At 35.2% G+C, this 144,179-nt stretch overlaps 7 protein-coding genes across 9 annotated transcripts; all 7 read left to right on the top strand.

The window, feature by feature from the left end:
- The first annotated feature begins 10,361 nt into the window (after nucleotides 1-10,361).
- Nucleotides 10,362-12,274, top strand: LOC128548746 (putative protein TPRXL). Its single transcript, XM_053524148.1, has 3 exons — nucleotides 10,362-10,757; nucleotides 11,165-11,218; nucleotides 11,682-12,274. The coding sequence occupies exons 1-3, from the start codon at nucleotides 10,706-10,708 to the stop codon at nucleotides 12,272-12,274; spliced, it is 699 nt and encodes a 232-aa protein (XP_053380123.1). The 5' UTR covers nucleotides 10,362-10,705.
- A 14,296-nt stretch (nucleotides 12,275-26,570) lies between these two features.
- On the top strand, nucleotides 26,571-58,754 carry LOC123549785 (A disintegrin and metalloproteinase with thrombospondin motifs 18-like). 2 transcript variants are annotated; one of them, XM_045338186.2, is made up of 33 exons: nucleotides 26,571-26,922; nucleotides 32,975-33,038; nucleotides 33,578-33,730; nucleotides 34,412-34,551; nucleotides 34,917-35,064; nucleotides 35,365-35,507; nucleotides 36,258-36,341; nucleotides 37,074-37,198; nucleotides 37,890-38,030; nucleotides 38,622-38,756; nucleotides 39,031-39,193; nucleotides 39,513-39,620; nucleotides 39,921-40,072; nucleotides 40,378-40,550; nucleotides 41,455-41,591; nucleotides 43,278-43,398; nucleotides 45,623-45,700; nucleotides 46,101-46,249; nucleotides 46,790-46,928; nucleotides 47,522-47,648; nucleotides 48,270-48,369; nucleotides 48,655-48,759; nucleotides 49,075-49,231; nucleotides 50,648-50,782; nucleotides 51,453-51,578; nucleotides 52,197-52,358; nucleotides 54,844-54,963; nucleotides 55,284-55,322; nucleotides 55,461-55,670; nucleotides 56,055-56,141; nucleotides 56,617-56,796; nucleotides 57,691-57,869; nucleotides 58,223-58,754. In XM_045338186.2, exons 1-33 carry the CDS (start codon nucleotides 26,851-26,853, stop codon nucleotides 58,373-58,375), a joined length of 4,305 nt encoding a protein of 1,434 aa, XP_045194121.2. In that variant the 5' UTR covers nucleotides 26,571-26,850; the 3' UTR covers nucleotides 58,376-58,754. The 2 variants fall into 2 exon arrangements, with proteins under 2 accessions (XP_045194121.2, XP_045194112.2); XM_045338177.2 differs by having other exon boundaries at nucleotides 35,362-35,507.
- A 5,968-nt stretch (nucleotides 58,755-64,722) lies between these two features.
- On the top strand, nucleotides 64,723-74,233 carry LOC123549760 (17-beta-hydroxysteroid dehydrogenase 14-like). Its single transcript, XM_045338102.2, has 10 exons — nucleotides 64,723-65,016; nucleotides 66,644-66,806; nucleotides 67,619-67,657; nucleotides 68,518-68,603; nucleotides 69,277-69,343; nucleotides 69,827-69,918; nucleotides 72,313-72,417; nucleotides 72,809-72,876; nucleotides 73,387-73,468; nucleotides 73,826-74,233. The coding sequence occupies exons 2-10, from the start codon at nucleotides 66,704-66,706 to the stop codon at nucleotides 73,973-73,975; spliced, it is 792 nt and encodes a 263-aa protein (XP_045194037.2). The 5' UTR covers nucleotides 64,723-65,016; nucleotides 66,644-66,703; the 3' UTR covers nucleotides 73,976-74,233.
- Nucleotides 74,234-77,494: 3,261 nt separating this feature from the next.
- On the top strand, nucleotides 77,495-83,835 carry LOC123549772 (17-beta-hydroxysteroid dehydrogenase 14-like). Of its 2 annotated transcripts, none has more exons than XM_045338151.2 (10): nucleotides 77,495-77,711; nucleotides 79,611-79,708; nucleotides 79,960-79,998; nucleotides 80,533-80,618; nucleotides 80,947-81,013; nucleotides 81,388-81,479; nucleotides 81,688-81,792; nucleotides 82,385-82,452; nucleotides 82,723-82,804; nucleotides 83,244-83,835. In XM_045338151.2, exons 2-10 carry the CDS (start codon nucleotides 79,612-79,614, stop codon nucleotides 83,391-83,393), a joined length of 786 nt encoding a protein of 261 aa, XP_045194086.2. In that variant the 5' UTR covers nucleotides 77,495-77,711; nucleotide 79,611; the 3' UTR covers nucleotides 83,394-83,835. The 2 variants fall into 2 exon arrangements, with proteins under 2 accessions (XP_045194086.2, XP_045194076.2); XM_045338141.2 differs by having other exon boundaries at nucleotides 77,496-77,851.
- A 2,038-nt stretch (nucleotides 83,836-85,873) lies between these two features.
- LOC123549778 (17-beta-hydroxysteroid dehydrogenase 14-like) lies at nucleotides 85,874-91,940 on the top strand. The gene is made up of 10 exons (XM_045338164.2): nucleotides 85,874-85,960; nucleotides 87,107-87,201; nucleotides 87,418-87,456; nucleotides 87,930-88,015; nucleotides 88,341-88,407; nucleotides 89,283-89,374; nucleotides 89,564-89,668; nucleotides 90,332-90,399; nucleotides 90,662-90,728; nucleotides 91,441-91,940. Exons 2-10 carry the CDS (start codon nucleotides 87,108-87,110, stop codon nucleotides 91,588-91,590), a joined length of 768 nt encoding a protein of 255 aa, XP_045194099.2. The 5' UTR covers nucleotides 85,874-85,960; nucleotide 87,107; the 3' UTR covers nucleotides 91,591-91,940.
- An 8,287-nt stretch (nucleotides 91,941-100,227) lies between these two features.
- Nucleotides 100,228-110,664, top strand: LOC123549764 (17-beta-hydroxysteroid dehydrogenase 14-like). The gene is made up of 10 exons (XM_053524887.1): nucleotides 100,228-100,309; nucleotides 101,233-101,343; nucleotides 103,218-103,256; nucleotides 104,115-104,200; nucleotides 105,006-105,072; nucleotides 105,785-105,876; nucleotides 107,373-107,477; nucleotides 107,882-107,949; nucleotides 109,345-109,426; nucleotides 110,215-110,664. The coding sequence occupies exons 2-10, from the start codon at nucleotides 101,241-101,243 to the stop codon at nucleotides 110,362-110,364; spliced, it is 792 nt and encodes a 263-aa protein (XP_053380862.1). The 5' UTR covers nucleotides 100,228-100,309; nucleotides 101,233-101,240; the 3' UTR covers nucleotides 110,365-110,664.
- A 5,041-nt stretch (nucleotides 110,665-115,705) lies between these two features.
- LOC128548995 (17-beta-hydroxysteroid dehydrogenase 14-like) lies at nucleotides 115,706-126,782 on the top strand. The gene is made up of 9 exons (XM_053524886.1): nucleotides 115,706-116,085; nucleotides 119,760-119,798; nucleotides 120,440-120,525; nucleotides 121,656-121,722; nucleotides 121,936-122,027; nucleotides 123,864-123,968; nucleotides 124,387-124,454; nucleotides 124,867-124,948; nucleotides 126,517-126,782. The coding sequence occupies exons 1-9, from the start codon at nucleotides 115,989-115,991 to the stop codon at nucleotides 126,664-126,666; spliced, it is 786 nt and encodes a 261-aa protein (XP_053380861.1). The 5' UTR covers nucleotides 115,706-115,988; the 3' UTR covers nucleotides 126,667-126,782.
- Nucleotides 126,783-144,179: the final 17,397 nt, after the last annotated feature.

The raw sequence follows: 144,179 nt of genomic DNA, 5'->3' as shown, positions 1-144,179 counted from the left end.
CTCTCCCTATTGAGAAAAGCAGGCTGGCTATGTGGAAAGTTGTATCTAAGATTGCCCTTAATTTGAAGGTTGTAAATGTCTATAAGGTGATATCTGCTTACAACACATTTTGTTATACTTCCTTATTTATTTATTTTGTTAGGTTTAACATCGCATCGACACAGTTATTATTTATATGTCATATTACGACATTCCAGCTTTGATTGTGGAGGAAGACCCCAGGTGCCCCTCCATGCTATATTTAATCACGAGCAGGCACCGAGGTAGAACCACCAACTTTCCGTAAGCCAGCTGGATGGCTTCCTCGCATGAAGAATTCAACGTCCCGAATGAAGCTCAAACCACATCGATGGGGGGCAAGTGATTTTAAGTCAGCAACCTTAACCACTCGGCCAAGGAAGCATCTCATTTTGTTATAGAAAAGGTTATAAAAGTTGTGACATGTGACAATCAGATTAGAACTTGTTTATATATTGGGCATGCATAAAGAAGTTTTAAAGTTAAGCTTTAACTTAAATTTGGCTTGGCTGCACTGTTTGCTTCAAACATTTCAAAAGGACCTTTTGCTTAAACCAATGTTAGGGGACACGAAAGGCGTTGAACATTTCATAATCTCTAATTAACAAACCCAATCAAACCAAGTCTGCTCTGTTTTGGCCTGGGTTCTTACACGATTCTATTTCATACACATTTGATGTTAAAACCGTCAACACCGTAACATTTTATCTAACTGTTTAGCATGCAAAATAAACATTCCTTCTTATACATGACCGTTTTTACCTTGCTGTGTTGATAATTTTTAAGGACATATTTGTTACATGCTGTACAGCAGCTATAATCAGGTCTAATTGGTAGCATTTATTTCCATCAGTTTTTTGTTTTGTTTCATATTTCTACATTATTTCTAAAAACATAAATGCACTTTATGTATGATGCAAAAGTTGATAAAAGATTCTTTGGAATGTATTATATTTCGAATGTTTTGAGCCCTAGCTAATCTTAGAGCAACATAACTATTACATTTATCTAGCATAAAGCCACTGCAGCTCTATTAGATATTTTTGGACCGCTTTTGTAAGTACTATAATGTCTGCAGCTAAAACTTTATTCTGTGGTTGTGTTCATAAAATTCAGTGATATTTAGTGTAAAAGTTTAGATTTGTTTGTTTGTTGGGTATAATGTCACACCGACACAGTTACAGTCATATGGCGACTTTCCAGCTTTAATGGTGGAGGAAGACCCCAGGTGCCCTCCCATGCATTAAATCATCACGTGCGTGCACCTGGGTAGAACCATTGATCTTCCACAAGCCAGCTGGATGGCTTCCTCAGACAGAATCAAAGTTGATACAGAGCTAAGAAAATGGCTGCAAATAAAACTCGAATTGAAAACTTGACATCATTATGTTTGTGTTAAGTCCAAATTTCACATATTTTGGACTCGGTGCTAGTTTTTAACTGTATTTCAGTTATGTAAAGGTGGCAGCTCACTTAATGAGTGTTCCTGGATTCTGTACCAGTACTTGCCTGTTCTCTGCAAATAACTGCCAACTTCTCCACATAAAGAGGTGGAGGCCATATAATTTCAGACAAAATGCTTTTAATGAAATCTTCCCAGTGAACATACATATCTGCATTTAAATCAAACTCACGACAACGGAATCACCGCTTTTCCTAATGAGCTAATCAGGCAGACTCCAAGATTAAATTTTAAATGTGGTTATTGCACATATTGACTACATAGGAAATTTCATAAGGATTCTTAAGCAACAGATTTTCTTGAAATAAGATGAACAAGAGCTGTCAAAGTAGAATGTGCGCTCAACTATTTTGACTATTTCACTGCTGGATAGTGAAACTGGACATCATTTTAGTATATCAAAGGCTTATCGAAAACACCACGAGCGCTTCGCACTCTCGATGTTCACAAGAAGCCTAGCTGTGCGCAGGTCTTTCCTACAGCGAAAGACCTCAAACTCAGTCGATATCCCATACGTATTGTACTTGCTATATAGCTTTCACACCTTCTATTTGGCCAAACAATGGACTGTTCAACACCTACTTTGTGATCGCAGGGTAAATTTAGTTACTGAAACATTTGTTTTAAGGTTTAGCAGTATATCACAAAACAACAGATTTTTTTAGCGAATGAACAGCACCTTGACACACACTTTATCTGTCCAGTACATGTTTTACTGTTCTGTCCCACAGAGTTGGACACTTTAAATATTCTAAATGAGTTGTCCCCCTTTAAATAAGAATGCCATTTGTAAAGAAAAAATGTAAACAATTGTCAAAACGATGTTTTACCTACTTATGTAAAGTTTAAACACTCGCACGATGTTGCAAATGCATCAAAACGAAGACATGTAACAGCTTTTTAAAAATGGTGAGTTTTTAAAGGCGCTAGACTGTCAAGAAGTGTGGCCCCTTCATGTAGTCCCTTTCCGGAATTCAATACATATATGAATGAATTGACAATGGTTTTGTAAAATAATATAAATGTTTTATATGCTGCTATATTTTCATGTAAAACAATGCTTTCTTTCTATGATTTGATGACGTTCGAACTTTTTTTCTCCGAAACATGCAATATACCTTAAGGCATCGCCTACAGTGGCAGCCATTTGACTCAAAATTTTACATGCAAATTTTCATAAAAATAAAAGATGACTAAGTGGTAACTATAAAGTCAATAAATTTGTCATAATTATGTTTAAAATATCTATGTGAACATATGCAAGTAGAAGAATGTGCATTTCACTACCTGTATTATGCCTTTATTCGATATTTTTTATGACAAAATTTTGCAATTTTATCTGCAGTCAAACTCGATATATATTCAATACATTTCAAAGATAATTACAGCCAATTGTAAAGCAGACCGTGAAGAATAAAGTCTTCAGAAATTATTTTGAAATTTTACCTGATTACTGAATTATACACAAAAATCCCAACACCATCAATTTATCCAATTTGTGTTATCTGTTCACACATAATTTACATGTATATAAACAAGTGATATTATAGGATTATGTGTAGGTTTACCTGGCTACCTGTGGTCAGCAATGCATGTACAAACAACATTTTAAATTAAATTTACATGGGGTTGTCTTTTTGTGTCTAATGCAATAACCAGGAACAATTTCGACAAAAATCCGTAGGAGTTTGCAGTATACATATTGTACTATGAAATTAACTAACTTTTGTCTTTGTAATATCTTTTATATTGGAGTTCTACTGCACATAAAATTTCAATATTTTGGGGTAAATTTTCTGTCTAAACGAGACTCAAATATTTTACAAGCGGCATATGTACTATAAATCATCATATGCTTCTTATGTTGATGATAATTTGACCAGCTGTTAAGGCTTTAGTGCAATTTTCAAGAGAAAAATACTCGGCCTGAAAATATGAACTGATACTGAGTTGTGACTGTGGCGATGCCTTAAAGACATTTAAAAGCATGGAATTCCTCAATATGTAGATAAATAGTGGAAAGTCAAGGAAAATATTTAATATTTGACCATTACTCTCATTTTTTACAATAACGCATTGCATTACCATTACATGTAATGAAAAAATAGCTCCATTATCCATTACATTCCATACTGAAAAAATAATAATGCCCATTACCATTATTCTTTACCCATTTTCCCATCACTGGTGAAAATGCATCAAATTTAACCTTAAATTCTAAGTAAAAAGGGACATGATTCGTAAACTTTTTTACCTCAGGTGAAATCTTTATACTTTCAGTCAAGCTACACTCAGAACGAAGGACACGAAAGACAGTCATACTCTGGCCAGTGCCTTTTCTGCCTCCTTCGAATTCCAAGGAAAAGCCAAAACAGTTCTATTCATTAACCTGAGGAAAAATGACTTTTTCAATCTCCTGAATGAGCAGTTCAGATCTTTCATAGACAACTTCCCCAATGCAGCCAAGTGTCTTGTCACAAGAGTCGGTCTGCAAGAAGACATGATAACAACAGTGCTAAGTCTAAATGAGACTGTAAACAGAGAAGGAGAAAAGGTAACAATAAAAAATTAGTGCAAGAGAGTTGTAAACATTGTACAGCACATGCCCCTGAACAGTAAATAATGACAGGAGCAAAACAAATCCTTTACACTTATCCAGATAACAGGACTAGCAATAATAATGAAGTGAATTTTGAACGCAACTCTAGGTGGAATTGAGTACAAGTATTCTAAGTATTATTCTGATGGAGACGCTTATAAATTAGGTAGACTTTATAGTTGTAAACCCTACTGTTTACCTATCTTTTCAAAACCAATTTTTTTCTTATCTTTTTTTAATGGTGAATGATAAAACTGATATTACATATAGGTAATAGGAATTCATAAGGCCCCATTTTAAGTATATTTTGACTGATTAAATATTAAACTTCACGGACAGATGCCATAACAGGTTAGTGGAAAAGCAACATTACTGTGTAAATGAGCTACAGTTCCCTCCCCCGCATAACATGTTGCAGTATGAAGGTGGAGATCATTATGTCAAGGTCATATTTAAACTTTCAAAGAGTTTTGTTGAATGTAAATGTGAATGTGAACTTAGGTAGTTCTGCACGTTTGAAAAACCGGAAGTGATGGCATAACGTCATTTATCCGGAAAACGTAGAATAAAGCCTGGATTCGGCGTACGCAAATGAAATTCAATTTATAAATTAATCGAAATCTGAGTAAATTTAATTACAATGGCACTGTTGCTATATTTTCAAAGTCAAAATATGATATTAATACATACGGCACGTCAAAATACTGAGTTAAAATTAGCGTGAAATGTCCGGTTCACTTTAATCATGGTCAAATTTCACAAACATAAGCACACGGACCTATACTTTTTATTTCACCAAATTATAGTCCATATGTTTATTAACAACCGTGAGAAGTTTCATCAAAATCTACATTGTAGAAAAAATTCTATTCGCGAAAATGTTATGAAAGTTATGATTTTCCCATAGACTCCCTTTATGAAATATTGCATGAGGTCCAAATTTTTCAAATCGGTCTAGCAAAAAATCAAGCACACGACCCTATCTTTTTTATTTGCTGAATTTTCTAGGTATATTCTGAAGTTTTAAAAAATCAGAGTGTAATCAAATTCTACATTGTAGAAAAAATTTCAATTCAAACGTGCAGAACTACCTTAATCGGGTATCAAAACGGTAACATCAGATGGACACACAGTTCAATTCTCTTATGTCCAGGAGCTTAAGAATTAGTTACACTCACGTTTTGAAAATCTATGCTCAACTTTTTCTCAAGGGAAAACACATTTCGAAACTTTAATTAAATATACCCAAATATCAAAATGAATAATTTTTTTGCAGATACATGATTCCAAGTATGTTTGGCTGCCCTCTTGGCCTTTAGCTTTGGCACGCCAGTTCAACAACCCATATCGCTTCAAGCCCTTGAAGACTTTTGCTGTCAAGGCTGCAGAGTTGATGTCTGTCAACTACATACCAACCATGTTATCGCTGTCATCCATGGTCTACCTATCAAAATACACGTAAGTTTTAAATATTAACACCATTACTTGAACGACTATGAGAAAAGTACCATAAATGTTTAATAACAGAATAGAACTGTTCATGAAATTTCAATGTAGTGGTAAAATCATGCTATCAATATATTTTATTCCATAATTTTTATGCATCTCTGTCTAAAATAATCACTTGTATTTCACATATGAATATTACACTGAATCAACTCCAGTCAGATAAAAATATTCTAGACTAGCATTTTAATGGTACATGCATATCAAGTAAAGGAAATTTAATGAAATGCAGCCATGTATTATCTGGGAAAACTTCTTACACTTTTAACTAACTTAAATAAAAGGGCGAGTCTAACTTGGCTTATCATAATCACTTTTACAATGTCAGCATTTCCAGTGCAAAAAGCAGGATTCAGCCACTTAGTACTCATGCTTATTTACAGAACATGGAGTCAAAAAATCACCCGGAACTCATATAACTACTGTAACAGTTTAGTTTAAGTTTTGTCTACATGCTTCAATTACAATGTGCTCATCTCAAATCATTTCTACTTGAAACTTGTGTTTGTACTTTTAATCACTGTTCATATATATATATATATATATATATATATATATATATATATATATATATATATATATCATATTGCAGTGAGGTCATGAACACCGTTTCCCATGTGAATATACCACTGATCTTTGGTGAACCTATGAGTGGAAAGACCCTAGCAGCTCAGTGTGCTGGACTTTTCAGTGGTCTTCCGGCAGACCAGCTACTCATGAGCAGGTAAAAAAATACTATTTAAAATCTACAGCAACTAAACATTATGTGCACAAAAACAAAAGGTACAGCATTACATTTTACCTATCCCTCAAACAGAAACACTGTATTTGAGAGCAATTTCTGGCATAAAACTTTCATCACAATTAGAACACCTCTATAAATGTTTTTTTTAAAAAAGAACACAAGATTACAAAAGAGTACAAAAGGTAAATTAACTGTATTTAAAGAACTTTATGTTGTCTCAAACATACAGGTAAGGAACCAAGTGTTCACTAAAGATCAAGTTGTATATTAAGCAAGGTTAAAATTGTAGTAATATATAATACATATGAGTTCATACAAGCAGCCTGAATATCTTGGTTCTATATACTCATGAATTTAAGCACAAAAGCAAATACATTTTTAATATTAACCTAAAATCTGTATCCAATTCTTCTGGCAAGACACTTAAACCATGTACTTGAAAAGAAGGATTATTATATTACAGTAAAGACTCGCTTAGCGACCCCTTGCTTTCAGCAACTTTCTGTCAACGATTTTTGAACCTCTATTTCCAAGAGAGAAAACTTCTCCAATACTAATCATTGAGTGTGGGTCTGGTTTTGATAATGGGTGACTGTCTTATCAGTGGAAAGTGAAGCAGACTGAAAGGCCTTTACAATTATTCGATGTTTTATGAAAATATTTAAAAGTCCTTAATAAATGCTAACTAAAATATGTCTTATTTAAACCAATACCTCTCAAAGAAAGACTGTGTATTAAGACATCCTGTCTTCATTTTTTTTTTTAATTCTCCGAAGGTTGGTCACTGTAGACAAGTTTTACTGTATATGAAGAATATCGTTCTATTGCAGTATTTTTATTTGTTCAAATACTTTATTTACCATGCCAACAAGCAACTTACTGGTCATCTAAGGCTATAACTTCATCAGTATGAGATGTTTGTATTTATAGGTGCTCTCTGTCAGCTCTGACATCTTGTTTCTCTGAGTCCACTTTCCCTATCATCTGGGATGATCCTTCCGATCCTCGTGACGTAGGCCAGATTCTTGTCGATCTAGCGAACGGTGCAATCCGCAGCAAGAAGGACCAACGTGTCAAACCATCCACTGGCTGCCTTATTACAGCAAACTTTGACCTGAAGGAAATTGAGAAGTAAGATTATTCATCACAGTAACAAATTAGTATAAGTAACTTTTACCTAAATAAGCTTCCAAAAATGGATGAAAATTTCTTAGCATGAAATGTCCAGGCAGTATCGGAATGGTAGTCAGACAAGAATCAACATACTACCTTTTATATTGTGCCAACAATCTTGTTGCCCAAATTTGGAGATGCTTCACTTATTCCCTAAAATGGCCTAAAACTGAAAGTCTCTAAATGATTTATCTATTTTTTGTTGAATTTGACGTTGCACCGACATATAGGTCAGTCCGAAATAATTCTTTGTGTCTGGTAACAGGCAAAAAAATTAGGGTAGGTAGGTCAGCTTTTTTTTCAATTTTTGAATAAATGAATACAAATGATTATGCCTTAAGAGCATCAGTAAGTTTTGACATGTTAAAAAAGGTGGGGAAAAAATCTTCCTAGGCCAAAAAAAATATTTAGGGTCGGGCAAAATTATTAGGGTAGGTTGCGATACCAGAAACTTGTTTACACCTCATATGATGCTTTGATGGTGGAGGAAATCCTCATGTGCTCCTCCGTGCATTATTTCACCATGTGCGGGCACTATCGTCTGCTCTTATGCCAGCTGGATGGCTTTCTCACTTTAAGAATTCAATGCCCGTGTGGGGCTAGAACGAACATCGATGGGGGGCAAGTAATTTGAAGTCGGTGATTTGTAACCTTCAACACTAGGCCACGGAGCCCGCCCCCCCCCCCCCCCCCCCCCAAAAAAAAAAAAATGTAGTGGTAGTGAGGCAAAAGTTCTATTTTTTCAGGAAATATTATGTGATCAAACTGCATGCAATTCAACACATCATTAGGAAAGAAATAAACTGATATATATAAAAAAATCTTACTGGTATGGGAAACCTTCACTATGTCAATAAATTTTTGAAGGAATCTGAAAATTTTCAAACATTGAAAAAAATGGCCATAAATTGTGTGAAGAAAATCTCTGCTCACTACTTAAAAAATATCAAAATAAAAATCCTAATTATGGCAAAAATATGAGTAAATTTCAGAAATATTCAGTTTTTGATAACAAGAGCCACTCGATGTTTCTCACTGCTTGACTGAAGTATTAGCTTTGCCAATAACACGGGCGAAAATCTGTCAACATTTAAATAAGAGTCTTAGAGACTGTCTCTCCTGATGTAAACATTGGTAGTAAATAACTGTTTCAAGTCAAAAGCTTTGATAGTAACAGAGATATTTAACTTAATCAAAAACTTTAGTAAAAAAAATAAAGGGTCATAAATCTGTCAAAATTCAAACTGCAGATACCGTATACCTCACAGGTCTGCAACATCTGGGGGAAAAAACGCTGCTAGTGGTAATTCAGTACAGATACAATTTTTAGGAGACTTTCATTAGAAAATAAGACGAGCAAATTTTGCTCAGGCTTGTTTCCCTGGTGCAAAACATCCATTAACATCAATTTTGCAAGAAACATTTTGGTGCAATTTGCGAACTTCTCTAAAAAGTCTTGAATACAAAGAGTGTTAGTAGCTCAATTAATCTAATAGTCTTGACAGTGTTATCAAAAATGTTTGCAATTTGATACAGGTAAGGGGATAAAAAGTAAAAACAAAATGATTTATTTCAGATACCATTCAAGACTGTTCGTTATCAAGTTCTCACCGCTTGATAGGGAAAAACAGCCTGGAGACGAGGTGCTGCTGAAGCACGCAGTCAAGAAATCTTCGGCGAGTTTCATACCGTTAATGAGTGGAATAGACCAGGCAACTGAAGAGGCTGTTCCCATCACTGGATTTGCGGGTGGTGGAAGGGATGGCAGTGCCAATCTTCGTTCTGAGAAAGGTATTTATATCTATACTTTCCGACACATTGTTTGTTAAAAAGTTGTCCTTTATCAAGAAAAATGTCCAGTAAGGTAGCGAAAACAGCTGTATAGTCTGATCAAATTTTAAGTTGCCTGACAGAGAAGTGAAAATGGCAAAAAGAGAACAAATACACTAAAAAAATGTGATAGGAGAAGTGTTTGATGTGTTGGGGTTGTAAAATAATGTGTGTAGGAAGGTAACTATGAATTGTAAACAAAATCACACAAGAGAGGAAGAAAAATACAAATATATAAGTAAAAATGAACAGCTGTAATTAAATAGTTTTCCATTGGAAACCCATCAACAGTCAGTGTAGGACATACAGCAATTTCCTAGTTGTTAATTGTGGAGAAAGATCATGCATTTCAGCAGGTACATTCAGGTGCCTGCGTAGAACAAGTCCTAAGAAGACATCCTTGCATGAAAGAATTCTATACAAAATCCAAAAGTACTATAGTTATGATTTACTATTAAATGCATGCTGTATCAAGATCAAACTTTTGTAAATGAATTTTGTATCGGTTCGTTTCGTTCAGATGTATCAAATGATTGGCCTTTCCATTGATGAAAAACTGTCCGAGTACCTCAACACCATCATCTTACCATATTACAACAGAGAGGCGGCCAATGAAGAGGTTTTTGATCCACTGCTAGGGGTCGAACCAGGCAACGTAAGAGTTCATTTCTATTAATTGTATCACTGATAAACGACTTTTTAACAACCAAGTTTGCCAAGTTATATTAAAGATTTAAGTGTAACGGCAACTTATTCAATGAAGGGGTTGAAGCTATTCCCATAGTCATCACATAGTCATCATATTACTTACAATTTTTTTTTTATGTTGAAAAACGGCGTTAAACCCAAAACAAACAAACAAACAAAACTTACAATTTTTACTTAATTCCTGAAATTTAACATAAACAGGGGTAGTGAACCACACATCAGTCTGTGTAGCTTTACAAATGTACCTGAAATCTTCTATTTTGTAAACTCTGGCACTTAAAATAACTTTAATCTGTTACAACCATTCATTAATTCGCTGCAGTTACAAAAATAATGACATTAACAAATTATTGTCAATAGACCATAATTATAAAATAAAATGAATAATGTTGAAACAAACCTAAAATTACAGAATGCATATTATCATCCCAACAGATTTTGTTATGATAATTCTAACCTGAATTAAATACATATTCCATCTGTGTACATAAACAATTATCTTCAACAGCATGGGCATTACCTGAAACTGTCAAGAGATGGAGTCATCTTATTTATCCACACACAAGGGTTCCAGCAAAGCTAGGGCCGGACATTGAATAATCTGGTTCAATTACCCGGAGTGAAAAAGGGCACACATCGATTTGACCGGCCGAGGCAGGCATTTATGATTCCAATGTCCATGATACCTGTCAACATCAGACAACACATCAGCAATGGTAAATACCACTATTACAATATGTTGCCACTTTGCTTTGTGAGGAACACATTTAACATCTGAACTTTATTTTTTTTGTTGGGTTTAACGTCACACTGACACAATTATAGGTCATTTGACTTTCCAGCATTGATGGAAGACCTCAGGTACCCTCCACCAAGTAAGGCTTGAACTCACATTGATGAATGGGCAAATGATTTTAACTTGACTTTAACCACTTGGCCACTGAGGCTCCCACCTTTTAACTTCAGTGACAAAATATTTAGGACTAAATGACTACATCTTCGGATTATATCTCAGTATACAAGCCGTTGTAAGCAATGAAAATAATTTTGCCTGAATCATTAGTAAGAAAAACATGCCTCTGATATAGATTCATGTATTTTTGATATTTTATTTTAATTACAGTCCTGAGGCCAGCATTGCCCAAACTGCCAGCACTACCAGTAGAACAGGTAGAGAGTAAGTAGCAATTTTCTTTGTTTACTTAATTCACGAATTAGGTTAATATAATTTGTAAGGACTCAACCATTCATCTCAAAATTGAAAAGTAAATATGAGTAATTGAGCTCATTGTGTATTCATGTGAATATTGATGTTGCCATAAAATATATTGTGAGTAAAAATATCAATCATTTGTTTTCCTTCCTTTTTAAAAATTCCACAGTGTGGCAATGCTGGGCTTGGCTAAAAAATCAGCCAAGGTAAGAATTAGGACTATTTAATAGCCTGGTTACACATTACTGAACAATAAATCCACTGCATTTCATTGTTTAAAACATGAAAGTAGCAAGATGTTAACTAGATTATTGTCTTGATGTTGTGTCAGAACACTAATTATACACCACACCAGTGACTTGATGAATACACCTCCTCGTTAATATAATCATTACTGTACATATCATTTTGCTTGTCTCTTTCATAGATGCTCTCCAGACATCAGACGTGTCATCACCTGGTTCCTCACTATTAACATCACCAGAATCAACGCCACCACAAAATTCAACACATTCAACGTCATCTGATTCTTCACTACTAACATCACCAGAATCAACACCACCACGTAAATCAACACCATCATCAGCAGCATCTGATTCTTCACTTCTAACATCACCAGAGTCAACACCACTACGTAAATCAACACCATCAACATCAGCAGCATCCGATTCTTCACTTCTAACATCACCAGAGTCAACACTACCACGTAAATCAACACCATCATTATCAGCAGCATCCGATTCTTCACTTCTTCCATCACCAGAAACAACGCCACTAAGAACACAGTTAACATCATCACTACTTTCATCTGATTCATCAGTGCTTACAACGCCACATTCATTACTGACATCATCCTCAGCTTCGTCACTCCTATCAACCCCACCACATGCACAACAGTCAGATTCATCTGTACTAACAACTCCGGAATCCACACCACCACCTACAGCATCCTTGCCTACAGTGTCCAATCCAGCCTATAGCAACATCATCTGGCAACAGATTTCCAGAAATTTGTGGTAAGCAATTAGAAATACAATAGTTCTGATGTTTTAGATATAGATGTAAACTAAATGGGTTATAGATGAGAAATATTATGCCTGTTGAAACACCTACAGATTAAATGAACAAAAAGTTTGGCAGATAGATTATGTTTCTTAATTATAGTTCTTACTATCTACTCTAACTTCATATAATTTTGATTTTTTTTTCTTAATTGTAAAACAATTTTTAAATTCACATTCATAAATATACAGTTCACATAATGTCATTAGCCTCAAATAATTCTGTCAGTGTGATTAATATTTTCATTTTATGAAAACTGCCGAATAGTTACAGCTGTTGAATATGCAATTGCAAGTTATCCCTGCCAAATTTATAATTTGTAAAATAATGGAACGAAATTTAAAACAATGCACTTCAGTTAATTCACAAACAATGTATACCTATATCATAATGCAAACTTCATACCAGTAAAGGTGATCTTACCTTATTATAAAAGTAATCGCAGAAAATGCGCAATCACTATTACTGTTATATAACATGACAGGGTTAAATCACTTTTAAGAAATAATTATATCACTAATTCAAATCCCACAAAAACTTTTATACTTTACAAATGATGATAAAGATTACATGCGGAAATATGCATCAGACAGTCTCAGATTCTTTTCATTTCTTTTTTTCAGTTCCTGTATCACGTTGTGGCCGTCCGCTTAAACGAAAGAAGATCATGGATGTATAAGAGATGATGGTCAGGATTCCACAAAATTTCACAGTATTACATAAAATTTAAATATATATGGAAAGTATGAAAATATCGAGGGTAAAAACATTGTGTCATAGATGTACTGAGAATAATTGGAAACACTCAGCAGCTGAGCTGATTCGGTTTTGAACTTATGCATTACTTGGTCTGAATAAACACCTGTTTATGTATTTCCATTATATATTTGCAGTTGGCATGATAAAAAAATGCAATGTACTTGATGTTGTTGCTCTATAAAAATATATGTAAAAAAAATACATGTATTGTTACAGTACTTGATTTTGTTGCTCTGTAATGATATATGTATAGTTACATGTATTGTACTTGATTTTGTTGCTCTGTAATGATATAAGTATAGTTACATGTATTGCACTTGAGTTTGTTGCTAGGTAATAACATAATGTACAACTGCATGTATTTTACCTGATTTTGTAGTCTATAATAACATTATGTATATCAGAAATACAGGATAGTTAAGACATGCGTCTAAGTCTAAGCAGACCAGAAGTCATTTATTTCAAACAATGATTGTTATTATTTATAAGCAAAAATTCATTTTTTGCATTCTGAACAGCAACATAATAATTTCACCTCGTGTTAGTAAAATTGGAACATATTTTGGCTGAAATTACCAGTACAGTTATATGTCATGAGTGGTCAGTGAACTATTTATAGCTACCAGTAGTAATTACAAATGTTTCTTTTATACCTTTCAATATTTCTAATAATAGTTAATAGGAGGGAAAACAATAATCAATATTGACAACTATATATTTATGATTCAATAGCTAAAAAATGACAAAGTTTATAGAAATGCCTTGTGTATCAACATGTGTTATTATGGGTTATTACGAAGTAGGGTTATTATGATAGAAGCTCAATCTGGTATTTGACTTGGGTGGATTTTGCCAGAGTGGTTTCCACAAGGCCAGGTGATCCATCCTTTCAAAGTCCACAAGTGCTGAATACAACAACCCCAGATCAAACTACTATTGTAATGACCCATTTATATACCTCTTTCTGTTTGCTTGTTGTTGTTATTGAAAGAAATCTTTTTTTGGTGTTAAAATAGAAATGAATTAACTTTAAATTTTTGTCTCAGGTCATACATATGAAATGAAGTAGTCAGACAACATACAATACAAAAGGTGTAATATGTAGATATTAAGATATTTTTAATTAAAAAAAAATCAGAAATGTAAGCACATTCAAGAGATCCTGAAAATTCAGTTATTTCAAAATACCTGACTATTTCCAAAGGGTACATTCTTTTTTTCCTCTAAAATTTGGCACGACTCAAAAAACAAATTTCGAAGCCTTATGTAATAGCAAGGCCCCTTTTTAGAGAAGTTATATCTACATATTTCACCTATTTTGCTCCCTGTATGATCTATACCTTCAAATAAATGTTTAACACTTGCTAAATGTGTATTTATGAGTTTTATTGCAATGTTTTATCAGAGTGCTATAAATAAAAATCACAAATATCTCGGGTCTATTATTTTTCTGACCACCACAACAAGGTTAAGAAGAGCTCCGCCAAATGGGGCTATATACGCCCGAAGGGTTATTATAAAGCTATATCACAGAATGTGAGCAAAAGTTAAAGAACTTGACTATTGAAGCCCAAAAGAGAGGAACAAGAAGTAAGAAATAAAAAAAAAAGTCCACAAAAAAGCCCTAACCGGGTACACATATGTCAAAATACACCTATAAATTGGAGGTACCATCCATGTTATACCAAAGAAAAGTGGTTTCGGATATTCCCTAAGGCAAAATATACTAGCGGAAAAAAGAAACTATGCATGGATATAATATGCAATAACTTAGGAGGTATATAAGAAATCGCAAAAAAAAATTTCAACAGGATTTTACCTGACCTTTATTTAACACCAGCTCAGTTGATATGGTTATTGCATCAGCAAATGACCGAGAGGGATACACAGCTTACCTGTGTAAAGTTTCAAGCTTTAATTTATAAAATTGAGTGATACATAAACATTTTACTCATGCACAGTTTCTTTTTTCCGCTAGTATATAACAAGAGCTGTCCATAAGACAGCCAATGCCCGACTGTTCGAAATATTGTCCCAGAAGCCGGAAAATATTACCCAAAATGTTAAAATAAGTATCAAAAAGGGAACATAATTTGACCAAAATACATGAGTTATGGATGGTCAGCTAGTTTTATAACCGTAAAGGCACATGTGAAGTTTGAACTTAATTTCTGCACTTGTTCTGCAGACAGTAACTTGCACGCAAAACTTTAACATGAATTTTCTAAGTCCAAAAGGGGGCATTATTTGCCAAAAAAACATGTCAGAGTTATGGGACACATCCAGTGAGGTTGGTAATTGATCTAGAAAACGAAAAAATAAGTTTCAAATCTATATGCCATTAAGAAATAGCTGTATGTACTTGCACGCAAAACTTGTACACTTGTTTCACATTGTACAACATACTGCCATTACAAAATTGTCCATAATTTGGTCAATGTTTGCACAAATTGATGGAAAAAATTTTCAGAATGTAGACAGGAAATTTTTCACTAATTTTGGGAAAAATACATACTTTGAAGGGAAAAAAACGAGACCCAACCGGTGGCTGTAGAGAGGGTTGAGTGGCCATCCCGAGAAAACTCTTGTTTCTGAGCAAAAGTTTGCTTTTGTGTTTGGCCATGAACTCCTTAAAACGGTAGATTGCGTGGACGCAACCGTAGAAGAAACCGGAGTCCCAACTAGTTGCAGTTGTAGAAGGGTCCGTGTATGCTGACTCGGCATTCCGGCAATCCCGAGAAAACTCTTCTTTTTTTCGTTAGTAGGCATCAAAATTAGCCCTGAACGGATATTCGCCATTTTCGTCCCGTAACTGTAGAAGATCAATGGGTCACAGCGGATGGGTGCTGTAGAGAGGTATGATGCACACCACGCCCAGGTTGTGGTCATCCCGGGATAACTCTTGTTTCCGAGCAAAGGTGGGCTTTTGTGTTTGGCCAGGTACGCCTTTAAACACTTCGCGATTTTTCTTGGCGACGTCCAGTCCTATAACTGTAGAAGAACCCGGGGTTCCACCGGATGGACGTTATAGAAAGTGTGTCTGCCCAATACACCAAGGTGGTGGCCATCCCGGGAATACTGTGGTTTCCGAGCAGGAAGAGGCGTTTGTGTTTTGCCAAGAAAATCATAAAACGCTTTTTGGCCTCTAGCAGTAGATCCCGTTGCCAAAACTACAAGAATCAGGGGTCCCATTGAATGGTTGTAGTAGAGGGGTTCCGTGTATGCTGACTCGGCATTCCGGAAATCCCGAGAAAACTCTTCTTTTTTCGTGAGCAGGCATTAAAATCGGCCCCAGCATTCCGGCCATCCCGGGAAAACGTATGAAAGTTTCATATAGCCATAACCGTAGCAGAACTCAGGGTCCCAGCAGATGGCTGTAGTAGGCATGATCCGTGCAGCCGGACCCAGCATACCGGCCATCCTGACAAAACAATTCTTTTCTCATCAGCGGGCATTAAATTCGGTCCTGAACGGATATTTGCGATTTTTCTTCTCGACGTCAAGTAACTAGAAGAACCCGTTGTCCCATCGGGTGGGCGATGCCCACCACGTCCAGGCGGTGGCCATCCCGGCTAAACTCTTGTTTTCGAGGAAGGGTTGTCTATTGTGTTCAGCCATGAACGCCTTAAAATGCATTTAGGTCTCCAACAGTATATATTGTGGCCATAACCTAGAAGAATCTGAGGTCCCAGCCGGTGGCCTTTATAGAGGGGGGCCCTTTTTCGGCCCTGGACGAATATTCGCGATTTATGTTGAAGATGTACAGACCCATAACTGCAGAAGAACCCGAGGTCCCATCGGGAGGGCATTGAAGAGAGGGTGGATGCCCACCACGCCCAATTGGTGGCCATCCCGGGAAACTCTTTCGAGGAAGGTTGTCTTTTGTGTTTGACCAAAACGCCTTGAAACCCTTTTAAGCCTCCAGCCCTCCCTTGGCTATAACCGAAGAAGAACCCGGGATCCCAGTGGATGGCCGTTGTAGAGGGGGTCCGTGCAGCCGGACCCGGCATACCAGCCACCCCGGAAAATCTCTTCTTTTCTCGTGAGCGGGCATGCAAGTCGGCCCTGAACGGATATTTGCGTTGTTTCTTGACGACATAAAGTCCAGTAACTTTAGAAGATGCCGAGGTGTGAATGGAATGACGTTGAAGAGAAGGTGGATGCCTACCACGCCCAGGTGGTGGCCAACCCGGGTAAACTCTTGTTTCCGAGCAAGGGTTGGCTTTTCTGTTTGGCCAGGAACGCCATGTAATGGTTTTCGGCCTCCAGCAGTAAATCCTTACCGGCCACCCTTAGGAAACTCTTATTTTCTTGTAAGCCGGCATCAGAATCGGTCCTGAAAGGATCTTTGCGATTTTCTTGGCGGCGTCGAGACCCGTAACTGCATAAGAACCCGGGATCACATCATGTGGGCGTTGTAGAGAGGTTGGATTCCCACTACGCCCAGTTTGTATCCATCCCGGGAAAACTATTTTATCGAGCAAAGATGGGATTTTGTGTTTTGCCAAGAACGCCTTAAAACGGGGTTTGACCTCCAGCAGTAGATCCCATGGTCATAACCATAGCAGAACCCGGGGTCCCAGCGGGTGGTCGTTGTAGATTTGGTCCGTGTATGCGGACCCGGCATACCGGCCACCCCTGGAACACCCTTTTCTAGTGACCGGGAATCAAAATCGGACCTGAACAGATATTTGCGACCTTTTCATGGCGACTTCCAGTCTCGTAACTGTAGAAGAACCCGGCGTTGTAGAAGGGAGGATGCCCAACACGCCCAGGTGGTGGCCATCCCGGGAAAACTTGTTTCCGAGCAAAGGTTGGTTTTTGTGTTTGGCCAGGAACACCTTAATACGCTTTTAGGCCTCCAGCCCGTAACTTGGGAAAAGTTTTGCCCTGAACTGGTATATTCTAGGTTTACCATGCAATGTCCATGGCCTGACCTGTTGAAGAATCCAGGATGTGTAGCTTGTTTGCATGTGAGAGTTAAAATGTACAATTATCAAGAAAATTGATTGAAAACAATTTGGGATTTTTTTCAAATAAAATGTGCATTTACAGAATAAAATTAATAGGGCTCATTCAAGATGCGAGATTGGATATATTTATTTCAGCAATAGCAAAAACACGGCAAAACCCTGTCTGGCATGCCGAGAAAACCCTGTCTGGCATGCCGGGAAAACCCTGTCTGGCATGCCGGGAAAACGTAATGTTAGCATTCATGGAGAGCCGGTAAGAAACCTTCTATAAAACTGCAAAAAACGGGGGCCATAATTAACCTGGGTTTTACATCTGAAACAGGAGCAATAAGAAATATTTTAGACATGTGACTTTGAAAACTGACATGCAGATTCTGAAGAGAAGAGTTTGAAAGTTTTCCATAGAGCTATATCCTTTCGACTACCGCTATCGTAAACCGACGCACTACCTGAGACGCCAAATGCAGACTATATTTTTGGGGGTTTTCCATTGCCGCTACTGTTTTGCAGGGGGGCTACCGCAGACGACTAATACGTACCAGAAAATGGGGTGCCATTTCCATAGCGCATAAAAGCAGTATTTGGGTAAAAATTGTATTTTTTCGCAATTGAAAATAGAAGGAATTAACAAAAAAAATACTACATTTTTATGCTGCGGTAATTTTTATGTAAAACGGTTGCTACAAATATGGTAGTTATGTCCATTGTGTTGGTTATTGGAAAACTACACTGTGGCACAACTTATAATTTCTTTTTTCCGGCAATAGTCCCCTATGTTTTTAAAATATGCAATAAAACAAACATTTAATGTTATTTTTTAAAAAGTCCCCATATTTAAACGGCCACCCCTCACGTGGCATTTAAAATCCCTTTTTTGTGTGAATATTTATTTAAAAGGCTGCGGCACTCTTTTTGGGTTTCGCATGCCCTGCTTAAACAACTGTTTTAATCGGGGGAAAAAAATAATGTCTAAGGGAAAATTTTTTTGATTACTATTAAAAACCCTTTTCCCGGCAGAGTAACTTTCTCAGCATTTGGGGACGTCCCATTTAATTCATTTAAATGTTTTAACTACCCTTGGCACTCCCTTAAAATTAAAGTTTCTCACAAATCTACTATAGTTCTTAGTAACAGGACAGTAAAACTACACTGCGGTCCCAAAAATTAAATTTTCTTTCTTCCTCAAACCATTTTGGGAATTATTTCAGAATGGTTTTTTTTCTTTTAAATTAATTCCTCCTATTTTCGCCCCCCCCCCCCACAAACCCCCCCCCCAAAACCCGTCTAACAAGACATATGCATCCCCCCTCCATACCAAGATCCCACCTCTGAAATTAAACTATAAAAATTTTTTTTTCCAGGCACCATATGCTTTAAAAAACCCTTCCATCCCAACTTGTGCAAGCCCCAACCCTGCCCAAAGTTTAACAGGGTGAAACCCAAAATTTGAAACCAAAAAGTTTTAAACCATAATAAAACCTTTTTTTTTAAAAAACTGTTTTTATCTTTAAACCCTTCTTTTTTTTTTAACCCACTACCACTTTTTCCGAAATTTTATTTTCCTGTAAAACTACTTTAAAAAATTCTTGTAAAAGGGGGCTCACTCCCGGGAAATACTCGTAAAGAGGATGGCAGAAAAAAAAAGATAAAAGATAAACATTAGTTAACTTATGTTTTAAAGAGAGGCTTTGAAATATTCGTTTTTTCAGTTTAATTTTCTGCATTTTTTTGGGAAAGTTTAAATTTTATTTTTGGGGAAAAAAAGAAGTAGAACAAACCGGGGAAAGGTTGTTGAACATCGGTTGAACCGATAGGGGCTTCTAGCCCTACCCCTTTTTGGCACAGGGTTTCCCTTTTGCCACTCACCCATCTTTTTTTGGGTTTTTTAAATTTTGGGGGCAAAAATTCTTGCCATATGTTTTTAAACCACAAAATTATTTCCGACAAAAGGGATTTTTCGGCAGGAATAATGTAATACATTAAACTTTATAAGTCCGGGGGTTTGGGGGGGGGGGTTGGGAAAATTAACAAAGGCCCGCATAGACATTTCAAATCAAAGAGGGGAAACATGGTGCTAAAAAGGGGTTACCGTTAAAGGAAATTAAAAAAAAACCCAAACAGACGCAGGTAGCTGTTTACCTTTGACCGAGAGTTTGCAGACTCCCCTGAAATTACTTAATTCAGGCAAACAAAGCTTTTTCAGTTTTCAGTAGAAGAAACTAAAGCCCCCGGGTTGTCCCCGGGAACACCAACGGTAATCATTTTTTTTTGAAAGCGGGGAAAAGAAAATTTTTACCCGGGAAAAAAACATACTCTTCTAATTAAAAATTTAAAATTTAAAATCAAATAATATTTTTTTAAGTTCCCAGGGTTTTAAAATTGAGTCTTGCTATTTTTATTTAAAAGTATTTTTCCTTTTACTCCATGAATATAAATTGGGCCCTGGTCACCAAGTCGCTAAAATCCAAAATGTCCCAAAAATTTATCGCTTTTGGGGCAAATTGTTTGAAAAAATTTAAACATGTCAAAAAGAGGAAAAGAAAGTTATTGCATTATAATATAATTCGACAGCTCTTAACAGGTTAATCTTTTTAAAGCACAGGAAAAAAAATTGTTTGGGAAAATCCACCCTTAAAGAAATTTTTAATGCAAAACCCATTTCCGAGAAGTTGGGGATTTTTTTTGTTTTGAAAATCAAAATGCCCTTGCTTACATAAAAATATTTGTAAAAAAAATTTCGGGAAAAATCCCGTGATCTTTTAAATAATCCTTTCAGGGAATGCTTTCTTTCGTATCATCCGCCAAAAACTGGGATTGGCCCCCCAAAAACAAGTCCTACAGACCTCCAATCCGAAAACGTCCGAAAAACCCTTATGGCAAAAGAGAAAATTAGAAACTCCAGAAAATCGTTTTTAGTATATAAACCTTTGGGCAAATCACAAAATTTTAAAAAATTTGATACGTTTTATCATTGCTCATTATTCTACTTTTTTTAATAAAAAATTTCCCTTCTTCAATTTACTACAAAGGGTTTTAAAAAAATCCCCCCCGGAAGGTACATAAAAAAATAAAACACCCCGTAAAATGCCAAAAAAATTTATCTTAAAAATTTCAAACGAAGAAGAAATGACTGCCTGAATAGGGGGCATTAAGCACAGATTTGGAGAAAAAAACAGACATTTTTTAAGATTGTGCCAACTTTTACATGGGACACTTTTTTTACTATGTGCCCGTGGTACATGTACGTTAGGGTTTTTAGTACGAACGAGAAAGTTTAAATTGTTTTCCTTTTTTTTGGGAAATTAATTTTCACATGCAATTATTTTTTCTAATTTTGAGCTTTCTAAAGGGGAAAAGGTGTTTAATTTAAAAGTTTTAAAATTTCCCAAAAAAACATGTTTCATAAATTTTGGGCTTTTTTGTAAATTTTTGATACATTTTAAAAAATGGAATAAAATTTAAAAAACATAAAACCCGGGCATTTAAAAATAGACAAAAAACAAACCCTTATTAAACATTTTTTTCAAACCGATGAAGGGTTTATCCCCAATAAAATTTTGGACATTTTTTTTTTTCAAATGCGCCCTTTTAAAAAAGCTAATTACTCTAACCCCCCCCCCCCTTCCCTTTTTGGGCGGTTTATTAAAAAATACTTTATATAAAATTAAGGGTTTTATTTTTTGGGCAAATTTTTGGGACAAAATTTTTTTCATTCTTACTTTTTTTAAAAAGGGACTACATTTAAAAATTTCAACAAAAAACGGAAATTTAATTTCATGACTTTTGTGAACTTTTTGGAAACTTTACAAATGCTCTATTTTAACCCTTTTTTTCCCGGTTTATTTGTAATAAAAAAATACCTCTTTCTTTTATAGCTTTCAAAACTTGTTTTCGTTTAAATATATATAATTTTTTTTTTTTTCGGGTAAAATGTTTTTGTTTTCTTTTAATGTTTTACTTTTACCCCTCCTCCCCCGGTTCCCCCTGATGGGACTTAAGAGAGGGCTACAAAAAATTTAGCCCAAAAAATTACGTTGTTCAGGGTGTAACATTTGATAAAACGATTTTTTTACCCCATACCCGTTCAAAAGGGATTGCCTGTCCCTTCTTCCCTTTTTAAATTTTATTTTTTTTTTCTTATTATTCTCTGAAATAAAAAATTTTTTTTTTTGCTTTTTAACTTTTAGTCACCTCCCTTATGTCGGGCGGATGGGACCATGTAAACGCGTAAACTATACTTTATAAAGGGTTTCATTTAAATTTTAAACCCTATTCATAATTTTTTTTTTTGGGGTGTATACGATCAAGTGCCAAAACAAAACTCAAAAATTTTCAAATAACACTTCGTGGAAAAACTTATAATAGTACAAAATTTTGTCTTTTTCTTATTCTTTTTATCCTTACGATTTTCTTAAAACAGTTTTAAAAATAACTGAATTTATTAATAAAAAAAAATCTAAATTAGGGGTTTCCCCCCCATTTGCGAGCTGACCCGTTGATACTTTTCTTTAAAGTCAAAAAATTAAAAGGGATCAATTGTTTTAATTTATATAATGAAGAATTATAAGATTTTCAAATTTTACCGAAAGCACATTAAAGTAAAGGTTTTGGGGAAAAAGATCATTTTAAAAGGGCTGTTTTTGTTTTAATTTTCGGGGCCCTTTTCAAATTAATCAAAAGTTAAATCCCGGCGGGCCCGTTTTAACTAACCCGTTCCTGGGAAAGAAACCCCCACTAAAACCCAAAGTCCCTAATTTTCAAAAAAAAAAATCCTAGTGGAACAAAAGCCGAACCAAACGACCCTCCGTTTATTTTAAGGTTCAGAGATTACGTGCACGAAAGTTTTTTTCCTACATTGGACCCCGGGCAAAAATTTAAAAATGAGTAACAAAGGCACTTAAAACTTTAATGCTGTACCATTTAAAGGGATTCCCAAATATCCATTTCCCTTTTAATGCATAATTCATGGAGCTCAAAGTCAAAATTAAACCCTTTTGTTTCCCTTTTTGGGGTAATTTAAATCATTCCCTTTCCTAAAGTTTGAAAATTTAAAAATTTGAAAAGTAAAAAATCCCTTTCCCTAGTGTAAAATTTTTCATACCTAGTAACAAAGGAAAAAGTGATGTGGCATATGTTTACCGTTGGGGGCGTAAAAACGAAAGCGTTTCTGTAAGAATTAAACCCCCAGTGTATATATGTTTTGTTTTCCCCGTGCAATAACAATTTAAAAATATTACTGGCCGTAGGTTAAAAGTACAATTTTTTTCCCGATTACCACCAAATGAAAATTTGTAAATTTTATGGAAAAAAGTTCAGAAATACCGTAAATGCCACAGTGAAAGAACCCGGTGAAAAGTCTACAAAAAGCATCAAAATGGGAGACCCTGGTTTTTCAGACTTTTAGAAGCCGGAGCCGCATAATCCAACGTAGTAAAATACTTTTAAAAAAAATAAACGTTGAAAAGAGTAAAAAATTAAATTTTTAAAAAAATGAGTTTTTTAAATTTCCCGGGCGATAAACCCTTCCAAAAAAATGGGTAATTTTTTTGGGGAAATTAAAAGAACCCTTAAATTTTCTGAAAAGGGTTTTTTCTATCAACAAAATTTCGATAACAATTTATTTTTTGAACATTTTTGCGCATGAACTTTTTGGTTTTTTTTTTTCAAATTTTAAAAGGAGACCTGTAATTTTTTGCGAAATATTAATTTTTATGTCATAAAGAAAGAATTTTTAAAATTATTTGTTAACTGAAAAATTTTAAAACCGTTTTGTTAATAACAAAAAAAAAGTTTACACTTTAGATCCAAAAATTTTTGCAATAAATAAAACATTTAAATTCCCCCCAAATACCAAAAGAAAAAATTTAAAAAAACCGGTAGTCCCCTTTCGCTGTACGATGTCGGAATCCCGGGCCCTCGGGTTTTTTATGGTACGGTTTTTGGCTTTTGCGGGAGTCAGTGGGGTATGTGCCCCGGAAATCCGACCCCCCCCCTTTTTAAAAGGTACCCTATTATCGCTATTTACCCCCAAAAAATAAGAAACAAAATAATCCGGCTTCGCAGCAATATTTTTTTTTTGAATCTGATTGGTTTTTAAAAAGCTTAAAAAAAGTGACACCCAAAATATTTTTTTTTAAAAATTTTCCCAAAATAAATCAGGGTTTAAAGGAAAAACGAAAAATTTTTAGTTTGCTATTTAAACGCTCTTTTCGCCATATTTTTTCGTTTTTAAAATCCCGGGTATCACTGTGCCTGTTCTCATCTCTGCCCTTAATACTTAATCTTTAAACAGCTACCAATGTACAAAGGTTTTATAATGTAAAATTTGGAAAGTTTTATTGTTGTTCTTTTTGGCACATGAACAAACTTAATATATGTAAAAACACACAACGTTCGATTTCTTCATAATAATTGGAATTGAATAAGACAATCTTCATTTTTGAAGTAAAGCAATAGGAAAAAAATGGGCAAAAATTTTTAAAAAATATTTATTTTCAAATTTTCAATTTTTGGTATGAAAACAAGGTAAAAAAAGTTTTTGAAAACATCCTTTAAAGGGGAAGTTTACAGGGTGGCCAAATTTAAAAAACTAAAGAGGGCTAAGGCCCCTATACCCGAAACCCCCTACTGGAATGTTTAATCTAAACAAAATTAATCTGTGTACAGAAAATTGCTGAAAAAAAATTCATTGACGCAAAGTAAATCCCCAATTTTTTTATAAAAAACATTTAAACCTTTAAACATTCCGTATGGTCAAATTCAATTGGGGAACCACTTGAGACTTGCGGTGTGCGATACCGTAAAGGCGGACCCGAGGCTCTTTTTGGCAAAGTTATGTCCAAAAAACTTTTTGGGCTAAAGTTTTTAAAGATAGAAGTTATCAAATTATTTTAAAAAGAATACATTTGAATCAAACTGAATTACGTTTCCCAAAACGTTTTCCCTGTGCAATTTTGGTTGTTTTGTTTTTTTTTGATGAGTGTACATCCGATAGAACAATTTTACTCCAAAAAAAATTTTTTTATATAAAATGATGGGCGGTGAAAATATCTTTTTCCCGGGGACATAGCATTTTTAATTATTAACTAAACTGTAGTCTAATGTGAAATCCGCTTTAGAAAATTGGAAAAGATTTAAATCAGTTGCGGGGAAAAAATTTCCTTAAAGACCAAAATTTTTAAAAAGTTTTGGAAAATTTTGGGTTAGTTCAGAAAAAAATAAATTTACCAAAAACTTTTTTTAGAGTAATTGCAAAGGGTTTCTAGTCACCAAAATCGTTAAAACCAAAAGATAACTTCCTAAAAAGGGAAAAAAAGACAGACCTCTTAAGGCAGTAACCTTAAAATTTTAAATTTCTAATTTTTCGAACGTTTTTTTATGTAGTCTTGTGTGCTAAAAGGGTTTTTGCTCCTATCTAATTATAATTTTTTTCCCTTATAAGCAAATTTTTTCTAGTTTTGGGGGATTTGAATCCCTGCGTCTGAGAAAACTGCCCCTACAGTGGCAAATTTAAGCGGGCTGATTTGTGCTTTAATGCCTTGGGGGCGTTTTTTTCTGCGACTACTTCCCCAAAAATAAATTTCCTTTTTGGGAAACACGATTGGGTTTTTTTTTTTCGACCATTTTAGATCATGATCCCCTGCCCCACCATGCAGTCTGACATGATCTGCACTGTTTCGCTAAACAGCCGTATATTTTTGGTAAGAACCCCTTTAAACCCTTTTAAAGGGAAACCGTTTCCAAAATTTTTAAGATGGACAAATTTAAATTTTAAAAAAAATTTAGCAGTGTAAGGGGTATTGCCCCTTTTTTAAAAGGGAAAGGTGACTTGATGTCTTTAAAAAGTTTACTTATACCATGAAGAAAATTTTTTTAATAAAAATTTTTCGCATATTTTTGTTTTGGGGACAGTTTAAAAAAACACTTTTTTTCCTTCACTTTAAAATCCCCAAAAGCAAACGTGGGGCTTTAAATACGGGCCCAAAAACAAAACCTAACGGGTTTGTCAAAAAAATTTTATGCCCGAAAAAAAGAGTGTTTGTCCCTTGTTCAATCATATTTGTCACTATGTAGAACATACATACTACGTCAAGATTCAGGCCACTTCATACGGAAAACGTAATTTCAATTTGTAATGGGTTTCTACTTGCGTAAATATCTACGATAATAAGTAAACATTTTATCTCTGAGTTTGAGTGCCGTGGAATATTTATTTGGACGCTTCCGCTTTAACCCATTTGTTCAAACATCTCCATTATTTACCATCCCTGCAACCTACACACTTCAGCCAATCACGCCCACCCCAGGTGACATGTGGCTTCCGTAAGTATCCAATGGGAAAGCAGTACTGACTCACGTGACATGAATACGTCATGTTGCGGTCATTTGTTATCAAAACCGTTGCAGGGTTTGTTAAAATTTGTTTGAACTGAAGAAGCTGTCGTTTAATTGAATAATGAGATTTATTGATTCTAATCTGGTCCTGAAAGATAAGCGCCAAGTATAAATTAAGCCGACTTAATTAAAACGACTAGATAGTGTAGCCCATCGCAATATTTCGCATTTCGACGTTGGTGAAAATGTTTCTCTTCTAAGATTTTATTTTTTTCCCAAAAAGTGTTTGGTTGTTAAAGATTTTGTAAAATAGCACACTGCGAAGTGTTTAATCTAGGATATTTTATTTTGTGTGCAATAATTTTTTATAACGCTGATTTCTTTTATAATATACTATTTGTTAAAGTTTAAAGAGCCGGACTCTGTAGATTGTTCATGTGCGTGTTCATTTTATACTTTTAAAACATCATGTTTGCGACAGTTATTGCCTTCATCAGTCTTGCCTCCGCTGCAACAGTAACAGCTCAGGACAGGCCACAGGTTTGTAGAATATAATTTTAATCTTGGATACCATATTTTCTATAATATAAAAACATGATAAGATCAGTATTTGTCTTGATATTGTCTTGAAGAGGAAGATAATATTTACAAATATCTGTAAAAAGATCCGCAAGGTATATTTTAAACGCTGTTTATTTACTCTCATATTTATAAATGCCAAATTTCAATACAAATTAAGTACTAATAGTATTGAGAAAAAAGCTTAACGTTTGACCAAAAGGTCTCTCTGTTGAATTATTTTTTCTTCTATAATTGAATTGATATTAGTAAAAACTTTGCAATTTCTTAATAATGACTTCATTGTGGCTGCAGTAAGTTTCTTGTATTGTCTTAGATAATATTCGTATGTAAATTGAAATAACGAAATAAAACGGTATAAAGGGTTGCACTGGAGAAGTTTGATAGTTGAATAAAGTTCACATAAAAGGTACAAAACGGAGAAGAAAAGAGTTTTTTTCTATAACATTTGTGGAAAATGAGAGAATGATGTGGTTACTGTGGATGTGTTAGGATATGCGGTGATTAAATGAGCCGTGCCATGAGAAAACCAACATAGTGGGCTTGCGACCAGCATGGATCCAGACCAGCCTGCGCATCCATGCTGTTCGCTTTTAAAGCCTATTGGAATTGGAGAAACTGTTAGCAAACAGCATGGATCCTGACCAGACTGCGCGGATGCGCAGGCTGGTCTGGATCCATGCTGGTCGCAAACCCATAATGTTGTTTTTCTCATGGCACGGCTCAAATACGATTCAGTGTTCAAATACGAAGGAATTGAACCACAAGGGCTCGGTTGGTTAAATATCTAAGTATCTGTTACATCAGATGATAAACCGCAATAGGGTATTGTCATTTTCATTCTTACATTTCATTAAAACAAGATGAAACTAAGCTAACATTCGTCCATCCATGTATTAATAATTCAGACGTCTTGCGTCTATTTGACATCATAATTCCCACAAACGTCCCGCGAGGCAATCGATCTTTAGATTTTGGTTCGAAAATCGTATTTTAACAGCATGTAAAGAATTTAAACATTGTTGCTTCCGTTGTGTATTTCATTGAAACACAATAAAACATGTTTTTTACTTTGTAAGTGCAACTGCTTGTGTCTTTCTTTATCTTAATAGATTTAAGTTGTGTTTTGCATGCTCTTCGAAACGAAGTTGTAAAATTACTTAAATCAACAAAAAAAAAACTCAAAAGCAACAAATCCTGGCAACATCTCGATGCTGTTATTCCCGTATCATATGAAATGCAAAAAAGGACTGAATACAAATCTGAAAGAATATAGCTTCTAAGTATGTATGAACAATGAACATAATACGCCAAACAAGTACATGCCTCGTACTTTGATAATGAAAAATACTTCCAAATTATGAGTTTTGTATTTGTTTGATGCAAGTTTATCGGAGCGGGGATTCAGTGAAGAGTTTTACTTAAATTAGGCTGCATATAACCTTAATTAAATTGGGCTGCATCTAACCTTACTTAAATTAGGCTGCATATGGTACGGCAATAGAAAAGTATATTTTTATACTAGTCACGCCTCGGATCTTTTGAAAGAATACGATTCAACAAGAGAATAGCACTGTGGGCATATAGTAATGTAAATAGATTATGTAAAAATTGGGATTTTTTATCATTAGAGAATTTCTCAAAGACAACAATTTGCAAGTTTATGCAGATATAGACCGTTTACTACCAAATTCGTTTATTAATGATGGTAAAACGGTATTATTTAATGATTATATTAACAAGTGGTCAGCCAGAATCAGTGCTGTGGTAGGTAATTCCGGCAGAGGTTGTAATAAACTTCGGTTTTATTAATTGCTCAAACATGGGTTTATTCCTGAGCAGTACTGCAAATTGATAATGCCTCCGAAACATCGTGCAGCTTTCGGTAAATTTCGATGCGGTGTAGCACCAATAAAAATTGAAACCGGTCGTTATGAAGGCATTGAACTTGAAAGAAGAACATGTCCTTCTTGCAGTGCCGTTAAGGATGAGATTCACAAGATGTTGAATTGCCCAGTATATAATGATATGAGGCAGTCGCTGTTTCAAAAGGCAATCGCTTGTAGAAACAATTTTCATTCTATGTCTGAAACGGATAAATGTATATTCTTGTTTCCTGACCCAAATATGATCAGGACTACCGCCAAAATCTGCTTTTTAATTCTCAAAAGACGCAAATTTTAAACATGTAAATAGTGATATTTATGCTGTAAATAAGGTAGCGTTTTGCGTTTGTTTTTTATCTGTGTTCAAATATTTTTGTCCACTGAAAAAGTTTTGCTAATCAATGCAAGGCTGATCTTATCGCCAGGTTTCGGGTCACCTACAACCATTTTTTTTTAATTATTAGAGTGTGTACAAATTTTTATTTTCAAATATTATTGTTGTTTTATGTAGTTTTTTTAATATCTAGTTATTTTTGATAAGATACTTATGGATTAGCAAAACTAGTTCGGTTATATTGTTTTATAGTTTTGTAAAAGCATTGATGTAGATGTGACTGTGCAATAATCTCTTATACATGTAGTTCCAACATGGAACGGCGTAGTACATTTGTAATTGTAAATATATATAATTGTTTATTTGTTGTATGTATTACGATGAGAATAAAGATTAAATATATATAACCTTACTTAAATTAGCCTGCATGCTACCTGTACTGGCAAGAGAACAGTCCCCGGACAGTAGTAATCGCCGTCCACTCTCCCTAAATGCTTTATTTTCACATTTTGTTTACTGGTGTTTGTTTTTCATCAAACAGGTACATGTTTTCTTGATAACTGTTCAGTTCGTTCTTTTTATAGGTATATGTATAACTCTAAAAGTTCTAAGATTCACAACATGAGTAGGTTTTTACATTATCACTGATGGGGGTATCTGTCTACATGAGCATGCATAAGAGATGCCTGTCCAGGGCCAGAGGCATTTGTTATAGCAGGATTTTGCATTAGTCAGACTAGCAGACAACATAATTATCATTATGTATTGAGTTCTGATATTTTCTGTCTAAACGTCTAGGTCTTGATTTATATACATGAGAAAAGAAAAACAAGTGGACGAACATTACTGCTGACAGTGTTTAAAATGTGACGATTTATGTATCCCTTATTGGGCCCCTTGAATGTGCATGCAACAGACCCAAAGTCTCTTTTACTAACCACATTTTTACTATAGACCAGTGCTTTAACATTTCTAGCACAGAATTTGTATGATTTTTGTCCGGGGACTGTTCTCATGTCATATATTTTCTTAATTTTTAATTAGATACGGTCATAAAATTGTGTTTTGACGGTATCCACGATAGATTTTTTTTTCGCTAAAACTGAAAGCCAACACAAACAATGAAAGGCATGTGTTTTTGCAATTACCTGAAAAGAACAATTTTTATTCATTTATAACTATTATCTTTTTATTAGTATATATTTTGTCTATGTATGTTTATTATAACGCAGAAACAGTCATTAAACTTGAACTGTGTATTATCTCATTTGTTGATTTTAGAAATTAGGGATATCAATAATGGACTGGCTATATCTGGAATTTGTCTAGATAAAAATTTATCCTATTTTGCGAACTAATGTGTCTATACATGTGCTTTCCATTCTTATATAGTTTTAGTATTAATTTATTATTGCCAATGGTGTACTTAATACCTTAATATTCCTCCGCCACTTGAGATTAAGTCAATGTTTTCGGACATAAGTTCATAACCGATAATATATCAAAATCAAACATATTTTCTAAGTGCTTTCTGTACTGTAAAACACTTTCATTTAATATGTTAAATTGAAATTTCTAATTTTACAACTTATGATAGATTTTATACTTTAAAATAAGATAAAATATGATTCATTTTAATGTATTGAAGTTTAAAATTAATGAACGCTACAGTATGTTACTTGAAATGTTTATAATATACGAAATCAATTATAAATGCAATCTAGTTTTTGGTGGGAAACGGAAGTTGGGGTTAAAATTCTTTAAAAAAAATATAAAAAGGCGAATACCAGAGACAGTTGCGTTTAAAAACACTGCATACGTGCATACATTGTTTTACTTTATAATAAAGGTACATGCAATAAGAAAGTTTGGCAAGATACGTTGAACTATATCGTTATAGAATATTATTGGATTAAACAAACAGAGTTTTCGTAAATTGCGGGTTTATTCTGCATGAACCAGATACAAACTACGCATCATTTCAAAGGGCTCCGAGGATGGTTGTGGGATCTTTTTGAATTTTAAAGTATATTCAATAATGTCATTGTTATGGCAAAAAAAATCAGTTGTAAAAATATGGCGAAATCACAGTTTCTAAAATATTTTTTTTAGAAATTTTACAAGTTTGTTTTGTATGTAAAGGTTGTTTCTATGCTGAGGAAGATATTATCCTGAAAGTTACTAGTATGTTTACGAACATATTTGGTTTCAAAAATGGCTGAAATCTATACTGAAAATCCCTATCAAAATTGCCTCTTGATGACACATTTCAAACTAATCAAAATATTTTGAAAGTGTAACAAGTTCCTAGTACTATCCTGGAGGTCCTTTCGAAGGCTGTATAATATCAAAGGTAGTATCCTGTATATACAGAGAAATCAAGGGGAAACAACCTTGTTACGGAAAATGTGGCTCAAATAGTAGAGAAAAATTAATTTACAAAATATCTACCTTTAACCAGTCCCGCCCCCCCCCCCCCCCCCCCCCCCCCCCCCCCCCCCACACACACATTCCTGCACCTACCACCACCACTTCTACCTTCTACACACACAAGCTTTATCATGTATTTATAATTTAAAAGAATTCTTTTTAATCTATTAAAGGCTTAAAGACTTAAAAAGAATATTTTAGAAACTAAGGTAACAAAATAACTGCTACATGCAATATGCCTAAAACATATAAAATTTCATCTCTAAGTAAAAATAATATATATATATATATGTATATATTTAAATCAATAGCCTCAATGATTTTAATGACCATTTCGGTATGTTGGTACTTCTGTACTCAATGCATTTATTTAACGGTATGAACATCGGGTCTCTAGCCTGAGCAAGCACTTGCAATCTTTTGGGCTTTACTCGAACCTTTAATGTTTATTGCCTGGTGAGCCATAAATTTGGATCATGATACAAACATAGGAAACATTTTATTTATTTACTGTTTCCTTCCGAAAGCACTTCCACTCATCAACCTTTTAGAATCTTTTTGATAAGTGATTTAATAAGACGGTCCGTAGTTCTTTTGAAATGTCGTATATTAGCGGAGATTAGAGGGTGATTTAAGTACTTGGATAATACTACTCAATGTTTTAAATTGGTTCTCTTGAATTTTAACAGTCTCAAGTATTTAATAAATATTGATTTAGTATCATGTACTTGAAATTGCCGATCTTCCTTTTGTGTTTAATCTCCGAAGTACAAGTTTGAACTGTGGTAAATGTAATTGTAAGTGAATTATTACTGTATATACCATATCAATGATATAAAATTAGATTTTTTTTTTTCCAAAATTGTCCTCAAAAAGTATTCAATTTGGCTTTCTGCAAAGTAAAAAATTTCGAAAATCTTAACGAATGTCATGAAGCGTTTTCATCGCCGATTTATCATATAAACATATTCAAGGGCTAGCGAATTAAATAACTTCAGATCAAACGCATTTCTTTAATCTATGTTTTTAGTGTTTTGTTTATTTATATTTTTCTCCATGCCTTTTTATAAGCCATCCACCTACAACTAGGCGATCAAAGCACATCTCTTTCCCGTGCCCTGGTGAGGTTTTCAGGATGTGTACAATCATTGTAAATAAAGTAAATAGAAAACCCTGCAACAATCACGCATTTCGTGCTTTTCAAAGGCTTTATTTCCAATCTTCCTTAACCCACGTGTAAATATTCTGTTTGAAATAATATCAACTTAATGGTGACAAAACATTAACGTATCTCAAAAAGAGGGTGGCGATACAGACCATGACGTTTCCGCCTGTTAAGAAAATAGTTATTGTTTATTTTCAGTTTCACAAAGAGTTGACTTCGGAAGAACGGAAGCACTATTTTGGTACAGAACTGATAACTGAAGGTTAGTGTTTATGCATTCAGTCGCTTATTGTGACATTGACTGGAGACTTCCAGTCACACGGGACCTAACTCTTGAATTAATTATTGAATAACTACTGTCACATCTGTACTGAAGAACACTTCCGGTGTAAGCCTGCCCTGAGTGGTATATAACCACTTTATTCCGTTTCGTTACAAATACATATGTAATCTAATTCTATCTTTTATGTCTGATTATCTTTAAGAGCGGTTTGTGCAGAAAGATTTGAGGGTACTACATATGTTTGCTTCGTACTCAAGCCAATTGTCGAGCGTATCTTGTAATAAAAAAACAATTAAACTTTCCGTTATTTCGTTAAACAATGTTTGATAAGAATCAACATCCGGTCTTGTTGAAATATATCAGTACGCCTTAGGTAGCAAACAACAATGTTTATTGTATAAATATTGTGTGTATGTGAAGCGTCTTTCTAAGATTGGTGCCTTGGTAACATTCAGTATTACCTATTGTAAGTATCTGGGGCAATTCAACTTTCTCTGATTTGACGCATAAATTTTCAGTGCCACATTATGAATATACGACACCCCAGTTAATTGACAGACGACGTAAAAGACGTTCTGGTGCAGCAGATGACACTCTAGAATATGTCATAGAAGCGTTTGGTGATGCTACCCATTTAATTCTGGAGAAAAATAAAGATCTTATTTCACCAGGTAAGCTGTGAGTTGCGTATGTTGACATAAGCGTCAAAGTTAGCTATAGAAAAGAGTAACATGAGAATCATTGGATGCAGTAGATAAATTGAAATTCTTTATTATAGGTTGTTTTAGCTGTACGAGCAGGGTCAAGGGGTTAATGAGAGGCAACCTTTGCCCCCACAATATTAGCCCCAAAATCTTTATTTTCACAGACAGAAGAAAACTGTAAGATTTCTTGTAACTATGGATAGTTGTGGAAGGTTAGGTTACACCCCCAGCACAGACATGCCCACTTGGCCCCTAAACTCCCAGGTTTTAATTCGTTCTTACGCCGGTATTATATTTCTAAATTGTAATTTATATAGTGCACTTTCGTTTTGTTTGATTAATTACATAATCACTATAATTGAGCCGCAAACCAACATAGTGCATTTGCGACCAACATGGATCTAGACCAGCCTGCGCATCCGCGCAGTTTGGTCAGGATCCATGCTGTACGCTAACGGTTTCTCTAATTGCAATAGGCTTTGAAAGCGAACAGCAAGGATCCTGACCAGACTGCACGGATGCGCAGGCTGGTCTGAATCCATGCTGATCGCAAATGCACTAAGTTGGTTTTCTCATGGTGCTCCTCATATGATGGAAGTGGAAATGCTTACTAGTAAAAATAGACCTCATCTTTTCTTTTCCCTACAGGTTGTATTGTTCAACATTTGAAGCAGAATGAGACACGAGATGTATATCCTTGCGCGACGGATGAAATTAATTGTTTCTATACAGGCAGGAGCAGTAACCATAGCAACGCATGGGTGGCCGCATCAGTTTGTGGTGGATTTGTAAGTTATTCATTTATCGAATCTATACTTTTAATCCAAAAAATACGTAGGTTAAAAAAGGTCGGGTGCTTCACCAGAAAACCGAGAGGTCGAATTGGTTTAGCTGAATGTAGACGCTAGAGTTGGCAGAGAATCGTCATGCTTTTCTTTCACAGTTGAACTAAACAGATGTATGAAACAAATGGATAACAGTTTGAACACAGTTACTTACCTTTGGGTTGCAGTACCGAAATATAATTGTATATCTAACAAGTTATTGAAATTCAGTTATCAGAGCGATGCCATCAAGTTGAATTTTCGGCATGTTCAATTTTGCCCAACTTCTACAAGAGTAAAAGAGTGAAAGTGAATTCTTTATCATTTAGCAAGCGGTGATTGGCCTTCCAGAGAAGACACTTGTTGTACAACCGATAAAAGAACGTCATAAGTCACGTGCTAGGCGGGACACACTACTGGCAGATCCTCATATAGCATATCTGTACCAGACACACGACTCTTCATGCTCCGTAGAAGGTAATATAAATGAATTAATAATACTTTGTTGAACTATCTTGATGGCATTAACAGACCGCCGTACAAATACAACGAACCAGCAATTTCATACTAAACAATAATATATTTCATTACCACCCTAGTCAGATTTCTTTTGTAGCTAGCAGTGTCATGAAATATACATTTTGTACATGTTGAGAACAAGACCTGCACTTTTAAAGAAGGTCAAAAATTAGTTGTTTTTTTTTCTGTTGAGTGTTTCTAATTTAATCGCTTCTACTGTTATAAGTAATCTTTTGTTAAATGTACTTTTCACAGCAGATGAAGGTAGTGCAGCAACTTACTCCCGTAAGCGTAGAAGTACCGGGAAGAAATACGTGGAGACAACGGTTGTTGTGGACCCAACATCGTACAGGTTTCATGGAAGTGAAACTGAAAAAATGGTGAAAACAGTCATGAATATTGTACGTAAAATATTTATTCACCATTGTGTCAAATGTTGCAAATGTTATATCAAAATAAACATATGAGCCGCGCCATGAGAAAACCAACATAGTGGGTATGCGACCAGCATGGATCCAGACCAGCCTGCGCATTCGCGCAGTCTGGTCAGGCTCCATGCTGTTCGCTTTTAAAGCCTATTGGAATTGGAGAAACTATAAGCGAACATCATGAATCCTGACCAGACTGCGCGGATGCGCAGGCTGGTCTGGATCCATGCTGGTCGCATACCCACTATGTTGGTTTTCCCATGGCGCGGCTCATATAGAATTTCTTCAATACTTGGTGTAGAGATGTAAACAATGTTGTCCAGTCTTTAGTATGGTCAGACCGCTTGTTTGTTTGTTTGTTTATAACGCCGTTTTCCAACAGTATTTCAGTTATGTAACGGCGGGAAGTTAACCTAAACAGTGTTCCTGGATTCTGTACCAGACCGCTTGTACAGGAGTAGCTGCCTCTCCTGTCTACAGTCTACCCGCATGATATAGTTTGTGCGACTCGGCCCATCATGCCTTCATTTGTTATGTTCTAACAGTGGATGTGTAGGGAAAAAACAATTAAAACAAAAAGAAAGAATATATTTAAAGTTAAATTGAAAAATATTTGCCTAGAAATTGACAGATAAGTTACTCGGGTACTGTTTCTTTCCAAAATATTCTAATAACATTTTACTGCGTGTTCTTGTACCTTTACTTTTATACATTTATGTTCAGGCGGCGCAAAGATTCCTGGATCCCAGCTTGCAGTCTCAGCTGTACTTTACTTTAACCAAGATTATGATTCTGGAACACAACGAGGTATGTTTAGATATATGAGCCGCGCCATGAGAAAACCAACATAGTGGCTTTGCATGGATCCAGACCAGCCTGCGCATCCGCGCAGTCTGATCAGGATCCTTTCAAACCCTATTGCAATTAGAGAAATGTTAGCGAACAACATGGATCCTGACCAAACTGCGCGGATGTGCAGGCTGGTCTGGATCCATGCTGGTCGCAAATGCACTGTGTTGGTTTTCTCATGGCGCGGTTTAGATATATATGTCACTGTCTTACCCTTGCATGATAGTAAGAGGGGACTAGTACGGTCCAAAACACTGTGCGTCTATGATTCTAATAGATATAAAACTTTGATTCAGTACCACATATTTTTATTTTGACACATGAGATGTTAAACCAAAACATTTTGTCCCATTTGGCACAATACAACTTGTACTCTTTGGTGCGCCGTAAAAGCCAAGTCCAAATCCATATTCTTAAGTAGTGCGTAACTTAACTGGCCAGACGTCGTGGTATTAATTAATAAGTTTGTATGTAAGTTTCCATTCATGCATGTTCATGATGTGAGATGGTAACATATAAATATCTTAAATACATTTACTTTTATTGTTCCGAGTAAAACTTTCGAATTTGCGCTCAACTCAAGACTAATTGCTTCTTACATTGTACTGTTATTGAAAACATATAGTTTCCTTTCTGACATCGTTTCTGAATCAAGACGCTTTGACTGTTTTTTCATGCGTTTTCTTTTAGGCTGGACTAAATATTGAACCGGACTCTGGGCTTACCCTCGATAGTTTTTGTGATTGGCAGTCTGGATGGAACCCGACAGACGACTCAAACCCTCAACATGCAGACTATGTGGCACTTATTACTAAGTACGTATAATAACTAAAAAACATAGTTTAATATGCCAGGAAGCATTATCATATGAGCCGTGCCATGAGAAAATCAACATAGTGGCTTTGCGACCAGCATGGATCCAGACCAGCCTGCGCATCCGCGCAGTCTGGTCAGGATCCATGCTGTTCGCTAACAGTTTCTCCAATTCCAATAGGCTTTAAAAGCGAACAGCATGGAGCCTGACCAGACTGCGCGGATGCGCAGGCTGGTCTGGATCCATGCTGGTCGCAAACCCACTATGTTGGTTTTCTCATGGCACGGCACATATATGTATATGTGCTTTTTATGCAGTTCTTGAATAAATCATAGGAAACACAATGATGCAAGTGCATGTAGCGCCGCACTCCTGAGCCGGAGGTTGGTGGTTCGAATCCCGGTGAGAGCGGACTTTAATAGCAGTCGCCGCAGTCCCTTACCAAGTGTTGAGTACCCGTAAATAATCTAGAAATAATTCATCGAGCGTAGTTGCAAGAACTTTCTCAGCACTCGATGTAAAATAGATAATGAAAAATAAACTAAAACATCGAAACACTTTAATATTTCCACATCGCGACACGGTATTTATTGTTGCTGTGTTTCAGAAAGTAGCGTCTCCAGTCTGCAAAAACAAATTAATTTTCCAAAAACAAACTAAACATACGCTTCCTTATATTTTTTTTCATGTAGGGTGGATCTTGTACACAGAGGAAACACAGCGAATACTGGTTTAGCGAGAAAAGGCATGTGTGGTGCTAAAACCCGTTGTTCTGTCAACGAAGACTCCGGACTGGGAACAGGCATTACACTGGCGCACGAAACCGGTCACGTGTAAGAAAAAACGGTTCCACTTTACGGATAATCTATATATTGTTTTCATATTGTATGTTCTTTTGTCTTAAATGCGACTCTACAATACAAATATATAATACAGATTACGGCCCGTCCCTACTATTTTTATGTAAATCTTGGTCTTTGTATAAACATATTTTAAATTTAAAGCTGAATTTCTCTATAGAAATTATATATAGACCAGATAAATGGGAATACAACAATATACGTTACCTATAGTGGACGCAACTTGACCCCGATGGTTGACCTTTGCATTATAATACATAATAAGGCACAACCTATTATTGAAAAGGAGTGTACGTAAAACACGAGCTGCACGAGAAAAAGGAAATATAATTTTGTGTAAATATAAATTAGTGTATTGGAAAGTTTTAATTGATTAAATGAAAGTATGTATACTTTGATACTGCACTGTATACAAACTAATTCCATATAAATATACACGGCTACTCTAAACACCCTTGATTTCTATAATGAAATAACCGATATGAATAATCAGCCTAAGGTCAACCATCGCGGTCAAGTTGCGTCTACTATACATAGTAATTTATTTGAATACTTTATGTTTAGACTAGGGATGAGTCATGACTCGGATGGAAATTCCTGTCTTAATGGTAAGAATATCATGTCAAGCATGGCTCCTAGTGGACCGGATGCTCTCCAGTGGTCAAGCTGCAGTGCAGGTGTACTCAAGTCATTTCTAAGGTAAAAGTCATCATTGTTATGAAACAAGTATAAACAATCTTAAATAACAAAAACGTTTTCTTGAAATGGATCTGCGTCTACCATTCAATATTTTCAATAGACACGTTTTATTTCTTGAACATGCTATTGTTCTCCTAAAATAACATGGTTTTTATGTGTGTGAGTGTGTGTGTTGTTGTTTTTGGGGTTTTTTTGTTTGTTTCTATTTAGTTTCTTGATAAAGATACATGCGTTTAACGACATAACTAAATGCTTTTCCCACAATTTTAACTAGTTCCTCAGAATCTAATTGTTTGAACGACGCTCCGCCGTCAAGTGCAGAGAAGTTATATTCAGCCACCAGCAAACCGGGTTCCATATATACAGTAAACAAACAGTGTAAGCTAATGCTCGGGAAGGACGCAGAGGTTTGTGAAGGCGTACACTCTGATGGACAGGTAAGCATAGAAAGTAAAACGCTGTCTTTTTTTAGATATATTTTTCTTGGTTCCGGGCTCGTTGTGGAATTATGTATGTCGGGCACCAACTACCTATGGGTCTGCAGTGAGAAAAACAACACTTTATGTAATGCATTTTTAAAATAAAATGTGCGACTTTTAAGTTAGAAAAGTTGAACATAAATTTGCAGAATAGGCCTATATCATACCTCGACTTTAAGGTGACATGTTGGGTTTAATATATGTATATATAGTCACAGCAGTGTTTACTTTTTCCTGCTGCCAAATGTAATAGTCTGTTTCGGTTTTGATATGACAGGACGTATGTGGAGCTATAGTATGCCGACCTAGACATGATACAGGCGTTAACGGGTGTGTTATCTACTCCACCCCAAGGATGGATGGGACTGACTGTGGCAACAGAAAGGTAACGCATGTCAACATGATAAAACGTTTATACTTAAATCTTGATTTTAATTTTGCACCATCCTTCGAAACTGAATGGGTGAATATAGATTTGTCTCTTGAAAAAAAAAGAATTCTTGCAACATTAAGAGTATAGAAATAATGAAATAAGATCCAGTATATTTATCAACGCGATTTACTCAGCTATTTTATTCCAGGGCAAACCTCCAAAGCTTTTATTTTATATATAGAAAGACAGGTCTTTTTCTAAAGAAATGCTATTTACGACTAAGTTAATACTATCTTACGAAAATATCTGCAGTGGTGTATTGGTGGACGTTGTGTAGCAATGGGACCTGGCTCTCCTGGGCCGGTCAATGGCGGATGGTCAGAGTGGGAGTCAACTTTCAGTGAATGTTCAAGGTCATGTGGAGGAGGGGTCAAAGTCAAACAGCGATTCTGCAATAACCCAGAGTAAGATGATGAGTGACACTGAAAGTATAGATTTTCTCAATAAAAATTATTCTAGTAGAGGTAAAATATCAAGCATAAATAGAAGATGAAGTCACACTTCAAACAGAAATATTAAAGGCATTGAAGATGTATGTAGGAAGTAAACGACGTAGCCGGAGAACATGTATATTAAAATACCTCAACATACTCTTATTTTGACTAAAACTGTCAGGTTAAAACTGTATTAAATGGTCTAATGCTCTATTTATTCCTCATACATTAAGAGGCAAGATAATTATGTACGTCATCGTAATGCATGTTTTCAGACCAATGTACGGAGGACGCCAATGTTCAGGGCCATCATCTAGGGCTGAGGTGTGTAACATGCAGGAATGCACCGCCTCTCAGTATGACTTCCAAGCACAACAGTGTGCCGCCACCGACGGAAATTCGATAGGAGGAAAACGTTATCACTGGATTCCGAACACAGATTCTATAGGTACGATAATAACTAACATTTATATCCCACTACAATTATTATCTGTTGTTATGAATATTCAACGGCCATTACATTGTCATTACTATAATTATTTTTCTTTTCATTTAAATTCTAGCCTCCTTTATTTTTCTATGGTTTAAGTTCTGATTATTACTACATGTATATGTCTCTTATTGCCTACAGCTATTACTATTCTATTAGTTCAACTATAAACTATTACTTTTCTAATGGTTCGACTTTTACCTATTACTTTTCTATTGGTTCGAATATAAGCTATTACTTTTCTATTGGTTCGACTTTCTATTGGTTCGACAAATATCTAATACTTCTCCATATCAGCTGTTACTTTTCAATTGGTTCGACTGTTAGCTGTTACTTTTCTATTGGTTCGACTATTAGCTGTTACTTTTCTATTGATTCGGCTATTAGCTGTTACTTTTCAATTGTTTCGACTATTAACTGTTACTTTTCAATTGGTTCGACTATTTGCTGTTACTTTTCTATATGTTTGACTATTAGCTGTTACTTTTCTATTTGTTTGACTATTAGCTGTTACTTTTCTATTGGTTCGACTATTAGCTGTTTTTTTCCTCAATTGGTTCGACTATTAGCTGTTACTTTTCTATTGGTTTGACTATTAGCTGTTACTTTTCTATTGGTTCGACTATTAGCTGTTACTTTTCAATTGGTTCGACTATTAGCTGTTACTTTTCTATTGGTTCGACTATTAGCTATTAGTTTTTGGTGAAATGAATATTCATACAATTGAAATATGTTATCTGATGTTTTTTCTAAACCCTATGTATCAGTTTGTCTGAGAAATAGCACGAGTAGACTAGAGAAAAGATACAATATTGTCTCAAACAAGCATACAATAACTAGATATATGTCTGTCTTCTTGCAGGTGACGACGGCTGCAAGATAAATTGCCAGGCTGACGGAACAAACTATTTCGCAAAGAGGGGTATCAGTAAAGACGGCACACAGTGTACCAAAGACTCCCCTGCCCCTTTTACAAAATGTGTGAAAGGAAGTTGTAAGGTAAAGCGTGTGATTTGTTGCAAATATCTTGGCACATATAAATTTAAACATTTTTCTGAAGATACCTGTAGATCAAGGGTCTTGTAAAATGAGTGTCAACATAATAGTGAATAAAGTATTTATGTATCATATATACGAGATTGATATAACACCATTTTTATAATAAGCACGTTCAGATGTGCTTTACATACATGTATAAAGGCGACCATTCAGAGCACCAAATTCATCCTCTACCAGTGCTGGCCAGATGGACAGAGCTGGAGAAAAAACAACACAAAACAGAGAGAGAGAATTCTTTTAGATACAGGCATGTCTGGCTGACATTGCCTTGCTATACCGTGTATAACACCAATACAAGTGAAACCTCCTTTCCTGGGCAAATTCAGTACTAGCTATTAGTTGAATGGGAGACACTACAGTTTCAAGTGTCTTCACCGGGGTTCGAGTTGTGTTGCCACTAGATCACCGAGCTCTATAACATTTTACAAGATCCTTGGTATACTTTTTCGGATAGGTGTACATGTATTTGGTATATGTTTGAGGAACATTTTTCCCGATAGAGACATTTTGTATTTGTTTGAGGAGCTACTTTTCCGGATAAATGTATTTAGTTCACAAAAATGGCACTGTTCGTCCGTATGTGCGTCCGTGTAAATTCTTGTCCGGGCTGTATCTCTGTCATCCATAAAGGAATTTTGAAATAACTTGCGCATAACCCAGACCCCTAGCTCAAACGTCAAAGTCTATTTCGTGTCAGATCCATAACTCTGCCATCCATGAAGGAATTTTGTATTAACTTGACATAAATATTCACCATAATGAGAAGACGTGTCATGCGCAAGACCCAGAGCCCTAGCTCCAAGGTCAAAGTCACAAATAGAAGTCAAAGGCTAATAGGGTCTGTTTCGTGTCTGGCTCATTACTCTGCAATTCATTAAGGGATTTTGAATTTACTCGGCATAAATGCTCCCCAGAATGAGACAACATGTCATGCGCAAGATCCAGACCCCTACAATGTAGCTCTAAGGTCAAGGTCACACATAGAGGTTAAAGGTTAACATGGTCTGTTTCTTGTCTGGCCCATAACTCTGCCATCGATGAAGGGATTTTAAAATTACTTGGCACAAATGTTCCCCAGAATGAGACGACGTGTCATGCGCAAGACTTAGACCCCTAGCTCTAAGGTCAGGGTCACACATAGAGGTTAAAGGTTAACATGGTCTGTTTCTTGTCTGGTCCATAACTCTGCCATCGATGAAGGGATTTTAAAATTACTTGGCATAAATATTTCCTATAATGAGATGACGTTTCATGCGCAAGATCCAGGCCCCTAGCTCTAAGGTCAAGGTCACAATTAGAAGTCAAAGGTTAACATGGTCTGTTTCTTGTCTGGTCCATAACTCTGTCATTTAACAAGGGATTTGAAAATAATTCGACACAAATGTTAACCATATTGAGAAGGTTTGTCGCGCTTATGACCCGGGTCTCTCGGGTCAAGGTCATGGTCACAAAATGATTCATACCTAAACTGTTCTGGCATATTTTGTGCAGACAACTGTAGCATTGTTAGGCACGCTTCACGGCCATACTGCTCTTGTTTATTTTAGAAATAATGTGTATGTAAGTTGTTATAACACCAGATGGTCATTTAATAGTTGTATCAAAATAACCTTTGTCTTTGACTAGGCTTTCGGATGCGATGGTCACATGGATTCTGGTCACGTGTATGATCAATGTGGTTTGTGCAATGGTAAAGGAAACACGTGCAAAAAGGTATCAGGGACATTCCAAGGTGGTAAAGCTAAAGGTATGTAATATATTTACATTCAAGCGCGATTGTTAAGCTATTAGCAATAACACACTCTGTTTTATCCTTCAGAAAGTTTACGTCATGCTTACAAAACCTAATGTCATTTTCGATTACCTTAAGGGGACGCATATTGCTACATTCACAGTTCATATAGCAATGCGGAAGGGGTGCATATTTAAGAAATCGATGGTGGGAAAATAAAAAACATATTCCTAAACTGATATAATACTGATGGACACCTGTAATATTCAGTATTTTGTGGATAAGGATGTGGTACTATGAATGTAATAGGAAAACAGAGGTCTTTGTGAAAGTACATTCAACACAAAATATTAAGCTTTTGTATAAGGAAAAAACAGGTTTTTTACAATAACAGTGTTCCAAATAATGTTGAAGGGATGAGATTTTCTTTCTAACACACCAGGTTTGCTTAAACATGTAAAAATGTAACGCCACGTCTGTTCATCTCGGGATGGACGCCATATTTGTCATTGATAAAAAATGTAAACAAAAAAATCAGAGTGGGATTAGCATTGCAAGGGCATAACATGACATTCTACACAATGAATACCTTAGAACAGATATCTAAGATGCTACACAGGTCAGGCGGGTTAAATGCATAATGTCGATCACTTGAAATTCATCTTGAAAAGGTGGTTAATTTTAGTTTGTTTACATGGTTTTTAATTTTCCCACGACTTCTCGGCGATTCACTGCAAATGTATTACTGCGCCGGACGAAAGGTAACTCTAATAAACAACGGGAGACAACTTAGGTGTCAGCACGTGTACGATTTTTAAAAAAAACATGTCGATGATTATAATTTCTTATCAAATAATGAATCCTATTCAGATATTCGTCTTTAATATTAGAAAATTATTAATTTCTGTGGACATTTGTCAAATAATATTACTTACAGTGGACTACTTTGCGCATCAAACTGGTTTCCGCTTCAGTTGTGAGGCACTTCCGTTATACTTTTTGACAACAATAACAAAACACAAAATGAATCAATAAAGTCACTTATAACCGACTGCTACTTAAATCAGTGTAAGTAAAGTTGTTGTTACAACATTATACATGTTCGTTACGTTATGAGATAAAGTTTATCTTGAACTGCATAATCCATTAATTACGTTTAGATGATATTGCATTTACAACTTATTTGACCCCGTTTTTTTACGTGAATGACAGCATTCTCGTGCAACTCGTGCAAACAGAATTATGAAAAGTATGGTGGAGAATTCAAGGACAAATTATAAATGACATTAAAGTGAGGATAACTGTATATTCGTCCAGTTTTGATCATTGACATTCCTGCTGTTTATTAGTAACTTTTGTGAACAAGATTAGAATGTTGCTTTTGCACATATACACATTGATTGGACCTCTCAACCAAATTTCATACCTTATTTTTGGGATTTTTAAGACAATACAATTCAAAAGTTTGTTGGATGTGTTTTGATATTTAAGTGCATTGTAGTTCATGAATACCAAGTTAAAAATTAATAATGGCAACATTTCTAGGCCTTTATTGTAAGCCACTAGACTTCTGTAACGATAAATGTTTAATGTATTAAGGGAATATACTCTTTTAGTTTTGTAATGTGGCATTCCTTGACCACCGTATCTTTTCTTATGCACTACTTTGTAAACAAACTAAATAATGTGTTTTAGCTCACATATGTGAAATGAAAAGCAAGACAGTGAACTTATTTCACATTCTTTCTTTAAATTAGAATCTGTAGGACATTGATAAATGTTTGGACAAAGTGAAGCACTATTATTTTCGCACCAAAAAGTCTTAATTGTTGACTTTGAATGTACACAAGAAGTCTTTTGTAATTCAACAATAACTTTCTTGTTTCAGTTTTTCTCATTTTTATTTTAGTGAGCAATCCTTTGTGTACTTATAACAGTTGAAACAGTATTCATTTCATTTACCAAAACCTTGTACTTTTTTGCAGGTAAATTTTATAATACCCCACCCACTTTTTTCTAATTTCAAAGTATGCGTCCCCTTAAAGTGGTACAGCGCTAAAACACATATTGAATACATACTAGGGATATATATATATATATATATATATATATATATATATATATATATATATATATATATATATATATATATATATATATATATATATATATATATATATATATACGCTTTATGCTCCACAGTTGTACACGTTATTTCATTTAATGTTAACTCTTTCAGTGTTTACAACATTTGTAAAAATCCCCAAAGGAAGTACTGGTATTACAATCACTCAAGGAAACATGTATTGCTATCTTAGTAAGTATACATAACTGCAAATGTTTTCTATTTACTGATGCGTTCAAGTCATGAACTTGTGTATTGCTGCATATAAAGTGAATTGTTTGACTTTCTCAACATTGGGATAGTAAACCGTCATAAATTTCAATGTTCGTTGTAAAATCGAGTCCTTTTTTTATTAAATTTTATTTATTTCCTGAACATATTTACACAAGTTATTAATATCTAATAGATTTAAGATGAAGTCTTAATTTTGCCGTAACTATTTTTGTATATATAAAGGACAGTTTTAATCCAACATACAAGCAATCTGTCCGTTTATTTTCAAAAATAGCACACTTGCACAGGATTTTATGGACAGCCCTCAAACATATTAACTTTAATTGATATGCTTCAAACAATAGTTTTATTAATACAGGTATTGTTGTAAGTGGGAAGCATCTGTTCACAGAGACCACGCCCCATTTGTCTGGTACATACAACAGGGGAGGGGTTGTCATAAAGTACCAGTCCAAACCAGAACGTATTGAAATTATTGGTCCAATTAATACTGATATTGAAGCTCAGGTAATGAACAGAAATATTTGGAGTCAGTATGATAAAATGGCGGTAGGCGAGACGATAGCCGAGTCCCCATATTGATCGTACTGACCTTACATATTACCATGGGGGTAACTAACAAACCCAATTATTGATGTCTTTAATCTGCTACTTATTTTAGCCTTACCTGACATAAAAATCTACTGATCCTCCACAGAAACATAAGGGGTCACCACTTGACCATCTTTAAGCAATGCAAATGTCAGACTTGTGCTAGCTCTGACCATTTGAATATTACAGAAGGTTCTTTGTTACAAGGAAAACATGTTTTGTACACTAATATGGTTAGACTTGAGAAAATCAGATTTGTTCTGAAAGTTTTATTAGGAAAATCAAATTCTTACGCCTTCTTAAAGACACGAAAATAAAACGTATTTAAGCCGTTGATTCTTCCGTTTTACACAGAAACTTACTACAAAATGCTAACATGTGATTCATAAATTATTTGTAATTATAAAATTGTATAATTGTAGTTTAAGCTGATTGCATGCAATATGATATTTAAAGGTATACCGCAAGTATGGACCGCCGTATGTAGGAGTTGATCCCGATGTGTATTACGAGTACCATATACCAACCACAGCGCAGACTGTAAGTTATCTTTGGAAGACGAAGACTGGTCATTGCAGTAAGACCTGTGGAACAGGTATATACTCTTTTAACCTTTAGCCTGCTTGTCGCAAGTGATTTTGCCTTTGCGACCAGTGCAGACCAAGATCAGCCTGCACTTCCGTGCAGTCTGATCATGGTCTGCACTGTTCGCTTTTCAGTCAGTAAATTTTCAGTGGACACCCCTTTGATAAACAAGTGGTACTGCCCAAATTGAATCATGGACTAATCCATTTTAGAAATTTAGCAGGGAAAAGGTTAAATTGTTGAAAAATGTTACAATGTTATAATCTATTCGACACCTTCTTACTGATGCTCACTGTTGAGACATAGATATCGAGGGCTGAACGCAATACTGTAGTAACTCCTATTGAATAAAGAAGGACTTACAACAGTATTGCGTTCAAACCTCGATATAATCTATATGTAAACGCATTAAGTGCGTACATATGTAAAATTATACCGTGACTATGTTTCTTAAATGTGCTGGTTATTAACAGGGATTCATTTCTATACAACGGGTAAAATGAGTCAAATCCCATACTTACATATTGATGAACATTTTTTTCTCAACGTGCAAACAAAGATCATTTAGCAACATACCTATAACACCATCTTTATTGTTTGAAGGTGAACAATCTCCAATCATTACCTGTGAAAGCAGTGTGTCAGGTACAGTAGACGACTTCAACTGTAATATCCATGATAAGCCTGCAGAAGTGAAACACCCTTGCAACACACATGCCTGTCCACCAAGGTAATGATTTTAAAGTTTTCACTGCAGTAGATCGAGTTTAGTTACCAGGTAAGTGCAAAACATAATGATATAAACATCAGTTATTATGGCGGTTAAACAAACTCGTTTCCAAATTTTGGCAGTATTCCGACCAGTAGAGAACAGGATTCAATGCTAGAAGACAGTGTCATGAGGGAATTGGGGTTTAGCTTGAATAGTTTGTGTTACATAGTAGTAGATAGGAATGGTTCAGTGAATTATTTCAAGTACAGACAGGAAGCATACGGTCTTACACTCTGTTCATTTCTCTCTCTTATAGTTGTGTAATGATCTCATGATGAATTCGTACTTTACTGAAATTGAAAACAGACTGTTATTACTATAATAACTGTCGGCAAATTATATACTCTTCGAATGCGATTTCGGCATTCTCTTGTTTTTGCCGAAAGACACGTGCGCGTTGAGCCACGTCCGAACTGGAACAACGTATTAGACCTTCCTGGTCCGAAGAATGCCAAATTCCTTATCAATAAGAATATTTATCTACACGGAAATTGCTGATAGTTATTACGGGTCGACCTTAAGGAAAATAAAAACAAACGTTTTTAACAGGTGTATGAGATTTAAATGTATATGTTACAGATGGAGAGCTACTCAGTGGGCTAGATGCAGCAAGTCGTGTGGAGGTGGACAACATGACAGGTCTGTGGACTGTGTGGAGGAAAACAATAATGTGGAAAAGGTACAACTATCGCTCATAAAGATTACAACAAAATACATGCAGCTAACGTTATCTTTTTCCTATTTCTTATGAAGTTATTACTTTAGATGTGTACAAACGTTCTACAGAATCGACCAAAGATCTTGTTTCTTTTGCTTAATACTATGCATATCTCTCGATCTGATTGTAAAAGAGTTCGACAGAAATACTACGCGAGGAGTTCGAAAACATCTATTGAAGGCTTAATACAAATTTACCTGCAGAATAATAAGTGTTAATGTTAGTAGTATTTGCTTGCAATTCAAGGTGCTGTCTGCCGGTAGATGTCATGGACAAAGTAAACCAGTGGCCTCTTCAACATGCAACACTGATGCTTGCCCAGGGGTATGGAAAACAGGGGCGTGGTCTGCAGTAAGTGTTGTACAAAAGCAACAGTAGTGCTTGGCTTTAAATCGTGAAAATTGAATTAGTTTACCGTTTTGTTTCTGTTACTTTGCTCTAGACCTGTGAATAAAATGCCAAATGAATACCTTTACCAAAGTGCTATTGTTCATAGAAAATCTAAAGCGACTAAATTTAAAACAATTATTCCTTCTAAATGCAGCTATATTATTTTAAAGGTTCAAAAAATTTAAGTTTGTCAAGGTATATTTATTAATGCATCTTTGCAGTTATGAAATTTTTAAAATTTGCATATAAATGGGGCATATATTTTTGGTTATTTAGTGTTCAGATACCTGTGGTCAAGGTTTAAAGACAAGAACAGTGAAATGTTACGGCAGTGCAAGCTCGAACACTCCTGTGTCTGACTCGGTCTGTCTGGCAGGAGATAAACCATCGAGCCAGGACTACTGCGTGGTTAAACCGTGTCGCACAGATATAAGTAAGCTTTATGTATAATTCTGTTCATGAAGAAAATGAAAACTTTAGATATTAGCTTTTAAATCTGTCACCTGCTATACGTATTTCTCTAGAGTACACGCTTCAATTTTTTTTTATATCATTCTACCAAAATTACATTGATGCGTTCGCTAAAAGGTATGTTCCACAAGACTTAAGGTGGTTCGCGGGGTTCCTACGAAAATTTCGAAGTATGAGATATAAGACTGATATTAGGTCTGTATGTACTAACATCTCCTGTCTTTCATTTGGAGAAAAAAGAAAATCGTTCCGAGTCCACATTTCCTTTGAAGAGCGCCACCTGGCGGCACATGTATTTTTCAAAGGAAAACGCCGTTTTTCTGTAATAATCGCATTAAAATTAATGTTATGACATTTTTTCAAACTCAGGAATATAGCTAAATTCAATGGTATTGTTTACATGTTGATTTTGTAAATTATTTCATTTAGAAAATGCTTAAATGAAGAGATATCCGTAGTAGGGGTGGGGAAAAATAGCGAAAATATTCAATGTATTTCATGACCGTTTAGCCGAAATAAAATAAAACGGAACGGTCAAAGTTCTTGTTTTTCAAATATATTCTTCTTTAATCATTTCTGAACAAGAAAATAAAATAAAAATAGGGGGTCTTCACGGCAGATTTTTTGTAAATTTACTTTTTATTTGTTTTGGTAAAAATAAATGTAAATATTGTGACGTTGATACGCCATTTATGCTGTTAACGTCACACAAACGTTTTGTTCATTATGACCTTTAAAGGTACATTTTTGTATATACAGGATGATGAAAGTACACAAAAATGAAATATTTTTACTAAATAGATTCACATTATTTACAGTGTTAAGTAATTTACAATCTAAGTATATCATCTAGAAATATTCTTCAACGTCAGTTCAACAATTTCCTTAAAGATGCTAATTATTTTGTTTTTATTATTATGTATAATGTCATTTAAAATGATGATAACGGACACCCTTGCCGTTTCTGTCAGGGTATCAAAATTTCAGCCTGTCTCAAATTCTATTAGACTAGCTTTCTGCAAGAAGAGAGTCTACATTCACATGGATTTCTGAATACTGGCGTCGTAATTAGCATTGCGTGCAATCAATACGCATCTGCTAAATTGTTTTATCCATTTTTGAAACAGTTTTAGAGCTAACTTAATGCATGAAGACTTCACTGTAATCAATTCATGGCACATTTTTAAGCCGTGGATCTCCAACGCAATGATCATAGTAATTCATTAAGGAATATATCCAGTCGGTGGTTGCTTGTAGACTTCACTATAATCATTTTAATTATGATACATTTGTGATCCATGATATGCAAAACTGTGAAAATAAATTATTGTCTAATGCTGTTAATTTTGTTAGTGATTGTATGTTTTATTCTCCACAGGTGGGTCTAAGTGCAAAGATAAGGTGGACAATTGCTTTGGTTCCTATGGTGACGCAGTTTGCACGGGCTCGTACAAATCATGGGCACGAGATAATTGTATGAAGTCTTGTGGTGTCTGCGCTGTAAATCCAAGTGGTAGGAACATGCTTTTTTGTAGCTAGTCCTCGTATACAATACAACAGATATGTTCATTTCATCTCAAAGTTCAAGACTTTAGGAACTAAGTCTTGTACATATCAAAAAGTAGCTTGACAACGAATATTTGTTGTTTATAATCGTAAATATTGGAGGAATGCATTTCTTCTATTTAACCCTTACCATGCTGGACACGACTGGTTCTGCCTTTGCGACCCGTGTAGATCATGATCAGCCTGCACATCCGTGCAGTCTGATCATGATCTGCACTGTTCGCTATTCACCCTGTATCTTTTTGGTAAGCACCTCTTTTAACAGTTAATGGTACTGTCCAAATTCTAAGATGGACAAGTTCATTATAGAAATTTAGCAAGGTAAGGGTTAATCAGGAACGGATGTTTAATACAGATGTAAAGGCAAAATTGGCAACTGCTGTAAGGAGCAGTATGACATCAAAAATTATTTTCATGTACTTTATTCTTAAGTTTTTAAAGCGTATGTAGAAGAAAGGATTTTGTGTATTTTCAATTGACCGATTTATTACCATTACTGCCTGGGCGAAGCTGACAGCTTTAAAACAGTATGTACATGAGTTACATTCTTGTTTTTTTTTAATGTTTACTACAAACGGATGTACTATAAAATGCAAATGTATTTTTCATTTATTCAGATTTCGACCCTAACTGCAAAGACGAAGTAGACAACTGTAACCAGTACACGACAGGTTTCTGTACCAGTGGAGCGTACGTTTCGTGGGCGAAATCACATTGCAAGAAATTTTGTGGATACTGCGGAGGTGAAATATTATGTTGCTTTTTTTTATACTCTCGATACGTTTTTGCTGTACTGCTAATCTCGATTTGAGATCCACGGTAATATTACATTCATTTAATTGAGAAGATGTCTATAGTGAATTGATTTGCTCGCATTTACAATTATTTACCGCAGAGAACACACAATTGTATGATAAAATGAATGCTCCTAGTTTCCAAAGTCAGATACAAAATGGCTCTTACATAGACGTATTCGTCGTAATTACGTTTATCATATACCTACGAAATTTCTGTCTCTTCTTACTAACGAATTCAAAACCCTGTATTCAATTCCCACTAAATACAGAAAAATATTCAGCAATGACGTAATGATGGCGACGCGACGTACCACGAGTCAAAACGTTCATCGTTTGAAACGAGTTTTCAGTCTTATGTATCTAACATTATAGTCAATTTCGGCTGATAAAACACTAGAATATTGTAAAAGGGTCATTAAACATTTCCTTGATCTGCGATACGCCTTGTAGGATCCAGACCTGACAAAAGTCACTCGAGCCGAATCCAACATTGCAGATCAAGCTACTGTTGCAATAAGCCTATATTGTATTCACTAACAAATGCGAATTCATCTTTATCCACAGGAGAAGCCGTTACAACAAAAGCGCCTGCAGTGTCCGCCGCTGATTGTCTCGATACGGATAACTGTGCGGCACATGGAAAAAGTGTTTGTACTGAATACGCATCTTGGTCAAAGACCCATTGTAAAAAGTTCTGCAATCTCTGTGAACTTTCGGCAAACTCAGGTAAGTTTGATAAGCGACTATATTTCTACTCTTAACATACATGTTTAGATTATACTAATTTATTTTAGCCCGACTGCGATGAACGTTTGGAGCATATTTGAACCACTATCGAGTCTGCTTCCTGGAAGATCCAATACTAGATGGTGTGGTCGTGACCCCAGTGAGGCTCGAACCCATGACCCTCGGGTTGAGCGGCCGACGCAACAACTACACCACCACTCCCCCTCGAACATATATATTTGGAGTATTTGTATTTTATAATGTCTTTCTGGGGCTTAGATTAACTGAGTAGAGGTAAACTATATCATTCAGTCACGTACATGCGTTTGCTCTATGGCATTAGCTAGCGATATACTTTTGTAGTCAAGGTAAGTTTTACCTGAGCCTCTGTTTTATGTAAAGGGCGTGCTGTTTAGAAATTGAGTTTGTACTAGTTATAAAACAAGGATGATGTTAAATTCTAGAATAACTGATCACTCTTTTCACCACACTCGGTCGAACAGACAAGTATGCCATGAGTAAAGAATCTAAATCACTAAATTACGTATAAGAATTGTCATTAATAGTTCATAAGTCTGCTGGGTGTGCCTCAAAACATTTTCAACTACTTCTGCTTAACTTCCATGTACAAAACTGGAAATGGAGTTATAATCTAAAACGAAACTTAATGTATTTTGATCAGTTACGTTTTATTACAATACAAGCAGAGGCAGATAATAGCAATATTTGTGAGGATACGGCGGACTGTGGGGCATATGGGTCTAGTATCTGTGAAATGAAGGACTTTGTTCATAAGCACTGTCGCCGACACTGTGGACTTTGTCAAGGTCTATTAACTGTTGTTGTCTGGTGCAGGAACTATTCATACTTTGGATATATTTTGTTCTTCTATTTGCGATTGCAATTTCCTTTTAAGGTTTAGGAGTATATCACCAAAACACAGAAATATTTTATAAACGAATAACATCGTTACCAATATTTTACTTAACCATTACATGTTCTGCCGTACTGTCTCGTACGGAAAATATTCTGAAAAAGTTATCCCCCTTTGAAAATGAATGCCATTTGTAAAAAAATAAAAATAAACAATTGCTCAAAAACTGTGTTCCGCTTAGTTATGTGAAATTTCAACACTCGCATGTTATTAAAAATGAATCAAAACAAACATGTGTAACAGTTCTTTGAAAATGGTGAGTTTTTGAAGGCGTTTGACTGCCCGGAAGTGGGGCCCCTTTAGGCAGTCCTTTTTTCCGGAATTCAGTGTTTATATTAGTATACTGACACTTGTTTTGTTGTTTTTGTAATGATAGCGTGTATATTACTCTACAAAACAAGTGTCAGTATACTGATATAAGCATTGAATTCCGAAAAAAGACGGTCTAAATAGGCCCCACTTCCAGACAGTCAAGCGCCTTTAAAAACTAACCATTTTCAAGGAACTGTTACACATAATCAGGTGGAACACAGTTTTCAGCAATTGTTTATTTTTATTTCTTTACAAATGGCATTCATTTTCAAAGGGGGACAACTTTTTCAGAATATTTTCAGTACGGGACAGTACGGCAGAACATGTTATGGTCAGGTAAAATATTGGTAACGATGTTATTCGTTTATAAAATATTTCTGTGTTTTGGTGATATACTCCTAAACCTTAATATCATATTTACTTTTCAACTCATATTTAGTTATAATTTCATTTTACCGCAAGGGGTCTCTTTGGCCGAGTAGATATGATATGACCGCTGACTTCAACAGGCGGTTAAGCTTACGGTCGATTAACTTTTACGTTTATATTACAACATTTTGAAAGACTTAGGAAAAACAAATGTATGACTTAAGGATTATGAACACCAAAAAGTCTTTGCTGCAAAATCAAAATATCGTACTAGAGTTTACCACCAAGACTAATTCTTTGAAACAAAATTTAACAAGCGGTTAGTTTAACAGTCGGTTAAAGTTTCGAACAACTGGACCCTGGTGGTTGTTTCCATTACTGTACAGCTGTTGTGTCTGAACGGTGTAGTGGTAAATGGTTTATAATTGTAATAAATTAATACCAAAGTAATAATTCTATTGTATTATTGCATGGAAACTATTTGTAGTCTTATATAATTCATTGTCAGTTTAACATTTAGCTGGGCTTTTGAGGAATGAGTATGTGACGGTATATATTATTATTACAAGAAAGCGTGGTACTAGTATTTATGAAAATATTAAATCGTTCTTTTGAATTACGGTCTTGAAAAAAAAGCTTTTTTTTTCTGAAATATTCAACATAAATAAAAGCCTGGTATATTTTAACCAAGTTTAAAACAAATTTAATGAAGAATAATAAATTTGACACGTGATATTACTTTTGACAGAAAATAAAACCATGCTAAACGAAGACATTCAGAATTACTTTAACGAACTATAATGTTAATAAATGATTCGAATTCCTTTTTATTGGAAGTGTGTACTTATTATTTTTCAAAATGACTTCCAGGTTGCATAGACCAGGAAGATAACTGTGCAGCGTATGGAAGTGGTATGTGTACAAGCTACAAACCATGGGCAAAATCTCACTGTCAGAATTTCTGCGGACTATGTAACAGCAGGAAAAAGCGTAAGTAACTGCTATGAATTATAATTAGGTGTAAAATCGCACTTCATATCGCCATGTTAGTGTGTGGCGATAGACATTGTATAATGTTTATGCCTTAATAAATTAATCTTGAATCTTCATTCTTGGTAATATATAGTTGAGTAATATTTCTCACAAAAAAAACAACTGAATACAAAGAGAAACGTTTCCTATCGAAATGTTGTATGCTGTATAGAATTTGTAAAGCCCATGGTATTTCTGTAATGTATGTTCATCTTGTGGCTAAATATAAAGAATATGTGACATGTCCATGCACTTTAATATTAATTTTCTTTTATCAGGCGAGGCTGATGGATCTGGACCACCACCGCTGATTGAAGGTATATCTTTCATAACAAGACAATATGACTATATTTTTCATAACAAGACAATATGACTGAAATATTCTATTAAAAAAATAATTTCACCGTAGTATTTACTGTTATGGTTATAAGCTAATTATGAATTCTAATCAACAGGTGCCATTCTGAAACCCGTGGTTCACGAGGAAGACATGTTAACAAATGAATTGCTGGCAGTAGAGAATGGTGGTATTTATGATGACGATGATGATTACGTCATTTCCGGCTTAAATGAAGAGGAAAACAAAATACCACATCTACCATTATGTAGTACTGTTCGAACCGAAGTCAGTGGTCAACTGGATATTCTTGGAAAGTTGTTACCAGGTACGCGGGACATAAATGTATTGTCCTTTGTAAAACCTAATTTCACAAAAAGATTCTGTATTTGGTTTACTGGTTGTATAAGCAGTAAGTAGTCAAAAATAACTTCATTTTTTGTGTGTTATTTGTTCCTGTTATTTTCGTTGTTCTTGGTTTAAGTAGAATTAAGTCGGTGAAATTTGGCATTGCACACATGATGTAGTTTATATCATTATGGAATATCACGACTGTATTAATGGCGTTAGTTTACATTTCGTTTATGCCATAAAAAGTGATATTTGCGCTTTGTTCATGGATCATTCAAACTGAGCAATATTATACGTTTCAGCAGGTATATTTTATTGATGTATGAATAAAAACAATACAATATGGCATTTCATATTTCAGGTTTTCTGTGTGAACAGGTTATAGCTTTACCTTTAGACAGTCGTGTACTTCTGAAGTTCACTGACTTTAATGTGGACTGCGACATGGGTAAATTCAACATTAACTATCGTTTTTGGGCACTTATCAGCTCGAGTCTCCACTGTAGGCCACCTGCTTAGCTCAATGGGGAGAGCTCAGATCTACGGGTTATTTCGTCCTCCACCTCTGATACATGTGGAGAAGTTGACAGTTACTTGCGGAGAACATGATAAGTACTGGTACAGAATCCAGGAACACTGGCTAGGTTAACTGCCTGCCGTTACATCTCTGAAATACTGTAAACCCAAAACACACAAACAAACAAATAATTCTTCAATGTATGTTTTAGTCATAGTTTAATTTCTCACTAACTATATATCAATGTTTTTTGGTTTTTTTTGGAAATCCAGAAAACATTGCAAGTCGTTAAGAACATTGATTTAAAGAAATATACTGCATGGGGAAAAGCTGCAATCTATCGTTAGGTGTTTATTTTCTGTATCGTTTAAAATAATTTGATACATATCTTCTTTAAAAATTTCAGGTGATGAGTTGACGGTTGTTGATGTTGTGAGGAATGAGGAGATTAAACTCTGCAGTTCTATTGAACAGAATGAGTGGTTGTCTGCAGGCAACATTGTGGCTGTCAAGTTCACACCAGCTGCTAACGGCCACGGCATCGCATATACGTACGAAGCCTTTCCGCAGAACAAGAGTATCTCAGGTGTGGTAAATCTTCCAGGGTCAAATTTTGTATTTCATCTTAGTGCTTCTTTTTTTTTTATTTTGTTCGTATCATATAAGATCAGGGAAAAGAAGCATAGACCTTTAAATGTTTTGCAATCAGACAAGAATTTGATAATGAGATGAACAAAAGCAGCTTCTGCAAGTGGCAGATGTATATTGCCAAACGTTTTCATTCATTTGTTAGCGTTTTCAAATTGCATGGTTTTCGCCATGTAACAAGTTAGAGAGAAAAATGAAGTTATGTACAATCCTTTTTGATCACGGTCTGCATTGTAACTGACGGTCTTAATGTATTGGGTTTTTTTTTTTTCAAATTCTATTCCAAATGACATGCTACTCTAAATGGCTATGGAAACGCAAAAGAGAACAGTTTTCTAATTTTTTTGAAAGGACGTTAAGAAAAACACAAAATTTCATTAAATTGTATATAATCTCTTTTATGGAAACAAAAACGCACATTATCGATATGCATTCTGGATACTCGGGCGAAAGACAATCGGTAGATTTTTAAAACAATGTACTAGATTATTCTAACGCTGATGAAGTAATAAAAATATATAAGAAGATAATTTGCATAGAACGCATCAAAACATGACCGTAGCATACTCGGTTTGACAGAGGCTGTTGGTAAGGGGTTATGGAATGTGCAAAAGCATCGCACGCCTCCTATCAACGACTGAAGCAGAATTTTATTACAAGAAAATTACATGGACACAATGATCCGAAAGGACCGCACAATAAGACGGAGTCCAAGTATTATGAGCATTTTAAAAATCGCCATACGTCACGTGACGACTGTTGTGATAGTTAATAAGATCTATAAGAAAATTATTTGGAAACACAATTATTGATTAGTTTTGTATAATTTCAGCATGTAATCAGATTTTCACGTCTGCTGTCGGAGAAATATCGTCTGTGAAATATCCAGCAGGGGCTAAACATGCAGACGACACCTGTGAGATTTTCATCGCCGGAACGCCAGGCAAGAGCATTGAAATGACATTCCATCAGTTCGGAATGAAAGCTGAAGGAAATGAGTCATGTTTACGCGTAAGTTAACTTTTTGTCTGTATTGGTTTAAAAATAAATTTCCAACGACACAATATGCATATTAAGATTTAGTCTATACTTGCTGTGGGGAAAGAAAGTACACGTCATTGTAAAAACGATTAAATATTGAACAACGTCCACATGCAAACCACTACAGAAAAGGGATGTTTTATCGAGGTCTGAAATTGTCTGATAGCATGTCATGTTATGTATATAGATCTAATGATAAGGATACTCAATTTGGATACTCAGTTTGTGCGTGTATTGAGACACAGTAAATGTAAAAGCCTGACTTGTATTGCAGAGCTACTGAAATGGATTTTTTTTATTTATTACTTTTTATTTTGTTAAAGATTAAAGATATAGATGCTGATGACGAAGACGTATTCTGTGGTGAATTGTCTCCCTTCATTTGGGAATCACGTGGTTCAAACGTCAGACTGGTGTATGAACAGAGCTTCGGAAACAAGGGGTTTGACGCTTCGTACACAGTGAAAGACTTGTGAATATAAAATGGACTGAATTGTGAAAACAATTTTATTGTGAAAATATTGCCATGGTTCATTTAATTATCAATTTGGATATTGCTTACTTTATTGTGCATTACTTCAAGATTGTCATAGTTTCAAGTTTCATGTGTGTGGACTAATTTGATAACCTTTCCTACCCTTGAATAGATTAGGCCATTCTTACATACTTGCATTGTTAGCCATTTAATCATAAAGTGTCTCTTAGACTTCCAGTGATCCCTATCCACCGAGCCAATAATACATCTTTTTTCTTTGACGTGGACATACAAAGATCTCCTCATCATACCTTTGGTAGTGCTTGTCATGTTTAGTTTGCAAAATGAATTGCTGCATCAGAATTAAAGCGTAAGAAATATGTTTGCAGTTATTATATTTAATCTACTTCATAACTATAGGTATTCGGTGATTTCTCCCTTTTTTACCAAACCCGCGCAACTAGGAAATTATAAATTATATATTTGCTGTCAATTATCTGTGTAGTTCATTTTCTAAGCAGTCTTTCTCCTATAGTAGCCTACAACTTTTAAACCAAATTTGTAAAGACGGATACCTATGGATATTGTTTTTGTCCAAACATCACAGAGGTAAATTGCTTCTCCAAACATTTGAGGTATCGATCCCTTCAAAGAACTGCCCCAACACCCACCCCACTCCTCAACCCCCTCCACACCAAGCAAGGTAGATATCCAGCTACATCCATGCCGATACGAATTACCATCGAAATGAAACTAGTTGGGTTTTTTTTCTGCAGATGTGTGATATTCAGTGTTTATGGAAGGCCAGTGTCCCATGCTTATTGCTAAAAACTACATGACAACTATTTAATGCTAAATGACAAATGACAAAGACTTGAAGCTAAATGCAAATTACTTAATGATACATATTAAATGCTTTATGTCATAAACTTCATGCTAAATGCCAGTTGCTAAATGCTGAATGACTAATACTTATTGCCAGGTGATACACGCTATTTTATTGTTAAATTCTATAACTATATGAGTTAATGCTATGTAACTCATACACTAATGAATGTAACTTTTGATGATTTGAAAATATCTCTACCAGTCTGACTTGAAGTAATACGAAGCAAAATATTAAGAGCTTTTAAAATTATTTGAGTCTTTAAAAACGCAAGTAGTATTTTCGTAGCATAGCATAACTTTCAGGATGACTATGTAGTGTTTTTTTATGATACATTCTCTGAGAATAGACTCGAAACTCGATAAGGTCAAACTTGATGATGACGGTTTTTCTAAATATCCATCTTCCAACAACAGCACGATCACATTGTGATAAATTTACTGCCCTAAGAGGCGAAAGCAAACCAACACGAGAAGCTCCGAATGTTTCTAATCTTTATTCGATTCAAGTGTGTATGGTTTAAACTGAAAATACAGTTTAAAAAGATCTTATAACACAATAGTCAAATATTGAGACAACATGACGTTTTAACAACAATTAAGTCTACTGTATTACAGTACAGCAATATTCCAAAATACCATGGAGTCAGATATTCATATAATACGAGCTATTATGAGCTATTAATACGAGCTATTAATCGTACAAGCTATTACGAGTGCGAAAACTTGAGTACGAACTTTTTGGGTACGAAACCATATAAAATGTTTGATAAGGATTTCTACTCCCAAAATTACAATAAATGTTAACAGAGAATAAAAGGCCAGGTGTGTGGGTACTAAATACATACACTGTTGTGGTGTACAACTTGCACAAACTGACGAAATATCAGCCTGAAAAGACTGAAACACAATGACGTCCAATATGTTAATAAATGGTCATGCATTTCATTGCTTTAAGATAATGTCAGGATACGGTCAAGCTACAAAGATGTCATTTTCCCCCGAAGTATTTATATATCATTTCGAGGCCTTTTCATTAAATGTAATAAAATTATTTACATAAAACGTAAATTATTCGACTATGCCATTAGTAACACTGTAACTGGTATCAGAATTAAAGAAGATTTAATGCCTTATGCATGTCTGCTGTTCCGGACACTTATAATATTCAACAAGGGTGGTAAACGCGCAATCCTGTTCCCGCTGGGAATACGCTTAAAATGGGTTGCGCGACGTCCGGTGCTGGTGTTGCGCATCAATATATACACAATCGAGGTGGGTGGGTTTTTGTTTTTGTAAATGTTGACACATTTACGAGTGTTTTCGGAAAAAAGCAAAATTCTATTCGAAACAAAAATGAATAAAGATCAAATGTGTGAAATACCAACTTATTAATTTAAGAATCAGCCCTGTTATCACGAAAACTCTGCAGGCTCCAACTGTCAAAACAGAATGGAATCATGAATAATGCGAATTATCTAATTCTTGTGCCTTCTTTCTGGAAATGTGACGCTTCTTATGGTCAAACACGTGTAAAACAGTCATGAATATTACATACACTTGATTGAAAAGTTGCTTTTGGGGGAAAGGTTGGCAAAAAACAATCGGGAATGGGGTTGCGCCCCGGGAATGGAGTTGCCCGTATACATTATATACATTATGATGTATACGATCAACTCCATTCCCGGTGCGCAACCCCATTCCCGATGATATTTTTGTCAACTATGTCCCCGTAAGCAGGATTTGAAGTGAATAATTTTGACATTCGTTACTTTATAACAGTTGAGTTATCATAAAAAGCATCAGATGTATAAGGTCAGAAACTGCCATTTTTGTTAATTTCATACTTTGTTCACGCTTCGTGTCGCCTGCGTTTTCGTGATAATACAGCCGAATCATAAATTACAATCCAGATATTTTACACATATGATGTATTATCATATTTGTGTCGAATACCATTTTGCATTTTTCGAGAAAAATTATTCTTGCCTCATACTAAGCAAAATCATAACTTCACATACCTCAATTTCGTCTTTTTTACGCGCAACACCAGCACCGGACGCCGCGCAACCCATTTTAAGCGTATTCCCAGCGGGAATTGGATTGCGTGTTTACCACCCGTGATTCAACCAGGTATTTTCTGAAATGAAAAACTATGAACCCCTACATTGATGTGTTTGTAATGCACTGAACCTTACCCATAGATTTTGGATACTGAACCTTACCATGAAAATTAAAATTGAGTTCGAAGGGAATTTTAAAGTTATTTTAGCACCAGACTGATATCTTTGGGCGTATATTTAAAACAGAAACCTATAGTTATAAAACTTGTATATATTCGTGAATATTTCGAAAAAAAGTACTATATAAGCAAAATGCACTGAACCTTACCCGACGATATTATTTACATTTTCTTCGATTCGAATCCTGTGACCAACGTTCAGGGAAAACCTACAACAGCTTTGGCTTATCAACAAAGACTGGTATGTTCCAAAAAGTGTGTAGCATGTTTATATCTAGGTGATTTTCTATTTTGAAAAAGCACAAAATATAGGAAAAACTCACTTTTTCGTATAGTGCCGCCATCTTTGTTGTTTAGGTAAGGTTCAATGCGACCCCTCAGAGAAATAACTCTACAACGAGAAAAGGTAAATGCTTAAATTTGGTAAGTGATACATCCACCGTATTATAATAATACACTGAATTTTGATATTGAGAACAGTCAAAAAATGGGTTTGATTACCTTAAATAAATCGAGAATATTCAACTTTACACCCTTGGTAGGATGGGCCAAGTTGTAAATATGTAACAAAAAGATGCATGTTTATATTATGTAATGCATTGTGTATGCTATTGAAACACAAAAGGTGTTTTAAATATTGCCAATAAAGAATCTAAGATTTTACACGATGTCTACCATGACCGATTTTATTTGAAAGTTTAGTGTTTCATGCCTTCAAAAACAAAACATTTTTGACTTGCCTCAATGCCGTATTAACTTTAAATAGTTATAATTTTACAAAACGATGATCAACACCTTTGTACTGTTTCATTTGTAGAAATAATTTATTTGAATCATGTCTCGTTGCAATGTTATCACTCTTAGAAAATGGTCGTGATGAGCAACTTACTTCGTGCATATTAAACAAGTTAATTTACTAGTAATCACTTACCATTTCCTCTGTAACAGTGAACGATTAGACTGATGTTCAAACGCTCCTCATGCAAAGGAAAGCCAACATAAGCTCGTGTTATTTATATTTTGTATAAGTGCATACCTCCTCATTTGTGGGCAAATAAACAATAGGAATATTCTATGTTACTTCCCCGAAAATCTACGATACGGTCAAGCAATTCATGCAAATAATGTTCGCAACCCGCCTCCGGGATATTTACATCTGTCATTACATGCTACGTCAGGGTAAACAGAAACTTTTAATTAGTTCCTTTCAAAATCATATTAAACACTGAAAATATTGTTTTTGTTTAATTGGCCATTAAATCGAGCCAAATGATAGGATATTGTGCAACAGTAAATCAACGATATTTGAGTGAAAGTGAGTTATAGCGCATCAGCTGCTGCCAAATTAGGCCATTTGATCTCCAGAGGTATTGAAATATCACTAATCACGTGACATTTGGTATGCATCTGGCATTCGATGATCTTTCCATACTGATACTGTGTATTTTTGTTTGCTTTAAATACTTAAGACCCTGAGATGGCAGTGAATGTATTTTTCAGAATACGTAAAATTGGTTAAATGCTCTGACATAGCTAACAATATGAATGAAAGATCACACTAATTTAAACTATCGGTAAAGTGTTTATAGCACCATTAATTATTGGCGTCTATATTTTTCGAACTTTTACAATCATAATTCAAATTTGGTCTTACATACTAATAGTAATCTAAAGACGTTTTAACGACCCTGATTTTTACTGGAAAGCTGCTTACTAGCTTCAAAGATTTTGGGTCACGATTACATGCATGTCTGGTTAAGATATTAAACTTTTATTAGTATTGGTTATATATCATTTACTGACTTTCTAATGAAATTACGTGCTGCACTATAACGGAGCGCAAGGAAAGTGAAAGCATTAGAAGACCAGTTAGTAATCATATCTACATAGTTTTACAAGTACAACTGTAACCATTAGCAACTCCCATATTTGCTAACGAAGTGGTCTAGTTAATGAATTCGCATAATAGGTACCGCGTAATCCGACAATAAGTGGGTAAAAAATGTTGAAAATCTCGTGTTGCTGATTGGATGTTTATAAACATAGAAAATCATCAACACGTCCCGTATGTTTGGTGAAATCCACGCTACACTTCTTTTTCCGATTGTGTGTCTGTCTGAATGATCAGCTGGAATACTTTTTGATATGCCAGATACGATTATGTCTTCTGATCGATTTTGTCTAGCCCCCTGGTGCTTTGTCTTCTGCAAAGGTATAGAGGAAATGCGTATGTGATTCCTTAGGCTTGCTTTAAAAACACACACACACAAAATAAAACACGTATGAGCATTGTTGTGTTTTCTATACCATGTCTTCAGTGACCATTACGCTCCCATTTGAGCTATTTTGCCGACAATGGATTGTTGTTTACAAAACCTAGGTATGCAATACGTTACATAGTTTTTCATGTTTCTAGATATCCCGCAGAAAATCAAAACGACGATTTTATTTTTTTATTTTCCAATTTTCTTGTTTAAGGTAGTGGACCCGTAATAATAATCGGAAAATTACGTATTCACACTATGCGATATCAGCATTCTTCAATTTTTACGGACGGTCATGTTCGAAGAATGCCGAATGACATTACGACAGTACGTAATTATACGGAAAGTAACGAGTATTGCTACGGATCCACTACGTAAACTATTTCAAATTGATTTTTTCATACACCATTTTTGTTCCTTTGATTATGTCAAATTTTCAATCGTTGAAAATAGTTTAATACATATTGATAAGCCTAGGAAGAAGATGTGTTAGACCTACAAAACAAGTTGGTACTCAAATTAATATTATAGGAATGTAAAGTTGGCCATTGGTCAGTCGAATGGATAATATCATTGCACTTTCAAAGCATGAAGCAGCGGAGAAGTTAAAACAGTTGACATGGGACATTCAAACCTAGAACGACATTGGACATCACAAAAATAAAAGACATTGGACATTGAAACCTATAGAACAACATTGAACATTCTAAACAAGACCAATATAGGACTTTCAAAGTCCGAACGACATTGGACATTCGAAAGAACAACGTTTGTCATAAAATCACAGAACAATATTGGACAATCAAAACTCTTTCGAATGGAGAACGACAATGTCCATAAACTTTAAACATCAAATGTATCAAACGTGACTAAAAATAAAATCTAACTGAATGTAGAGCTGCATTTACATGTCATTTATAAATAGTAACTGTCATTTGTTAAACGCTGACAGTTGTTTTATACTGTGCTAGTTTTAACCTTTATATACATGTAAATGTATTCATTTCATATTTACGCGGATTTTGTAAAGTGTTTATTCATCTTTTGAGCAATGACATACCTTTAAGGCTGACTGTTGAAACGCATATTAAAATTAGCAATAATATCAGTATTTGACCTACATATATTACATTGAATCCGTTGGACGGTGATAAAATTTGATCAGGGCAGATAAACAAGTCACTGTCAGTTTAGGGTCATTATCATACTTTTGTTATTATTTGTTTAACGGATATTTATACATGTTATAAGGTAAGTAAATGTTACTCCTACAATGTATATTTGTTTTCCTCGTGTTATTGCTGTTGAGTAATATTGAAAATGTAAATCTATTTGAAACAAGAAGTTTGGTATTAATTTGTCGTTGTCATTTAATTTTTTGTATGAATACTAGTAAAACTTCATATCATTAGATATGTCTAGTTTTGTACTAGTGTGTGTGCAAGCATGCATGCGTGCATGTTCTGTTTTAACAGTCGCTTCGAGAGGAGTTCAAATAAGCTTTACGCTTTTAAAACTAGGAGTAGCTATAGGATTACAAGCTATGGATAAGGAAGAGTGAGGGTTCGTTCAAGCGTCAAACAAAATTTATATATATTTATTCATTTAAGTCTCATCCATTTTCACTTTGACCTACTTTAGACTGTGAATTATGGTACACACTCTACACGTAGCCTATAAAGTGTTGTTATATAATTGAAGCTATGCTCGCCCATATGGTCTTAACCGGTGGCGAGGGTAAACAAACTCAACACACACACACACCATTTACACTTATACAGTAGATAAAAGCATATATACATATATAAAGTAAGATAAAAATGTAAATGGTCGTTCTATATGAGAATTATAAGAGACTGTTAATAACGACGATATGACAATATGACAATATCTCATATTAATAATAATTACATTTATTAAAAGTTAGCTTATCACTGCGAATCTATTACTAAAACATGACTTTTCATATCAAACAAATTGAATAAAATAATAAAATGCAAGGCTCTGTCGAGCATTTCATCAACTTTATTCAACGAGTGTAATAAATTTAATGAGGAAAGTCGCAAATGTAATATTCGTTTTATCATATGTTAGCTTTTCCTGCCGAAACATCAAAAATTCTACTTTCCTTTACAATATAAACCAGTCAATTTGACCAACGTCTCCTATACTATAAACGACGTCGAAGTCAAAGCTTTATTACACTTTTAAGTAATGGCTTTAATACACTCCCGCGACGTCAAACATGTGAGAAAACCTGTTAAAACACTGACATAGAGACTGGCTCTAATGAGCATTATAAAATGTCTTAAGACATCAAATATCAGCCCTGTTCCAATCAGAGATGAATTGATAGCAATGATTACCTCATCTAACATAAAAGGGTAAAACAGTATTACAATCAGGACATCATGCATCCCTCAAACGCAATACTAAAATATACCTTTTGATATTTACAATATCTGCTACACATATAAGCCCGCCCGCTTAGCTCAGTAGGGAGAGCGCAGACCTACAGAGTTCGGGGTCGTGAGTTAGAGTCCTGGGCGAGGGACGATTTGATAAATGACGTTGTGTCTGAAATCATTCTTGTTCTAAGTTGGCAGTTACTTGCCAAGTTTGCGGAGAAAAGGTTTGCACTGGTACAGAATCCAGGAACACTGGTTAGGTTAACTTCCCGCCGTTACATAACTGAAATACTGTTGAAAAACGGCGTTAAACCCAAAACAAAACAAAAGAAGATATTTACCACTAAAGCCATCTTGATCTTTTATGAATGAAGTATTATAACTATCTCATTTCTCTCCCTTACTCAATAGACATGTCTTAAAATCGAGAAATTTATCGCTTGCTTCATAAGTGCTGTTTTACGATACAGATATACACAGCAGAAAAGTGTTCCAACTGATTGGTACAGAATTGTGTGGCTGAAAACAGAATGTCGAAAGCAACCAGCCTAGCAGCATTACGTTTCAAAGACAGGGTAGCCATAGTAACGGGTGGAGTACAAGGCATCGGTCGAGGATGTGTAGACGTGTTTGGTAAATACTGCTTGATTGTTAACAATCATGCCGACAAAAATGAAGTTTGCAAATAAAAGTATTTAGAAATGTTAATAAGAAAAAATGTTCCGGAAACACTATTGTTTCTTAACTATGTACATGTATCTGAAATAATGTACATGTACATAGAGAATATTCGTTACCAGTTGTATTTGTATGTATGTCTTTGCAATTGTATTTTAATAGCAAAAGGCAATTTGTTTGCTGATTATGCCAATAAACATTTAATTTTGTAAACTTGTTAAAAGAAGAACATATTATAAGGTGCGAAATACGTCATTCTGGGTTCGAGCATATTTAATGTAATGGCGTCAGGCGAATTGATGACCTCCAATGTTATGATTAGAGTTGAGAACATAATATTATGATAATAAAAGTTCGTGTCATTAACCCTGGACACCGGAGTTCCTTCCATGTATCGATAAGTAGAAGCTGAAGAAATATATTGAGTAGGTGAAGCAATATGTTACCACTTGTAAATGATACTGCTTATCCCACATTTAAAAAAAGTTATATATAAAAATGTTGCTTTATTGCATAACATTTACATTCCTTCTTAACCTGCTGGCGGCAAGTGATTTTGCCTTTACGACCAGTGCAGACCAAGATCAGCCTGCACATCCGTGCAGACTGATCATGGTCTGCGCTGTTCGCTATTCTTAGGTAAATTTTCAGCGAACATCCTTTTGAATACTAAGTGGTACTGCCTAAATTGAAAGATGGACTAGTCCATTTCAGAAATTTAGCAGAGTAAAGGTTTAGTTCCAATGATGTCTCTTCTTGCATTTCAGTTGAACAAGGAGGAAAAGTTGCTGTTTTCGACATAAAAGGTAAGTGATGAAAGGATTTAAATAAAGAGAGATTATTTTTTTGTTTCTTCATAAGATTGAACTATTTTTACCCCTGGTGTAATATTTCAATAAATCACCGAAAACATGTAATAAAGACTTATTTTTGTCAAAAGAATAAACCATTTTGCTGTCCTATCATTAGGTTTTTGTATTTTGATTTGTTTTGTGATTAAATTATTGATTAAATGATATTTTTGATACCGCATCACTCGGTTGTCTCTGGCCGATTTTAATTACTACCCGGTATATTTATAATGATGAATATTTCATTCTCTTTCTAACTGGATAGTTTCGGATGACCTTATTGTACCTCAGGAAGGTCGTCTAGAGGTTGTATTATTAAAACTACATGTTGGAAATGAGCAACATTTCTATGATATTGAAATAAAATTACATATTATTCACGTATGGTATCAGTCGTGACATGTATAATATCATTGCATTTTACATGTAAAAGGTGAGACATTGGAAGATGTACTGAGCATTATTTCAAACTAAAGACCTTGTTCGTGCTGGAGTGTGAGAAAGGAATCCAGATAGCTTCAGAAAAAATCGGATGTTCTACGTACTCAGCTACTCTGCCCGTGCCTCAAACAATTGTGTCAGGGGAGTCTGGGGTCCTCCTCTACCATCAAAACCTGGTATCTAACAGAAACAAAATAAAAAATGTTGCCGGATATAATTAGAACACTGCCATTAATGAAAAAGACAGTTCAGAATACATATGGTCTGACTACTGTATATAAAACGCAGTTGATACATGTTAATAAAGTCCAAACACAATTCATTTTTAAATTACTTTTCTCAACCGATCATTAATATAAACACAATTTTAACAGATGATGTTGGAAAGGCGATGCAGTCAAATGGACCAGGGGAGATTATATATTTTCACTGTGACATGAGAAAAGAAGAAGAGGTTAAGGTAGTCAGTAGAACCTAATGCCTTATAAAATGAGCCGCGCCATTAGAAAACTAACATAGTGGGTATGCGACCAGCAAGGATCCAGACCAGCCTGCGCATCCGCGCAGTCTGGTCAGGATCCATACTGTTCGCTAACGGTTTCTCTAATTGTAATAGGCTTTGAAAGCGAACAGCATGGATCCTGACCAGACTGCGCGGATGCGCAGGCTGGTCTGGATCCTTGCTGGTCGCATACCCACTATGTTGGTTTTCCCATGGCACGGCTCAAATGTTTTACTATCTAGCCATAAGAATATTTCACACACCGCTTGTTCTGGAAAGAACTTCCGTTCCGTTTCAAGTAGACTGGCTCCTAGACTTTGGTGACACATTTTTAACTTTCATTTTTTTTAAATTGTGTATATAATCTTTTCTGTAAAATAGAATATGGCATTTGTCACAGGTACGTAAAATAAACTACGTTCAATGGGACTGCATTGAACTTGTTAGAACGTCGCTATTCCATTTGGATTTTACAATCGCAAGTTAACAATTATTACGGCTTTTTGTGAGGAACCAAAACCATTAAACTCCTTCCATCTGTTATGTAAATGGATGTAATATATAACAATATTAAGTTACAATGCACATACTGTATATATTATCGCCGTTGTTCTGATTTATTTTCCTACAGACCTGCATAGAAGAAACAGTGAAAAGGCTAGGTAAAATTGACTGCCTTGTGAACAACGTCGGCTGTTGTAAGTATTCAGACTTTGGTAACTGACTAACTGCTCATCGTATCTTAAATTACTTGTCAAGTATAATATTGTGTATATATAATTTAAAAAATTCGGTAGATTTTAAACATTCGCGATCAACACATATATATAAAATGTTGCAACAGGGATAATAACCTATTGACAAGAAACTCATACAGCATCTTAGTCAATCAGACCGGGTAGAGGAAGCTTATTTTGAATTACAATATTTTACAAACATATGGTCTTAAAGAGATACGGGAGTTATTTGTTGTTCGTAGGTCTGAAGGAATGAAGAAATGAAGACTCCTTAATAAATTTTAGAATTTAAGCGGTACACTACATTCTATCAACATGTTCGCTGTTCATTGATTCAGATATATGAAATGTAATACTAATGCAATAGCAATTGCATAATCTCAGGCGATAACTCAAGTTTATCCATTGTTTACTGTTTACTATGAATGTTTACTTTCTACTTAGATAATGGACCAAAGAGTATAGACGAATACACTGTGCAGGACTTTCGAAACCTTTTGGATGATAATCTCGTTAGTAACTTTACTGCAAGCAAGGTAAACACAAAGTAAAGAACTTTCGAGATAATCTCATAATTCACATCACTGCAAGCAAGGTAAATACACTGAACAGGACTTTCAAAACCTCCTAGATGATAATCTCATTAGTAACGTTACTGCAAGCAAGGTAAATACACTGAACAGAACTTTGGAGACCACATAGATGATAATCTCAGTAGTAACTTTACTGCAAGCAAGGTAAATACACTGAACAGAACTTTGGAGACCACATAGATGATAATCTCAGAAGCAACTTTACTGCAAGCAAAGTTAATACACTGAACAGGGCTTTCGAGACCTCCTAGATGATAATCTCATTAGTAACGTTACTGTAAGCGAAGTAAATACACTGAACAGAACTTTGGAGACCACATAGATAATAATCTCAGTAGTAACTTTACTGCAAGCAAGGTTAATACACTGAACAGAACCTTGGAGCCCTCCTAGATGATAATCTCATTAGTAACTTTACTGCAAGGAAGGCAAATACACTGAACAGAACTTTGGAGACCTCCTAGATGATAACCTCATTAGTAACTTTACTGCAAGCAAGGTAAATACACCGAACAGGACTTTAGAGACCTCCTAGATGATAATCTCATTAGTAACGTTACTGCAAGCAAGGTAAATACACTGAACAGAACTTTGGAGACCACATAGATGATAATCTTAGTAGTACCTTTACTGTAAGCAAGGTAAATACACTGAACAGAACTTTAGAGACCTCCTAGATGATAACCTCATTAGTAACTTTACTGCAAGCAAGGTAAATACACTGAACAGAACTTTGGAAACCACATAGATGATGATCTCAGTAGTAACTTTACTGCAAGCAATATAAATACACTGAACAGATCTTTGGAGACCTCCTAGATGATAACTTCATTAGACACGTTACTGCAAGCAAGGTAAATACACTGAACAGAACTTTAGAGACCACATAGATGATAATCACATTAGTAACTTTACTGAAAGCAAGGTAAATACACTGAACAGGACTTTGGAGACCTCCTAGATGATAATCACATTAGTAACGTTCCTGCAGGCAAGGTAAATACACTGAACAGAACTTTGGAGACGACCTAGAAGATAATCTCATTAGTAACTTTACTGTAAGCAAGGTAAATACACTGAACAGAACTTTGGAGACCACATAGATGATAATCTCAGTAGTAACTTAACTGTAAGCAAGGTAAATACACTGAACAGAACTTTAAAGCCCACAAATATAATAAACCCAGTAGTACCTTTACTGCAAGCAAGTACTTAGGAACCCTCCTAGATGATAATCACATTAGTAACATTACTGCAAGCAAGGTAAATACACTGAACAGAACTTTGGAGACCTCCTAAATGATAATCTCATTAGTACCTTTACTGCAAGCAAGGTAAATACACTGAACAGAACTTTGGAGACCTCCTAGATGATAATCACATAAGTAACATTACTGCAAGCAAGGTAAATACACTGAACAGAACTTTGGAGACCACCTAGACGATAATCACATTAGTAACTTTACTGCAAGCAAGGTACATACACTGAACAGAACTTTGGAGACCACCTAGACGGTAGTCACATTATTAACTTTACTGCAAGCAAGGTAAATACACTGAACTGAACTTTGGAGACCACCTAGACGATAATCACATTAGTAACTTTACTGCAAGCAAGGTAAATACACTGAACAGAACTTTGGAGACCACCTAGCCGATAATCTCAGTAGTAACTTACTGCAAGCAAGGTAAATACACTGAACAGAACTTTGGAGACCACCTAGACGATAATCACATTAGTAACTTTACTGCAAGCAAGGTAAATACACTGAACAGATCTTTGGAGACCACCTAGATGGTAATCTCAGTAGTAACTTTTCTGAAAGCAAGGTAAATACACTGAACAGGACTTTCGAGACATCATAGATGGTAGTCACATTAGTAACGTTACTGAAAGCAAGGTAAATACACTGAACAGGACTTTCGAGACGTCCTAGATGATAGTCATATTAGTAACGTTACTGAAAGCAAGGTAAATACACTGAACAGGACTTTCGAGACGTCCTAGATGATAATCGCATTGATAACTTTACTGCTCGCCGTGTACTATTCAGTGACTCTCTCATTATCAATTTTGACGAAATTTGTACTGACAAGAAAGTTTGATAAAATGCTATACACATTTTCCTCTAGTTTAAGAATGAAATTCAAGAAACTTTTATCGGTCTGCTAACTTAAAAGGCGTTTTATAAACACAGATATAATTTTTGTTTGCCTCAGCGTTTTTGCTGTATTTTCTTTCAGTATGCATTGCCACATGTTCGAAAAGCTAAGGCGTATTTTAAAAATCGTATAATTCATATCTTTGCCTCAAAAGTTGTGTTGGTTTTTTTTCAGTATGCCCTGCCACATATTCGGAAAACAAAAGGGAGCATCGTAAACATATCCAGTATAAGTGCTAATGCTGCGTTCAAGAATTCAACAATTTACTGTGCCACAAAGGTTTGATTTTTTTCACCAACTAAGCTGACAAAAATACCACATTCCAAAACGCTACGTACTTGAAAATTTAGCATAATCATGACCGCCAGCTGGTCCTCCAAATTATGTATAAGGGTGACTATAAGCCAGTCAGAAACGTTTATCAGGCCACAATATTGCTGTACAACATTACTTTCTATTGTTCAGTGCGCATTTTCTACACTTAAGAGTATGACAGAGGACAACTCGAATTTCAAATCATTAGAGGGTGGAGTCAAATCATTGACGAAAGCGTACATTCCTTTCATTAAAATAGTGATTAATACTAAACTGGTAGATTAATAATAATAATAACAGTGCTAGGCAGTTAGATGACATAGAATTATTTGATGCCTTCTTTTTTGTTTCAAAGGGAGGTGTCAAATCATTGACGAAAGCACTGGCTATCGACGAGGCCAAGCATGGCGTGAGGGTAAACTCGTAAGTTAAATAACTGAAATACCTATCACATGATACGACTTCATTGAATCTGTGACCACAAAAGAACACAATTTACTTGTTGTTGCCTTGTTTTTGAAAACCTTACAAAATATTCAAACTGGTCAATATATATAAGTGATTTTTACGGATCCTTTAAAGTTGATTGTATAATAAGTGATATTAGCAAAATTAATCACAGTAATTTTGCAGTCTTCATCAAGAAGCAAAAACACTAAAAATTTGCTAGTTAAAAAGTGGCCGATTATAAATTGTCTTTAAGTGTAGACACTATAGCCGATTATGGAATAGTAACAGCATAACAGCAGTTAATTATTATACAATTGATACTTAAGTATGAAATACTGTTTCATATTTGTAGTTCGGATTTATGATAATGGACACATTGGTACTGCGAGCATAATTAACATTTTGCGTTGTTAAAGAGATGTATATTATTAAGACCGCCGCTTAACTAGTGTTCATTTATGTAAAAGTCTATTATATTTTCAGCATAGCCCCTGGATGCATTGAATCCCCTCTTCTGAGACAGACATGGTCAACAGAGAACTTAGAAACTCTTGAACGTTGTCATGTATGTCCTTTTATAATTTCTATTTATACTCTTTATTCCCATGTTTTAGCAATTATAACGCATGATAGTTATATACATATGGAATCAAGAAACAACGTTAGTATAATCAAGAAATACATCGATTAATACAAAATTACAAAAATTGTTTTAGATATAGGAGATCTTGAGAAAAGTTTAATTGGGTTTTTAGGGTTTTTAATATTTTGAAATTTTTGTAAGTAAAACAGGCATTATAGACATTTATGTTTATCCAAATTTTCAAAATGATATCTGAAAACAATAGACATATTATTAATTACCACTAAGATAATAATATCAGATATGTGTCTTCTAAAACTGTTCTTTCTTTAACTTCAGACAATTCAGAGGATTGGTCAACCTCGAGAGATTGGACTTGCGTGTCTGTTCTTGGCAGTTGACGCCACATTCACCACGGGAGAGGAACTCATGTGTACAGGAGGTTGTGAAATAGGCTACGGCGTTAAAAATACAGGCTTACCCTGCTGAAGAAGGTTGCTCACCTTTTCGCGTGAATTATTGACACAACTCTGCAGAAAGTTTCATTGATATACAAAATGTACATCTATGTATGTGTAGATGGAAACTGCATAATTCATTTATATATTTACATTGTATCATCTGTGACAAGTACTATTAGTTTCACTTCATGTAGAATAATGGATCATATTTGTGCAAGACATGTTTACATATACACCAGCCTCTGTATAATTTATTATCTATAATAAAATCAAAACTTTCAAATAATCCGTACTTACAATTTTACTTTCTATTATACACTGCTCTCGATTTGAAACCTCACTTCGAATGTACAATACTGTCATTCAGAAGAAGCCATTTACCTGGCTTACGGAAGGCTGGTGGTTCTACACCGGTACCCGCATGTGCCTGCAATAATGCGATTGCGGGAGGTTATGGGTTCAATCCCCGGCCGCGTCATACCAAAGACTTGAAAAATGGTACCAGCAGGTCCATTGCTTGGCGCTCAGCATTCAAAGGAAAACTGGCCTCTTCTCTCATACCTTCGTGGCGATGGATTCCATCAGGAATGAGGTGTCAAAAGTAATTCATATATTAAGTTATAGAACTTGCTTCACATTCGACCTAAAATAAATTGTTTTAAACTATTAATGCTCGTAGAGGCACACAGTAGCTCTATCTTCCTCCACCATATGAGCTATTATATATTTATAGTGTCAGCCTGACGTTAAACATACCAAAAATTCATTGCACAAGTTTATTGCACTGTGGTATGTAACTAAGGCACTACAGCTCTAGTGTGTTGTATTCAAAGTGGAAATTTGTTATATCAATCAGCATTAGCAACCGAATATTTATTCAGGCCGGATCCAGAAATGTGTTACCTAGGTGAGCAGAAGTAGAAGGTGAATGTTCAATCGGCGAGGAGGAAAGCGCCGAGTTGGGTTTGATATTTGAGGGACTGACCCCATCTGTCAGGGGTGTTAGGAAGTCCCTCCTCAGAATTCTTTGAAATACATTTTGTATAGGTATGTCTTGATTTCTAGTGTCCAATTATATTCAAACTTGGACATAAAAGACCCTGTTGCATATAATTACCTCACTTGAGACATCATTTTAGTAGAACTTCAATGCTATTTAACCTTTTTGGGCAGGTACGGGAGGAAGCAGGGAATCTTAACTGGATTTTTCATAATAATTGATATGAAGTTGTGGCCTCTGCTGTATTTTCGGGTCATGACTCTGACGGGTATTGGTAATTTTTCAGTTCGTTTCTTCATAATATATTAAAGATTGATTGTGAAGGAAGCTCTACAACTTGTATTAATCACTCTCGACACCTCATTTCTGATGGAATCCATCGCCACGGGAGTATGAGAGAAGAGACCAGTTTCCCTTTTAAAGACGCACCACAAAATAACTGTATTCTTCTGTATTACTATGATGGTAATTTTACATGCTTTGCATGAAGAAAATGAGAAATAACAAGTATCTAGTTTCAAATTGACAGTGACGAATATAAGGCCAGGGGGATAAGTTAAATGTATAAATATATTATTTAATTAATGTAGTAGTATGCGCAGTACTTGGTGTATTAAGGTGACTTTACACCACACCTTGTATCATCAGTGTAAGATAATTAATATATTATGTTTATAAAACCATACTGAAAAGAGAATGACTAAATAAGTTTGCAGATGAAGTTGTGAAAAAACATTAATTCAAGGAGGGCCTAAATAGTCCACCTGTCATCTTGTAGAATAGCTGTATTATACCAGTATCATCAGAATGATTTGCACGAAGTCATGCGGAAGATACAAGTATGTCACTTTGTCGTGAGTCATGGGTCTTTAATGCTGAGCGCTAACCCACGACTTCCCGCACTCGAAGCGGACACTCTACCACTAAGCTATCGAGGCGGTAGACAGTTTCAGTTGACTGGGGCAGGTCTAACCTGTGATATACCTGCTAACTTTCTAACAGGACACTGCTTGTTACAGTTTATACAAGGTGATCTATAATACTTGATATCATTTCGTGTGTTCATGGTGCCTATAAACAATTTTGCATATAACATGTAGTTACACAGATTCAACAAAGCGTTATTTGATATACATTGTTCATATATTTGACTTGCACTCATTGTTGTTTTATTTTCGGACTCTTTTGGATCGGAGAGTTGACGTATAAGCCGGGCTGTAAGCGAAGATGAACGTTCCAATATATCTTATGTTCATAAACATAAAACGATTTATGTCGGTGGACACAGAACCTTTTTAATAACCTTTGTTTTAGTCCATACCATAATCTTTTTCGCCTAATTATGTGCAGTCTTTCTGTTTTTAGTGATTAATTCGACCAATCTTATCTGATCAGTTTCTTCTACTTACACAATTTCTTTAGCAGACTTTTTTGTTTCGTTTTTCTGAACCCACCTCCTCCCCTGATTTTCACCCTCTCTTTCGTCTCGCAAACTTTACCAGTACCTTTTCTAGTATGACAAGCTTTATTAAAACTGTTTGCTTTGATTTTTCTAGAGTATATGCTGGTAGTAATTGTCTAATTTTTTTTCTTTACCCATTTTATTACAATTGTTTGCTTTGTTTTTTGTGGTGCATGTATGTTTGTAGTAGGCGTTTTCCTGTATGCCTAGTTTTATAAGAATTGTTATTCGTATGTTTTTTCTGGTATGTTTGCTTTTAGTATTTTTCTGTTTGCCAGTTTGGATAAAAATATGTTCTCATGTTTTTTTTAGTATTTTTCATGCAATAAATACCCTTTATCAAACATACACAGTGTTAATAGATTTTATTAAACCGAACCTTACGGCAGGAGCTTGGTGATCGCTTTTTGTCCGTGTCCAGAAACACTATTTCAATATAAATCATGTTATCATTGTGTTTTTTCTGTGAATTGCCGTGAGTACATTTCGTATTAGAGAGCATCTGAAAATTTCAGGGAATATTATCAACATACAAAGTTTTTGGTTGAACTACAAAAACAACACTAATAAAAAGATTATTTTTTTGTTTATCACGCAGGCAAAAATATTTTTCACTGTTGAACACCCGATCTAATATTTTATAGTTACGAAATTCGTAAAACAATATTTATCTTTTGTTTATACAGCGAAAGGTATTTTTATCTTACTAACAAAAAGCTTATGTTTCATAAGAATTATAGATTTGAACCTTAACATCGTTTAACCTTTAGCCTGCTAAATTTCTACAATGGACTGGTCAATCCTTCAATTTGGACAATACCATTTATTATTTGAAGGGGTGTTTACTGAAAATTTACTGACTGAATAGCGAACAGTGTAGACCATGATCAGCCTGCACGGATGTGCAGGCTGATCTTGGTCTGCACTGGTCGCAAAGGCAGAATCACTTGCCGCCAGCAGGCTAAATGTTAATATATAGGGCATCATCCTGTTAACTAACTATTTATGTTCGTAATATCTGATATAGATGTAGTATAAACCTCCAACAGGTATGTTCGGTTACAAGGTCAGCGATATTTGTGTACTTTTAATAGTGGGACGGTCCGTTATTTAGGTAGTGTAATTCAGTATGATAGTCATTTTTATGTAAATAAGACAAGGTAAAACACGCCGATTTTCCCTATTCGGCAGACTAGTCTATTAACTGAACTATCAAACATCAAAATTAAACTATTTGTTTACTCATGACGGTCAAACAGAAGCTGTTGTAGGATAAGACCTGCATAACACGTGTAACGCAAGATATAACACAAGATACACATTTAAATAACTACTTTATTTTATGTCTGGATGTTTTTCCATGTAATACATTTGTGTACATGTGCAACGTATAACTTTCATCTTCTTTCAAATAAATAAAGGATAAAGGAATACTCTAACAGGTACTACTTACGATTCTTCTTTATTAAAATTGAATAAATACTGGATAAACTGCAACTTATTTCAATATAAAAGTAGTGTAGTTAATCCATGTGAGTAGGTTTAAAGCAGCATACCTCCAGATTTGGCTAAAAAATAATCTTTCTTTCAAATTGAAGTTTGGTCATATTATGAACATTAGAATATGATTTTTTGTTTCTAAAACAAACGCTTTTCAATTTTCATTGTAAAAAGTAGTAAAACAGCAAATTCTCATGTGTTTCCGTGACATAAAGTTTGTCAGTAATTAAGTTTTAAAGCCTTCTTAAGAAATATAGTATTTATTTCAAGATATCTAAAAACAATTATTTTTTGTTGTCGAACGATCTGGAGGCATGCCGCTTTAACGTGACCGTTGTTAGTACGCATAGGTTAAAACCTGGTTATAAATTTAGCGAGCTGGAAAACTGTTTCAAATACACCTTACTTCACTGTTTTATTTTGAAGTGTATCAGTTCAATTTCGTCTGCCGATTAGGGAAATCAGCATGATTTGCATAACCATATTTAGATTGAAACCACTACCAGGTATAACTACTTGGAATATTGCAGTGGTTGCGTGCTGGTTTGACATATAGGTGACTTATGTTCAGTCCTCCCAATACTCAAATTTTCAGTCAATAGTTTTTAGTTTTAATTATATTCATTTTGTTAATAAAATGTTGTTTTGTAATTTTGTTGTTAGCTCATCTACGAAGAATTGTCGTCACTTGATCGTCGGTGTCGGTTAAAAGTTCTGTTTAGATGCAATTTTTCTCACAAACAATTTGAGTTACAGTTGTCAAACTTTGCACAGTTTTTTATCATTAATATATAAATATGTAAGCCAAGTCCCATGTCTCTGTTAAGCATTTTGTCAGAATTATGTCCATTTTTGTACTTAGAACATTTCATTTTCTTGGTTAAAAGTTTTGTTTAGGTCCACTTTATCCTAAAAACTATAAGAGCTACAGCTTTGAATCTTTGCACACTTGTTTATCATCATAAGATGAGTACTTAGACAAAGTACCATAACTTTTACCTGCATTTTCTTTGAATTATGGACCTTTTTTTACTTGGAAAATTCGACAATTTTAGTTAAGATTTTTGTTTTGGTCAACTTTACTTGAATAGAACACTAGCTTTGAAACTTTGTGCGCTTGTTTATCATCACTTGGTTAGTACTTCGGCCAAGTGCCATAAGTCTGATATGTATTTTGTTTGAATTATTGCCCTTTGTTAACTGTATGTACTTAGAAAAATTGAATTTCTTTTTATTTATGTCCACTTTTCTTGAACTCACTAAGTGTTATAGCTTTATAGCTTTGAAACGTTGCACACTTGCTTATTATCATAAGATAAGTACAAAAATGAAGAACTAAAACGCTTTCTTGCTTTTTGTGAGAAATATGGGCCCTTTTACTTGTAAAATAAAAAATCAATATTTCTTGCTGTTGTGTTTGTGTTTATTTTTTTTCGTCTTCTTTTTTATCTTGTTTAAATTCAGTTTTCTTGAATATATGTTGGAAACACATGATAACTAGTTGTTTTTACCACTTTTCCTGTTTTCGAAAGCTGAAAATGCCTGTCCAAATACGTTGAAAGCGAGCCCGTGCATATCATTTTGACGCCAACAGTTTTAACAGTCCCCAGAGACGTATGTGTAAAGTTAAAATAATTTGTCTTCGTGATTGCCTTCATTACGTTTACCTGTTACTGTCGTGTTGTCTTTCTTTATTTTTAGGATGTCAGCAACTGTATCTGCGCTTCGTTTTAAAGACAAGGTTGTTATCGTAACAGGTGGTGTCCAGGGTATTGGTAGAGGCATAGTCGATGTATTTGGTATGTTTTCCATCGGTCATTATGCTCTAAACCCTTAAACATCACTCTAAATAATAATTACTTAAATGTTCAATTTCATAAAAGCCGATATAGCAGCTAAATCTGCAGACCAAGATATAAACACATTTACGTTTCGCTTACCAAAAAAAACACTGTAAAACAACTATACGTTTTATATCCCAAAAACTGAGTTTACAGTGATGTTACACTTAAACATCTTTTTTTTCAAGTGTTTCGTCTTTGTTTTACAGCTGAGAATGGTGGAAAAGTTGTAGTTTTCGACATTCAAGGTAAATCAAATTTCACAAATTTGTACCTAGACGTAGTAAGCTTCGATACGAGGGGCTGTTAACTGATTATCAAGAACTTTTGCCCGGCTCATTTGCGTATACTTTGTATATGTACAATGTATATCAATGTCAATATATGCACTAAGCAAATAAAATAAGACTAACGGTGTATTGTTCATTACTTGTAAACGAGAAAATCGTGTAAAAAGAAATAATTGTTTTTACCCTAAATTAAATAGGTACGTACATAATAACAGCGCAAAGTTTTGTATCATGTCGAGCGTATGCTCTTCATCGCGATGGTAAGCGAAGGGTTAATTTTAATATCTCAACAGTCAAATATATTTCGTGTAATAAAACAATCACGACTGCTTTTTATGACATTTCTTTTCAGAAATTAGACATAACATTCCTGCCATATTTTACATTAACAGGCATTGAGCAGGTAAGTATAAATATATAAAAAGAATCGTGTATAGGTGAATATGACATTCTTTAAGTTGTTATAGAATGCAGTTTAAATATATATTACAGACGATGTGGGCTCCAAAATGAAATCAGAAGGACCAGGGGAAATAATCTATATGCACTGTGATATGACCAAAGAGGATGAAATAAAGGTATTGTATACAAAAAGTACTAGAACATTTATCGGAATAAAGCATTCCTTGTCAAGTCATAAAACGCATATTCAAAAGAGTATGGCATTATAAAGGACTATCATAGACCTATATTCCTTCCCTACAAAAATGTAAATATACAGATATTGTTTAAGCATTCTCTTTGTTTAAGTTTTACTTTTGGTTTAATAAGATATGCAATGCACGTTAATAGTCATCGTATGTTTAACATAAACCTTATAATTACATGTTGTTTGCTCTTCTTCAGCATTAGTTTTATCTCCGTGCTCTTGATCTTATATTATAAATAACCATTCTTGTATTTTAGAGTTGTATACAAGAAGCGGAGAAACAGTTAGGAAAAATAGACTGTCTTGTGAACAATGTTGGATTTCGTAAGCATTTCAAATCTTGCTTCGAATAGTTATGTTTATGATCACTTCACATATACGTTTGGGTAGTGTACAGATAGGTGGGCATGCGGGTATACGTGTTTCGGTTCCTGTGGTAAATTAGTCTGGAACAGAAACATGTACCTACACATGTATGTATAAGTTAACATATGCATTTGATATATTAACCCTTATGCGTTGTTTAATGCTTTAAAGATGGAGAGTCTGTGAGAGAGTGTGATTAAAGTTTTAAGTTTTGAGACTTTTATTTACATACCCCTAGTTGCTCAACGTCAGACAACTTTATTCGGGCTGTTAGTGTATAAAATATGAATTACAATCGTAAAACATTCTAGACCTGAGTTCATATTTTTCAGACCCAGGAGCATACACTATTGATGAGTTGTCAGTACAAGGGTTTAAAGATCTTTTGCAGCTTAACTTGATCAGCTATTTCACTGCTAGTAAGGTAAATACAAACATGTTTTAAGATATTTAGTATGTAAAAGTGTCGTTTGCATAGTTACGACGGACCTTCACATTACTACATTTTAAGAGCTTCTACAGTTTAACCGATCATGCGAATGTAAGGATTCGATCATAATTCACTACGACCATACTTAAATCTATCATCTTCAGTATTACTTGATATTAAATGTGTGCTTTCACTATTGCAGTATGCTTTACCATATTTACGGAAGTCAAAAGGAAATATTGTCAACATTTCAAGTATTGGTTCAGCAGCAGCTTTCAGAAATTCTGTAACATACGTGGCTACAAAGGTACTTTGCTATATTTGTTATATACAGGCTGCACGGGATAAAAACATTCGTGTTTGTTGACATTTCTTGGGTGCATTACTTTGTCCTCGTGAGGTACATTTGAAATTTCAAATGGGATGTAAAATTCCATTGTTTGGAAACCACTCAGTTAGTTTGTAGGTCGTCGGTGGTTCTACCAGGGTACGCATCTTAGCCTCCCGTTTTGGCATCTAGGTTATCCTTCTACAATTAACCTGGGAATTAGACAGATTATCTAAACTGTGGGGGGATGCCTCATATCAATTTGTGAGTTTCTAAATGGTGTCGAAAATACAAATTAAAAAAAAAAATGTTATACCCTTTTATGAAGTTCCTACAGTGCAGTGATTAAAATGCATAAAATAATTATGGAAATAAACCCTAAATCAAAGTTATAAACATTTTACTTTTTTGATATCATAAAAAGGTCATTTTGTCATCAATATATTTTCTGTATAATTAAAAGTGTCACATGCTATCGCCTCGCTTGGCGCAAAATTTCTCGGGTGTACAGCTACCTGTGTAATTCATGATTATAATCCAAATGTTTGTATGTAGAATGTTTATGTTATAGGGTGGGATTACATCTTTTACAAAAGCTCTGGCAATTGATGAGGCAAAATATGGAGTTCGCGTGAATGCGTGAGTAAAGTGACAAAGTATTGTTTTTATAGAATAGAAAAAGTGGAAACTTCACAGTGTACTTAAAACAATTTTAATCTTTAGCTTAAACAATTTAAAATATCAAAATTTGTATGTGTTTTTTTTTCTGACAATAAATAATGATATCCCGGTTGAATCCCGATTGACCGTTTCAAAAAAAGATAGATTATACTACTTCCTTATACTTTGTTTATATAGTCTTTATTTTCTTCTTGAAAATGTTTGGTTATTTTGACCATTCTTTTCTAGAATAGCTCCAGGTGCCGTTGAAACTCCACTTCTAAAAGAAGTTTGGCCAGCAGATGAACTAGAAAAGCTTAAAACTTGTCATGTAGGACCAATATATTATTTTGTTGTCTGTAACGCCCATCCACATCATTTAATGAGTTTACTTAATTTAAAAAAAGTAAGATATGACAACATGAAATTTGTTTGAAATAATATAAAATAAGCCATTCGTTTTAAAAAACAATTGCTATCTATATCATCTTGTTAAAACTCTGTTTCTTGTTGATTACACTTAACCTAAACTAAAGGAAGGACAGTTACTTGGAGAAAGAGATGAGGTCTGTCTGCAAGGAACCGTGTTATTGTGACTTAAAAATACAGACAATAACAGTACAGATAATGTCAAAAGGCTAGCTGACACCAAACCAGATTTTACATTTATTATTTAAGAAAAAGTCATTTCCATGCAAGATGAAGATGTAGAGTATGTTTTAATTACATTGTATAAGTTGTGCCTGTTACATGTTTTGTTATCACTTTAGGTATTGCAAAAGATTGCTCAACCAAGGGAGATTGGTCTAGCGTGTTTGTTTCTGGTAGTTGATGCTACATTCACCACTGGAGAACAGCTTATGTGTACAGGAGGATCAGAAATTGGATACGGAATAAAGAATACTGGATTAGCATTTTAAAGGGAAAAACTGTGACAGAAATCGGATACGAAATAAAGATACTGTACTAGCATTTTGACGAATAACATTGTAGAAAAAACCGGATATGGAATAAAAACACTGGATTAGAATTATGATAAGATTGTTGAAGAAATCGGATAAAGAATAAAGAATGCTGGATTAGAATTAGAAAGAAAAGGATGATGCAAAATCCGGATAGAGAATAAATAATACTTACTATAATTACATGTAGCGTAAGATTGTAGAAGATTTTGACTATATGATAAGACGGTTCTGCGACATCTTACTTTGTCATTTTTTACCGATAATGAATACTTTGATAGTGTTGTATACAACATAGTAGGCACATGACATGTTAGTTTTTTTACATCGAATACCTGGCTCATTTTAAAAGTGTCACTATCATATTGATCTTGATAGTAATAAAAATTATCAAAATGTGTTCGTTTTCTTTTGAGGTATTACAAAGCTATAAAATGTATTTCGTCGATAGCGATAGCCTGAGGTTAAGTGCTATCAGTTATTGTAGCATATTCATTCATGATTCTCCTAAAGCTGTATCCTGACATGCCCAAGCAGTCTCTCTGATAGGAGATGGCTAGATGATAGTTAGTTAACATTAAGAACTAGTTGTGACTGCCAGTTATTCTACATGGTAAGAAATAACTAGTGAGAAAACCATTGAAAAATTACATGGATTGTTTTCTACATGGGGTCTCCCGGAAGAACTTGTGAATAATAATTATCCTAGGTTTACATCTGCAGAATATTACATTTCATGACAAATAATGGAATAAGGCATACTTTAGTTCCAGCGTATCTTCCCAGTTTGAATGGAGCAGTGGAAAATGCAGTTCAAATATTGAAAAAGAGCCCTAAAACAATTATTTGAGGCTAGAAACAGTGGAACAGTGGAAAGAACAATATTTTACAGGACAGGTTATCCAACTTTCTGTTACGGTACAGATATACTTCACATTCTATTACAAAGGAATCTCCTGCTGAGGTTTTTTGAAGAGATAATTAAGAAGCAGACCTATTTTCCTTAAACCAAATAATGAGCTGGGCATTGAACGAAAATGGCCACAAGTCATGGTCGAAATCGTAGTGTCATTAGATTCTGTGTTGGTAAAAAGAACTGGGGGGAAGTGGAAATGATAATCAGGAACAGTTAAAAAAGGAAAAGGACCAGTAATGTATTAAGTTAAAGTCAGGCCTAAAATCGGATACTACCATATTGATTACTTGAGGGGAAAACGAAGCAATTTCCCACAAGAAGATGAGAACTTGACCTCTGATAGTATCTCGTCCTCTAACTAATCGAAATGACCGTATACCTATGCATACACTCTCGGGTTGGAAAATGATTTCTAATTGTTCAAAACCCCTATGTCTGTTGTCAGGATCGGTAACATTTGAAATACCTAATTAATCAACAAGTTACGGCAGAGGAAGTCCAGTGGTAATGGTGTTGCAAGGAATAGGAAGGTCGTTGATTCAAACCGTACAAAGGTCAATCTATCATACAATACCAGTGCTCTTTTCAATAGAGAGGAATTTAGACTAATTCTAAAGCTTGAAATCTGAATCAAATTTAAGTAAATAAGTATTATCAAATATGGTATAAATTAGCAATAATTAATACAATACATTTAGTACACATTACATTTTCTTGTTGCATTATTAAGAAAACAATATGATGATGTTATGCTTTAGCTTGAAGACATTAATTGTCTTGAAAAACATAATTGTTTAATATGTTTTAGAGGGATTTAAATTAGATATTGCAATTATACAAGAAAAAAACTCAAAATGACCTCTTATTTAGCTTTTTTAGAATGTAAATATATTTGCCGAATGATTATATTCATAGACAAATATAATTATTGGTACCCCATGTCCAGCATTACTACTGGCAAATCGATGCGAGAATGAAAATTGTATAGAACAGGAATGCAGATTATTATATGAGTTACAGTATGTAGGCATATGTGAACTTGTTTCACAAAATACCCTTGATGAACCACTAAATGTAAAGAATGTTTAAATGCTTAAATTAGTTTTGTTTACTTGAGTGATATAATATTCATACTTAAAAATAAAGGCATCCTACGTCATTTGTCTGTGTCTTATCTACTAAATGTATATAAAATGTTACTGAATAAAATATTATATTAAGAATAATTACTTATTTAGGTCATAAATTAACCTTTTGGACATTGCTTTCAAACAATATGATTAAAATAAATAAAACATAGGTCCATTGATTCAGCATACTTCAAAATAGTAACATACAAAGTTTGGTGCTTCCTTCACAGAAGGAAACATCTCTTTCCTATAACCTATACGCTATAAATGGCTATGTAAAGTGCATGTATCACTTTAAAAATGAAATATTAACTTTAAATATGAAATTTTATATGCATGAGTATACTTAAACTCACTTTTTACTGTTAGACATTTATAGAACACGCTTGAATGGGAACATCACCTCATGCGCCATGTTATTAAGGAGATGTTTTTAATTAGACTGATGCGAACATATACTTTCTATGCACAAAGTACAAGTACGTATATTTTAAATCCTAGTTTTTGTCATTTAAAATTATAATTTGCTGGAAGTATTAATGAGTTAATATGTCAGAAAAAGCACCGGACCTGCGATTCTAGAATAAGATTCAAGTCAAGTCAAAAGTTTATTAAATGTAGCAAAAGTAACAAGTGGTTGTGACGATGTTGAGAGGGGGTTTGTCGATGTCTTAGGTATGTACTGTTACTTGCATTTAACTCACAAACTATTAGAATTACAGCTGTCAAGCTATGCACAGTTCTTTATCATCAATATATAAATATGTAGCCAATCTGGTAAGCATTTTGTTAGAATTGTGACCCTTTCTGTACTCAGAGCATTTAATTTTATCTTTGTTAAAATCTTTGTTTAGGTTCACGTTTTCCTACAACCTATAAGAGCTTCAGCTTTGAAACTTTGTACACTTGATAATCATAATTAGATAAGTCATTAGACAAAGTACAATAACTTTTACCTGCATTTTCTTTGAATTATGGTTTTCTTGCACTTAGAAAATTTCAACTTTTTGGTTATCATTTTGTTAAGGTCCACTTTACGCAAATACAAAAACATTAGCTTTTAAAATTGCGTACTTGTTTAAGTTTGTAGGTCAGAAGCCATAAATCTGATATGCATTTCGGTTAAAATATTTGCGTTTTATTGCCCTGTATGTATATGGAAATTTGGAATTACATGTATTTCTTTTTATTTAGGTCCACTTTTCTTGAAATCTTAAACTTTGCACATAATGTTTATTATCATTAGAATAAATTGTAAACAGATCAGAACCAAAACGCTTTTTTTGCATTTTGTAAGAAATATGGGACTTTTTAACTTAAAAATCAATATTTCTCGGTGTATTTGTTTTTGTTGTTTTCTTCTTTCGTTGAGTTCAGTTTTCTTGAATATTTACATATTTGATTTGATGGAAACACATGAAAACTAGTTTTTTACCACTTTTCCCGTTTTCGAAAGCTGACAATGCCTGTCCAATTACGCGGAAAGCGAGTCCGTGCATATCATTTTGACGCCAACAGTTTAAGCAGACCCCAGAGACTTACGTGTAAAATTAAGATGCTTTGTCTTCGTTATTGCTTACATTACGGTAAACTGTTACTGTCGTGTTGTCTTTCTTTATTTTCAGGATGTCAAATTTATCCGCGCTTCGATTTAAAGATAAGGTTGCCATAGTAACAGGTGGTGTCCAGGGTATTGGTAGAGGCATAGTCGATGTTCTCGGTATACATTCTCTTGGTCAGCCCTTAAACATCATTGTTAATAATACTTACTTAAAGGTTTGATTTCATAAAAAGACGATATGGCAGTTTAAACTGCAGACCCAGATGTAAATACATTTATGTTTCGATTAACAAAATAGTGAAAAGGAATTATAATAAAAATTGTATCCCAAAAACTACATCATTTTTTACAAGGGATTTTATCTTTAATTTACAGCTGAGAATGGAGGAAAGGTTGTTGTTTTCGACATTCAAGGTAAATTTGTATCTAGATAAAGTAAGCTATAATAGGATGGGCCTTTTACTGATCGGTCAATTTGCTTATTTTTAGTATTATGTACAATGTATGTCAATGTTAATATCTTAGCTAGGCAAATAGAATACTATTAACGGTATATTGTTCATTACTTGTAAACGAGAAAAGAGTGTAAAAATATAATTGCTTAACCCTAAATTGAATAGGCACGTACGTAATAACAGCGCAAAGTTTTGTATCATGTCGGGCACATGCTCTTCCTCGCGACGGCAAACAAAATGTTACACGGAAATATTTGAAAAAAAATCACGACTGCTTTTTTTCATTTCTTGTCAAGTTCTTTCCTATTTTACATTAACAGTCATCGAATAGATAAGTATAAATGTATAGGAAGAATCGTATATGTGGTGAATATGACATTCTTAAATTTGATTTTTTAACCCATTAGATTGAAGTTTAGATATCTATTACAGACGATGTGGGCTCCAAAATGAAATCAGAAGGACAAGGGGAAATAATCTATATGCACTGTGATATGACTAAGGAGGATGAAATAAAGGTTTTGTATACAAAACTATCAACAAGTACTAGAACTTTTATCGAAATAATGCATTCCTTGTTAAGTTATCAACGCATATTCAAAATGGTATGGCATTATAACGGACTCTAACAGACCTATATTCCTACCCCAAAATTATGCAAATATGCAAATATTTTTAAAGTCTTCTCTTTGTTAAAATTTTACTTTTGGCTTGTTTAATAGGACATGTAATACATGAATAATAGTCACCAATGCATACATAAACATTATTATAACATGTTGTTTTATGTTTTATGTCCGTGCTCTTGATTTTATGCTATGGATAATCATTCGTTTATTTTAGAGTTGTATACAAGCAGCGGAGAAACGGTTAGGAAAAATAGACTGTCTTGTGAACCATGTTGGATTTCGTAAGCATTTCAAATCTTACTTCGAATAATTAAGTTGATAATCACTTCACATATCCGGCCAGCACATTTTATTCAATCTCGCCAAGATACGTATGTTTTTGACAACACAGAAAATGACCTCAGCTTTTCTCGGAAGTAAAGAAACTGAAAGTACAAAGGCTAAATTTGAAAACAAAAGTCGCATTTGCAATGGCCAATAGCATGGGTTCACGCTCAGGAGTCAAACCCGTCTAAACGTATGCGTGTGAACTTCTTTTTTCTTTTCTTTTCTATTTGTTTCTTAATGAGGAGACAAATTTCAGCACTTCCTTACAATTTGAATATACCTGGGCTTTTCATCCATGAAAAAAATATTTGCAAGTGTATATGGAGACTATTGGAACTTCGTCAAATTGTTCAAAAAGTCATTTTTGATGTTGTCTAAAAGTGTCGGTATATGCCTCGGATGTCAGATATTTCCGCATGTGATAACAGCAGACCTAGACACTTCAGGAATACTTTCAAAATGAATTTGTTGTAACAAATGTTGATTCTATGGAAGCGTGAAAGGACCATCAGACGCTACTCTGTTTTATAACGTTACGGCCGTGGAAATGATATACGTTTGTGTAGTGTGTTCAGAGGGGTGGGCATGTGAGTAAGGGTGCTTCTTTTCCTGTGATAAATAGTTCCGGAGCAGACACATGTACATACACATGTTTTTATAAGTTTACGTAAATATTTAACACATTTACCTTTATGCGTAGTTTAATGCTCTGAAAATGGACATTCTGTGAGATAACTCAGCTTGAGAAAACTTTATTCCGATTGTTAGTGAATAACAATTGTTAAGAATTCTAGTTTTATCATAAACCACATGAGTTTATATTTTTCAGACCCAGGGTCATACACTATTGATGAGTTGTCGGTACAAGGTTTTAAAGATCTTTTGCAGCTTAATTTGATCAGCTATTTCACTGCTAGTAAGGTAAATACATTGTATTGTATTAAGACTTTTAGTATGAAAATGTGTCGTTTCCATAGTTACGACGGAACTTCACATCACTATATTAAAAGAGATCATGAGAGTGTTAGGATTCATAATTCAGCACGACCATACTTAAGTTTATCATCTCCAGTATTACTTGATATTTAACGTGTGTTTTCACTATTGCAGTATGCTCTACCGTATTTACGGAAGTCAAAAGGAAATATTGTCAACATTTCAAGTATCGGTTCACCAGCAGCTTTCAGAAATTCTGTAACATACGTGGCTACAAAGGTACTTTGCTGTCTTAATCTCACTAAGAATGACCGGGATAAATACATTCGTGTTTGTTTACATTATTTTCTTGAGTGCATTACTTTGCCCTCATCAGAGAACATTCGAAGTTTCAAATGGGATGCAAAATTCCATTGTTCGGAAACCGCCCAGTTGGTTTGCATGACGTCGGTGGTTCTAAAAGGTACGCCTTATAACCTGTAATAATATTGACCGGTTATTACACTCAGGTTCCCTTCTAATATTAACCTGGAAATTAGACAGATGATCTAAATTCTAATGGGATGGCTTATACCAACATGTGAGTTTCATAAAGGTGCCGAAAAAATACATTTTAACAAAGATGTTATACGCATGTATAAAATTCCTACACCGCGGTGATTAGAAGTGCTTAATGTTACCATATGAAATAATTATGATGTTAAATCTTGTAAATAGATCATGAGTAGAAAAATAGATATTAAGATTTCACAATACTGTAACCTTTTACTTTTTTATGTCATAAAAAAGTCATTTTGTCATCTATGTATTTTCTGTGTAATTACATAAATGCTATCGCCTCGCTTGTGATTATGATACGTCTCGGGTTCACTGCTACCATATTCAAATGCATGTGTAATTTATATAATGCCGGTGTTTGTATGTAGACTGGTTATCTTATAGGGTGGTGTTACATCTTTTACAAAGGCTCTGGCAATTGATGAGGCAAAGCACGGAGTTCGCGTGAATGCGTGAGTAAAATGACAAACAATTGTTGTTGTTTGTTTTTCTTAAAATACTTCTTCGTGGTGTATACACCAAACAATTTTAACCGTTAGCTAATATAATTTTAAAATACCAAAACTTTTATCTGTCTATGACTATTGATATCCAGGTTAAATCCCGGTTGAATGTTTCTAAAAGAAGATAGATTATACTACTTCTTTATACTTTATTTGTACAGTCTGTATTTTCTTCTTGTAAATGTTTGATAATTTTACCATTCTTTTCTAGAATTGCATCAGGAGCTATTGAAGAAGTTTGGCCAGCAGATGAACTGGAAAAGCTCAAAACATGTCATGTAGGGCCAATACATTAATTTGTTGTTTTGTTGTTTGTAATGCCTATCCACATTATTTAATAATTTTATAAACAATATAAATAAAGATACTGACAATATACAATTTGTTTAAAAATTAAAATACTCTATTCGTTTCAAAAGGAATTCACTATCTCACTATCTATGTAATTGCTAAACATTATATGTTATCATGTAAAATCTCTGTTTCTTATTGATTACACATTATCTATGCTAAAGGAAGGGCAATTACCTGAAGAAACAGTCTGGGTCTGTCTGCAAGGAACCGTGTTAGTGTTACTTAAGTAACCAGTGCATTTAAACGAATGTAGGCAATGAAAGTATAGATACTGACAGAAGGCTAGCTGTAATTGAGCCGCGCCATGAGAAAACCAACATAGTGGGTGTGCGACCAGCATGGATCCAGACCAGCCTGCGCATCCGCGCAGTCTGGTCAGGATCCATGCTGTTCGCTTTTAAAGCCTATTGGAATTGGAGAAACTGTTAGCGAACAGCATGGATCCTGGCCAGACTGCGCGGATGCGCAGGCTGGTCTGGATCCATGCTGGTCGCAAACCCACTATGTTGGTTTTCTCATGGCACGGCTCATTTAAGGAAGAGTTATTCCCATGCAAGGTGAACATGTAGAGTGTCTTTTAAAGGATCATAGACATTGTATTAGTTGTGCTTGTTACATGTTTTGTTATCACTTTAGTTACTGCAAAAGATTGCTCAACCAAGGGAGATTGGTCTAGCGTGTTTGTTTCTGGCAGTTGATGCTACATTCACCACTGGTGAACAGCTTATGTGTACAGGAGGATCAGAAATTGGATACGGAATAAAGAATACTGGATTAGCATTTTAAAGAAAAGAACTGTAGCAGAAATCAGATACGGAATAAAAATATTGTCTTGGCATTTTAAAGAATAACCCAATAGAAGAAATAATACTGGATTAGCATTATGATAGAATTGTTGAAGAAAACGGGTAAAGAATAAAGAATGCCGCCGTATTAGTATTTGAAAGAAAGGGATGTTGCAAAAGCCCGAAAGGGTATAAAAATACTTGATTAGATATTTTAACTACGTGATGAGACTGTGCTGCGACATCTTAATTTGTCATTTTTAACCGGTAATGAATACTTTGACGCTGTTTTATACAACATAGTAGGCACATGACATGTCAGTACTTTTACTTTTAGCTCATTTTTTTAAAGTGTCACCTTCATGCTGATGTTGATAGTAATAAGTAATAAAATTTATCAAAATACCTGATCGTTTTCTTGTGAGGTATTAGTTTAGTTTATACTAATTTGTGAGTGAAGTGACAAAGTATTGTTTTATAATACGTAAAACAATTCAATCTTTAGCTAGTACAATTTAAAATATCAAAATTTGTGGGGTTTTTCTGAGTATAAATAATGATATCCCGGTTGAATCCCGATTGAGTGTTTAAAACAAAGATAGATTATACTACACTTGTACTTCTTTATACTTTGTTTACATAATCTTTATTTTCTTCTTGTATATTGTAAATGCTTAATAATTTTGACCATTGCTTTCTAGAATAGCACCAGATGCTGTTGAAACTCCACTTCTAAAAGACGTTTGGCCAAAAGATGAACTGGAAAAGCTCAAAACTTGTTGTGTAGGGCCAATGCAACAGATTTTATTATCTGTAATGCCAAACCACACCATTTAATGATTTTACATCTTTAAAAACAAATAAGTAAAGATACCGACAACATGAAATTTGATCGAAATATAAAATACGCCATTCCTTTAAAAAATCGCTATCTATATCATTGCTAGATATTATATGACATCGTGTAAGTTTGGCCAGCAGATGAACTGGAAAAGCTCAAAACATGTCTTGTAGGGTCTATACATTAATTTGTTGTTTGTAATGCCCATCTACATTATTTAATATTTTTACATATTATAAACAATACAAATAAAGATACTGACAACATAAAATTTGTTTAAAAATTAAAATACTCCATTCATTTCAAAAGGAATTCACTATCTCACTATCTATGTAATTGCTAAACATTATATGACATCATGTAAAATCTCTTTTTCTTGTTGATTACATCTAACCTAAACTAAAGGAAAGACAATTACCTGAAAAAAAAGTTTAGGTTTTTCTGCAAGGAACAGTTGTAGTGTGACTTAAAAACAGTCAAACGAATACAGGCAATAAAAGTACAGATACTGTCAAAAGGCTAGCTGACACCAAACCAGATTTTCCATTTAACCTTTAAGTTTATACTAATTTATTTTAGCTCGATTGTGATGAAAGCTTCAAGCTTATTGGAACCATTCTCGAGTCTGCTTCCTCGAAAAACCAGTAATGGTGTCATATGAGAAGTCATGGTCGTGACCCCAATTGGTCTAGAACCCACGACCCCTGCATTGAGCGGCCGACACCTTCTCTACTGGACTGTTGTTTTACAAACCAAAAAAATTTAAAATACAAATGTATTTCGCCGACATCCTATGGGTAAATGCTATCAGTAACATACGTGGTTACTTGGCACTTTTAAACAAAAATATTGTAAACAAGTATTAGAATAATTAGAAACACTCCTTACACTTTACAAAAGATAATAGGTAAGGGTAGATTTCTCGGAAGCACAAAGCACCACAATCACAGCCTCAGAGCCACGCATTTGCAAAGTAGGACTACAATTAAAATAAGCTTTAACGGAAAAACATTATAGACGGGTTGCTTCAAAAATTCAACAAGTACATTTTAAAAAATATTGAAAAAAGGGGGAAGGAAGGGGTAGGATGTAGAAAAAGGGTTAAGGGTAAGTGGAAGAAGGAAGAATATTCAAAAGGGAATGCTACGTTCGTTATTCACAGTTAACCTACAACGTTAACCACCGCAGTGCAGACACTCGCGTACAAAAGACAAACACACGCACATAACTAACTTAGATAAACAGACAAGTAAGATAGAACAACACTGTAGGGCACCGTCCAAGACACACAAACGCACAAGCGCACACACATAAGCAGGAAAAAACAACAATTGGGCACCAAGAAGTTTCTTCGAGCAATCCTCGACATACCAACGCTGAAGAATATAACTGACATACGTTCATGGTTTGGGCTTGTCAATCAAGTTTCTGCATGACCGACAAGACAACTCCGACAACTGTTGAAGACAAATATACCATTTAACTGGACAAAAGAACTGCAAGACTTGTTCGAAGAATCTAAACGCGTCATTGCCCGTGGAACTGAACAGTGTATTCGAATATTTGATGATTCCATACCTCATGTCTTTATTTCAATGTAAATGAGATGTGAAACCACCAAAATTTGTAGTCCTGTTTTGCGCCATATAACCTATACTGTGTTTGTGCGCCGTAAAACCCAAATAAATATATAAATAAATGATACTAACAAGCCGACGTTCTTGGCAACAAATTAGTCAACAGATGGTATAGGTTTCTTTCTGCTTCATGAACACTATTCCTGTCCCATTTCCATACAATTTTGCTGCAATGATGGTTGGAAGATAACCCTTATCGGAAGTCGTTTTACACATAGCGAAGACTATATCTGTGGCAGACGCCTTAGATAAGGGAATGTATTTTGTTCTAGGCTGCAGTCAGTTGATCTTTGCTGTTGACCACAAGCCGTTACAGAAGGTATTCGGAGGACATCTCCAACTCACGTCTTGGAAACCTGAAAGAAGAGACGCTGCGCTATAAGTTTTAACTGGAACTCACGGATCATATAGCTTCAGTACAGTGTCTTTTGCCTCTTAACATTCAAAACCCTTCGCTAATTTATGACACTTCGTACCTTTGACACAGATATGTTGATAGACGATACCATGGTGATTGCATCCAGTACGTTACTTGGGATCGCCATCGCGTTGCCTCTTCCAGTGACCAAGACATGCACGCTTTACTGGGTATTATCGATTCCTGTGTGCCGGACAATCGCCAAGGCTAGAGACACTTAGAATGTTTCACTTTTGGAGATCACTTGCACACGGCAGACGGAGTGATTCTATACAAAGATGGAGTTGTCATTCCACCATCTCCTAGACAGGAGGTTCTGGACTCGTTGCATTCAGCGCATCAAGATGTTACCGCGATGACGACTAGAGCAGAATCCTCGGTTTTCTGGCCAGGAAAAACACCAGCCATCAGCAATCTACGGGCAATCTGTAAGCATTGCTTATGTAGCCGCTTCCAACCTAGTGCACCACCGACACCATTGACGGACCAAGATTACCCATTCCTGTGTGTGTGTGTGCCGATTACTTTCACTATAAGGGTTGTAACTACTTATTTGTGGTCGATAGATTCTCCAACTGGTTAATAGTTAAGCGAGCTTAATGTGAAGCTGATTGTTTGATAGAGTGTGTCCGTCGTACGTTTGTCACATTTGGCATTTCTGATTAATTGCCCTCCAACGGGGGACCCGAATTTACATTCACTGCCAAGTTTCTTAAGAACTGAGGTGTCCACCTCTGTCTCTCATCAGTTGCTTATCCTCATAACAACTGTCGTGCAGAACATGGGGTTAGAACTGTGAAACGCCTCATATTGGACACCAAAACCCGTATGGGGGTCTTCCATATTATAAACTTTGAATGAAAATGGAGTAAAAAAAACAAAGAAAAATATCAAACAGGGAATGCCACGCACCAAAAGCGCAGCCTCCTCAAAACGAACCCCCCAGCACGCAAACGTGTGCACCACACACACACACTCAAAGCTTACACATCAGGACAAAACGAACAACACACACACACACACTCAAAGCCAACACATAAGGACAAGACGAACAATAAGCATACACACACGCGCGCACACAAAGTCAACACACAAGGACAAAACGAACAAACAAAGGAACACAGTGGGGCACCGCCTTGGAACGGTCAGTGGCAAAAACACCACTGGGGAGCTTAAACCGGTTTATGGTGCGCACCCAACCTCACTCTTACCCCCACCATGTTCCAAGCCTTGTAATTCTCCTGTTTTCTGAATATTATAATACAGGAACACACCAGGTAGAGACACTAAATTCTCTCTATCGATGTGCGTTTTCGGTCGTCCTCTTCGTGACTTCATCCCCATCCAAAGTAGCCGATATCAACACCATACTACTTACGACACCTTATTTTTATGACAAGATGCACTCAGGAAGCGCCAAATGAAAGACACAGAGAGATTTTCACAACATGCGAAACGTCTACTGCCATTTGCTTCGGGAGACGAAATCCATATCCAGAATCAGATACGCCAAAATCTCCTGAAATTTGATAAACCTCGAACAGTCATTGAAGTCCGTCAATATGTGCTATACATCGATGGATCAGGACGGGTCACACTTTGTAATAGAAACGTTTTGCGACGTTTTGTCCCAGTACAGCATACGTCTAAACTGTCGAGTGACAGAGACCTAGCACTATGTCGACAAGACCCCCACAGCCAACACCCGGACCAACGAATCTGCCAACAAATCTCATTAGATCCCGCTGATGAATGCATTCATGGGCAGCAAATAAGTTAAACATCACCGCCGCCTGCGACACCTGATACATCGCCATGGAAGTCATCAAATCCTATTATCCGTATCCATAGAGTCAGTAGTCCTCCGCATAAAAACCCGCACAGACTGACTGCTACCAGTGTCAGAGAACAAAACCAACTTATAACACATCAGTCCCTCTCGTACCCCCACTCACACCAACCATACAGCGAGATAACCCATCACCAAGCCATTCTGTACAGACCACACCTCTGCAGACAGAATACTCTTTGTTTCAAAATGTAGAAGTACCTTAAATTTAACTAATATCAAACAAATTATGAATACATTTCACATATCCACTACACACTAAAAATAGTAAGAAAGGGAAAATATATAAGAAACGTGTACTTAAAAAAATCAATAAATCAAACCGGTAAACAATTACAACTTGTTTTTACCTTTTTCTGACGGTATCTTTGTATCAGCCTATTTAAAAAGGACGCTGTCCAACAAATGTGTTGATGATATGAGCCACGCCATGAGAAAGCCAAAAAATCATCCGCGCAGTCTGGTCAGGATCCATGCTGTTCGCTTTCAAAGTCTATTGCAATTAGAGAAACCGTTAGCGAACAGAATGGATCCTGACCAGACTGCGCAGTCTGGTCTCGATCCATACTGGTCGCAAAGTCACTATGTTGGTTTTCTCATGATGCTATTTTTAACATTTATCAAAATTTCTATACTCCTAAAATATATTTCAGTAAAGTACAATAACCAGCATAAATTTGATATCTAAGCATTTTTATAACGGAAAACAATATATCTATTTGAAGCATACTCAGAGAAAAACACAGGGTTTAATAAAATTCTACATTGTAGAAAGAAATTCGACCCGAACGTGTTTCTATTGGCAAGAAAAGTTGAAAACAAATAATTGATTGGGTAAAGCAGTTGGATCCCACTAGTATCCCAATTATCCCAATTCGTTTTAAAAGTTGCTTAAATGCCTAAAAGTTACACTCTTCCTGTCTTTCTTACGTTACAATTTTGTCTCTTCTTTCACAGTTGAATATGGAGGAAGGTTGTGGTTTTCGACATTAAAGGTAAGTGAAATTTATCAGATTTTTTTTAATAGACAGAGAATTTTTAATTTTTGTCTTATTGTAAAATTGAAATATCTTTCATCGACTTGAACTATGGCAGTAGATTACCGAACACATGTAATGAAGACTCATTTCAAGGCAAGCCCACAAATTGTTCTGCTGTCCTATCATATATTTTAATATTTGGACTCATTCATGTATACAAAAATAATGCTATTTTTATTGGGCCTCACTCGGTTGTCTTCGGCTGATTTGGCTACCACACGGTATAGTTACAGTGTCTATTACAAACTGGATAGTTGAAGGTTATCTGATTCTACCTCGGGATTATTCTTTGAAGTGAGCAACATGTTATTCGCGTGTGGTATCAATCGTGACATGTATAATTTTGTTGCAGTTTACATGTAAAAGTTGAATCATTGGAAGATATATTGAGAATCATTCCAAACTAAAGCTCTTGTTCTTGGTAGAGTATCAGAAAACCATCCAGCTGGGTTCACGAAAGGCGTTAGTTCTTCTCTGGTATCCCTCCTATGTATCAAACAATTTTGTCAAGGGCACCTGGAGTCCTCCTCTACCATCAAATGGTGGTATCCAACAGAAACAATATACAAAGTCTTGGATTAGATTGCAAATGGAAGACTGTCATTAATGAAAAAGCATTTCACAGTACGTGTACATGTGATTTGACTACTGTATGTAAGATGCAGTTGATATTTATTTTTGATACACGCGGAGGTAGTTATAACTGTGCAGATTTCAATCCCCTGTAATATTTTGGTTTATTTCTATTTTTGAATGAAATTTTGTGTATTTTCTATCAAGTATATATAAAGTAACCTGCTATTTAAATTCACGTAGCTTTAGGTACAAACTCTAATATAAAGTTGCAAACATTTCATTAATAAAAAAGTTTTGCAACAGGTGGTAACCTATTATAAAGAAATTGTGCTTCGTGTAAAAAGCGTATGCGCAATAAAATCAAAATATTCGGTTAACAACACGCCAACCAACGGTGTTGAAAATTTGTCTATATAGAATTTTTGGTATATAAAACACGCAGGCATTAGAAACATTTATGTCTATCGTAACTTACAAAATAGAGACATTCGCAGATGTGTTCATACGGCGGTGCACATGGAACATTCAATGATATACTAGTGTGTAATTCCATGAAAAGCGACGTATGGTCCCCACAAAATGGTATTAGATAAAAGAAACGAAATAATTACCACTAATATATCAGATATGTGTCTTCTAATACTGTTCTTTCTTTAACTTCAGACAATTCAGAGGATAGGTCAGCCTCGAGCAGGCGCGTAGCTACCTATACGCCAGTACACCCGTGAATCCACATAACTTTGCCATTTTTTAAAAAAATCTTTCTTTTTTTACATCTTTATCCTAGATCTAGATTGGATGTGTTCCAAATCGTAATTAGTGTACTATATATGATAAAAGGGGCCTTAATTCAAAGCCCGGGTGTTAGTTTTAGAATCGGTCCATGGCCGTAGCTCAACAATATGACCCCGTTACAAAGACAGGAGGACTTTTTACGGAATATGTAAAATATATTTCATAAATAGAAGCAGGAAGCCAGTGGATGGCCTGACTGTTGTCAAATGTAAATACATAGACCTTTATCATCAAAAAGAGGGTTTTGTTTTAGAATACGAGAAAATAGAAAAGAATCTTGGTTTGAGAGCACTAGCTATGAAAATGTTAAATTCCTTCTGGGGAAGGTTCAGTCAAAGGTCAAACTTGTCCAAGGTTGCAAGGATTCTAGCTGCATGCACGACCTCAAACTCTTTTCCTATCTTGAAACTCTTGGACTTCTGGGGAAGATTCAGTCAAAGGTCAAACTTGTCCAAGGTTGCACTCATAGATGACCTTAAGATTACTTCGACAAACTAACGTCTGACCAAGAAGAAGCGACTTGTGTCAACTATGTTTCTGGCGATTTTGTTGAAATGCGTTAGAGATTACAAGGAAGATTTTGTGAATGCAAATCCAAAAACAAATGTAGCCATAGCTGCATGCACGACATCAAACTCTTTTCCTATCTTGAAACTCTGGGACAAAGGGCACGGATTTTTTCTCCACTAAACAGGGGGTAAGATAAACCAGAACTCAGGGGATCTCACTGATTTGTGTCATTGAAACTCATTAAAAACATTTATAGCAGAAGGTAAAACACTACGGGTATGACTAACAAAACCCGGATGAATATGGTAATTGTACAAATGTACCTATTTCAAAATATTTGACATTATCCTGAACTGTCAGAACATGTTAAATGTCAATTTTGTTGTCTTGAAAACGTTTGTAACCAAACGATAGGATGCAGTTCTATCGGTCGTATATGCTCACAAAACAGCTAGAGACAGAAAAAGTTCAAAGATAATCACAATGTCTGAAAGAAAAGATTATCAACTTGTGCTTGACAAAAGAGTAATCGGAAAGGATTATGTTTCATATCCCTATGGTTATAAGTTCGGTTTCGCAATAAGAAACTTTATATCACGCATTTATTATGTGTTTATTTGAATGAATATGATTCTCATTTATTTGTACTTTTCTGAGTAGTATACATGTATATATACGTACTAAACTCGTAAATTGCCCTCTTTGTTGTTTTGTATGTCTTTATGAAATATATAAAATATTAAAGGCAAAAGTTTATACTTATATACAAGAGTATATTGCTTAAAAACTTACACAGATGCATTTCCATTCTTGTTCAGTAGCCCATAGATAGTGTGAAAAAAAGCAGACGACACAGACATATTATTTCAACGCCAGACTGATTTCAGTTTTTCCCTCGTTCCAAGCTGGCGGCTTTACATAGCTTATATAGGAAGCTTAAGTAGGTTATCGACCGTGTACATATTTCACCTTGAGATCATTGCTATATCAGCAAAACATTTGACACCGTCCTTACTAGAGTGATACAAATGTACAAAGATACTGTTGATTAAAGGTAAAGCAAGTTGTAATTGTTTACCAATTTTATTGATTTTCATTAAGAAAGCGTTTATTATATTTGTTACCCTTGTTACTGTTTTTAGTGTGTGATAAATATGTGAAAATGTATTCGTAATATGTTTGATATTTCTTAACTTAAAGGTATTTCTACGTTTGAAACAAATAGTGTTCTATAATTTAGAATTTTATTAATCCGTACTTTTTCAAAGCAGCATCGTATCCAGAGGAAATTCAGAGGGTCGTGTGCTTGATTGTTATGTTAGAATGATTTGAATACATGTGTCCTCAAGTTATTTTTTTGACAGTTGGTTTCTAAAGAAAGATCGCATTTTGATGACACTTTCAAATAAAGAAAATGTTTCGTAATGTATATTTTACTAGAACTATTTATATTCATAAATATAGCAATTTATAATCATATGTCGAAATAAATCGTGCAGATCCGTGTGCATACTTTCATCTAATATCAGTTTGGGTTCATACATTACTAAAGCTTATACTATTTAACTCTAAATACACGGGATAAAATATACCCCCGTCAACCGTATAAATGGTTATAATATATTGTTCTAACATTCCTGGATCAATGACGTTACGCCATCACTTTCAGTTATAATCAGACGTGCAGAACTACCTTTATTAGTTGTTGAAAACATTAATTCAGTTATAAATACCAGTAGGTCGATCTACATATCAAATATGTTTATTGTTTGAGTGAGTGCTAGAACTTACATATCATGGATTAGGGATAACGAAACCAGTGGAAAAACATATTTGTATATTCAATTAACATCCGCTTGAATTGTCAATGGTCATATGAGAACATTCAGTGTCGCTTGTCGCATAAGTCCTGTATTAGCATTTAGATATACATAATAGAAAAGTTTTCCAACTAATTAGAACGGTATTGTATGACAGAAAACAGAATGTCGAAAGAAACAAACCAAGCAACACTACGTTTCAAAGACAAGGTAGCCATAGTAACGGGTGGAGTACAAGGCATCGGTCGAGGATGTGTGGACGTGTTTGGTAAATACTGTTGAAATGTTAACAATTATGCCGACAATATAAATGAATAATAAGTAAAAGTTTGCAAATTGTATTACATAAAGAATGTATGTTATTAAGAAGGAAGTACTTGGGAAAGTCTAACTGTTTTAACTGTTTCTGTAAATATGAGCATACTAGTATACATTGAGGATATTCATTACAATTTGATTTGTATTTGTATGTTTGATTTTGCCATTGTGTTCTTATGCCCCCGAAGGTGGGCATATTAAAATCGCATTGTCCGTCCGTCCGTCAGTGCGTGCGTGAGTCCGTGCGTCCGGTAAATTCTTGTCCGGACTGTAACTACCATCCATAAAGGGATTTTGAAATAACTTGACATAAATGTTTACCATAATGAGACGACGTGTCATGCGCAAGACACAGTCCTCTAGCACCAAGGTCAAGGTCACAGAGGTCAAAGGTTAACGGTTCATAACTCTGCCGTTGATGAAGGGATTTTGAAATTACTTGGCATAAATGTTCCTCATAATGAGACGACGTGTTATGAGCAAGAGTCAGACCACTAGCTCCAAGTTCAAGGTCACACTTAGAGGTCAAAGGTTAACATGGTCTGTTCCTTGTCCGATCCATAACTCTGCCAATGATGAAGACATTTTGAAATTACTTGGCATAAATGTTCCCTATAATGAGATGAGGTGTCATGTGCAAGACCCAGACCCATAGCTTCAAGGTCAAGGTCACACTTAGAGGTCAAATGTTAACATGGTCAGTTTCTTGTCCGATCCATAACTCTGCCAATGATGAAGGGATTTTGAAATTACTTGGCATAAATGTTCCCTATAATGAGATGAGGTGTCATGTGCAAGACCCAGACCCCTAGCTCCAAGGTCAAGGTCACATTAAGAAGTCAAAGGTGTTTCTTGTCTGGTCCATCACTCTGCCATTTATCAAGGGATTTGAAAACAATTTGACACAAATGTTAACCATATTGAGAAGATGTGTCACACTTATGACCGAAGCCTCTTAGGTCAAGGTCACAAGATCAAATGTGATTTTTGCGCATACAACTGTGGCATTCTTGGCCATACTTCGGGGGGGCATTTGTCACCAATAGTGACGGCTCTTGTTCTCTTTGTAATCTAACAAGGGCAATTGGTTTGCTTGTTATATCAATAAACATGCGAACATGTTCACTGAAGAACATATCATTGGGTGTCCAAAGACGCCGCTCTGTGTATTCGCACATACACTAATTGTACATAATTCTGCACGATTGATAAACCGGAAATGATGGCGTATCGTAAATTATCCAGAAAATGTCGAATAAAGCCCGGATTCGGCGTACGGAAATGAAAATCATTATATAAATTAATGACAACCTGTGAGAAATTTTAATACAATGTCACTGTTACTATCTTTCTAAAGTTAAGTATGATATTAAACATCTGACACGTTAAATAATTTAAAATAATATCTTATAATCAGCGTGAAATGTGCGGTTCACTTTAATCATGGTCAAATATCTTAAAAATAAGCAAATGGACCTATACATTTTATTTCACCAAATTTTAGACCATACGTGTATTTACAACTATGAGACGTTTGATTAAAATCAACAATTTAGAAAAATTTCTATTCGCGAAATTGTTATGAAAGTTATCATTTTCCAATAGACTCTCATTATGAAAAATTGCTTGAGATCCAAATTTTTCAAATAAATCTAGCAAAAAATCAAGCACACGATCCAATCTTTTTTTCTATTTGCTGAATTTTCTAAGTATATTCTGACGTTTTAAAAAATCAGGGTTTAAAATATAATCAAATGCTTGAATGCCTAAAAGTAACACTCCTCTTGTCTTTCTAACGTTTCAATTTTGTCTCTTCTTTCACAGTTGAACATGGAGGAAAGGTTGTTGTTTTCGACATTAAAGGTAAGTGAAATTTATTAGAAAATAGAAAATTTATTTAATAGATAGAGAATCTTTAGTTTTGTTTCATTGTAAGATTGAAATATTTTAATCGAATTGTAATACGGCAGTAAATTACTGAAGGCCTGTTATAAAGCATGTAATAAAGGCTTATTCATTTAGCAAACGCATAGATTGTTCTGCTGTCCTATCAGATTATTTTATACGCATTCTTTTATAGATGAAATGTTAGTTTTTGACAAAGCCTCTCTCTGATGTCTTTGGCAGATTTGGTTACCACACGGAACAGTTACAGTGATACATATTATATTCTGTTTCTAACCGGATAGTTTTAGATAACCTGATTCTACCTCAGGATTATTGTCAAAACTACATCTTGGGTGTGTACACGTTTTCAATGATCTTAAAAGTAAAGTACATGTTATTCGCGTATGGTATCAGTCGTGGCATGCATGCTATCATTGCAGTTGTAAATATTACATGTAAAAGCTGAAACAATCATTGGAAGATATACTGTGTATCATTTCAAACCAAAGCTCTTGTTCTTGGTTCAGTATGAGAAAACCATCCAGCTGGGTTCAAGAAAGTCGTTTCTTCTTCCCATGTATCCCTCCTATGCCTCAAACAATTCTCTACGATCAAATGCTGGTATCAAGCAGGAACGAAATACAAATTGCTGGATTAGATTACAATTAGAAGACTGCCACTAATGAAGAAGGAGTTCAGAATACATGTACATATGATCTGACTACTGTATGTAAGATGCAGTTTATATTTATTTTACAATATATGTTAATAAAGTCTAAACACAGTTACGATGACTTTTCTAACCAGCAAGTTATATTTACACAATTATAACAGATGATGTTGGAAAGGCGATGCAGTCAAATGGACCAGGGGAGATTATATATTTTCACTGTGACGTGAGAAAAGAAGAAGATGTTAAGGTATTCAGTATCAACAATTGCCTTAGAATATTACATCCACTGATTTTTTTTCTAATTAAAAAAAAAAACTTCTGTTTCAAGTAGACTGGCTCCTACATTGTAATGTATCCTTTTTCTAATTTTCATTTATTAAATTGTGAATAGAGCCAGCTTATATACTGAGTCCAATATCATATACATGTAACAATGTTAAAATCAATTCTCCTGGAAAATCTCTAAAATGGACTGGCATTTGCCACGCGTATATAAAATATAAGAAAATCTACAAAATGACTTATCATCAGTCTACTAGTTAATCTACGTTTGAAGGGGACTGTATTAAAGTTCTAAGAAGTCGCTATTCCTCTTATTTACCACCACAATATTACAGTCTCTTTTTACTTTTTTTTGTGAAAAACATAATTATTAACTAAGGCTTCTTAAAAAAAATCCTTTGTTTCCGGTAACATGATAAACAAGTTTGGGTAGGTAGGTCAGAACTTTTTTTCATATTTTTTATTAAGTGAGACTTTTCGGAAATTATTCTTTATATCAAAAATGAATACAAATAAGGGGGTTATGCCTTTAGAACATCATAAAGTTGATTTCTAACTTTACCTACAATGTTTAAAGCTTAAAAAGTGCAGTTTTGCAACTTTTTATTACAAAGTTGAAATCAATATTCTTCAAGGCCATAAAACATTAAGGGTCGGGCCAAAAATTTAGGGTAGGTCGGGATACCGGAAACAAGCATACTTTTACGCCTAACAAGCATTACAAATATTCTATATATTATCGCTGTTGTTTTTTATTTATCTTCCTACAGACCTGCATAGAAGAAACAGTTAAAAGGCTAGGTAAAATTGACTGCCTTGTGAACAACGTCGGCTGTTGTAAGTACTCAGAATTTGGTAACTGAATAACAGCTCATCGTATTGACTTTACTGGTCAAGTTGTACCAAGTATATGTATATGAGCCACACCATGAGAAAACAAACATAGTGCATTAGCGACAAGCATATATCCAGACCAGCCTGTGCATCCGCGCGGTCTTGTCAGGATCCATGGTGTTCGCTAACGGGTTCTCTAACTGCAGTAGGTTTTGAAAGCGAACTGTATGGATGTGCAGGCTGGTCTGAATCCATGCTGGTCGCAAACGCACTATATTGGTTTTCCCGTGGCGCGGCTCTTATAAAGTTGTAAACAATTCATTAATAAAAACGTTTTGCAAGAGCTGATTATAAAGAGATTGTTTTGATAAATGCACATTAAAATTGCTGACAGCGCCTTAGTTTATTAAATCTTGTAGATGTAATAGGTTATTTTGAATTTCAATACTTAAAAAAAATAAAGCATTTTATTGATACTAAAATAATTTGTTGTTCGTGTGTTTAGCTATATTAGGAAGTGAAAGAAACGACGGAAAAAGGTTTTTTTTTATTATAAATTTTAGAATTTGAACACTAAAATAGATTCTGTAAATATGTGTTCTGTTCATTGATTCAGATAACTAAAAATTATTACTAAATGTAAGAATAACTGCATAATTCCTGGTGGTAATTTACATTATCAAATATTTACTACGAATTCTTACGTTCTACTTAGATAACGGACCAAAAAGTATAGACGAATACACTGTACAGGACTTTCGAGATTTGCTGGATGATAACCTCATAAGTAACTTTACTGCAAGCAAGGTAAATACACTGTACAGAACATTCAATGCTCCCTTAATGATAATCCCATAACTAACTACTACAAGCAAGATAATGAAATGTATAGGACTTTCGAGACACCCTGGCTGTTAATATGCTTGACGATAATATCATTACTAACAGCTAGATTAACACACTGTATATGACTTTTGAGAACTCTCGCATGATAATCTCATTAGTAACTGAACTGCAAGCAAGGTAAATACACCGCACAGGACTTTCGAGACCTCTCGGATTTTAATCCCATTAATAACTGAACTGCAAGCAAGGTAAATACACTGCACAGGATTTTCGAGACCTCCTGGATGGTAATTTCATTACTAACTTTACTGTAAGCAAAGTAAATGCACTGTACATTACATTCGAGACCTCCTGGATGATAATCTTATTATTAACTTTACCACAAGCAATGTCAATACACTGAAGAAGACTTTTGAGAACTCCTGGATACTAATCGCATTACTAACTGTACCGCAAGCAAAGGTAATAAGTACAGGACGTTCGAGACCTCCTGGATAATAATCTCATTAGTACCTTTACCACAAGCACGATATTAACACATATTGGTTACTTATTAACAGACATTGGTTACTTAAAACTGGAAGAGTTATATGTATTTTGAAGTGTCTGCATAATGTCCGTTTTCTCCAGTTTCAACTATCTATATATTAAAAATTTCAAGTATGAGAAATGTTGACAGAAAAACCATTGAACCTAATCATTTTTAGTCAGCAGGATTTTGCATCTCAGTCTATTAAAACCATTGAATCTAATCATTTTTAGTCAGCAGGATTTTACAATTTATATAAAAAAGAGCCCGTTTTTATACTTCTGGAACATTTGCCCTATCAACTAGGCACTGCTGCATATAAAAATAAGTTATTGAGTAAAAGCGGATGTGTACGTATGGTTTTACTTAATATATGTATATCTACACAAGAATTATTGAGGCTTACTTATTGAGCAGCTTGGTTGTTAGAAATCTTTTAATGAATGTTTCATTTAACAACACTTGCCTGTGACTTTGGAATATGTTTGGACCACGAGTAAGGTTTGCTATGCCATTAACGAACACGTTTTATGCTCCCCAGTGTGGTTATTACAACTGATCGTTCCAAAAGCGGTATCCCACTATGTTCCTTTATTGTTTGTTTTGCCTAGGTTGTCTTTATGTTTCAATTGCCCTATATATTATAAAATTCAAACTAAACAAATCCTAAATAAAAACTTTTTTGTAAGGTTTCTAAGCTCTGTTGTTGTTGTTGTTTGCTTTTTTGTAAGTGGTTTTCCTGCGCAATAGCGAAAAATATACAATTGCTTTTGACGAAATATTACCTGGCAAGAGAAATTCCACAGGTATTTCCATCTTATAACTGTGGTTAAGAAGGAAATTAAAGAAGCCTCTATTGATCTGCCGGTGTGTATAATTAAGACCGATACAAATTTTTGTCTATGTCTCAAACTGTATTTCCTTTCAGTATGCCCTGCCACATATTAGGAAAACAAATGGGAGCATCGTAAACATATCCAGTATAAGTGCCAATGCTGCCTTCAAGAATTCAACCATTTACTGTGCCACAAAGGTTAGGTTTGCTGTTCGCACAAACTAAAGCTGTTTAAATATAACGTTTTAAGATACTACATTAAAAAGTTAGCATGATCGTGACCGCAACCCTGTCCGCCAAATTAGGAAAAGAGTGGCTAGAATCTGTGTTCTATCTACATTCAGAAATGTTGCATAAGTTTGATGATTGTCTATCGAGCCATAAAAATACCGTGCATCATCACTTTCTATTGTTCAGTGCTCATTTTCTACCTTTTACAGTATGACAGAGGAAAACGTGTCAGATTGCAGATCACTGAAAGCATATTTTATATAATATTTAAAAAATGATGATGAAAACTTAACTTATAGGTTAATAGTTTTAAGAACCCGTGGTAGTTTGATGATTCAAAGTTATTTGCTTCTTCTTTCTTGGTTTCAAAGGGAGGTGTCAAATCATTGACGAAAGCACTGGCTATCGACGAGGCAAAGTATGGCGTGAGGGTGAACTCGTAAGTGAAATAACTGAAATACCTGTCACATTTTTGTTCGTTTGTATTTGTTGTTGTTGTTTTTGAAAACCTTACAAAATATTCAACAAATATATTTTATCGAACTGCTCAATAATATAAAAAAAAACTATAAAAAGTGGCCGATTATATAGAGATGGTACTTAAGGCTACGTATTCAACGACAACAACAACAAATCAAGTCCAAAACTGAAGCGCATATCGCTTATACACTAACAATATTTTAACATGGCACCGTGCAGTAAATACGGGAACTTTTGACAGCAACATTGGCTTCTTTGTTTTGGTGGATTAGGTAAAGATAGTTGATTGTCATTTCTTTTTAACAAACACAACTATTTTATTTATACTAAAGAACCTCTTCATTATATTAACAGAAGTTTCTGTAATCGCTGATTCCGCAATGTAAATGCGGTTCAGCACGCGTCGGTCAATATGCAAATTAGGTACATTTGTAAACACAAGGTGCGTGTCATAAAAAGTGAAATAAAATCTGTAAAAAGATCCTTTAGAAGGAAAGAATGCAACCAAGAAGAATAATAGCAGACTCGGTTTGATTGAGTCACAGATTTTGGTATGGTTTTGGTGCGACCATCATATATATTTTTGTATTGCTCTGCTTTTAACTCATACATTTTGAGGCCTTGATTATTCTTTGAAAACGAATTTTGCAAAATGTTGAGGGATTCGATGTCGTAAAATTCATATATTCTATTTATATTTTTTCTCACGAATAATGTTTTCTTTCCTATGATCATATCATACCTGTATGTTATCGGCAGTAATAAATAAATAAAATTGTCTTTGAAGTAGTTCGTTTGAAAATGAAAGATAATGATAAATTTTTTGTTTGAATGATTATTCATAGATCTAGAAGTAAACTATATTTTTTGGAATCACAACTGAATCTATGCATACTTTGTTCAAATAAATACATGTGAATAGTCCTATAGAAGAGTTATCTGTCACTAGCTTCACATTTCCAAATAGGACCAATTTTTTCGGATTAAAAATTGCCTTTCAGCATAAAAAATGAAATATGAAAGTTAAACTATTACATAATTTTGGTACTCTGGTATTAAATTTTCAACAGAAAGTAACATCAGATGCAATTTGAATTTTAGGTACCATGTCTAGATTATAAATTGCCTGAAGTACAGACATTATAACGGATTATGGAATAGTAAAAACATTTAATGAGTATACAGAAGTTACTGTTGCTATTTAAGTATGAAATACGGTTTCATATTTGTTGTTCGTGTTTCTGATAACGGGCACATTGTGTCTGTGAGCATAATTAAAACTTTGCATTGGGCTGTGATGCATTTATTAAAAACACCATGTACGCAATTATGTCAAAGTCCATTATATTTTCAGCATAGCCCCTGGATGCATTGAGTCGCCTCTCCTGAGACAGACAATGCCAACAGAGAAAATGGAAACCCTTGAAAGTTGTCATGTATGCCCTTTCATTACTTGTATATATACACTTTATTTCCATTTTACAGTAATTATAAGACATGCAAGTTTGTATTACAAAAAGTCCGTGATCTGTGCGAATATTATATAGAATAATTTAGATACAAGAGATCTTTAAATTACTTATATCCCTATAATTATATTATCTTTAAATTACTTACATCCCTTCCATAATGATACTAATCACCCAAAGTTATATATTTATTTCTCCGCATTATGTTTAAGTGTAAAAATATTATAACTACTATTTCATTCATGTAAGCTTCTACAACCCCCTACTTTTATTTTATTATTTATAAATTTATTTATTTGAAGGGGGCACTAAGATTTGCCTTGACCATATGTCTGTCTGTCATTCCGTATCATCCGTGTTTGTGTCGTACATATCATTCAAAGTAGAAGTATTTGACCTCGAGTCATCAAAGCTAGACTGATGTTCAGCTTGGGAAGTTGCCTACATAGTGCTTTAATTGGGATTTCAAATAGCCATACTAGAGTTATGGCCCTTGACTGCGTCAAAATATACATACAATGACAGGAAGTTGAGGCACCAGTGTCTGTACACACATCATCTAGATACACTATTATGTCGTGAAATGTCTGATTGGGGTTCTCTGATTTTGAATAATTGTATATAGAACTTTTGATAAGTAAAACAGGCATTATAGACATATGTGTTTATCGTAGTTTTCAAAATCATATCTGATAAAAACATGTCTACCTAATTACCACATTGGTCTTCTGACACTATTCTCGCTTATACTTCAGACAATGCAAAGGACAGGTCAGCCACGAGAGATTGGACTTGCGTGTCTTTTCTTGGCAGTTGACGCGACATTCACCACGGGAGAGGAACTCATGTGTACAGGAGGTTCCGAAATAGGCTACGGCGTTAAAAATACAGGTCTTATGGTGTGAATTTGTACTACAAAGCTGCAGCCAATGCTTGAAATATGTTCAGCAGTTCCTTGTTTAAAATCCATGAACTTCCAATTGTACAACATTGAACATGTAGTCACATTGTGAAATTATTAGCATTAGTATCTGTATCATTCTTCGTAATAATAATTCAGGGAAATAGTTTCAGTTTGATATAGATGGACACTGTATATATTTACATTGTGTCTCTTGTGCCATCCAGGTTGAGTTCCTTTAGGATACATGGTCATATTTGATTATACATGACGCGATTACATGTATACATGTTTCTGTATATTTCATTATGTATCATAAAATTAAATATTCTTGCTAATAGTTTGCACTTATATACATACCTTCCATTATATAGTGTACCTCACAGCTATCATTTGACCTGCACAATTCGTTCACGTGAAGAAGCCATTCAGCTGGCTCACCAAGGGCCTGTCGTCCTCATGGGCCTGCAGTTATGTATGGAAGGGCACCTAGTGTCTACCTCCGCCATCGAAAGCTGGAAAGTCGCCATAAGACGTTACTTGATTGTTTTTTTTCCTACTTGTGTGGGTGCGTTTGTATGCTTGCGAGTCTATAACGGTGCCCTACTGTTTTCTTACGTGTTGCCTTTTCGTTTTTCTATGTTATTCAGTTGATCGTAGTTGTATGTTTATCTTTGGTAAATGAGTGTCTGCGCTATTGTGGATTACGTTGTAGTGCGACTGTTTCTGAAGAACATGGAATTCCCTTGTATATTCGTCCTTGTTCAACTTTCATCTTCGGGTTCCTCCTCCACCACCCACCCCTCTCCACCCCATATCCGACCCCATTTCGCCCTACACTATTTCCTTACCCTCCATCAATATTTAGCATGAATTAATATGTACTTGTTGGATGTTTGAAGCAACCCGTCTGAAATATTTTTCCATTACAGCTTCTTTTTGTTGTTGGCAAATGCGTGGCTCTGGGGCTGTGTTTTTGGTGCTCTGTGCTTCCGAGAAATCTACCCTTACCTATTATCTTTTGTTGCATTATTGTGGTATGTAAATAAGGCTGTACGGCTCGGGAGTGAAAGTGACTAAAGCTCCCTACATATTATGTTGTGTTCGAAGTGGAAGTTTATCATTTCAATCGGGAGTAGTAACCAACGATTGATACAGGCCCGGATGGAGACCAAAAGCTGAGGGTTAATGTCTTACCGGCAAGGTGCACAACGCCGGGTGGGTGTTAGTATTAGAGGTGATATCCCCTCCTGTAAGGGATTTCAGAACTTTTAGAACTTTTATGAAATACAGGTCAAAATAAATATTTGGGTCTTAATTCCTACCATCCAATTATCATTAATTTGAACGTATCAAGACACCATCGCATAGACTAACCTGACTGCAGACAGCAGTTGCTGTGTCTGGTTCTGCGAAACCAGCAACTCTGAAGCACCTCTCAATTATTGTTTTTTTCACATCCATCCATGCTTTAACAATCCATTGAATACAGTCCAGGAGAGTCACTTGTTTGCACAGATCCTGTACATTTTCAGCACTTTCAATGACACTCAAAAGAGACCTTAAAAGATATTTCCTGTAAATGCCTTCAATGTTCTAATTATTCCCTGGTCAAGCGGCTGAAGATGTGAAGTTGTGTTGGGCGGAAGGAATTTCAGTGTTACATTTGACAAAGTGAGATCTGATTCACCGCCATGTGACGAAGCATTGTCAAGAAGTAGTATAATGTTTCTCCCTTGCTTTCGCATATCACTGTTTACTTCTTTCAACCAGGTAACAAACAGTTCATTTGTCATCCACTCTTTCTTATTTGCCTTATATTGCACACCTAAAGCACTTCTATCAACATTTTTCAGATATCTTGGGTTCAAGAATTTTCCGATCACTAACGGTTTCAATTTCTTTCCAGATGCACTGCAGGCGAACATGACAGTTACTCTATCCTTTGACACTTTCGTGCCACTCTGACCCTGACATCTTACAGATAGTGTTTTATCCGGTAAAGCTCTGTAGTAGAGTACGGTTTCATCACAATTAAAGATATCCTTTTGGTCGTAACCACTTATTATTTCCGGAATGCTTTTCTTAAAATCATTGACACTTTCACTGTTTACACCACCACTTTCACCACACACGTTATATCCTTTCACACTGTAAGAATTTTTCCAACTGTGAAGCCAGCCATTTGAAGCTTTGAATTCAGACAGTTGAAGTTCTTTGGCGTACTCTTATGCTTTCTCCAGAATCAACGAACCAGACACAGGAATGTTTTTTATTGTTTTTTGTTGTTGTTTTTTTTTTTAACGGGCCATGCAGACCCATTCCCACACAAGTTCATTGTATGTTAGTGAACAGCATTTGAAACTGTCTCTATCTTCGAATATCTTTACGGTTGTATATATATGTATATATATTATGTATAACTTCGATTCCACATACGTTTCCATTAATTTAAATTATTATAAAAACCAAACCAAAAGATAATTGGTAAGGGTAGATCTCTCGGAAGCACAGAGCACCAAAACCACAGCCCCAGCGCCACGCATTTATATAGTAGGCCCACAACAAAAAGAAGCTGTAATGGAAAATATTTCAGACGGGTTGCTTCAAACATCCAACAAGTACATATTAATATAAGCTAAATATTGATAAAGGGGAAGGGATTGGTAAGGGGCGAAATAGGGTCGGGGTTGGGGGAGGATTCCGAAGGGGAAAGTTGAACAAGGACGGATATACAAGGGAATGCCATGTTCTTTAAAAAACACAGTCGCACTACAACGTAAACCACAATAGGAGAGATCGCCCTGACGTCACGCATCAACACCTGTTTATCTGGCGGTGGGCAAAACAAAATGTTTTCACATCGTTTATGTATGGGATCGGAATTTTCAATTTTAAATAACTTTTTCATTCATATATGGATTTTAAAAATTAAAAAAGTTTTGAAATGCTTACGATTTTCATATTTTCTTATTGAAATATTTTTTGAAAATGAATAACCGTTTTAAATGACATTTGATTTTAATAACGGCGTAGCGATGCTCCAAACACTTTTAGACAAACACTGTAAGTTAAGCGTTCATAATGAATCCATTTTATATCAAAATTCTATTTAAGAGTTATCAATTAATTGCTTGTTTTATATTCTTTCCATTAATCAAAAAATTATTGATATCATTTGTGTTTTAAGAAAGTATAAGCCGTTAGAAAAACATCACTGTTAACAGAAAAACATGGACGCTCGGCGTCTGCCCACCCGATCTTTGTCTTATCAGTTCTAAACATAGAATATACAACGGATTTGTATACAAACACGATCTCTCCTATAGCGCAGACACTCATGTACCAAAGATAAACACACAACGACGATCAACTTAATAACATAAAACAAACGAACAAGCAACAAATAAGAAAACAGTACGGCACCGTTATAGACTCACAAGCTTACAAACGCACCCACACCAGTAGGAAAAAACAATCAAGTACTGTCTTGGGATTCGGCTGCCAAAACAAAGAGGAGCCACGAAAACTTACTAAAAGTAAAGGGGGAGGGGATGCAAAAAGAAGCGTAAATGCAAGGGAAAGGAGAGGGCAAAAGGGGGAGTGGGCGGAAGAAAAACGCTTAAAACATACAAGAAAACATACGCAACACACAATATAAGACAAAACAACCTGTTGAAAATAGGGGCACCGCCTTGGAACGGTCAGTAACCTAAATAAAGGAAACTGGACTACAGTGTACATGTTTTGGCAAATAGTCATTCCGATATGTTTATCTATTTTATATTTGCCTATGGTCAGTTTCACGTTTATTCTTTGTTAGTTTGTGATACACTAAATGTCAGATGGCAGATCTAAGTCTAGATTTTTCTACTGAGCTCAACACAAAACGAACAGTTGATTGACGTCTGGGGATGGCGCGGGGATAACTTGAATTATTTACCACGTCTGCGTTTTGACGGATACTGCATATACTAGTACAAATATATTTATGTATTCAGACGCGTAGCATAAGTGCAGCTTCACTCAACTGTATCTACTGGTATAAACTATTTGGTTATTCAGACGCGCAGCAAACAGAGAAACGTCTTTAAATCTCATATTTCGAAGAATATAGCACAGGTTCAGGAGCGTAGCAATATATTGGCGCACCTTAAAATACCGTATTTTGAAGGGAATGTGACTACAGAAATCTACTCTTACCTATTATCATTAACTGTAAGATTAAGGTCAGTAATTCAAATAATACTTTGTTTCATATAATAAACAACTTCAGGTAGCATTCACGTAACTTTATAGGACATCACTTTTTTCCTACACCTATTTTTCATGAAAGTTTTATCATAAATTAACGAAAAAAAAAGTAAATAGGGTACCTAAAAATGGCGCATATTTGCTCTTGTCCGCACAATGAACCCTTACTTTCGGTTTTGATCATCGTTGGAGTATAAACATGAAAACCCTCTCATTTCTTGCAGAATGTATCCTAGCTGTGAACAAATAATTATGCTCAAATGATTCCGATGATAAGACTCGAGGAGATATGATGCAATTATAGCAGAAATCTACATATTATTTGGAAAACAAGCCAGCAAAAATGAAATGATCAAATAGCCCTTGTTTACCCAACCCCGAATTATACCTTTAAAAATTAACAAGGGCAATCTGATCATTTCATTTTCAATAGCTTGTTTTTAATTTTGAAAGTTCAAAAACTTTTACGTCAACTTTTACGCAAAGTAAACTAACTATTTTCCCGGTATGCAGTTACAATAGGCTTATAAGATTCGTTTCTGGAACATTTTCACTTCCTGACATCGTGGCATCTACAGTTGGATATGGGTGGTCACAGACATATCCATTGGCTAAAATCTGTCGGTGCTATATCCGATTACAGCAAGTTACTGACCGCCTGGTATTTTTACTACGATAGTCTGATGGTGGATATTTTCTCGAACCTTCACCAAACAGCTCGTTGTTATTAATACCTTGTATCACGAGAGTATTTATTTAAGGCAGACTGCTGGACATACTTGTAATGCAGACCGTATGTGCTTATCAAATAGTTGTATATTTATTGCATACCTAAAATCAACGAACTTGTCTTCTTGTAAGAAAATGTTCAGCATATAGGACACGTGTTTAAATGTGCTTAGAAATAAAAGGAGCCAACCTTTTCTCAATATCCACGTCCGCCATTTACATTTTACTTGTCGTACACCAGGTCACGTGACAGTATACCGTGGAAACTAGAAGTTGAATCTCGCGAGTTTTTTTTTGTGTGTGAGGGATCGGATTGTTTTTCGATTTTTCAATAGAAATTAAGTAGTATATCTAATTTTTTTTTAAAGATGCGAGAATGTAATGAGCATTTTTTTAGTGCATCTGTGAAAGGCGAATGGCGAGAACGCGATGTTTCGCACATAGCTATGTAAAGTACATGTATCACCCTAAACATAAAATATTAAGTTTAAACATGAAGTATTATCTGCATAAACATACTAAAAATCACCTTGATATATTTATAGGACACGCTTGAATGCGAAGATACACTATCTGTGCACAACGTACAGGTACAAATATTTTAAATTTCAAACTTTTATTTGTCAGAAGGATTAACGAGTTAAGATGTCAGAAAAAGCACCGTACCTGCGATTCCAGCATAAGATTGCAATAGTAACAGGTGGTTGTGACGGTGTTGGGAGGGGATGTGTAGATGTTTTAGGTATGTACAGTTTTACATGCATGTAACTTATAATTATTTAAAGTGTATGGTTAAAATAACTTCTACCTCGGATTTTTTAAAAATAAAATGCATTTTTGTATATAAAGCGTTTGGTATATTCACATTTTTTTCAGAATGACACTTAGCAGTTTATACCCCTGGTTTAAAAAGATCAAACTTCGTTTGCAAAACTTTTAGATATATGTATATATTGGCTGAACAGTCTACCATATATTGACTTTATTTTAAAGCGACTCGCTTACACCTTTTCTCCCAAAATCGGTTAAGATCCGACTTCAACTTGATTTTTTGCTCTAAGTTTTATTAAAACTGAGAACTTGATCGACTTGTAGTAATCACTAGTGATTAAAAAGCTTCTTTTATTTTATTTTATTTAAAGTATTCAGCTGCTTTAGCCTTTTTCTGCATGGTTTTAGTACCTGGCTTTCACTTGCCAAAGTGAAAAAGCTAACTGTGTGTGGGTCGAGATATTGTGCTAGTGGGCTACTTATGGGGGATTCTGACACAACACGAAAATATTTCAGAATCAGCACTAGACGTCAAATCATGTTCACCTTCTATCGCTGAAAGGATATACCTATGCAAGCTATTGATCATTTAAACTTGCTACTTAATTGATATATTTGCAAAAGAAGCATATGTCATAAATACATATCCAAATATTTTCTGTCTGTAAATCCTGTTTAATTTCGATTTTTCCATGCGCAAAATATTATTACCGCTACGCCGTTTGTCTTTTTTAAAGACATGTCTTCTTCATGGTGAAATTTGTCAACAAACAGACGATCTTTTTTGTCAACACCCGCAGAATTTCACAATGTAAAATATGTTGAAACAAGAGCTCCGCCAAGCGGGGCAATATACGCCCGAAGGGTTATATCAGAGGATGGGAGCACAATTTAAAGAACTTGACTGTTGAAGCCCAAAGGACAGGAACAACAAAAGGAAGAAATTCAAAAAAAAAATCAAAGTCCACAAAAAAATCCTTACCAGGTACAGATATGTCAAAATGCACCTAAAAATTGGAGGTACCATCCATGTTGTACCACAGAAAAGTGGTTTCGGGTTCTTTCCAAAGGCCAATAATAAAAAAGTCGTCGTCTTGATGTGGTGTACATTTGTGACAAGTTTCTTTGAAATCCTTCAAGCAGTTCAAGAGTAACAGAGCGGACACGAAACAAACTCATATGATCTCTGACCCCCGAGTGTGACCTTGACCTTGAAGCAAGCCATCCGAAACATGTGCTCTGCACGTTGTCTTGATGCGGTAAACATTTATGTAAAGTTTCTTCGAAATTCTTCAATGGGTTCAAGAGTTACAAAGCGGACACGGAATTGCTAAACCGGGGATATAACATTATACGTCCCTTCGGGCGTATAAAATGCTACTGCTTGAAAGAGAACAATCTCTGCTACCAATATATATGCGTAAAGTATGAGGAAAATATCTAGAAAAATTCTCCATTGCACTGATCTGATACAACATAGACCGGATTAGGATTGACAAACGGTGTTCTCTCAATAATTCACTCAATAAATATTATTTTGTAGGTATAGGAAATAGAGATCAATATAGTTACACCTTTATTAATCCTGTCAGGTGATCTGTATTACAAAAGTGCTTCTGTTTTGACATTTTGATACAAGAAAAACTGTATTATCTGCACTGTTATTTACTGACTGGTACTTCTTTTTACAAATGGCTTGTTAAAAGTTAATTTTTTACCTTATGTAAGTTGACAATGTCGTAGGAACAATATTTCGAGTGGTAAATCAAACACAAATGAATAAATCCTAGATGTTTTTGTTGTGCAAAAAGTATGATATTGTGTCTTAAACCGTTTTCATTTTCCACTCAATTGTATAATTGCAAGGGAAGTAAACTAATAGATTATTTGCTTATAAGTACTAGCCAGCAAGAGTTGCCTTCTTTGTGGATCACAATTAATTAAAAATTAAAGTCGTTATGGATATTAACAAAATATCATAAATCACTTGTGATTTTTTGTTATTCAGGACTTGAAATCAATCTAGACTTATTGATGTATTACATCATGACCATTTTAGGGTTTTCTCTAATTATAATACTTGTGTAAGAAGCTTATGATATGTCTTAGTGAAAGTAAACAGCGTAAAACAGATTGACATATAACTTTGAAAGAACAAAAATTTCTACAAAGTGAGTAACGTGCAACGCTTTCGAAAAAATGGATAAAGTCAACATTCTTCTTTGTCTTTTTAACCATAAACTATCATGTAACTTACTTCTCACATTTGTAAATCATTTATTTGGTTATTCAAGGACTTGGAAATCAATTTCTAGACTTTATTGAATGTATTACTATCATTGAAAATTTTAGGGTTTATCTCTAATTTATAATAGTTGTGTAAAGAAGGCTTATGATAAGTCTCTAGTGAAAGTAAACTGTGGTACAAACAGATTGACATATAACTTTTGAAAGAACATAATACATACTGAACAATTTAACACCAACTTTGGGCGAATAGCTTTAAATCGACACAAAATATTTGGTGAGGCATGCCTAAATTTAAGAGAAATTTCCAACCTGCCTGGTCCGCTTCTAAGCCAATGAACATAATATATATTTCATTTTCTGTTTTGGCTTTCGTGGCTGCTAAGACCTTATTTAAAACTAACTATAGCTTTAAATAATCTTCAAACAAATCGAATGTGTTTCATACAGACAAGCTTCAAAATGTTCATCATTTTGGACATTTTAAAAAGTATCTCTAATACGTTGTCCTCTAATATTTTCAAGTAAACTATTATTGCATGACTCATATGCAACAGAGTAATTGCATAATGGTTATAGCATGAATCAGTATGCAAAACAAGTGATTGCATGATTTAGTAAATATTCAATTATGCTTGATTCAGTGTGCAATACAGTGATTTGATGATTCAGTATGCAATATAATAATAGTTATTGAATGATTTAGTAACTATTTATTTATAAATGATAAGTATGCAATAAAGTGATTGCACGATTCAGTATGAAATATAGTTATTGTATGATTCAATATGCAAAACAGTTATTGCATTATTCTATATGCAAAACAGTTATTGCATGATTCAAGTTCTGTGGAAGGAAAAATCAATTCCGAATAAGATCAGTTAAACCGAATTTTTTATCTATATAAGAAACTTTTCACTTTTCCCTGCAAAACGGATAGAATATTAAGCTTTCTCCATAATACAAAAGTCAGATATTGTAAGTGATTATATAGACTTATTTTTTTACATGTTCCACGTTGTGTGGGTAGATTTTGTATTACATATATTTGATATTACTTTTAGTCTAACATGATAATATTTTGACAATGTTTTCTAATGTATTGGCAACACGATATCCATAATTTTAGGCTAGCATTGCGTCCAGTATAAATCTTGTTCTCTGACTTATTGTATGTGTTTTGACAAAATAGTATTCATAATTTGTTAGTGAGTATTTTGTCCGAAATAAACCATTGCTTATGTTTGGACAAAACGGCTAACCATTGTTTTTTAGCAGCGTGACCGGCATTAAACACTTAGATATCTTAATCTTTAATAGTATAGTTGTTAAGCAAAAGTAATTATTAATACTTGTATTTATTAACCATTTCAACTATATTTGCGTTTTCATTTTCAGCTGCAAATGGTGGGACGGTGGTCGTTTTCGACATAAATGGTAACATTTTCTTTTTTATTGATACTACTGCAAAATTCTATTATATAAGCTTAGTTTGTCTCTTTCTTTGGTAGGATGTGTTGTGAACATATACATGAAACAGTTTGACGGTGAAATAAAATGCCGGTCTTCCTCTAGAATGTAGACAAGAAAGAAATTAACTCGAGAAAGTTATCCAGCTGAGTGGTTCTACACAGGTTCACGTCCATGTTGATTTAATGCCTAGAGGGGCACATGGGGTCATCCATCACCAACAGAACCAGGAAAGGTCGCCAAATGACCTAACTTATGCCCGTGTACAAACAAAAATAAGAAGAAAGTAATTTCAGTAGGTGATTTGTACATTCTTGGCACATGGCCCAGTTTAACGTTATGACTAATATGATTGATTAGTATACTTATGAAATGAATATATTAGGTTGAAAAAATCTAGTTATCAACTTTATCTGTACAAAAAGAGACTGCTTTATATGCCTTAATCCTTTTCGCAGTACAAGACTGCAACTTTTGCTTGATAGGCGTAAATTACAAGAACTGCAAAAGTTGTATCTCAACTTCAGGAACTTTAGTAATAGATAAAAGTTGAAATAGTGACTATACTGCTCAAATTGTTCCTTGTATTGAAGATCTGTGATTTTCAGACGAAACTGGGTCAAAGTTGGTATCGGAAGGACCAGGGAAGATAATCTATATTCACTGTGATATGACAAAGGAAAATGAAATAAAGGTACACATAAATGTCAACACATTCCTCCTTTGTTATTCTTCATAGTACTAAATAACATACTGGGTATCGGCGACTGTCGAAGTTATGTCATTTTGAACACTATTCTGAATATACATTTGTGACAAAATCGCAAGGATGTAATTAAGATGTTTATTCGAAAAAAATCTGTGAAGAAAATGGCTAAAAACAACAGCTCACTTTTTACACAGTTCCGTTATTTATACTTCAAACACATTTAACAATGTGCATATTTTTACGTACATTCAGTATATTCTGTAAATTATAAGTAAACTAATTAGATCATGTGTATTTCAATAAACGCTATAAATCATTAAACGAGCCGCACCATGAGAAAACCAACATAGTGGCTTTGCGACCAGCATGGATCCAGACCAGCCGGAGCATCCGCGCAGTCTGGTCAGGATCCATGCTGTTCGCTTTCAAACCCTATTGGTTAGAGACCACCAATTGTTTTCCCATAGACTTACATTGTAACATTATGACGTGTACGGCCTTCCATACATCGAAACATGTACTATATCTAATTACAAGTTTTTCAAGAACTATCTTAGTTCTACCAAAATATCGCACGAAAAACATATGAATAGTGATACTTTATTTAAGTAATTTTCGTGTGAATGAGATGACCCCCTGTTTACATCATTGACATGGCGGGAGAAATTCGTTTGATAAAACTTCTTTTCAATACACATAAAATATAGCAAATTTTGTCAAAATGTATAATAAAATACTGTAAAATGCAGTGAAAAAATATCAATTTTGAAAAAATAATTACTTCCTGGGTTTGTTTACATGACTGACCAATCAGAACGCACAGACGTTACCTTATTCCAAGGTATACACTTACCTCATTCCCAGTAAGTTCCCTGTACTTTTTTGAATTGGTGGTCTCTGACCTATTACAATTAGAGAAACCGTTAGCGAATAGCATGGATCCTGACCAGGCTGCGTGGGAGCGCAGGCTGGTCTGGATCCATGCTATTCGCAAACGCACTATGTTGGTTTTCTCACGGTGCGGCTCAAATTTAGCATTCGCCGATGCCATTAAAAGATGAATTGATCTTTCACAATTTCCGGGTATATCCACTACTTCTTTGTTCTCCACACAGAAATCAATTGAAGAAACTGTGAAACGTTGCGGCAAAATAGACTGCCTCGTAAATAACGTTGGATCACGTAAGTGACTCACTTTTCCTAGACATTATCTGCTTATATTTTACGTCAACTAAAGCGTTCTTGCAACATATAAACAGCAAGCAGTCCACCCGCTTAACTCAATAGGGAGAACGCAGATCTACGGATCGCGAGGTCCTGAGTTCGTTCGCCTGGCGAGGCGTTATTTGATAAATGAATAAACAACTTGACTTTGTGTTGTTATGCTACTTGCAGATCCCGGGGCAATGGCGGTAGATGATATATCAGTTCAAGGCTTTCGAGATTTACTTGAAATTAATCTTGTAAGCACCTTTACTGCCAGCAAGGTAAGTACAGTTCATCATTTTCGACATAAAATTAATGTTATAAGCATCCTTTTAGTGAACAAGACATGAATGGTTCTGAGCTATATTTAATATTAATCTTTGAATCAAATTATTGTGAGAAATATGAATATCAGGAAAACGTTTTCGACATTTACTTTAAATTAACTTTGTAGAGCAATTTAATGGATCAGTCACACTACACCGTATAGTGATAACGAACGTCCAACGTATAACAAAATTTACCGAATCCGTTCGTGTCTGTTCGCATGCGTGTCTTTTCCGTTTCTCATGCGGCGCCTGCGCTCCTTGTCCGGCGATGTTCGTTCCATCCAGTGGCAGGTTTTGGGCATGTTCAAAATTTAGAACGTACACAACCGGACAAAGTTGTCCATTAGGTGTACGGTAGAAATGCGTTGGTAAGCGCTTTGTTCGTTTCTCGTGCGTTCCTTTTTCTGTACTTGTCCGATTTGTATCCATTCTTGTCCCTTGGACCTGATTCGCGGCCGTACTGCTACTGGACAAGAACGGATGTAACGTATGTTCAACGGACGATAACTGACAAGAACGTAAACGTTGTTCGTCCTATATATGTGCGGTAATCTTGCGGTCATTGTGCGTTTTATGCGCCTCATACACCGATCGCTAGAGCATCGAGCAGCAGCAGCGGACGCCTTTCGTCACTGGATAACTTTCTGTCGCAATGTTTCTATACGTTTGGCGTACGTTAACGCTATACGGTGTAGTGTGACTGACCTATTGGAACGTACACCACCGGACAAAGTTGTCCGTTAGATGTACGGTAGCAATGCGCTAATATGTGTTTTGTTCGTTACTCGTACGTTCCTTATTATGTACTTGTGTGGATTGCATCTGTTCTTGTCCGGTAGACCTGATCCATGGCCGGACTACTATCGAACATGTAACGGATGTAACGTATGTTCAACGGACAATAACTGACAATACATTCGTCAAACGTTGAAAGAACGTTTTAGTCAGTTTCACATGCGTTGCGCTTACGTTTTACGCGGTACAATCCGTTACTAGTACGGTAATGTCCGTTAATTGTTCGTCCTGTATACATGGTATATGTGCGTTGATCTTGCGCAGCAATTTTTCTTTACGTCAGGCGTTCGTTAACGCTATACGGTGTAGCGTGACTGCACTTAAAGACTAGTAAAACATTTCGAACTTATAATTATTGTAATGAACATTGTCAGTAGCTTTAATGCGAACAATGTTTAAAGGGCCATTAGAACGTTTTCAACATTTACATTTACTTAAAATGAATCTTATATCAACTAACATTACTGCGAACACAGTGACGGTCGGTTCAACGGTTAAGCCGAAGAATAGCGGATTTATTTATAGTCGCTATCGGAAACCCATTTGGGTGACTCCTCTGGAATTAGTGAGAGGATTGTGCAAGATACATAGTACTCTCCGATTTCAGACCATTTCCTGGTTTTTAGCTTGCAAGGTGTAAAGTATCCGAAACGAGACTCTTTTCCAATATTTTTTTTGAGGAACAGGGTATCGAACTCGCGATCCCTGAATTCGTAGACCGACAATGCTACAACTGGACCACTGCGTCCGCTCTGAAAAAAAAGCGATACTACAGATGATATTTGTAACTGTAGGAGTTATTCTTTCATATCAGTTAGTTTAACTATGCACTATCCATTTATATATAATATAATCGTATTCATGGTAGTAACGGTCTGCTTCTAAAATAAAGTTTGAGTAGACTGTGGTATATTCTTTATCCGAATTCCTTAACTAGTGCGCTTTTACGAAGGCATTCGTTATGGCATCATATTTAATCTACTTGAATTACAGTATGCACTTCCGTACCTTAGAGAATCAAAGGGATGTATAGTGAACATCTCGAGTAATGCAGCATCAGCAGCCTTCAAAAACTCTTCAACCTACTGTGCTTGCAAGGTATGTATTAATGTGGGAATTGGTCAATACGTCCGTGTCGATTAATCAGATCGAAAATCCAGTTATTACAGAGTAAGATTTATCATTTCGCAGTCAAAAAAAAACATGACAATATTGATTTGTGCGTATTATTAACCAATTCTTGCTCAGCAGACGCAACTATTTCAAATGATACCACAAAAATATGAGGTCACCAAGCATCGAATTGTTATCTATTTGTGGATGGGATACCTTAACAGAAAATGAAGTTTCCAGAGGTAAACTATATCTTAAAAGAGTTTTGAAGAATTTAATGTTGGTACAGGATCAGCCAGACATGGTAGTAACTTATATGTTAGTATCTTCTGGGAAGATTTATATCATTGCTCCAGGTATCTTTAATTGTTCTAAAAAATTTATTTGCTGGCTTCATTTCCAGGGAGGTGTATCATCGTTAACAAGAGCTTTGGCCATTGACGAGGCAAAATACGGTGTTAGAGTTAACTCGTAAGTATGACGATGATGTAAATGCAGTGGACCCGAAATGAAAATCGATAAATTCCGTTCGATTACGTTATCTGCGAATGTGATTTTGGGTTTTTCTGGTTTTCACCGAAATCGTTGCTCGTGGGGGGGGGGGGGGGGGGCTAAATAATTTACGATCGAAGACGAGTATATGAAAACGCACGGAAATTGTCGAATCTCACTACGGGTCCACTACCTTATGTAAATGTAAATTAAAAGGTATGTTAAGAAACTGAAAATTATTCTCGAATTGAAACATTTAACTAAGCGGCATTATCATAAATAATGCTGAAAATGTCTTTCTTTTAAAACCTGGTATCAGATATTTTGCATGCTATCCCTTCGTTACATGGTACCATTTCATCATATATGATGCTTGTACTTCTTTCCACAGAATTGCTCCTGGACCTGTGGATACAAGATTAGTTAAAGCACTTATGCCTGTAGAAGAGAGAGAATTTCTTGCTAAGTGCAATGTAAGTTTTCGATTATAGAAACAGAATAAATTTTTCAAAGGCTATCGAGTAGAGCAAACTAGGATGAGTTAACCGTCCAATCGTGGATATACCTACGAAAAGCTCAATGTATTATTCTAATAAACTAAAGTTAAATATTTAAAACTTTAATCATTTAATCAGCAAATATTGTTGAAGGCTAAAAAGAGTGGCATACATATCATGTAATGTAATAATAAATAAATAACAATTAATAAAGCATTAACATAATTAGAAACAAGAGCTCCGCCAAGCGGGGCAATATACGCCCGAAGGGTTACATCATAGGATGGGAGCAAAATTTAAAGAACTTGACTGTTGTAGCCCAAAGGACTGGAACAACAAAAGGAAAGCTTCAAAAAACAAATCTAAGTCCACAAAAAAATATTCAAAGTCCATAAAAAATACTTATCAGGTACAGGTATGTAAAAATACACCTAAACATTGGAGGTACCATCTATGTTGTACCACAGAAAAGTGGTCTCGGTTTTTCCCTACGGTCAATAATATAAAAGTTTCAAAATAAGCTATTTATAGTAACATAAAAGGGAAGTAATTAAAAAAAAATATTGTAAGTGAACAAAAAAGTGATCTGCCAAATAAAGACAAGAGCACTGCAATGCAGAGCAATATACACAAAGCAAAGTCATATATGACCTTTGACCATTATGTGTGACCTTGACCTTGAAGAGAGTCATCCGGAACATGCGCTCTGCACGTCGTCTCAGTGTGGTGAACGTTTCTGCCAAGTTTCTTTGAAATCCTTCCAGCAGTTCAAGTTACAGAGCGGACACGAAAGAAACTGATATGACTTTTGACCCCTAAGTGTGACCTTGACCTTGAAGCGAGTCATCCGAAACATGCGCTCTGCACGTCGTCTTTTTGTGGTGAACATTTGTGTCAAGTTTCTTTGAAATCCTTCAAGGGGTTCAAGAGTTACAGAGCGGACACGAAACAAATTGATATGACCTTTGACTCCTAAGTGTGACCTTGATCTAGAAGCGAGACATCCAAAACATGCACTCTGCACGTCGTCTCGGTGTGATGAACATTTGTGTCAAGTTTCCTTGAAATCCTTCAAGGGGTTCAAGAGTTACAGAGCAGACACGAAATTGCTAACGGACGGACGGACGGACACCAGCGTCATAACATAATACGTCCTTTCGGGCGTATAAAAAGGACGGACTTCCTATGTTGCAAAGAGATTTTATCGCCATGATAGCAATAGTGAGTCCACTGCCGATAGAAAAGTGGATGATAAGTCATTGATAACTTGTATATACATATATGCGGATAAATGAAACTATATGTGTTCAGTTACATGTTGAGCAACATAAAGACCAATATAAACACTGTCATTCAGCTTTCTCTGTAAATACACTATGCAATCAATTTAAAGTGCATTTAATCCAATTACAACACTGAATGTTTATGTCATTTTCAAAACCCAAAATTATGCTGCAATTTTCCTCAGAAAAAAACCCATGGCAAATAGATTGACACGTTTAGTAGTGGATGTGTGGAAATTTTAATTCGTTTTGTAATTTCAGAACATGAACCGGTTTGCTCAGCCTCGTGAAATCGGGTTGACATGTCTATATCTTGCCGTGGATGCTACCTTTACGACGGGAGAAGAAATTATGTGTACTGGTGGTGCTGAAGTCGGTTATGGTGTGAAGGGCGGTGGTCTCCTGGTTTGAACCAGAACAGAACAATAATATATTATGATAGCTGAATGAAATGATTGATTTCGCAGTAGTTGAGTGGGTCAATGAGCCGTGCATTTTGGTCTTTTATTAAAAGATATAACTTATAATCTGAGCTTTATGTTTTACTACTTTCTGCAATGCTACAGAGCTACTAGCATCATCAGAAGGAATCTGGATCTTTTTTGAGAGTGTCGCCCTTTTTTTATCTTTGGTCATTCTAGTATTGTGGAGCTATTTCAGCATAATTGTAAACTAGCTTTAGCTCTGGCTATTTCCTTGCAGCAAAATCCAGACTGGAAGCCTTCTTCTTGTTTATATTGTATTAATATAAATGTTGGTGGACTTCTTTTTTTTTTTTGCTCCGCTCGCGAATATCAGGGCCCGGTTGTTCGAAACTTTAACCGGCTGTTAAACTAACACCCGGTTAAATTTTGATTCAAAATACTAGACTTGGTGGGGAACACTAGTATGATGTTTCGATTTTATTGTAAAGATTTTCCAGTGTTCAAAATCTTTACCTCATACATTTGTTTTTCAAAGTCGTCTGAAATGCCGAAAAATAACTCTAAAAGTTAATCAACCGTTAGCTTAATCGCCTGTTAAAGTTTCGAACAACTGGGCCCGCATTTATCCGTCGCGAAGACGTATTATCCAAATATCGTTCCTTCGAATCTAGGGCGGAATTACGAAAGTGTGATATTGCAATGTAAATGTTGAACTTTCCCTTCTTGTATTTAATAGTATAATTTCACAATCGTCCCTTCAACCGAAGTGTGATATCATGATAATACGATGTTAATATTTACTTCGCGTTTTGATATCATATTTTCACCCTTAGATCGAGATGCGATATTGCGATAATACGCTATGAAAACGAGATAGCACGTAATCACTACGTATTGTGGCGCCATCGCATCGTATCTACGCCTCTTTGCATCTTGCATTGTCGCCCTTACAAATCTACATGGCTACAGGACAAAACAACGTTGACCATTACGGAACATCGTTATATTCGCTGTTGTTATAGTTTCTGGTTCTTAGATTCGATAATTTACTTGATTATGGGTCGTGACGGGTGATGCACCCTTCGTTATCTTTCATGAACAGACACAATTAATCCGAGACTGTTGTTGTTTTGTTCGCTTGCGTTCTGCACCTAAAAAAACATCTATTAGAACAACTGTAAAACTGTTTTAGTCCCCTACCGGTAGAAAAACCGGAGGAGACTATAGGATTGCCCTCCGTCCGTTCGCCCGTCTGTTCGTTCGCGAATATAGATCCTGAGATTACTCAAGAAGTATTCAAGCTAGGCTCATAAAACTTGGTATGTAAATAGAAGCCAATATGTAGATTATGCATGTACATAAATTATGCCTGTAGGTCAAAGGTCAAGGTCACTGTTGAAGGTCAAGTAAAATAGTTTCTGCTCCATAACTTTCATATGCATTGATGGATTATCTTAGTGGTTCACAAAAACGTTCCCCATGATGAGACAATGTTTCAACACATGACCTATGCTTGTCGGTTAAAGGTCAAGGTCACTGTTTGATGTCAAGTAAAATTTTGTTTCTGTCCCATAACTTTTGATTGCATTGGAGGATTTTTTATTACTGCACAGAAATGTTCCCATGATTAGACTTTGTGTCGCGCACATGACCGATGGTTGTCGGTCAAAGGTCAAGGTCACTATTGAAGGTCTAATAAAATTGTTTCCGCTCCATCACTTTCATGTGCATTGATGGATTATCTTAGTACTGCACACAAATGTTCCCGATGATGAGACAATGTGTATACATGATCTATACTTGTAGGTCAATGTCACTATTGAAATTTAAGTAAAAATAGTTTTTGTTTCTTAAACTCCTATATGCCTTGAAGCATTTTAAGTGTTAACACTGTTACCAACAACTACAAGAGACGATCACCCGGTAGAGGACTTCTGTATTACCACTGCAATACTCGGTCACTTGTTAATGACGTGTTTTAGTATCATTGTTTGGTATTGAAACTCAAATGCAAGTTACAGTAGGTTCTTTACGTTATGAGGTATGTGGTTATAGTCGAGTGCAATCTCTATCATCATGTGAGGAGAAATGGAGCCGTAGGTATTCGCAAGTTCCAGACAGAACACTTCCAAGTCTGTTTTCTCACTCATGCCTCTCTGGGGAGCTGGTTGATAGAAAATATATGTTCCAGGCACTCTGAAAATCCTTTTTGACTGAGAGGTTTGTGCAGCTGTTACCAGTTGCATATGTAAATAAAAATGCAGAATATCTCGCCTTCAGTATAGAGACTATGATCTTATAATAGTTCTAGAAACTCTCTCTTTTGGGGTAAGATGTCCTCCGCTATCTGCCAAACTTTTCCGACAAACAACATGAATCAGATTCCTAAAGGCCTACCGTAGAAGTGGACAATTGTTAAACACTTTATGGTATTTCACTTGGTCCTAAAGTAGCTGCATCTTGCCTCTTTCGCTACAATAATTGCCCACAAGCATAGTAGAAACGGCAGTGACATCAGTATTACTGCTATTGCTGATATTTATAACGTTTTTGTTGCAACAGCAGTTATATTGATGTTACTGCTGTTACTGATCTACTGCTAACTCCACGCCGGTTCTCTGATCAGTTTCGTTGAGTGCTGTTTGAGTATGTCCGCTGGCGGATATGATTGTATGCTCCTAACTCTTCTTGGTGACAGACGTTTGCATGTGATGTCCAGAAGTATCCTTTCCTATTGCTAGATAATGTCACCTATAATAGTTCAGAACAAATCTTGAAGAAATTGAAGGTGAAAGATATCTTCTTTGGTCTTTTCTTTCGAACTATATCTGCAGAACGAAACTTGCCAGATTTTGTCCTGACTATTCCTTTGAAAGTGCTCAGTCAACATTCTCCTAGTCGTTGGCTTGTTTAAATCGCGTGCAAACAGTTCAGTATTCGAATCTTATTTTCCTCGCTGTTTGATCTATACGGCTGGCAAACCGTCTATTCATCCACTCAAAATCTCTCCTTACTATCTTATCGGTTATAGTAGGCCGTGTTCTAATACTCTTGATTCCATTTTAAAATGTATGAATAACCACTGCTAGTTATCTCTTAAGGAGCTACATGCTGGTCAACATAACAATGAAGAAAGCAAACAACAGCCTAGCCTTTTTCAGAAGCAATCTGACCAGCTGACCATAAGACATCAAGGCCCAAGGCCAGACCATATAAGAGCATGCATCATCAGCCTGGGACCCCCACACTATGTTATGTAGCCAATAACTGAAAATTGTTCCGCGTAGAGCGAATACGGGACTACTAGCAGTACCAGAGCTTAAAAACACAGCCACTGCAGGAAAGCAGACAGAATGCTAAGCTCATGATGGCTTGCAACATTCCACATATGCTAGCCTGACATACGTGCTTCACCTACTTCCATCTAGTCACTACCTCTACGAGTGGTCACAATTTTTGTTACCTGGTCCCTAGTTTAGTAGAACGAACAGTTACCGCTTTGAAAATCATTCTTCAAATCGGCCTCGTGTGTAAGACTGTGGAACCAGCTTCTATGATAGCTGACCAGATCTCCAATCCTGGAGGATATGTAGCAGACCGGTAAAGTAGAACGGACACATGTACATTAAAAAAAATTGTTTTAACGCTTTTATCATTACTTGTTGCGCCTCTCACATATAAATCATAAGACAATATCTCAGAGGGACCATGTACCGTGTCAGAAGAAAAATAAGATATGCGTAATTGCTCAACATGGTAGTATTTTCCGTCTGAGATGGTGTTCTTTTTACAGAAAGTTGTTTCTTTTATGTGTAATAGTATCTCAATATCAGTTATTCAATTTTGGTAATAAGACATGGTTTTCATATCACTGAAATGCTCAAAAGTACTGAAAATGATGTATCGAGATTTAAATGCTTTCATAAAACTGGAATAGCTGTCGATATATGTATCAGTTATTCCAGGTACATGTATATTATAAGCTACAGGAGAGACGCCGACACAAGCACTGAGCAAAGTGTGTTGTAACGGGTATATATTGATCACTTACTATACACACAGAGACGCAATAGCTATACGTGAAAAAAAAACAGTATGAAAAATTCTGTGTGTAATACCAGCAAATACTTTGAACAGTATCGGTACTAAAAGTGCACTACATGTATGTACATTCGCAACTTCTGTGTAATTCTATCTTTTTGTTGACTTGAAGAAACCGTATCATTTTATCGTGTTTTTCGTAGCTTAGAAATACACATTTCATCGCCCGCCTCATGAACAGACTCGGTCAAATCTATTTTGCTAATTATTTTCGGTTTAGTTGCGTTTTATGCAGGATCTTCTTATAGGTCTTATATTAAAATAAATGTATTGAAATATACAAATTTTATGTCAATAAGTTCTTCTAAAATTATCTGATCTTGGATTTTTACCATTTTTCAAGTGAAGGAAGTTACAACTTGTTCCATTATTATTATTATTATTATTATTATTATTATTATTATTATTTCAATTTCCAAAGCAGCTTGCAGCTCTTCCATTTTAACTATATTGCGGATAATTTCCACATTCGTGCTTAACTTCCATTTGAAAATAGTGGCTGAACTTCTGAAGTGAAGAAGCGGGCGAAGTAGTCCAGTTGTAACAGCCTTGCTATGAAACCAGGGATAGAGAGTTCGAGTTCCCGCTCCCTCAACGAAAATAATTAGGACTGCTTCACACCTGGCACGCTAAAGAACAAGAGACGATGTGGATTTGGAGCGTCTTCTGTATCTTGCACTATCCTGTCACTAAAAGTGCTACCAATGTTCTGGAGGTGCTCCAATATCGGCTATAAGTGGCGACTATAAATAAGGCCATGCCAAATTCTCATCCGCTCCCATGTTCTTCAGAGGTTATTTCTATTTGAAAACTGCATATTAGATTTCAAAATAATTCACTTATAGACTTGTAAATCAGGACACTGATTTAATTAAACGTTTTTTTTTTCTATTCATGAACATGTGCACATATTGTTCTGTAAAACAAGTCGTTTCATGTTATCATGATTTGAGCCCCACCATGACAAAACCAACATAGTGCGTTTGCGACCAGCATGGATCCGGACCAGCCTGCGCATCCGCGCAGTCTGGTCAGGATCCATGCTGTTCGCTTTCAAAGCCTATTGCAATTAGAGAAACTGTTAGCGAACAGCATGGATCCTGACCAGACTGCGCGGATGCGCAGGCTGGTCTGGATCCATGCTTGTCGCAAACGCACTATGTTGGTTTTCTCATGGCGCGGCTCATTTTACAGAAATGATCAGTATTGATTAACTTGTATAAATTGCATACAATCTGGCAAAACGATTCATTATACGGGACAATGTCAAGACTAGTTGTTGACCTTAAATCACTCTCACATTCACCTGCGCATTCGAGGGATCTTGGAGTCCATTCAATAGATTTGTGATAGAGTTCCGCTTAAGCCGGTGCTAGGGGGCATGAGAGGCGTTGCACATTTTATTACCTCTAATGAATAGACTCACTCAAACCGAGTCTGTTATTATTGTTTTTTGGTTGCATTCTATGCTTCGAAAGGATATTTTTACAGATTTTACAGATTTTATTCTACATTTGTATGCATTAATTTACCAATGTAATAACTTGTGGTTTTCTTCCAGCTGTACTTAACACTGTCCCATGGTGCCCAATTGCACGTGTCCCATCGAGCCCAAACCCCACCGCCCTTACGTTTTCAAAAAAATATGAAGGTCATCTGTTTCATTGGGACTAAACCTTTTGTGACATTATCAATCAATGTGTGCTTTATAAATAGTGATATAGAAATGATTTCAAAGTGTTCACTGCAGAACTTTACGATACAATATTTGGAATTAAGATTTTTTACTCATAGTAGTAAAAAATGAAAAAACTCGACTGAAGTTTACTCATAGTAGTTAAAAAAATGAAAAACTCGACTGAAGTTTTATCTTAAATCCTCCCGCCTTCAACTAACATTTTTCCTTTTATCAGTCTGTTGATATAACTGCAATCTTGTTTAAACATTTTCTTGAAAATATATCCTATATTCTAACACGACCAGCAAATAACCTACATACATGTAGAGCAATAATTATCTATCTCGGGTTATTCTCGCGTGCGATGACGTCATCCGATTCAGGTGTGTAAGACGGTCCTAAAAAGTAGTTTACATTTTTTCTTACACTGTTGATACTTGTGTGTCGTGTAAGAATCGGAAACTTTCTTTTCACCGGACGCCAAAACTTTAACAAAGCGGACCTGCACGCATGCCTACCCCCCTCTCTGGGCTTCATTTGTACTATCTATATATTCATTTTCGCCCTCTTGGGGTGTTAATAGCGAATTCTTTCACCTTTTTTTATTTTGTTTAGCAACATATAGGAAGTAGGTGCTTAAATGTGGCAAAATAATGGTGTTAGTTTAGACACAAGTCATATGAGGGTCGCGAAAATAGGTAAAACACGAAAAAAAAACTTTTTGTGGGACATTTCGGCAATTTTGTTGCAAAATGATTAGATTAAAGATCAATATTATCATCATTACAAGGCCATTTTTATTGCCATCAGCATTATAACTCTTTTATTAAAATCCGCCCATCGTTAAGGTTACAGTGCCCAGATTATTAAACCCATCCCTCCATTTTATTCCGAAAATAGCCATTAGGCTGTAAAAATACACGTTTTTTGCTATTTTATCACACTTTTAAGAAGTTATAATCCTAATTCTGGTATCAAGTTGTAGGGAATTTCATGCTCTTAGAAACTAAGCTAACTTCTTTGAGTCGCAGGCCCTACCTACGCCGAGTCTGGCTGGCGAGCATTCCAACCCCCCACTTTTCGTCTGTCATTCTACTTCTTCTACATGCATATCTTTGCTTCTCTGTGTTAGGTAGGATTTATTTCATTTAAATTAGAACTAGTTACATTTGCTACTTTATAGAAAATGTTTGGAGACATATATCATTGAAATAGGTCCATAAATGGCTTCACATTGCTAAAAAAAACTACCAAACCCACCATTTTCCCTATGTGAAATTGCAGTTTTCCAAAAATTGTACAGCGTTTTCTGGCCGTAAATCACTCATTTGATGAGGTTAAATAATATATATGTAGTGGGTACCAAATTGTAGGGAAACTTTTGAAATTTAAATGACTTTCTTTTCAACGCACGCCAAAGCGGACCTGCACGCATGCTTCGTTTGTACTAACTATATATTCATTTCCGCCCTCTTGTGGTGTTAATAGCAACGTATTGTAGGTAGTTGCATAAATATGGCAAAATAATCATGTTAGTTTAGACACAAGTCATATTAGGGTCGCAAAAATAGGTAAAATCACGAAAAAATGAACTTTTTATTAGACACTTCGGCAGTTGTTTTGCAAAACAATTATTAGATTTAGGACAAATATTATCATCTGTATAAGGTCACTTTTATTACCATCAACATAATACCTCTTTATAAAAATCCGTCCATCCTTTAGGTTACAGTGGCCAGATTATTAAACCCATCCCTCCATTTCATCCCGGAAAACAACCATTAGGCTGAAAAATTGCACGTTTTTAGCAAGTTTTGTTTGTTTGTTTGTTTGTTTTGGGTTTAACGCCATTTTTCAACAGTATTTCAGTCATGTAACGGCGGGCAGTTAACCTAACCAGTTTTCCTGGATTCTGTACCAGTACAAACCTGTTCTCCGCAAGTAACTGCCAACTTCCCCACATGAATCAGAGGTGGAGGACTAATGATTTCAGACACAATGTCGTTTATCAAAAAGTCACGGAGAACATACGCCCCGCCCGAGGATCGAACTCACGACCCCGCGATCCGTAGACCAACGCTCTTACCTACTGTATCACACATATAAAAAGTTATAATTCTGCTATCAAATTGAAGGCAATTTTGAAATTTAAGGATTTAAATGTTTAGTGATTTTAGTAAATGTCTTCAAGACAAATGTGTCTGCTAAACCAGGCATTGCCATCCTTAGCTGACAAACCAAATTGAAGCGATTGACAAAATGAGGAAAATGCATAAAATTTTAGAACTAACGAGCTAAATGTTTAGTGTAATATTAGGCTAAAATTCAAAATAATCAGGTATTTTATTTGATGTTTGTGAATGTATTCAAGAAAAATGTGTCTGCTAAACCAGGCAATGCCGTCCCCATTTGACAAATCAGTTTGAAGCGATTGACAAAATGGTAGAAAGTGCACGAAATTTAAGGATTCAAATGTTTAGTATAATATTAAGCTATCATTCGAAATAATCACACATTTTCTTTGATTTTTGTTAATGGCTTCAAGACAAATGTGTCTGCTAAACCAGGTGTTGCCGTCCCTAGATGACAAAACAAATTGAGGCGATTGAAAAAAATGTAATGAAAGTGCAAGAAACTTAAGGATTTAAATGTTTTTTGTAATATCCTTTCCGCAGCCTTAACGTACTAAAACGTATTAGCGTCTGGTGGCCCTTTCACGCTTCCGTAGAAACAACATTTATTACACGAAACTTATTTTGAAAATATTTCTGAAATGTCTAGGTCTGCAGCTCTCAAATACGGTTATATCTTACATCTGAGGCATATACTGACACTCTCAGACAACATCAAAAATGACATTTTGAGTGATTTGATGAAGTTCCAAAATTATCAATGTACCCTTGGTCCGTTACGGACCCCTGTGGGATTTCTGTTTATCCAGAGCTCAAATATTTTTTCATAGATTAAAAGCTGACATGCTGTACTAAAGCCCAGGTAATTTCAATTCGTAATAAAGTGCTGAAAATTGGCTCCCCAATAGCAAAAAAGAAAAAAAGAAAAAAGAAGTCCACGCGCATACATTTAGACGGGGTGACCCCTGCGCGTGACCCCTGACTATCTACGAATCTAAATGCGGCTTTCGTTTTCAAGTTTAGCATTTCTACTTTCATTTTATTTACTTCCGGAAATAGCTGATGGTCGAGTGACGTCATTTTCTGTGTTGTCAAAAACATACATATGCCTGGCGAGATTGCATAAATATGTGCTGGCCGACCTTTTCCTTCATTATAATACGACTTATTATGTAAAATGATTCGTCAAAAAGATAAAATAACGATTGTTTGAGAAATAATAGCTTCTTTTATATTTTAATTTCTAAGAAACTTAAAATACACATACATTACAGAAAAAAAAGAAACAATTACTAACAATGGTTCCAAAGTCGAAATTTTCAAAGAGGACCACAATGTTCCATTTTATGGTTTCTTTCATAAATTTTATTTACATTCATTATGTGACATATGGCGGCCGTAAAATGCCTCTCCGTCCTTTGATTCGAGGTTATAATATTTGTCCTGGACCTCCCACGAACAGATTCAGTGAAACCGAGCTTACATCACTGAAGTATATACTAAAGATCTGAAAATAACGAAAGGCATTGTATTATGAACATCTTTATTAAGAATGTTTTAATATATTATTTCAAATATGAAAGAAACTTTAACCCTGACATCTGATGTCATCCCAGCTTTTGTTTAAAGATCTGCCATAATACTGAAGCGATGAGAATATGTATATAAAGATTAATTACCGGGAAAATAAGTAACAAAACAATTCATAGCATGTTTATACAGATGGTTTGATTAAGTTCAAGTTGGAAAAGTAAACTAATTTCGACTGTAAATGTAAACCTGTTTTACCCGTTATAAAGAAAGTGACTAATTTTGTCGATTTTAACATTTGCTGAGAATCAACACTTACAAATAAACATTTTAGTCGGGCCTTTCTATGCAACGTCTATATATACAAGCGTTATTATAAGTTTGCACTCACATAGCACAATTGTCGTTGGAACGGCTTGAAATCCTTTAGAAGGCGTTTTGAAACGGGCAGTATTCCATCCTGACGGAGTATTTGACATTGGAACGTACTGTGCAGCGCTGACCAGTACCTTCGAACTCTTAGTCATATCCCGCGGCGTCAATTATATAACTAGTTGTTTCTGTATCTAGATACTTTCGACTGAACACAACAGAGATTGCCCTTGAGGGTTTTTTATAACACTTATCATGATCACACAACAGACTAAATCAGCTTCGTCCCAACCTAACCAACTTCTACAAAACCATGTTTATACGATAATAGACCTTCATGAATACTGAGTCAAACAAACATTAATAGAAATTTATTTTATGCTTTTCAGTGAAATACTGAAATTTATCAGTGAAATAAAATTTATATTTTCACTGCTTAAAACATTGAAAATATCTTCTTCTTTTTTCACTGGTACGAAAATACAAATGAATTAATAGGAATGACTATAGCTTTTCTACATAATCGTAAACTTCTTGCAAAATCTACTTCAGTAAAGATATAGATGTATATAAATACTTACAGGATCATAAAGATATACGCTCCATAAAAGAAATGTCATAGAACTAGTCCAAGAGATAGGGCACTTTTATTAACTTTCTTGAGCCCAATGAAACATTTTTCCTTTGACAGCTAAAATATAAATTTTCAGAAAATACATTTCTTAGTTGTCAAAGCAGGTGGAATCACCAAATTTTCAAGATGGCCACCCTAATTTTTCAAATTTCAGTTTATTTACAGAAGGAAGCATTTCTATATCAAAATTGATGAAATTTATCATGAGAATGGTTTTATTGTATAGAAAACAACATTTTCTAAATACCTTTGCCCTTTTATTTTAATTTTATATCTTCATTGTAAAACTAATGCCTAAAAATGGGGCCCGCCCGCTTAGCTCAGTAGGTAGAGCGTCGGTCTACGGATCGCGGGGTCGTGAGTTCGATCCTCGGGCGGGGCGTATGTTCTCCGTGACTATTTGATAAACGACATTGTGCCTGAAATCATTAGTCCTCCACCTCTGATTCATGTGGGGAAGTTGGCAGTTACTTGCGGAGAACAGGTTTGTACTGGTACAGAATCCAGGAACACTGGTTAGGTTAACTGCCCGCCGTTACATGACTGAAATACTGTTGAAAAACGGCGTTAAACCCAAAACAAACAAACAAACTAAAAATGGGCGAAAACAGTGCATATTTTTAAGATTTTTCACAATTACACAGCACATCAATATTTGTCATTTCAAAAGCGTACAAGAAATAATGTTGTGGTAACTTTTATATCTATTTGCCATACCTCTCCTCTAATATAGTGTGTAGTTTCTTGCCAGATATGTCATGCTAAGCAGAAAAATATGTTTGTTACTTATAACCAATAGGCCGAAAATTCATTTAGCTCATATAATGATTCTCATATTACCGTGTTGCGATAAATCGTCAGTAAATTGTGAAAATCAGGGGCAATAACTCTTTATATTTATAATGTCAAAAAGAGCCGTAACCGTCAAAACAACTTTGCTACTAAACTCTCTACATGGCTAGAACTGAAATACTAGATTAGTTAGTAAAGGGTATATAAGAGAAAACATTTTAAGGTCAAGTTGCCTTTAAAACATCTGATATTACATTATTATGCCCACCTAGAACTGGTCCTCATGCAAAGAAGTTGCCAAATACTATAGCAAAACATGTTGGTACCGGCATGGAATACATGAAGATATGATAGCCAACTCAGATAAACCTTATAGTTACCAAACTATAGGATTAGTGCAACGATGGCCCATTTGCTAATGCTAATTGTAGTTTTCATGTAAAATTGTGATCGATATATACAGGCTTCAATTATTAAACTTCAGTAACGTATGAACGTAGACCCGATATAAGTGTATGAATGGATGTGTTTATGACAGACATGCATACAATGGAGCTTCCGTGGTCAAACAGTTACATTTGCTAACTTCGAATCACTTACCCGGTACCATTATATGTTGAAAACCTCACTTTGGATGTAAAATTCTTTCATGAAAAAAAAAAACAAAAAACAGCTGACCTGGCATACTGAAGGCGGCTGGTTCTATCCAGGTTCCTGCCAGTTCCTGAAATAATACCTGGAGGAGCACCTGGGGTCTTTCTCCAGCGTCAAAACTTGAATGCCGCCATATTACCAAAACCTGTGTTTAAAATACTTTTAATTTATGAAATGTATGGCTGAATGTTAAATAATGACAGTCAAACGGTAATTGTCAAACGATAAACGAAAGCTAATTGATGAGAAATGCGAAGTGATAAATGCCAAATGCTAATAGCTAAGTGCTTATCTAAAGATAAAGAGCTGAATATATCAGTGTATAATTCATCCTCCAAATAGTCATTGGCCTTTGTAACATAACTTTGTCTCAATAAAAACATTCCCGGTCCAATGTTCTTATGGCCGCTAGAACATGTTATTGTTTTAGGTCAGACTGTAAGAATAATATTATATGTCATATAATTAAAAGTTACATTCGTTAGGTAAAGAGATAGAAAACAGTGATTCATAAGTTAAACAATTTGACGATTAGCATTCATTATTTAGCAATAAGCATAAGATTAAATTTGACATTTAGCATTAAGTAAATGGCATAAAGCATTTGGTATGTACCATTTAGCATTATATAATTGGCATTTAGCATAAAGTAATTGGCATTAATAATTAAATATTTGGTATCTGGCATTTGGCAAATATCATGGTGCACCGGCCTCCCATAGTATCTCCATACAAATCAGTAATAATTGCTTGTATATGTATGGAAAGGCTATGGTTGGCCGATTCGTCATGCTAACTGCCAAATGCTAAATGAAAAATGTTTGATGCCAAATGCCAATTAGTTAATGCTAATTGCCAAATACTTAATGCTAAATGCTACATACTAAATGCTGTATACCATATATCGAATGCTAAATGGAAAATGCTAAATGTTTAGTGCCAAATTGCTAAATGATAAATGTTAATCGACATTTTTTTGACTTAAGGAGTTAATTAATGTTCTGTGTCTTTAAACTAATAAATGATCCTTTGAATTATGTGAAAACAAGTAATGTTCTATCAGTCTGATTCAAAACTATAACATGTTCTTTATTTCTGTTAAAGGTACATGGGACTGAAACTTTTATTCTAAAATACTGAGGTATAAGCATTTGGCATTTATTGGTAAGCATTTCGCATTTAACCATTAGAATTAATCGTTTGACAATTACCATTTGACAGTCAATATTTGACAACAAGCATTTAGCAAAAAACATTTTGCGCTAACTATTTGTCATTTAGCATGTGGCATTTAACACATAAGAGACCTTTGCTCTATGTTAACTGTGAAATGCTAAATGACAAATATGTGAGGCTAAATGCCGATAAATTCTGGACAAATACTTACTGCTAAATGCTACATACTGAAGCATATACTTAACGCTAAATGTCAAATAGCCACTGCTAGTCATTGCCAAATGATAAATGTGCTTATTGCCAAATAATAATTGCTAATCATCAAATTCTTTAACTTTATGAGTTAGTGATCTATAACTCTTGAACTAATACTAATAACTTTTAATGTTTTGAAAACATAGAATGTTTTATCAGTTTCATTTGAAGCAGTAACATGTTCTACCTGTCATGGGAACATTGGATCAAAACTGTTTACTCTAAAATGCTTAGAATTCTTTTGATATTGGGCATTTATTCTTCCGCATTTTGCAGTTAACAATTAGCAAATGTCTCTTGACAATTTCCTTATTTCCTTTCGAAGTCAATATTTGGCATTAAGCATTTGGTTAATAGCAGTATAAATTATATTAACTATTTGGCATTTAGCATTTGGCAATTAGCTTAGCTCATCGTCCTTTAATATTTACACCTAAGGCCAAAGGTTCTGCACGGGGTTTTGAAGTGTTATAACATTTTCAAATTTTGACCAATTGTCCTAGAACCGGTTTTATTTTATTCCTACAAAAATCTGCAAACTATTCTTCTAAAAATCCAGGTAAGCGACAATGTCTCGGTTGAGTGGTCATGGTGAGCATACACTGACGTTAACGTCACATTTAAACTCTCAAATGCGGAACGTATGAGCGCTATAGGCCAGGTGCAAGGTGGGATCACTGTAGCGCAAGTTGCAAGATACTTCAGAGTTCACGAACATACCATTCGTCGTCTAAGACAACGATATGGCGTTACCGGGAGAGTTAACGACCGTCGACGTACAGGACGTCTACGTGAAACTACACGTCAGCAGGACAGGTGGATAGTTTTAACTCATCTACGAAGATAATTTAAAGTTCCTGTTTATACTGCTAGCATCATGCCAGGCAGGACGGACCCGTCGTCATGTGAGCGCGCGTACGGTTCGACGTAGACTACTTGAAGTAAAAGTACGTGCAAGACGTCCTTACTGCGGCGCCCATTTGACACATAGGCACCGCAGAAACCGTAATGACTTTGCAAGACGTCATCAAAGTTGGCCATTATAACGTTGGCGTCACATACTCTTTACCGACGAGTGCAAATTTAAAATAGATTTCATCGACCGACGTCAGCACGTTTACCGAGGTCGTTATGAGAGATTTGCCAACGCATGTGTCATGGAGCGAGATTGTTTCGGTGGCCCAAGTACAATGGTATGGGGTGGATTTACGTATCATGGGAAAACGCGTTTGGTTTTCTTGGATAGCGTTAACCCCGGAGCTAGACGACGTGGCCTTACAGCTTAGCGTTTCATCGATGAAGTTTTACGTCATGTTGTCGTCCCTTACATGCGACGAAATCCTGGACTCATGCTACAACAAGATAATGCACTTTCCCATTCAGCGAGGTTGACCAGAAATTCCCTGGGGCAAAATAACATTTATTGATACATAGCCTGCCATAAGCCCAGTCTTGAACCCATGAGAGCACATCTGGGCGGACTACGTGACAACAATCTCCATAATATAGCGGAATTAAGGAACTTTCTCCAGCTTTGGATCAGCGATTCTTGCAGACACTTGTTTCCTCAATGAGAAGATGTACAGCCGTGTGCAATGCTGGCGGTGGACATACCCGTTATTAGCGGTGATTAGGTTCAGATGAACTTGAAATTGAGGTGTGAAACTGATTTTGATGGTAGTGTTAAAAAATGCATAAAATGTTTTTAATGAATCAAATTTGTTTAAATTTGGGATTATTGTGTGAAAATGAATACATTTGGATATCAAATTAAAATACATGTAAAACGGGATACGTTAATTTATTTTATTTTACTTTTTGGATCAGCGTGTATATCATTCAAAAGATATATTCATTGAGAGTAATCACTTGCATCTTATACAAAATATTGCTTTAAACAAACACATATATCTGATTTTTACACATTTTATATAGAACATAGAAGTAAAAAATGACGAAATGATGACATTATGGATCGTCGCGTGGATCAATCAAAAGTAAAAATAAAATTTATTTTATAAATAGCGTGTGATGAATGAAATGTTGAACATGGATAATTTTATTGAACCTAAGGATTATTACTTTTAGTGTAAGTAAAATGCGTGCATGCCCTTCTTTTTTTCTATATAGAAAATCTGACCGCTATCGATTATTGGCTTGAGGAAGATTCTTCGGTATGTCGAATGGTTACCACATGGATGTTACTTATGTTAAATGTGTTTGAGAAATGGTGTCTATTTATAGTCAAAATGTTACGCATGTTACACACCATTTCATATAATTGTCCGAAAAACGCTTAGTAGTGTTATAAAGATGTAACAAGGATGTTTAATGTTACGCAAGTTACAACCCATTTCTTAAAATTGGTCAAAAAACATCCTTAGTAAGGTTAGTTAGATGTAACAAGGATGTTACAGTGACGTTATATGGATGTTACTTATGTAACGTCGGTCTGAGAAGCGGTATCTATTTGTAGTTAATATGTTAATACGTTACTCTTATTACAAACCATTTCTTAATTTCGGTCAAAAAAAGTCATTGCGTTTTTTTTTAATTAACATCGTACCGGTACAGTTAAGGTCAAATGGCGGTCAAATGGCGGCTTTCCAGCTTTGATTTTCAAGAAATACCCTGATGCTCCTCCGTTCATTACTTCATCACTGGCGGGCATCTGGGTAGAACAGCCGACCTTCCGTAAGCTAGCTGGATGGCTACCTCACATGAGGAATTCAACGTCCCCGAGTGAGGCTCTACCCCACATCGATGAGGGACAAGTGATTTGAAGACAGAGACCTTAACCACTCGGCCTAGGAGGCCCCTACGTCCTTTGTAGTGTTATATAGATGTAACAAGGATGTAACAATGGTAACAGGGGTGTACATGGATATTACTTACTTTACGTGTGAGAAGAATTGTCTATCTGTAGTCAAAATGTTACTCCGATTACACTCCATTTCTTGCAATGACCAAGAAACATCCCAAGTTTTGTTAAATGGATGTTACCACAAGGTAACAAGGTTGTTACACGAATGATGCTGATGTTGCATGTGTCTGAGAAATGGTGTCTATTTGTAGTCAAACTTTTACGCATGTTACACCCCATTTCTTAATTTCGGCCAGAAAACGGAGTTGGTAACGATATATAGATGAAACAAGGATGTTGCAGAGGTGTTAAATGGATGTAACTTACGTTCCCTGTGTCGTAGAAGAGGTGTCTATTTATTATTTACGTGTGTCTGAGAAATGTTGCATTTATGTCTTAAAGCGACTAACCCACACGTTGTGATTTGTGATTTTTAAAATAATTCATCACCGAAAGGCAAAATTCTGTCACGTTGTTATATATTTACGCGACACTTAATGGTTGATCAGTTTCTAGTTTCCAGAATTAAGGGTACATTCGAGTTTTCGCAGTTTTTCTCAGGCACTTTTATAAACCGTTGCAGCGGTTTATTTTTTAAATATTGACAAATATAAAACGAGTTTAGACACCATCAACACGTGGGCATCAATAGAGCGCACACGTAGCTGGCACACAGTAACAAAATGGCTACCCACAGTAAGAATTCTGGGTAAAGATATTGGGTATTTAACGGCGAATTTTACAATATACAGTTTTGCATGCAATGCAAATCACTGTTAGGGTGTTTTCAACAGCATACAGACAAATATCAGGGAATGCGACACCATTTATGATACATTTTAATGTATTTTAAATGCATGTAATAAAAGTGCGTACTTTGAGGATGGATATAGTGTAATATACAATTTTGTACGTATGTATTAAAGAGAAAAATGTCCACACACATCTTATACCACGGAATATGACACCACTTATTGCATATTATGTTAAAGGTGTTTATATTGAAAGATCTAACGTTTTAATCCCATAGATTGGAACCTGTACTTAATACACTTGAAAGACAGTATTAGTACCTTTAAAATGATGTATGCCATGTGTCGTCATACTCCCTGAAAGATCTGTATGCTGTTTAATAGCGCTCCAAACAGCGCTTTCCAAGAAGACTTAAGACGAAAGATTGAATGAAATACCCATTTCATCCCCAAGATAAAACCAAGAGCCCAAATTTGATCGAAAGACAATGTAAGTACCTCTAAAATGATGTATGGTAAGTGGTGTCATATTCCCTGAAAGAGGGTCTGTGGAATCTTCA

The sequence above is a fragment of the Mercenaria mercenaria genome, chromosome 15 (assembly GCF_021730395.1).
Source record: "Mercenaria mercenaria strain notata chromosome 15, MADL_Memer_1, whole genome shotgun sequence".
NCBI classification, from domain to species: domain Eukaryota; kingdom Metazoa; phylum Mollusca; class Bivalvia; order Venerida; family Veneridae; genus Mercenaria; species Mercenaria mercenaria.
Note: the sequence above shows the minus strand (reverse complement) of the source record. Positions and strands in the feature narration are given on the sequence as shown.

Coding starts and splice junctions, on each gene's coding strand:
- LOC123549764 (XM_053524887.1), top strand. CDS start 101,241: ATGTCGAAAGAAACAAACCAAGCAACACTACGTTTCAAAGACAAGGTA. Junction 101,344..103,217: donor AGGATGTGTGGACGTGTTTG/GTAAATACTGTT, acceptor CTTCTTTCACAG/TTGAACATGGAGGAAAGGTT. Junction 104,201..105,005: donor GAAAAGAAGAAGATGTTAAG/GTATTCAGTATC, acceptor ATCTTCCTACAG/ACCTGCATAGAAGAAACAGT.
- LOC123549760 (XM_045338102.2), top strand. CDS start 66,704: ATGTCGAAAGCAACCAGCCTAGCAGCATTACGTTTCAAAGACAGGGTA. Junction 67,658..68,517: donor TGCTGTTTTCGACATAAAAG/GTAAGTGATGAA, acceptor CAATTTTAACAG/ATGATGTTGGAAAGGCGATG. Junction 72,418..72,808: donor CAATTTACTGTGCCACAAAG/GTTTGATTTTTT, acceptor TTTGTTTCAAAG/GGAGGTGTCAAATCATTGAC.
- LOC128548746 (XM_053524148.1), top strand. CDS start 10,706: ATGATTCCAATGTCCATGATACCTGTCAACATCAGACAACACATCAGC. Junction 10,758..11,164: donor CAGACAACACATCAGCAATG/GTAAATACCACT, acceptor TTTTAATTACAG/TCCTGAGGCCAGCATTGCCC. Junction 11,219..11,681: donor ACCAGTAGAACAGGTAGAGA/GTAAGTAGCAAT, acceptor TCTCTTTCATAG/ATGCTCTCCAGACATCAGAC.
- LOC123549785 (XM_045338177.2), top strand. CDS start 26,851: ATGTTTGCGACAGTTATTGCCTTCATCAGTCTTGCCTCCGCTGCAACA. Junction 26,923..32,974: donor CAGCTCAGGACAGGCCACAG/GTTTGTAGAATA, acceptor GTTTATTTTCAG/TTTCACAAAGAGTTGACTTC. Junction 50,783..51,452: donor CTGCGCTGTAAATCCAAGTG/GTAGGAACATGC, acceptor TCATTTATTCAG/ATTTCGACCCTAACTGCAAA.
- LOC123549772 (XM_045338151.2), top strand. CDS start 79,612: ATGTCAGCAACTGTATCTGCGCTTCGTTTTAAAGACAAGGTTGTTATC. Junction 79,709..79,959: donor AGGCATAGTCGATGTATTTG/GTATGTTTTCCA, acceptor TTTGTTTTACAG/CTGAGAATGGTGGAAAAGTT. Junction 79,999..80,532: donor TGTAGTTTTCGACATTCAAG/GTAAATCAAATT, acceptor TATATATTACAG/ACGATGTGGGCTCCAAAATG.
- LOC123549778 (XM_045338164.2), top strand. CDS start 87,108: ATGTCAAATTTATCCGCGCTTCGATTTAAAGATAAGGTTGCCATAGTA. Junction 89,669..90,331: donor TAACATACGTGGCTACAAAG/GTACTTTGCTGT, acceptor GTTATCTTATAG/GGTGGTGTTACATCTTTTAC. Junction 90,729..91,440: donor AAAAGCTCAAAACATGTCAT/GTAGGGCCAATA, acceptor TTATCACTTTAG/TTACTGCAAAAGATTGCTCA.
- LOC128548995 (XM_053524886.1), top strand. CDS start 115,989: ATGTCAGAAAAAGCACCGTACCTGCGATTCCAGCATAAGATTGCAATA. Junction 116,086..119,759: donor GGGATGTGTAGATGTTTTAG/GTATGTACAGTT, acceptor TTTCATTTTCAG/CTGCAAATGGTGGGACGGTG. Junction 124,455..124,866: donor TACGGTGTTAGAGTTAACTC/GTAAGTATGACG, acceptor TTCTTTCCACAG/AATTGCTCCTGGACCTGTGG.